The following is a 144,179-nucleotide window of genomic DNA, read 5'->3' on the forward strand; positions in this document are numbered from 1 at the left end:
CTGATCTTTAACTAGTATTTTCTAGAAAATTAATCTTTTGAGAAGTAGCTTTAGAACTATTATTGCTAGGGCTAGTTGGCAGCCATAGAAGGTGACCCTTATAGGAACCCAAGATTTTTTTTGATTAAGATAATATATAGACTGATTTGTGATTATTCTAAGGGGTCTAAGAGATCATTCATTTGTATTGATGTCAACCAATATTTTGACATCAAAAAAGTTAATGAGATTTTCTTCTAGACCTCTAAAACCTACCAAAGAGTCCCCAATTTGTCATGAAATATTCTAATGGAGGAGTTCCATAGGAATATTTTTGAAAGGAAACCATTTTATTATTTTATGATTATCAAAAATTTTAGTATTAAAATTGGGTTTCCATTCTAATAATTGAACATGTTGGCCTTACACAAAGAGTGGGGATTCATTGAGATATTTATCTTTGTTTTATAGTAATAAAAATAGTCTTATTAGAGAGTTAATAATATATACTTGGTCTCCCAAAACCTTGATCATTTGAACAAAGAATTTGGTTGACGTAGGGATCAAACAACTCCATTTAGAAAACAAACCCTGAGATTCACATTGTTACCATCAATTTTCCATATTTTCTTTACTAATGTTTAGAATTTGGAGATCCTTATCTTTAATATGGGTTACACTTATCACTAGGTGATCTTCCCTATTTAAATTCTAATTTTGAGGATTATCTACTTGAAGCATTGGGTCAACATTACCTCTCCATTGAAAAAAAGAATTTTAGATTTTATTAACCATTTCTTATCCTAGCAGGACAAAATCTTCTCCCACCACAACCAAGGGAATTTTTGTTGAAATCACCCACAAATTTTTGTTTCTAGAAATCCCTAAATATTGTGGGCTATCCTCACTTAGAGACAAAGTCTGGGTGTAGAAATTAATTTCCTCCAATCTTCTCCTCTAGGAGGGATGATGAATCTGGTTGGGATTAACTTTGCATTTGGCCATGAAAACAACCCCTGGATCCTTCGTTGAAGTAGGACAATGTAATTTTTTTGGCTAAGGTATACATTTGATGTTGTTATTTATGAAAAAATATTAATTATGTTAATTTGGAAGATCATGAAGATTTGGTTATGATAGCTATACTTAGAAAATTGTTAACTTTTATTTTACGTGAAATTTTGCATTAGCTTCAGAAATCTCCACATAAACCTATGAAAAAATAACATATTATGATACCTTTTTGGGGTTTACTAAAAATTCCAAAGCATTAGGACTAGAAGGTATGGAAAATTAGGTTTTATCTAGTTTCTTCTCTAGGTGATTAACTCTATTAGGTCTTCAAATACAAAGGAGGTATACTTTCCAAAGCCCCAAACTTAAAACTAACACTTGGAACATGAAGGAGCATGCATATATTTTTTTTAAAGCCTAATTGCAAGGTCTAGTGACTCTTCTAAGGAAAGTTATGGGAGATGTTGATCAACACTATAAGCATGCACATGGGTCTTGCATTCCTACGACATCAACTTTCTCTTTGCCATCTACACATATAAAAAATAAGAACAAATTAATCTTAAAGTATATAATTCACATTGGATTTCACTAGAGTCCATTAAATTCCAATGGTGAAATCTTGCGATATGACAAATTCTTATTGAAGCCCTAGGTATGACAACCTTTTAGAGTAGCTTCTACAAAAATCTTAGTATCTTGAGTTAGGAGATTGATCAGGACCTCAAACCAAATGCATTGAATGTAGATTGATCACCTTGGTGCATTTGTACATGTCCATACATGTTGGTACAATATGAAAATGGCAAGAAATTTGAGTTATTTTTATTGATTTGAATGAAAAAGTACATCATGATACCTACCACCCAATGGAAAGAGCTTATGCAGGCATCCTCAAAGGTCATAGAAGATTTTCAAACCATTTTTTATTTTTGGGGATCAAATTACAATTTTTTGCACTTTTTGCTAAAAGTTGCTTGACTATTTTAAATAAATTTTTGCATTTTATGCAATTTTTACAAATTATGAACAAAACATGTTCAAACCTTAACTAAATGACTCAAATAGGATGAAAACATGCTAAAAACATGAAAACATGAAATATCCTAAGATTTGAAGTCATTTGACCACCTTTTACCATAGTTGACCAAGGACTTGTAATTATGCTAATCTTGGAAATAGGCCTTACAAATAGGTCCAAATGCTAAGATGTTATTTATAACCTATTCTATATGTTTTTAGGATGTGGGAGATTTCTTTGAATGAATTAGGACTCCTCATCTATTGTGGGTGCTCCTACACCATACTCCCCTTGACTTTTTGAACTCAAACTCTCACTTGAGGTTAACTGCTCAACAGAGGTGCCATGTTGCTTGATTTGATCCTCTATCATCCAAGTTGTATCAATGTTAGGGAGTCCTTTCCATTTCACTAGATTTTACATGTATTTTATGCCTTGTTTGTTTCAACAACTTGGTATGAAATATTGTCTCCAACTCAATTGGTCTTCTTTGAGGGAGGTTAGTGACATATTCTTCATCCACTTCAACATTTTGATCCTATTCACTTGTTGAGCCTTTCAAACCCTATAAGAAGTAAGATCTACAATATTGAAAATTGGAGAGATTTTCAAGGTAGAGGGAAGAGATATTTCATAGGTATTCTCACCCATTTTTTTAGTATAGTACATGGCCCAACCTTCTTCATGTGAAGCTTTGTATACCTACCCTTAGGTGGTCTCTCTTTCCTCATGAACACTCATACCTTGTCTCCAATTTTGAAATGGACTTCTCTTCTTCTTTTATCTTCTTGTTGTTTGTACTTCATGGTGGATTTTTGTAATACTTCCTTCACTTCATTTCGTACCTTGGTGATTAGCTTTGAAAATTCCTCTCCTTGTGCACTAACTTTGAACTCTTATGGTAGTTCTACCAAATCCAAAGGACCTTTAGGATGAAGCCCATAGACAATTTGGAAAGGGGTCTTTCCAGTTGACCTATTCATGTAGTCATTGAAGGAAAATTCTTCTTGGGGTAAGAGAAAATATCAACATTGAGCATGCATCTTGGTTAGGCATCTTAGGAGGTTTCCTAATGACCTATTTACCACATTAGTGTGACCGTCCATTTGTGGGTGATAGGCAGAGCTATAGGTCAAGTTAGTTCCCAACTTTTTGAAAAGTTTCCAGCAAAAATACCCTTGAAACTTTACATCCCTCTATGATACAATCATTTGGGGTAGGCCATGGATTCTGACCACTTCTTTAAACAAGAGATGTGCAATATGAAATGCATCATTAGTGCTCTTGTAGGGTACAAAGTGAATAATCTTGGTGAACCTATCCACTATGAAAAACACAATGTAAAATTCTTTTTTATTTCGAGGAAGACCCATTACAAAATCCATTGAAATGGATTCCCAAGGCCTTGTGGGAATGGATAAATAACTAGGGCCAAAGGCCCATCTAGCTATCCAAACTACCTTGCAAGAGTTAACACAATGAAAGCAAACACAAGGAACAACAAACAAAGGGGGAAGAAGAGTGAAATACTTTTATTGACTATTGAAAATATCAGCATACATGCCTAGCTATAAGGCTTTTTGGGTTATGGCCAATTACAAATAGATTCAAATCCAAAAAAACCAACTTCAAGTTTGCATCATCTACTTGATCCTCTAAGTTCACTCTATTCTTCCTTTAATCTAATCCTAAGCTCTCTATTTATACTTGCCAAAATGGCTTACAAAAGATTCTAGAACATTACATAATAGAAAGGCCGACCTCAAAATGGTCAACACTCATCCCTAAAAAAGATCCCATCATTAAATTCATGATCAAAATTAAATACACAAGTTAGCTCCCACTAAGAACTGAAAACAAAGACAACTTGACACACTTGATAAGTAGGAGATAATTTCCATAGCAAGTCAAATTGTGATATTGCTATCAGGATTTAATTGTGTAATTTTGAGTCAAACTCATTGACCCATGTTTCATGAGTAGCGATTCAACATGAATCCATCTCTCATGAGAATAAATGGAATACTTAGCACTCATTAGATCTAGGTGATGCTCACAGGGGTGAAGCATCGGGACTTCCCAGGAGGTCACCCATCCTAGTACTACTCCAGCATGAGTGTGCTTAACTATGGAGTTTCCTCCATGGTTAAACCCAAAACTCTCAACCCCATTTGCACACTAAAATTTCTTATAAACTTCATGTAAAAACTAACCAAACCATGAAATGATCTTACCTCACCCACATTCTCAGGTGTAGGCCATTCTAAAATTGCTTTAACCTTCTTAAGATCCATTTTCAATCCATTAGCTGAAATCACAAATCCCAAATACACAATCTCCTCTTGCATAAAAGAACACTTTTTTAGATTAATTAGCAACTTTTCCTCTTTCAACCTCTACAATACTTGTCTAATATGTTCAAGATGTTCTTCCTTAGTCTTACTTAATATCATAATATCATCCAAATAAACAATCACAAATTTACCCAAAAATCTTTTCAAAACTTCATTCATCAACCTCATGAAAGTACTAGGTGCATTAGTCAAACCAAAAGGCATAACCAACCACTCATACAAACCATCTTTTGTCTTGAAAGTATTCTTCCATTCATCACCTTCTCTGATTTTGATTTGATGATAGCCACTCTTCAAATCAATCTTGGTAAAATACTTTGCTCCACTAAAACAATCCATTATGTCATCCATCCTTGGCATAAGAAACCTATATTTCATTGTTATCTTGTTAATGACTCTAGAATCAGTACACATTCTCTATTCTCCATTCTTTTTAGGTGCTAATATAGTAGGTACAACACATGGACTCAAGATTTATCTGATCAAACCTTTCTACAATAACTCATGCATTTATCTATTAAGTTCTTCATTCTCTGTAGGTGTCAATCTATATGGTGCTTTGTTTGGAAAACTAGCTCCAGGAATTAGATCCATACAATGACCTATACTTCTTACTAGAGGTAAACCATTAGGAATATCATCAACAATAATGTCTTTATACTCATTCAACAATATTGTAATTTCTACTAGTACTCGGCTATCACTATCTGCTATCACTTGGTCATTACTAGCTTCTATTGCTTGATCATTACTACCAACACCTGGTCCTCTAGGACATATAGGAAAACAAACTTGATTCTCCTTTACTTCCTTTTCAAAATTTTTCCCATTAACCATGCAAATTTTTGCAATATTACAATTAACCTCATTTGGACTTTCAATTAAAGGCAGCAATGTTTGTTTCTTCCCATTTACCCAAAGAGTATATTGATTCAATCTCCCATCATCTACAACATATCTATCATATTTCCAAGGTCTACCCAACAAAATATGACAATAATCCATGGGCATAATACCACACAAAACATCATCAAAGTAATATCCAATCTTGAACTTCACAAGGCATTGCTCACTTACCAATATCTTATGCTCATCTTTGATCCATGAAACATGATAATATTTGGGATGTTTTAGCCTCTGCAACTACAACTTGGTAACCAGCTCTTCTAATGCCAAATTTGTAGAACTTCCACTATCAATGATCACTTTGTAGCATTTTCCAGTCATCTTACATCTTGTCTTGAAAAGACTTCTTAAAATAGGTTCCTCATCACTTCCCTTATTACATAAGGTTCTTCTCACCATTAGATTTTCTCCAGCCTTAGCTCCACTTGGTGAACCCTCATCATCTCCCTAAATCACAACATTTCTATTACCTTGCCCACTTTTAGAAGATCTACAATCAAAAGATCTATGTCCCTCTTTACCACATCTGAAACAATTACCATGAAATCCACCTCTAGAAAAAGAATTACCTCTTCCTCAGTAAGAATTAGTACCTCCTATGTAAGAATTACCACTTTTCCATTTGGTCTTGCCTTTGTCATCATTCTTCCATTTAGATTTTCCTTTATTCTATATAAAATTGTCAAATCTACCACCTTTACCATAAGATCTACCTCTACCTCTCTGGAATCTACCACCTCTACCTCTGTGTCTTTGTTCATGTTTCTTTGCCAAGGTCTCCTAATCTTTCAAGGCATATGGATATGCTTCTTCTACACTTTACAAATTCAAAAAACTTATTTCATCTTGTATTCCAAATATCAGTCCATTAATGTACCTTGCAATTTTCTCAACATCATCATCCACATGTCCATATCTGATGTCCAATCTATAGAATTCCTTGGTATATTCTTTCATAGTCATGTCCTTTTGTTTCAAATTTTGTATCTTTCTCAACAAGCTAACTTGGTAATCAGCAAAGAGGAATTTTTTCTTTACCTTGTTCACCATCTTTGGCCAAGTTCTGATATTCTCCTTTCCTCTCCTTTGTCTATCAGTTTGCAAGTGCTCCCACCATAGTGATGCATGACCTTTCAACCTAGTGACTAAAATCTTCACCTCTCTATTATGAAGAGTGTTTCCATACTCAAAGAACTTCTCCATATAAGAGATCTAATCCAACATAGTATTGGTATCCAATTTTCCATCATACAAAATAATTTCTACAACAGGCCTTGAATTTTCCCTAGACAACACTCATAACAATCTATCCTCATCTTCATCTTCTTAAAATTTTTGATTATGGTTTGGTGTTGCTACTTCATTATCAAGATGTGCTCCTCTCCTCTGGGATGTCTCCATAGCATCTAATGTGCTATAATTTATCTAAACTGATCCAATATAGCATTATCAACATTATTTCCTCTACCACGAACCATCTTTACAAATAAAGTTCCTGCAAGTTCGTAACCCTCTACAAGTTATAGGTCAAATCTATAGATCTACAACCCTACAACCAAATATAAATCAGGGTTCCACAAGATCCAATCTCCACAAGGATGAACCTCAAGCTTTGATACCAACTAATGTAGGAAAGGGATGAATAATTAGGGTCAAAGGCTCACCAGCTATCCAAAGCACCCTATAGGAGTTAACACAATAGAAGCAAACATAAGGAACAAAAACCAAAAGAGGAAGAAGAGTGAAATACTTTTATTGATTCAAGAAAATATTAGCATACATGCCCAGCTGTAAGGCCTTCTAGGTTATGGCCAGTTACAAGTAGAATCAAATCTACACAAATCAACTTTAAGTTTGCATCATCTACTTGATCCTCTAATTTCTCTTTATTCTACCTTTATTCTAAGCCTAAGCTCTCTATTTGTACTTGCCAAAATGGCTTATAGAAGATTCTATAACATTACATAATAGAAAGGTTGACCTCAAAATGGTCAATCCTCATCCCTAAACAAGATCCTGTCATTAAATTCATGATGAAAATTAAATACACAAGTTGGCTCCCACTAAGATCCAAAAACATAGACAACTCAACACACAATGGATAACTCAACACATATTGGAAAATTGACACTTGGCATCAACTAGAAATTGGCACTCATCATCAACTAGAAACTTGACACCCAAAGGATCACTCAACAACAATAGGAACTTGGCAACCAAAGGATCACTCGGCACCAATAGGAACTTGACACCCAAAGGATCACTTGACACCAACAGGAACTTGACACCCAAAGGATCACTCATCATGCACAAGAAGACACAACAAAGGTGCAGGTTTGCAAGAAAACCCAGGATGCTCTTGCATCAGATACAATCACTGATTTGTGCATAATCCTTTGACTTGTTGGAAAAAGATACAAGTTTCAATGAATTTCTTGACATCATTTCCCATATTTGGCCAAAAATAACACCTCTTTACCTTATATGTTTTTTTTCTATTCCAAAGTGACCACCTAATCCACCACAATGTTTCTCCCTAATAATATTTTTCATTAGGAACACTTAAGGAGGAGTCCATTCTGAATCAAACATTCAAAAAAATTAGTATGGTACTTTCCTACGATTTTAGTGCAATCTTCAAAAGCTTCTCCACAATCTAGTTCATTTGCATACAAGTGCTTTACTGAGTCTATGCCCCCACTCTAGAGTTGAAGCTCTTCAATCAAACCAACTCTCCTACTAAGGGAATATGCCACCTTTTTTGCTACCCCCTTCTTGTGCTTGATATTGAATGTATATGCTTGTAGTTGCTCCATCCATTTGAGATGTTTGACTTATAGCTTTTCCTAAGAATTAGGGAAATTGAATGCATGATTATCAGTATAATATACAAAATCCTTAGGGATTAGGTAGTGTCTCCATTTCTTTAGGGCTTGTACCATATAATATAACTCTAGAACATATGTATAGTACTTCTTCTTTTCCTCGTTGAGTTTTTCTAAAAAGAATGCTACTAGTTTGTCTTCTTAGCTTAGGACTACACCTATTGCCAAGTTACTTGCATCTATCTCCATACTAAATACCTTGTTGAAGTCATGAAGAACCAAGATTGGATAATGAGAAAATATTTTCTTCAAATTTTGGCAAGCATCACTAGCCTCTTTTGTCCAAGAAAACTTTTTCTTCCTTCCTCCTTTAATGGTGTCTAGCATAGGAGCACACGAATGAATGAAATTCTTGATGAATTTCCTATAGAAAGTGGCAAGGCCATGAAAGTTCCTTATATCACCTTGGTTCTTTGGTGGAGGTTAGTTGACAATGGCTTCAACCTTCTCAAGGTCCACCTTGAGGGTTCCTTGTGAGATAACAAAGCCTAGGAACACAAGTTCCTTCTTCATGAATATGCATTTTTCCAAGTTGATCACCAACTTGTGCTGATGAAGTCTCCTCAAAACTTGTTCCACATGATCAAGGTTTTCTTCTTTGCTATTACTAAAGATTAGTATATCATCAAGGTATACAACAACAAATTTTCCAATGAAATCAATGAATATCTCATTCATAAGCCTCATAAATATACCAGGTGCATTACTTAACCCAAAAGGCATTACCAACCATTAAAAAAGGCATTCAATAGTTTCAAATGTTCTCTTCCATTTATCTCATTTTTAAATTCTAATTTAATGGTAGTCAATTTTGGTGAAATAGAAAGCACCTCCTAGTGGATCTAGCAAGTCTTAAATCCTTGGCATGGGAAATCTATATCTTATGGTGTTCTTATTTATAGCAATGGTAGTCAATTTTGCTGAAGTAGCAAGAACCTCCTAGTGGATCTAGCAAGCCTTCAATCCTTGGCATGAGAAATTTGTATCTTATGGTGATATTATTTATAGCCCTATAGTTAGTACATAATCTCCACTTTCCATCCCTTCTAGGGGCAAGGATAGACAAGACTACACAAGGATTGAGACTCTTTGACTTGTTTTGCAATTTCTACATTTTGGACTAGAATCATCTTATAGGGTGATTTGTTAGGAAAATATGAGTCAAGGATTAAGTCAATCTAATGTCTGATATCTCTTATGGGAGGGAGGGTTGAGGGCAAGTCACAAGTAGTGGAATCATTTTACTTAAGTCTGGATGAAGTTCAACCAAGTTAGGGCTGCTCCCTTCAACTTGGATTTTTCTATTTTAACTCTTTGTTTCTCTAGAATTTCTTCACATTGAAAGAAATTGGTTAAGGCCTCAATCTAATCTAAGGCCACATCAACATTCATCTTGCCATTCAAAGTTGGTAGTTCCAACTTTACCTCCATGGTTCCCTTCTCCATGGATTTGAGAGAATTTAATAGAGGTCTTTGTTCTATAGGCACTTCACCATCTTCATCAAGATCTTCAACATCATCATTCTTGGCTTCTTTATAAAATGCCTCCTTGTTCTTATCTAACTTTCTTTCAAGTTCCTTTAGCCTCTTTTCTAGAGCAACACTACTTTGCCTTTGTTCTCTCATGACCTTTGCAAGTTATAAATTAGTTACCCTTGTAGCAATTTATTCTTCTTTATTAAGAAACATGGATCTCATACCACTTGATACAATAGATCTTGATAGAGTGATCCTTTGATGATCAACTAGTTCTTAGATCCTCTTCATTGAAGATATGCCAAACAAAAGCATCCTTTAATCCTATCAAGTGTGCTTAAGCACCAATCACAAGTGCTCAAATTAGGATGTTAGGCTATCAAAACCAATCTCCAAAAAAAGGAAATCCCAATCACATGCAAGACCCTTCAAACAAGACAATTTATCACAAATTGCCCAGTAATGCACAAATTGACAATTTTTGGCACAAGACATCCAAAACACATAAAAGGAATAGAGGTGACTCAAGGTTGAACTTGTGGTCTATTTAGGTCCATTATGGAGTGAATTGATGGTCAAAACTATATTGTGAAACATTTACCTTATGGTTGCTTCACAAATCCACTATCCTAGGCTTGTAGCCATTTTTCATGAAATTTTTGGTTAATTTCAGCAATATACACATAACCCTATTAAATAATCACATATTATGATACCCTTTTGGGGTTTACTAAACATGCCAAAGCACTAGGATTGGAAGTTATGAACAAATTAGGTCTTATCTAGTTTCTTCTTTAGGCAATTAGCTTTATTAGGTCTCCAAATACAAAGGAGGTATACTTTCCAAAGGCCCAAACTTCAAAATAACAATTGGACCATGAAGGAAAATGCATAAAAAAGTCATAAAACTAATTGCAAGGACTAGTGACGCTTCTAGAGAGAGTTATGGGAGATGTTGATTAGTGCTATAAGTTGTTAGTCTCAAAATGTTATTTGACACTTGAGTGCCAACACACTTAATCACTTTCTACATTGGAGCCGAGTACACCATGTATGCCGAGCCACAACATGAGCCGAGTCAGGGAAGCCTTCAGATGCCGAGTGATCTTCAGGCACCGAGAAACCTTTTGATGCAGAGTGAAGATTAGGTGCTAAGCATGATACAAGTGCCGAGTGACATTTAAGTACTGAGTCATAGATGATGCTGAGCAATATAGAAATACAAAAAGTGCCGAGGATCAAAGATCAGTAAGTGTCGAGCAACACAGAATGCACATATGAGTTTGTAACATTACAAATTCAGATGTAAATCATTTTTATGGCTGACATATGATGAATCTTGAAGGATTAAAAGATAAGATCGAATCTTTTGTATTTTCCATGCAATCAACATACAACCAATAAGAAAAATGGAGAAGGCATGCAACCAATTGTAAATGTGCAAGGAATAAGTGAGAAATAGAGATTCAATATGGATCGTAGATCCATACCTAATCCTAAGTCTTCAAATTTCTTTATAAGGAAGATGAAATCACAATGAACCCTATGGTGTGAGGATGAGGGTGTGCAAGGAAAACTAATTCTCAAAGTGAAGAGTATCAGATCATAGAGGATCAAGATCAGAAAAAGTAGAAGAAGTGCCTATATTCAGCAATCGAAGGATTGTAAGTTATCAGGTTTATTATACCTAATACTCTCCAACAATTGTATTAGAAAGAAAATCCTATAGTAATAGGTTAGCTTAGTAGTTATTTTGTAAATCCTATAAATAGGTGATGAAATCCTTTAGCAGGGTAACACTTCTTGTAAAGTGTTTGAAATCATTTAACCAGGTCACTACTCATACAGTGTAAAGCTTTTAACAGGGTAGGCCTTTAACATGGCAGACCATCAGAAGTGGTTAAATTTTATTGCTGCAGTAATTTTTGTGGGTATCATCCCCACCCCAGTTTTACCTTCTTATTCCTGGAGGGTTTCTGGGTTACCAAAATCTCAAGTGTTATGTGGTGATGTTTATGTGTTTTTCATAACTGTTTGATATGTTTATATGCATGCAATTTACTTTCAGTTAAGAAAAAGTTTTAATGGTCAAAGCATAGTACTTCTGATTCACCCCCCCCTCTCAGAAGTATTATTCCTATTTGAATATTCCAACAATTGGTATCAGAGCATCAAGGGTCTCACAAGAAGAAGTCTAACAACTTGGAGAAAAAGATCTAAAGATGGAAGTCTTCAAACTTGGGAAGATTATTGACAATCAAGTGATTGATGTGCAATTGGCTCTACACAAAGTAGAGGAAGCAAGGGAGGAATTAAAAAAATCCTTGAAGAGAAGGAAGGATATAGCTATAGCTGAAAATGATATAAACTATAAGGAGATTGATACCACAAAACTGTGTACCAATGGAGATACTAAAGAGTTTGATGCAGCAATAGTAGAACTAATGGAGAAAAACAAAGTTCAAATAGATGAGATAAGATCTCTCAAGATGGAACATGAATCTCAAGCCATAATTTTATGTGAAATCACTGAACAAAAGAAAAGAGCAGTTGAGGATAAAGTCATGATGGAAGATGCCAAAAGAAATCTTGCAAACAGGCTTGAAGAAAAATGTACTGAATTAACAAGGATCTCAAACATGTAGATGGATACACTCACCCAAATGATGAATCTTCATCATGAACTCAATATGAAAGATATTGAGATCTCTACTTTGACGATGCAGAATGAACAATTGTAGAATGAATTGAATAGAGAAAAAGAGACATCAAAGAATCTCAACAAATCAAGTGAAGCCATCAATTACTTTGAACAATTGATGAAATTTCCAAGATCAGCCCATGATACATTAGAACTTGGATACAATGGCATTGAAATTGGAGAATCATCAAAGAGCGTTGAACAAAGAAGTGACAAAGGTAAGAATTTTAAACCTACTTGTCATTACTGTAATAAAAGGGGGCATACTACTAATGTTTGCAGGAGTAGAAGAATCAATCAAACAAACACACCCAAAAACAAAAGTTACTATCACAAGTGCAACATGCAAGGACATATGACACAAGATTGTAGATCCAGAGTTACAAGGACACAAAGATTTGATGGACATTGTCATAATTGTAAGAAGTTTGGACACAGAGCATTTGAATGCAGATCAAAGCCTATGTGGACATCAAATCAACAAACAAAAACAAAAAGAAATGAAAGTCAGTACCATTGGGATTACAACACCAGGTATAGCTATCATTATTGTCAAGAATATGGACATATACCCCAGAATTGCATAAGAACACATTTTAGAGGTAATTATAGCAGGTGGCTAAGCCAAACCACATGTTTCAGTTGCCTAAAAACTAGTCACATCAGCAAAAACTATCCTACAAGGTCAAAAGCACCAAAAATTGAATCAAATAAGGGAAAATAAAAGATTGATGAGGAATACATCAAAAAAACATGAAGAAGACATGGAAGAAAAATAATGAATCAAGTACATCCAATGAAAGGGTCACTTCACCCACAAGATCAAGTGATGATTTCTCATCCAATTAATCTCAAGATGAGTCTATGGGGTTGATACATACAAGGAAGTATCATACATCAGCCCTAAATCATGAAGAAGCAATGCAAAGTACAAATCTGCATGAAACAAGATGCCAAGACAAAATTTTAATTGATGATGCCGAGCTATCTTTGGATATGGAGTAAAATCCTAGTGGAAGTCGAGTTCCTAACAGTGACCGAGTTGATGACTGATGCCGAGTTAAGAAACTCCTATGGAAGCTGAGTAAAATAGAAATGTAGTGCAAGCCGAGTAATGTTAAAAATTCTTCATAAGCCAAGTTTGCAGTTGAGCATTTAATGCGATGGAAATAGTGTATATTATCGCAATTTCAATCATTTTTCCTCATCATGATCAAGAAGAAAAGGAGATAAGGAGCACAAAGTGACTTCACAATAGAGAATCTAGTATTCCAAGTAGATTATAACCTCCTACAACGTGTTTTCATTGATCTTGAGGTATTTTCATTTGTGTCAAGCTACACAGTTTTATATTTTTGTGTAAAAGAAACCCTAGTTTACATAAATGGCTTCGAGTTCCAATAAAACCCTAGAAAAATAATAATTTGAAGTACAACTAGTGTCTAATGAAGTCAGGCAGCCCAATTTTCACCCTATTCCTAAAGTGGCATACAAAAATGACCAACCTGGAGCCCTTTCTTGCATACCCCCAAACGTTGTTATGGTCCAGGATGTAAGAAGATGCTACAATTGCAAGATAGGAGCCCTAGGAGACATGGAAATTAGAGAAGCCTTTGCAAAGCTGTGTGTCGATGGAGTATTTAAAGAAGAATACAAAATTGTTGAAAGGAAGGGTTTGACACAAGTTTTGAGTTTTCCCACCGTGTTCAAGACAGAGTGGATCAGACTTGTATTGAGCAAAATTCATGATGGTAGTTTGTGGTTAGAAGATGTCCCTATCAGATTAACAAAAAGAATAATTCATAAGGTAACTGGATATCTTACCCTAGATCAGCACAAGACCTTGAGAAGTGAATCCAAGGAGGTCATTGAAAAGAATACAGGTGCTCAGTGGAACAGGAGAGGAATGACTATTCATACCATTCAGGATCCTCTAGTTGAGTTTTTTGTTAGAGTTATTGCCCACAAATTCTACCAATCTAGTAGGCTCAATAGTGTGCCATGTATAGTAGTAGATTTAGGTTACAAACTGGTGAAAAAGGATCACACTTATGATATTGCTGAACTGCAACTATAGCAGATAAATGAAAACCTAACAGCCATAAGAAGGACAAAGGGTGCTCAATGTAAATTTGGAGCAATTTTGATTTGTATATTATTTTATGTTCAGAATGAATTTCCTTCTTTTGGAAAAGTTACATGGAGGAGTGATAGGACTATCATATCCCAAATAAATGAGTATATAGAAAAAATGGGAGAAAATTTTGATACTTTGATGACAAGCTATTTTGAGGATTTCAAGAAATCCATGAAGCAAAGGGTGAGAATACCAATTTCCTTAGTAGAAAACATATTAATGATATATGTTTCTTAGTTGATATTGACTTCACCTACATTCAATCTGAAATTCCAAGGATAAGATGGCTAAGGCCATTTGGTTATGAAATCAACATTGATGAAGCTTCTGCAGTAATAACTGCATTTTTGGCAGAAGAAACAGATAAGAGTGCCCCACATTTTGGAACTTATGATGTTGTAAGATCAAAAATAAATATGGAATTAAAAACTACATCCACATTTAAAAAGAAAGATAAATTGATGAAGAAAATTTAGAAGCAATTTGGTGAAGGGGTAGAGACTGAAGCTGAAGACGATGATGATGACAATGATGATGAAGAGGATGAACAAGAGCAAGGCCCAATGGAACTAACTCAAAGCCTAGGTGAGGACAAGGAGGAAGGTGCTGAGGAAGAAGAAACTAAGGAAGCACTGACCCAAGCTGAGCCAAAGAAAAGAAAGGCAAAAGATTAGCCTTCAGCTCAGCCCAAACCAAAGAAAGCTGCCATGCCATCACCCCAAAAGCCAACAACCAGAGCTACAACAAGGGCCTCTACTCAAAAAGCTAAAGAGAAAGCAAAAAAAGAGAAACCAATCAAGAAGACATAGGTTGAGCCTAGGAAAAGAAGAAGATATGTAACTCAACCTGATACTAATGAAGAAGATCAATCTAAAAAGGTAAGTAATTCTTTAGTTGATATATTATGTAAAAAGATTGGAAATAGAGATTTAAGCAATATAAATAAAGTTGATTTCAATAAGTTCAATAAAGAAGAATAGAATAGAATAGAGGAATCAATTTATGGAATGATGGCACAGTTCAAGTACACCTCTCTTGAACTAGATGGACAATTGCCAGATGAACTGTAAAAAATTGTAGAAGACAGATGGCATTTTTGTTTAAAAATTGAAAAGGAGATGAGAGAAACAACCCTAGCAAGTATACTGCCTAATTTGAATAAGGAGAAAATAGAAAAAGTAGTCAAAAGGCACAATGCTAGGTTTACTCCTAAATACAGGGTATTCTTCATTCTCCAAAACAAAATGGAAGAGATTGTACAAAGAACAACCAAATCATGGAAGAACTTGTACAAAAGAATTGAAGATTTTCTTGAAGAAGAATACAAGGAAGAAGCTTCTGCTCCACTAGAAGAAAGAAGAAAAAAGAAAGAAGAGAAGATAGAAGTAGAGCAAGGTAGAGAAGAAAAGAAGGAAGAAGAAAATAAACAACAAGAAGAGAAGAAGGAAGAAGAAAAGAGAGAAACAGAGGAGAAGACACAAAAGCAAGATGAAACGGAAATAACTGAGGAAAAATAGCAACAAGATCACAGTGTGCAAGACACAAAATTTCCACCATCAAGCCCTCTACATGTACCCATCACACCTACAGAAACAATAACTGTAGAGGATGTTCTTGACATTTCTGCTCAGAACATCAATCCATTAACTGTAGAGGATCTCAAAAGAATCCTTGACCAATCTACACAACAAGAAAGATTATGTAAAGATCTAGTATTGGTTAGTATGGATGAATTATAGAAACTAGTAGAAAACACAATTAGAGATAAGGTGAATCCATAAAAACCACCTTCCAACATCTCTACAGCTACTAGTCGTCAACTTCAAATGCCAACAGTTGTTTCAACAGGCATAGTTGACACCATAGTTCAAAAGCCGAGTACAACATCAGACAAAGAAATAGAACAAAGAGGATAGACTATTACATCTGATCCTACATCACAAACTCAATGTGCACTTCCTACAATTACAATAATTGATCAAGAAAAATAACAGGAGGAGAAAATAGAAGAAACCCCTAAAGAGTAGGAGGCAATACAAACATTGATAAATTTGCCTACCTCAGGGACTCCTTCACAAAAGCCTTTACAAATATCAGCACCAGGATCAAGCTCTACAAATATTGCAAGGGTAATTCACTATGGAGACCCTGAACTAGATGAAGAGATAGTCATACCGAGTTATGACTCAAAAATAATTAACATTGATCAAATCAATAAGGTGCAAGAAGCACTAAATAGAAGAAAGAGGCAAGAGATACTCAGAAAGGAGTATCAACAAAAGCAAACAATGCATGAAATCAAAGATATATTTATGGAAGCTTTCTGTATTCAGTCACTAGATGAGTCAAAGCATATCATGGAACAATTATCAGATATTGTTGAACAGGTGACAAATGCAAACCTAGAGACAAATGCAAAACTCATGGAATGGTTTGAAAGAAAATTTCAAGGAAAGGTTAATGAGAAAATATCTAGTGAAATAGAACTTTCTCATATTGAATTGGCCAAGGTCATAGACAAAGTCAAAAAGGCACTTGAGAATATATTCTCTTTATACAAAAATTTGTGTGACTTTTCATATTTCACATAAGAGACCAGCCAAAAGATAATGAGCTTGGAAGGAAATTTGAATATTTCTAGCATGCAGCTACCTAAAGATCCAGTTCAAAGTTTGAAGCATTTTACTTAGATTCTTCACACTCAAAAAGAAATAGTTGTTCTAACAACAGAAGAGGCCACTATCAAGGCCAAACTATTACAGCTCCAATCTTCTATTACCCCACATTTGGAAATTCTCCATAAAGAACAAGTCTATGCTGAAGCTATTCTCAAGAAAGACCCTAATCTTTTTACTTCAGAAGGACTTATTCACCTTGCTGCAGAGACTACCCTCCAGCATGAATCATTGGAAATTGCTTTGCATAATTGGGATGCAGCTCTTAGGATGATTATGGAGGTAAAAAACACATTTTTGGGAAATATGGTCTTAACCCTTAAAACCCTCTGACATAAGTGTAAAAAAGGGGGAGATAATAAAAAAGGGGGAGATAATAAAAAAATGGGGAGACAAGATAAAAAGGCAGAGCATGATATACAACATCAAAATTTTGGTTACCAAGATAGCACTGATAATGGCACAATCAACTCAGGGGGAGTTACAATACTTTTGAGGTATATATATATTGTACATTACAAATTTTGACTAAGGTTTTAAAAATCTTTGTATATACCAAGAAGATTAGTACATGTACTTATAAGGTTAGTTAAGTGTTTTTGTCACTCATGTCAAAGGGGGAGATTGTTAGTCTCAAAATGGTTTTTGACACTTGAGTGCCAACACACTTAATCACTTTCTACATTGGAGCCGAGTACACCATGTATGCCAAGCCACAACATGAGTTGAGTCAAGGAAGCCTTCAGATGCCGAGTGATCTTCAGGTGCCGAGCAGCCTTCTGATGTCAAGTGAAGATCAGGTGTCGACCATGATACAAGTGCCAAGTGACATTTAAGTGCTGAGTCATAGACAATGCCGAGCAATATAGAAATACAACAAGTGCCGAGTAAGCCAGTTTAATATAAGTGTCAAGCATTAGAGATCAGTAAGTGCCGAGCAATACAAAATGCACATATGAGTTTGTAACATTACAAATTCAGATGTAAATCATTTTTATGGCTGACATATGATGAATCTCAAAGGATTAAAAGATAAGATCGAATGTTTCGTATTTTCCATGCAATCAACATGCAGCCAATAATAAAAATGGAGAAGGCATGTAACCAATTGTAAATGTGCAAGGAATAAGTGGGAAATAGAAATTCAATATGGATCATAGATCCATACCTAACCCTAAGTCTTCAAATGTCTTTATAAGGAAGATGAAATCACAATGAACCCTTTGGTGGATGGACGAGGGTGTGCAAGGAAAACTAATTCTCAGAGTGAAGAGTATTAGATCATAGAGGATCAAGATCAAAAAAAGTAGAAGAAGTGCATGTATTCAGCAATCGAAGGATTGTAAGTTATCAAGTTTATTATACCTAATACTCTCCAACAATTGTATTAGAAAGAAAATCAATTGTATTAGAAAGAAAATCTTATGGTAATAGGTTAGCTTAGCAGCTATTTTGTAAATCCTATAAATAGGTGACAAAATCCTTTAGCAGGGTAACACTTCTTGTAAAGTGTTTGAAATCCTTTAACCAGGTCACTACTCATACAGTGTAAACCTTTTAACAGGGTAGGCCTTTAACAGGGCAAACCATCAGAAGTGGTTAAATCTTATTGCTGCAACAATTTTTGTGGGTATCATCCCCACCCTAGTTTCACCTTCTAATTCCTGGAGGGTTTTTGGGTTACCAAAATCTCAAGTGTTATGTGGTGATGTTTATGTGTTTTTCATAACTGTTTGATATGTTTATATGCATTCAATTTACTTTCAGTTAAGAAAAAGTTTTAATGGTCAAAGCACAGTACTTCTGATTCACCCCCCCTCCCCCCCCCTCTCAGAAGTATTATTCCTATTTGAATATTCCAACATAAGTATGCACATGGTTCTTGCATGCCTAGGGCATCAAATTTCTCTTTGCCACCAACACATATAAAATTAAGACCAAATGCATATTAAATTACATAATCCACATTTGGATTTCATTAGAGGCCATTAAATTCCCATGTTAAAATACTAAGATATGAAAAATTCTGATTGAAACCCTAGGTATGGCAACTTTTTGGAGCAACTTCTACAAAAATCTCAATATCTTGAGTTAGGAGATTGATTAGGACCTAAAACCAAATGCATTAGAAAGGTAACTCATCCACCTATCTAAGTTGTTTTTATTAATTTGAATGAAAAAGTACATCATGATACCTATCACCTACCTAAAAGGGCTTATGTAGGCATCCCCAATGCTCAAAATGGTTTTTCAAACTATTTTTGTTCATTGGAGATCAAATTACAAGTTTTTGCACTTTTTCCTAAAAGTTGCTTGATAATTTTTAGCGATTTTTGCAATTTATGAACAATACATGTTAAAAAATTAACTAAATGAACCAACTAGGATCAAAACATGCTAACAAAATGAAAACATGAAATATCTTGAGATTTAAGTCTTTTGACCAACTTTGACCATAGTTGACCTAGGGCTTATAATTATGTCAATCTTGGAACTAGGCCTTACAAATAGGTTCAAATGCTTAGATGTTATTTCTAACCTATCCTATAGGTTCTTAGGATGTGGGAGATGCCTTTGAATGAATCAAGACTCCTCATCTATTGTGGGTGCCACTGCACCATACTCCCCTTGACTTTTTGAACTCAAGTTCCCACTTGAGGTTAACTACTCAACAGAGGTCCATGTTCCTTTATCTAATCCTTTGTCATCCAAGTTGCATCAAGTTTAGGGAGTCCTTTCCATTTCATTAGGTACTGCATGTGTTTGGTATGCCTTGTTTGTTTTAGTAACTTGGTATCCAATATTGTCTCCATCTCAACTAGTCTACTTTGAGGGAGGTTAGTGACATATTCTTCATCCACTTCAACATGTTGACCATGTTCACTTGTTGAGCCCATCAAACCCTTATAAGGAGTGAGGTTTGCAACATTGAAAATTGGAGAGATTTTAAAGGTAGGGGAAGAGATATTTAATAGACAATCTTAGTCATTTTTTTGAGTATAGTACATGGCTCAACCTTCTTCATTTGAAGTTTTGTATACCTACCATTAGGTAGTCTCTCTTTCCTCATGAATGCCCATACCTTGTCTTTGATTTTGAAATGGACTTCACTTGTTCTTTTATCTTCTTGTTCTTGGTACTTCATGGTGGATTTTTGTAATTCTTCCTTCACTTCATTCTGTACCTTGGTGATTAGCTCTACAAGTTCCTCTCCTTGTGTACTGCCTCTCAAATCTGATGGTAGTTCTACCAAATCCAAAGGACCTTTAGGATGAAGTCCATAGATAGTTTGGAAAGAGCTTTTGTAAGTTGACCTATGTCAAAAATTATAACAATACATTTTGTAAAGCATGTGAAAGTTTGAAGACCGATTATACAATATTTTATAAATTGTAAAGGTATATAAGAAGACTATAATATGTAAAGTTAAGTGTGCTTCTAAGGAAGACTATGAAAAATATATGTGATGATAATTATAATGGATGATTTGAGGAATGAATTTTTTTTGAAGAGAAACTAGAGCTATATTAGATATTGAAGATATTAGCAATAGGTAAAGAGGTTTTTATATCTATATTTTTGTGTCAAGGAACTACACTGTATATTGCATGTTTGGGTAGTGGGCTCTTCTTCCATACATTATGGATATGTGTACATCAACTCTTAATAAGTTTGAGGCTTCTAACAATTCCTAATTCATCTAACTGAAACACTATACACATGTAATAGACTCCTAACATGGTCATCATCTTTAACCAGATACTTTTGATTAGTGGATAATTTTATGGATACCTTCCCCACCATGGTTTTCCCTTGGCCATGATTTCTCTAGTTAACAAAATATGGTGTTATGAGTGTTGGAATATGTGGGAAACATGATATTGAGAGTGGGGGTCAATCAAGATCATAAATTTTTTTATTCTAAAACCAATAATATGAATTCACACCAAATTCATCTCATAGATCTATCAATAAAACATAAATGTTGTAACATAAATGACATGCATCACATCCATAAGAGTTCAACACAAAAAAAAATGATTTTTTAACCCATATAAACTTCAAGATGAAGGTAAAACTGGGGTGGGGATAAAAACCACAAATCTTCACAATCCTTTGGGGATTCTCCTACCATGTACTACATCTACCCTATGCCATGTCTACCCTATTAAAAGATTAAAAGACTATTATGTATCACCTTATTAAATAATTTTACACTGACTATGAAGTAAGAGATCTATTAGGAGATTTACATAGGCTTGTTAGGACCACTTTGTTAAGAGATTTACCGTGTCTCAATTACAAAATAATTGATTTAGTACTTGACCCTTGGTATGTTGTCCAAAATGGTTTACATATGATTTTGTGTCATTAAAAACTCTCATATCAAAACTGAATTACTCTACATTTGAATTCTCTAATGCTCAATCATGCGTAAACCTTCATGTTATTGTAACTTGACTTCTATATGTTTGTTTTCTCAGCTCTTGCTTTTCAATGTGCTTGGTCTTCATTATATTTCTTGATTCATACTATATTCCTTGGCTCTCATATTTTCTTAGTCTCTACTGAATGCTCAACCTTTACTAGATAACTTAGTCACAGTGATGACCTTATAATCTTGCCTAATAAATGACATGTGAATGACTAAGTTTTTCGACACTAATTAGAAACATAGGCTTAGAGATAAAGAATACCCCACTTTCAAATTAGTGGAAAAATAGTTTGTCATGAAATCATTTCATTCTAATTTTTTTTTTCTCCCCTTGAGACCAAAATTTGATTCTAATTGTACATATCACCTTTCATATTTCTTATCTGCCCCTTTCTTATTACTTTATTTTCTCTTTGTTTTTGTCACTAATGGAACTTGACGATTTTGGGGTGAGTTGATACTTCTCAAAAAAATTGTAATGACTTCCATGCTATTGTCATAGCCTTTATGCCAACTATCACATATGTGTTCCAAAATCTGAGATTTAATCTCCAGCTCAATAGCTAGATCAATAAATTATGAAATGTTTGAAAAATGTGTCTCTTTCTTCAAAATATCTTTGGAAATAGAGATTCCCTTCTAAATTATCTCAATATGTGGCAATAGATGAAATTGAATAAATTCCGACTCATTCCTTATCTCTACATCTCTAGTTGTGAGCTCAACTAGCCTCATTTGACTAAAAGTCAACTCATTGTAGGAGGATGAGCTTGAACTTGTATTCATGGTGATGTAGTACATGGTAGGAGAATCCCCAAAGGAGATGTCCTAGCCCCAAACAAATAACCACACAATGGAAACAAAATAACAATGCAATAAGAATACAAGATCTGATACCAAATTACAACTCTTTATTCATAAAATAACTATTACATGCAATGTGTTAGGCTATAAGGCATTCTCGAGTATGGCCAAATATAAAGCAATTGCTATAAAAATTTTGCAAGATCCCTCAAAATCCAACCAAAACCCTACCTAGTCCAGATCCACATTTTGGTAGAGACCTCTAAGGGCTCAACTTGTGCCTGCAAGCCCGCCAATAAATCTCCTTATTTTCCTAGCCGCAACTACTAGCCCTTCTCAAACTTTATCCAAGATCCAAATATCTCCACTCAAGCCCACCAAAATCCCACAATCATGTAGGATAGCCAACTATACCAGGATGCTCCTGCATCAGACTCCCTAGGTGTGAATAGAAAGGTATGCCCCATGCTTTGATGCCAAAAGAAATATCAACAACCATCTTCATTTTCACCAAAAGCTTCCACTCCAATAGAGGCAAGAAAAGCAACATGAAAATCATCCACATCAATCACTCTGTCAAACACCATAATCTCAACCATCCAATCAATATGCTCCCTCCTAGGAACAAATTAAAAATAATGCTTCGTCAACAAACCTTCATCCACATCAACAACTAGTGAATCCAAACTAGAAACAAAAAACTCCATATCAGTAGCAATATGTAGATCTCCATCAACATATTCCAAAATCACAACACTAGTGGTCTCATTTCTCACAACAAGATGCACTACAACATACAAGTCACCACCAATAATAATCAGATCATCCATGATCTAGTGTTCTATAATATCTATGTCAAACTCAACTAATTGATCATGAAAAAAAATCTCCATCCCAACATCAAAAAGATTAGGAATATCCTTAGCAATAACCTCTAGTTGCTCTGTAGGTTTTGTATCAAACTCCAAAAACTGATCAACAAACCAAACTCTTGCACCTTGACCTTGTGATGCATCTTCTCTCTTGAACAAGTCTTCTAACTAGCTAGACAACTCTCTTCTAAATTAGTAGACTCCAACTCCAATAGCATAAAACTCCCTTCTTCTATTTCTCAACTCTTTTAGGAAAAGAAGCATCGACTCAAGCTATTGTCACATTAATCCTCCTCTCCACTATATCATAGAGATTCACAATCATCCTAGGGTCTAATCTTCTCAAAGCCATCTTCCAAGATATACACAAACCCTCTGCAACTAATCACTAATAGATCAATCTTCCTGAACAAGATCAACCTTCCATCTTTGAAACCATAGACTTCCTTTCTCAAAACTTTCATAAAGGTTGGTAGTGAATATACAATTAATGCCTGACCAAGTTGCTCAACACTAGCAACCTCTATAACTGGTGTGACTGTAACATCATCAACTTTCTTTATTTTAAGCATTAGATATTCAACTACCTATAAGAAAATAGGGTTTGTACAGAGTTTTCTTGAGTCCTTCAAACCTTGAATTTCCTCTTTAGTTAGTACATTAGGATTAGGTGGAGGGGTGTTAGTGTCATCTTCAATTGTGACAATGTCCTTTTGTTCATATCCATTCACAAGTTCTTCAATTTATGTTGTCAACTTTGCCACTTCTTGCTTATATTCATCTTCAAATTCTAGAGCATCTTGGCCTCCCCTCACCTCTATTATTGGAGAAATTACTCAAAATACTTCTTTTCATACTCTTATGTTATCTTGCTCAACTTTGGGAGCTTTATTCTTCATAATTTTATATTCCCTATCCCTCAGCATAAATTTATTAACAAAATCTTTAAGAGATATAGACAAATGTGTCTTCCCCAAATCTGGCATAACTTGTGCCAACATTATTTCTCTTATTTTATTCTTAGTGGACAATGCCCATTTCCACTTAGCATCCACTCTTTTGTACAATCCTTCTAGAAATCCTCTTCCCAATTCTAGGGGTGTGTGCTTGAACTTGATCAGCATATCAATCATTACACCTTCAAGTTTAACTTGATCATCATTTCTCAAAGAATTATATTGAATGTCTTTGATTTCCATTATGCTTTCTAGTTCTATCAGTTTTGCATATACCTGATCAACAATCATTGGAGGGAGTCTATTTACCACTACTATCTTACTAGTCTCATTAGACTCAATTTTTTCCTTAGCTTCCTCCTCCTCTTGTGCAATGATAAGCTTCCTCTTCTTCATCTTGGCTTGAACCTCTAACTACTTCCTCCTCTTTAATAGACTACCAATTAATAGCTCAGTATGCATTTGTCTGACCTCTTTCTAGTGATGCTCACCTTTTTATGCATGTTCTTATGGAGATCTTTCTTCACCTTAGGTTCTATAATAAAAACCTTTCTTTGTTTAGTGGCCTTTTTCATCACAACTAAAAGCTCTTTTCCTTTGCCCTCCTTGGCCTTTGAGAGTTGTCCTGACCCTTGTCCTTGCTCCTTCTTACTAGTCTTGTCAACTTTCCTTTTCTTTTGTTTACCTTCCTTTAGTTTTGAAGATTCTATAGACAGCTCGACAATAATAGTCTCATATGTGCCAAATTTCTTAGCACTAGTATCAATATCTTCTGCCAATATTGTAGTAACTATTGTTGTATCATCATCAACATTTACCTCATAGGTTATTGGCCTTAGCCATGATAACCTCAACAACACTACTTGTGCATACACAAAATCCATTTTCACCATGAAACATATTTCATCATAATATTTGTCTACAACAAACTTTGGAATCCTCATTCTATTTTTCATTTTTACTTTGAATTCCTCAAAGTAGTTGTCCATTATTGCCTTAAAATTCTCTCCTAATCTATCTATTAGGTCATTTAATTGTCCCACAACTAACTTATTTCTATTTCATCCAATCTTTCCAATGGTAGGAAAAAAAATTTGTACATAGAAAAATATGCAAACAAGTAGAGAACTAAACTTACAAGATGTGTTCTTAGCTTTTTTGACTTCTTCTAGGTTCTTAGTAAGTTGATGCTGCTGCAACTTGGCAAGATCGTATGAATGATCTTTCTTCACAATTTTGTATCTCAATTTAACTACTATTCATGACACGTTCAATCTACTCAATTGATAGAACTTTTTTGCAATCACATTAATAATGAATTCAATTAGTAGATCATCAATGCTGTCTATTGACATTCCATGACCAGTCTACTTCATCTTGGTTAGGTTTTCAATCGCATTGCATGTTCCACTCCTTATGCTCTTAGGTTGATCCAATATGGGGTAATCAGTTACCCTTCAAATGATTTACTTGTTAATCTTTATTGGCCCACCTTCCAACCAAACTTTCATGTTATGAACTTATCTTAGCATAGTCTTGATCCATCTGACCTTGAATTTTTTTGGAAATCCTAGGGTACAGATAAACCCTTTTTTAGCAATGATCTTGAATTCATATTTTAGAAATACATCAACACATAGCTTTTCATATGTTGCTCTAATTTCAAAATCTCCAATCTCTCCAATCTTACATTGGTAGCATGATCTAATATCTTGAACAATCAAGACCTTGGGTGGAATTGATGACAATCTTCCAAAATCATTAATAGAGGCACCAATGTTAACTATATTTCTAAAATTGGGTAGAGGTCTCTAATCATTCCTAATGATTTGTGCACTATTGTCCTTCACCATTTCACTTCTAGAATCCATTATCAACTAGGGTTTTGGAAAAACATTTTCAAAGATACCTTCATATAATACTTTACTTGGCACTAAGAGTAATAGTAACTTCACTTCACACATTTTTTGATAGCCTTCTAAGATTCTTTGTTCTTGGTCATTGAAGTCACTTTTATCACCTTTCAATATTATCATGAGCTCTTTGATTACTGGGTGAGTATAAATGAATGTTCAAATTTGATATATACCTTTGATCTTTCAATTTAGGTCTATAATTAATGTCTTTGAATTTAGATAGTGTATGGCAATTGGCTCAGTCTTTACTATGGCTTTATGCACTCGACCACTTCACTTGGTTGATATGTTATTCTTCTTGCTCACTCAGTCTATAATGTAAGGCTCAGTCAATATATACTTGTACCACTAATGCTTAGTACTTTCTAATTTTCTATTTATGCAGATATAACTTTTCATCACTTTTATACTAGGAATTGATGTAAGATTTAACTTTAAGTATATAGTTACTACATACCTTCTTTCCTTTAGTGAGATGTGGTGTGATCACCTACTCCATTAGATTGGATGATCAGTGTGTCTTCTACTTTTTTGGTTCCAGCTCTTACTATCTCTATCCATGTCTTTTTTCCTTTAGGTTTGCCATTTTAATTGCTTGTTGCTCATGCTAGTGTCCTAGTTTTGCAGTTCTTACTATTGTATCCAAATTTGAGATAGCTAAAATATACTATCTCTCCATTTAACCATTTCTTTTAATTTTTTCTAAAATGTGCTTTGATGCAATTCTCTAGAATGTGTCCATATTCTCCATAATAGTCACAATTGTACCATGTGTTTTTATCCCAATCATAGGTATTACCTCTCTATATTGTATGAGTTTTTTTCCCTAGGTGACCAATGTGACTTCTTCTTAACTCTCTACTCATAAGCTATATGTCCATACTTTTGACACTTGTAACAATGACCTTGGAATATAGATACCTTTCTAGTTGAGTCATTGTTCTTTACATTCATGTGTTTGATGTCATGTCTTCTTGTAATTAAAACAATTACAACTTGACTTAGGTTTAGGAAATTGCTTACCATTTTTTCTTCTAAAAATATTTTTTTGTTCAATTTTCCCATAGTAGTAACATGTAGGTTTTCTTTTGTTTTTGCATTCCTTTGTTCTCCACTTTTAGATTATTCTCTTTCTTCAATAGTTGAAGATTTCTTATTGTATCCAAGTTCAGAGGTGTCTTTTTCTCTAGGTGATTTATCCATGTTTTAAAAATGCTTGATTTATTCATTTGGTTTGTTCATCCTTTCTATGTGTTTCTTTTCATGCCTTAACTCATTTTTCAATTGCTCATTATGTAACCTAAGATTTGTGATCTCCAAATATTTTATGTTTGCTTCTAGTTTGAAGTTACCAATCAATTTATCATGTCAAGTTGATTATTTGTGAGCTTCTAAACTTCCAATAATGTCTCTTCAAGACTACTAGTTATCTACCTTTTTTCTTCTTCAACCATTATCTAGTCTTCCTTTTCTTTATTCTTTTGTTAAATTTCTTCACAGAGTGTAACAAATTGAATTTCCTGTTATGCCTTGAGATATTTTACTTCCTTCACTAGGGCTCTATTCTTCTCTAGAAATTCTCTCATTGCTTCATTATTGTTACTAGTCTTTCCACTATCCAGAATTCCTTCTATGTATTGAGTGTCATTTAGCTGAATAGATAACTCTTTTCTTCACTTGAGTGATTTCCTTAACTCCTCTTTTGCTATTTCCAATTTTTGCAACCCAATCTGGATTTTAATCATTTGATTCTCAATAATCTTTCCCATCTTGTACACTTCCATCTCCATGATCTTATCCTCTCAAGTTTTTATGATTCTTTACAAGATAACTATGCTTTGATATCAATTGTTGGAATAAGTATGTGGGAAAAAAGATATTGAAAGAGGGGGTGAATTAGGATCTTAAACAATTTATTTCTAAAACCAATAATATGAATTCACACCAAATTCATCTCACAGATCTATCAATAAAACTAAAATGTCATAACATAAATGTCATGTATCACATCCATAAGAATTCAACACATAACACAATGATTTGATAACCCAAAAGCACTTCACAATGAAGGTAAAAATATGGCGGGGATGAAGTCCGCAAATCTTCACTATTGCAACAATAAAGTGAACTTGTTAAGGTTACAATGTTTGAGTAAAGCTTGTTCAGTTTAATACAACTAGAATAACTTGTATGTCAATTTGTTGTTTCTTTTGATTCAATGAACTAAGTAAATGTGACAGTATCTCCAGGCACTAGGAATAATTTATGTAAGAATGGATTGTAGGGAGAATTGTTAATTATATTGATTGTAATGTAGTTGATTAGGTCAAGAAATTGGATAGACTCTTTATCCCCATGGATGAGGCACTGATCAACTGTTTCAGCTAGCATATGGAAAGATCATAGATAAATGTCAAGAAAAAATCTAAAAATCAATATCAATATCAATTTTACTTTAAAAGTTTGAAGAATGTTAAAGCCGATTAGCACTTGCTTACATTTAACCTTTGAGTCTTAGTTAGCTGCTATTGCCTAGAATTATCATAGATCTATGAAGAATTGTGACCAATCTTCTATAAGGGACGAATATTGTTATAAAATGTCATGGAATGAGTGAAATGTGAATGTAGTATTAGGTTGTGAATCTTTATCCCTCAGGTGCACCCTCCTTGGTTTTGTAGAACCAAAAGAGTAGAAAATCTTTCATGATTTTGTTAAAGTTGGGTCCAGATCTGAAGAACATATAGCTGTTTATAAGAAGTATCTAATCCTTAGTTTATTGTGATCTTCATCATCTTGGTATTAAGTATTTTTTTGCTTAGTAGTTGAAAAACACCAACATTAACAAATGACAGTAAAGAAGGAGAAAGTGAATATCTGTGCAGTCCTAAGATATCAATTATGGGATAACATTGATAGAATTGAATAAACTAAGAATGCAATATTTAGATTTGAATCCTTGTTAAAAAAATTATTTTTATAAGTTATTATAAGATTTGCCACAATTCTAGATAATTAATAGCATACTAGAAATTGTATAATGAGCATGATCACTTACCACTACAAGAAGCAATTAGATGATAGAATAATAGAGGACATTTCTAAAATGATGAAGAGTTTCCAAGATACAATGTAGAAAATATATAGAATCCCTCCATCTTTGGTAGATAAGTATAAAGATGATATATGTTTCATTCTTGAAATTGATGTGACATGCATGGAAGTAGTGGAACCCAGGGTAAAATTCAATGATCCTATGGGATATGATATGACAAAAGAGTTGATAGAGGGTTATGCAAAGATAATGCTTCAGTCACAAATAGATTTAAGGTGTACTAGATGGGGCACATATGAGGAGAAAGAAAAGGAAGTTAATAGTGAACTTCACAACAAAGACATTAAGAAGAGAGTAGATAAGAAGATTGAGACCATATTGAAAGAAATAGGGATGAGCAGAGAAGAGTATAGGGAAGCTATGGGAGTTTCTCTAGAAATGGGAGTAAGTGAAAATTTTGAAATATTAATGAAGAAAACCTTTAGAAATGGAGATAGGATCAACATAATGAGTCATAGTAGTTGGACCCTTAGCAAGTACACCTTATGCAATAATTTCACAAGTTCAACCATAAGTTGTACCACCAGTTCAAAAGCAAAAGAAGGAAGAAGATATGAGTATTGTTCGAGATAAAATAGTTACCCTACCCAACTGTTGGAATATTCAAATAGAAAGAATGCTTCTGAGAGGGGGGGGTGAATCAGAAGTACTGTATTTTAACCATTAAAACTTTTTTAACTAAAAGTAGATTGCATGCATATGAACATATCAGACAGTTATGAAAAACACATAAGCATCACCATATAACACTTGAGATTTTGGTAACCCAGAAACCCTCTAGAAATAAGAAGATAAAACTGGGGTTGAGATGATACCCACAAAATCACCGCAGTAATAATATTTAACCACTTCTGATGGTCTACCCTATTAAAGGCCTACCCTGCTAAAGGCTTTACACTGTATCAATAGTGACTTGGTTAAAGGATTTACAAACACTTTACATGAAGTGTCACCCTGTTAAAGGATTTAATCACCTATTTAAAGGATCTACAAAATAGCTGTTAAGCTAACCTATCACCATAGGGTTTTTCATTCTAATATGCTAGAGAGTATTAGGTACAATAAACCTGATAGCTCGCAATCCTTCATTTTCTGAATACAGGCACTTGATCTGCTTTCTCTAATCTTGATCCTCTAAGATTTGATACTCTTTACTCTGAAATAGTTTTTCTTCCATACCCTTGTACATCCATTTTTTTTGAGATTTTGTCTTCCTTATAAAGACATTTGAAGACTTAGGGTTAGGTATGGATCTACGATCCATATTGAATCTTTGCTTCCCGCTCATTCCTTGCACTTTTCTTATTGGTTGCATGCCTTCTCCATTTTTCTTATTGGCTACATGTAGATTGCATAGAAAATACAAAATATTCGATCTTATCATTTAATCCTTCAAGATTCATCATATGTCGGCCATGAAAATGGTTTACATATGAATCAATGAAGTTACAAACTCATATGTACATTCTGTGTTACTTGGCACTTGCTGATTTCAGATGCTTGACACTAATAACAAACTGGCTTACTCGACTCCTGTTGCATTTGTGTATTGCTTGGCATCATCTGTAACTTGACACTTAAATATCACTCGGCACTTGTATCATGCTCAGTGCCTAAAGTCATTCGGCATTTGAACTTTACTCGGCACCTGATCTTCCCTCAGCACCTAAAGATCACTCGGCATACATGGTGTACTTGGTTCCAATATAGAAAGTGGTTAAGTGTATTGGCACTCAAGTGTCAAAAACCATTATGAGGTTAACAATCTCCCCCTTTGACATGAGTGACAAAAACACTTAACTAATCTTATAAGTACATTAACTAATCTACTTGATATATATAAAGGTTTTAAAAACCTTTAATCAAAATTTGTGTAACCTACAATATATATACCTCAAAATTATTGTAACTCCCCCTTAGTTAATAAGATATATATCTCCCCCTTTTTGACACTTATGTCAAAGGATTTTAAGGGTTAAGACCATATTTCTCCAAAAATGTGCTGTTTACCTCCATAATCATCCTGAGAGCTACATCCCAATTGTTCAAAGCAATTTCTAGTGGCTTGTGTTGGATGGCAGTCTCTGCAGCAAGATGAATAAGTCCATCTGAAGTAGAAAGATTGGGATCTTTCTTGAGAATAGTTTCTGCATAGACTTGTTCCTTATGGAGTATTTCCAAATGTGGGGTAATGGAGGACTAGAGCTGTATCAATTTTTCCTTGATATTGGCCTCATTTGCTGATAATACAGCTATTTCTTTTTGAGTGTGAAGCGATTGAGAAAAATGCTTCTCACTTTGAGTTGGATCATTTGGTAGCTGCATGCTTGAAATATTTAAATTTCTCTCCAATCTTAGTATCTTTTGGCTTGTCTCTTGTGTGAAGTATGAAAAGTCACACAAATTTTTGTACAATGAGAATATATTCTCAAGTACCTTTTTCACTTTGTCTATTAGCTTTGCCAATTCAACCTGTGAGAGTGCAATTTGACTTGATACTTGCTCATTTACTTTTCCTTGGAATTTTCTTTCAGACCATTCTATAAGTTTTGCATTTGTCTCTTGGTCTTCATTTTTCACCTGGTCAACAATATTTGATAATTGCTCTATGATATGCTTTGACTCATCTGGTGACTACAAACTAAAGACATCCATAAAGATGTCCTTAATCTCATGTAGTGTTTGCTTTTGTTTATACTCCCTCTTGAGTATCTCTTGTCTCTTTCTCCTATTCAGTGCTTCCCGCACCTCATTGATTTGATCAATGGTTATTGTTTTTGAGTCATATCCTGGTATGACTATCTCTTCATCTAATTCAGGGTCTCCATAGTGAAGTACCCTTGCAACTTTTGTAGTATTGGATCCTGGTGCAGATATTTGCAATGGCTGTTGTGAAGGAGTTCTTGAGGTAGTAAAATTTATCAATTTTTGTATTGCCTCTTGCTCTTTAGGAGTTTCCTCTATTTTCTCCTCCTACTGTCTACTTCCTTGATCAATTATGGTAATCTTAAGAAGTGCACCTTGTGTTTGTGTTGTAGGATCAGATGTAATAGTCTGTCCTATTTGTTCTATTTCTTTTTCTACAGCTGCACTTGGCTTCTGTATTGAGGTGTCAACTATGCCTAATGAAATAACTGTGGGCATTTGAGGTTGACCACTAGTAGCTATAGAGATGATAGAAGGTGGTTCTTGTGGCTTCACCTTTTCTCTAATTGTGCTTTCTACTAGTTTTTGTTATTCATCCATGCTAACCAATACTAGATCTGTACACAATCTTGCTTGCTGTGTAGATTGGTCAAGGATTCTTTTGAGGTCTTTTGCAATTAATGGATTGATGTTCTGATGAAAAGTGTCAGGAATATCTTTTATAATTATAGTTTTTGTAGGTGTGATGGGTACATGAGGAGGGCTAGAGGGTGGCAATTGTGTGTCTTGCACACTCTGGTCTGGTTGCTGCTCTTGCTCAGCTGTTGCCATTACATCTTGTTCTTGTGTCTCTTCCTCCTCTCCATCTTTCTTTTCTTCTTCCTTCTTCTCTTCTTCTTCTTCTTTCTTTTCTTCTTCCTCTTTCTTTTCTTCTTCTTTCTTTTATTCTTCTCCCTTCTCTACTACTGTCTTCTCTTCTCTCCTTTTTCTTCTCTCTTCTAGTGGAGCAACTGCTTCTTCCTTGTATTCTTCTTCAAGAAAATCTTCAATCTTTTTGTACAAGTTTTTCCACGATTTCATTGTTCTTTGAACAATTTCTTCCATCTTGTTTTGGAGAATAAAGAATGCCCTGTACTTAGGTGTAAACCTAGTATTATACCTTTTGACTACTTTCTTTATTTGTTCCTTAGTCAAATCAAGCAATACGCTTGCTAGGGTTGATTCCCTCATCTCCTTCTCCATTTTCAAACAAAAATGCCATCTGTCTTCTACAATTTTAGACAGTTCTTTTGGCAATTGTCCATCTAGTTCAAGAGGAGTGTACTTGAACTATGCCATCATTCCATAAATTGTTTCCTCTATCCTATTCTGTTCTTCTTTAGTAAACTTATTGAAATAAACTTTATTTAAGTTGCTTAAATCACCATTTCCAATCTTTTTACATAAAGTATCAACTAAAAAATGGCTTACCTTTTCAAATTGATCTTCTTCATTAGTATCAAGTTGAGCCACATATCTTCTTCTTTTCCTCGGCCCTTCATGTGTTTCCTTGATTGGTTTCTTCTTTATAGCTTCCTCTGTAGCCTTTTTAGCGGAGGCCCTTGTTGCATCTTGGGTTGTTGGCTTTTGAGGTGATGGCATAGCAGATTTCTTTGGTTTTTGCTGAGTTGGAGGCTGTTCTGTTGCCTTCCTTCTCTTTGACTCAGCTTCAGTTGGTGCTTCCTTGGCTTCTTTTTCCTCTGCACCTTCCTCCTTATCTTCACCTAGGCCTTGGGTAAATTCCATTGGGCCTTGTTCTTGTTCATCTTCATCATCATCATTGTCATCTTCATCTTCTTCTGCTTCATCCTCAATTTCTTCACCAAATTTCTTCTTAATCTTCTTCAACAATTTTTCTTTCTTCTTTAATGTGGAGGTAGTCTTTAACTCCATATTATCTTTGATCTTACCACATCATAAGCACCAAAGTTTGGAGCACTTTTATCTGTTTCTTCTGCCAATAATGCAGTTATTGCTGCAAAAGCTTCATCTATATTGATTTCATATCCAAATGGTCTTAGTCATCTCACCCTTGGAATTACTGCTTGAATATAGGTAAAATCAATGTCAACTAAGAAGCACAAATCATTAGTATGTTTTTCTACTAAGGAAACTGGTATTCTTGATCTTTGCTTCATGGATTTCTTGAAATCCTCAAAATAACTTGTCATCAGTGTATCAAAATTTTCTCCCATCTATTCTATATATTCATTGATTTGGGCAATGATAGTCTTATCATTCCTCCATGTAACTTTGCCAAAAGAGGGAAACTCATTCTGAACATAAAAGAATATACACACTAGAATTGCTCCAAATTTGCATTGAGTACCCTTTATCCTTCTTATGGCAGCTAGGTTTTCAGTAATCTATTGTAGTTGCAGTTTTGCAAGATCATAAGTATGATCCTTTTTCACCAATTTGTAACCTACATCTACTGCAATACATGGCACATTGTTGAGTCTACTAGATTGATAGAACTTATGGGCTATGACTCTAATAGAAAACTCAACTAGAGGATCCTGGATGGTGTGAATTGTCATTCCTCTTTTATTCCACTGAGCACCAATGTTCTTTTCAATAACCTCCTTTGATTCACTTCTCAAGGTTTTGAACCAATCTAGGGTAGGATACCTAGTTACCCTATGTATGATTCCTTTGGTTAATTTGATGGGAATATCTTCCAACCAAAGACTTCCACCATGAATTCTGCTTAACACAAGTTTAACCCATTCTATCTTGAATACGGTGGGAAAGCTCATAACTTGGGTCAAACACTTTCTTTCAACAATTTTGAATTCATCTTTTAAGACTCCATCTATGCAAAATTTTTCATAGGCTTGCCTTATCTCCATATCTCCTAGGGCTCCTATCTTACAATTGTAGCATCTTCTCACGTCTTGAACCATTACAACTTTTGGGGGAATTTGGGAGAAATCTCCGACTGGGTCATTTTTGTATGCAACTTCAGGGATGGGATGAAACTCAGGTTTCTTGACCTCATTTGACAATAATTAAACTTCAAACGACTCTTTCTCCTCAGTTTTCTTGGAACTTGACACCATTTATGCAAATTAGGGTTTCTTTTTTTTACAAAATATGAAACTGCGTAGCTCGACACAAATGAAAATACCTCAAGATCGATGAAAATTCTTTGAGAGATGTTGCAATCTGCTTGAAATGTTGGATTCTTTGCTATGAAGTCACTCTTCTCTCTTTCTCTTCTTTGCTTCTTGATCGTGATCAGGAAAATTGATTGGAATCATGATAATATACCCTATTTTATCACATTAAATGCTCAACTGCCAACTTCGCTTCTAATGGATTTTAACATTAATCAGCTTGTACTACACTTCCACTTTACTTAGCTTGCATTGGAGTTAACCAACTCGGCATCAGTTATCAACTTGGTCACTGTTAGGAACTCGACACGTGTTGGAGTTTAGCTTGGCATCCAAAGATAACTCGGAAACATTATTTAGATTTTGTCTTGACATCTTATCTCATGTAGATTTATACTTTGCATTGCTTCTTTGTCTTGGGACTGATGTGTGATATAACTTTATATATTAGTCCCATATACTTCTCATGCTTAGTTTGATGAAGTGTGATCACTTGACCCATTGGGTGAAGTGATCCCTCCACTTGATGTGTTGCACTCATCTTTATTTTTCCAAGTCTTATTCATTTTCCCCCTTATCTTTTCAACATCAATCTTTTCTTTGCCCTTATTTTCTTCAGTCTTGGGTGCCTTTGACCGTGTAGGATAGTTTCTACTGGTATGCCCAATTTTCAGACAACTGAAACATGTAGTTTGTCTCAACTATCTTTTATAGTTTCCCTTGAAATGTGTTCTTATGCAATTTTGGGGTGTATGTCCATATTCCTGAGAATAATGATAGCTATACCTAGTGTTGTAATCCCAATGATAGTGACTTTCATTTATTTTTGATTTTGTTGGTTGATTTGATGTCCACATAGGCTTTGATCTGCATTCAAATGCTCTATGTCCATACTTCTTGCAATTATGACAATGTCCATCAAATCTTTGAGTCCTTGTGGCATTGGATCTGCAATCTTGTATTATATGTCCTTGCATATTGCACTTGTGACAGTAACTCTTTCTCTTGGCTGTATTTGTCTGATTGAATCTCCTACTCATGCAAATATTAGCAGTATGTCCCTTTTTATTACAATAATGAGAAGTGGGTTTAGAATCCTTACCTTTGTCACTTCTTTTCTCAACACTCTTTGACGATTCTCCAACTTCAGTGCTGTTGTATCCAAGTCCTGATGTATCATGGGTAGATTTTGGGGATTTCAGCAACTATTCAAAATACTTGATGGCTTCACTTGACTTGTTGAGATTCTCCGCTACCTCTTTTTCTCTGTTTAATTCATTCTTTAGTTGTTCATTCTGCATCTTTACAGTAGAGATCTCAATATCTTTCATATTGAGTTCATGATGAAGGTTCATCATTTGGGCAAGTGTATCCATCTACATGTTTGAGATCCTTGTTAATTCAATACATTTTCATTCAAGTTTGTTTGCAAGATTTCTTTTTTCATTTTCCATCATGACTTTGTCCTCAACTACTCTTTTCTTTTGTTCAGTGATTTCACATAACATTATGGCTTGTGATTCACGTTCCATCTTGAGAGATCTTATCTCTTCTGCTTGAACTTTGTTTTTCTCCATTAGTTCTGCTATTGTTCCATCAAACTCTTTGGTGTCTCCATTGGCACACAATTTTGTGGTATCAATCTCCTTGTAGTTTATATCATTTTCAGCTATGGCTATATCCTTCCTTTTCTTCAAGGATTTTCTCAATTCCTCCCTTGCTTCCTCTACTTTGTGTAGAGCTAGTTGCACATCAATCACTTGATTGTCAATAATCTTCCCAAGTTTGAAGACTTCCATCTTTAGATCTTTTTCTCCAAGTTGTTAGACTTCTTCTTGTGAGAACCTTGCTCTGATACCAATTGTTGGAATATTCTAAGAGGGGGGGGGGTGTGAATCAGAAGTACTGTATTTTAACCATTAAAACTTTTTTAACTGAAAGTAGATTGCATGCATATGAACATATCAGATAGTTATGAAAAACACATAAGCATCACCATATAACACTTGAGATTTGGGTAACCTAGAAACCCTCCAAAAATAAGAAGGTAAAATTGGGGTGGGGATGATACCCACAAAATCACTGCAGTAATAATATTTAACCACTCTAATGGTCTGCCCTATTAAAGGCTTTACACTGTATCAATAGTGACCTGGTTAAAGGATTTACAAACACTTTACATGAAGTGTCACCCTGTTAAAGAATTTAATCACCTATTTAAAGGATCTACAAAATAGCTGTTAAGGTAACCTATCACCATAGGGTTTTTCATTCTAATAAAATTGCTAGAGAGTATTAGGTACAATAAACCTGATAGCTTGCAATCCTTCGTTTGCTGAATACAGGCACTTGATTTGCTTTCTCTAATCTTGATCCTCTAAGATCTGTTACTCTTTACTCTGAAATAGTTTTTCTTCCATACCTTGTACATCCATTTTTTTTGAGATTTTGTGTTCCTTATAAAGACATTCAAAGACTTAGGGTTAGGTATGGATCTATGATCCGTATTGAATCTTTGCTTCCCACTCATTCCTTGCACTTTTCTTATTGGTTGCATGCCTTCTCCATTTTTCTTATTGGTTGCATGTAGATTACATAGAAAATACAAAATATTTGATCTTATCATTTAATCCTTCAAGATTCATCATATGTCGGCCATGAAAATGGTTTACATATGAATCAATGAAGTTACAAACTCATATGTACATTCTGTGTTACTTGGCACTTGCTGATTTCAGATGCTCGACACTAATAACAAACTGGCTTACTCGGCTCCTATTGCATTTCTATATTTCTTGACATCATCTGTAACTTGGCACTTAAATATCACTCGGCACTTGTATCATGCTCGGCACCTAAAGTCATTCGGCACTTGAACTTCACTTGGCACCTAATCTTTACTTGACGCTTGAAGGCTACTCGGCACCTGAAGATCACTTGGCATACATGGTGTACTTGGTTCTAATATAGAAAGTGGTTAAGTGTATTGGCACTCAAGTGTCAAAAACCATTATAAGGTTAACACCCAGCATTAGAAGGTATATGTGAGGTTAACTAAAGTAAAATAGGAGAAAATAGAATCTCATGCACATAAGAGAACTAAAAAAATGACAACTGGACCAAGAAAGAAAAGAAAAACTATCCATGGCACCCAGAGAAGAAAGGTTTAGATAGTTGAGTTTAAATCCAAAGAATCTAATGAGGAGGAAATAGACGCAAAATAGGAAGAGCAAGCAAAGATAGAAGTGAAGGCACCTACTGCAAGGAAGCAGTTGAAGCCTAAAGTAGAGACACTCAATATTGCAATCATCAATAATAGTAACTTTATATAATTGAATAAGTTTTATGATTTGTATGGTAGTATGAACATACCATACTTATAAAATATTGTAGTAAGACACATGATTTTGGCAAATAAGATGTTTGAAGATATAGAAAACCATATATCTAAGGATTTGTATCATAGATTTATAAATAGAAAGAAGAGAGTAATTGACGAGGATAGGAAAATTAGAGAAAACTAGATAAGAAAATGTAATGTCCCCATCATAAAATAAATATATTTAATTAAACCTTTTTAATGGGTTGATTGGTTTAATATATCTTGGACCCACTTTTTTTTTCATAGTTGGTGTCAATGTTGGCGATCTTTGTACACCCTCAAAAAGTTTCCTAATGGGTATTTAAGCATGGCTTGTAGGTAGCCTTTAGGCATGCTTATTGGATTATTTCTATGTATTGTAGATTCTTGTTGGAGTTCTTGATCATTCAGCATTTTGAAAGTGAAAGATCTTCCCTATTTGACTCATGTAGTTTCAGTGGGATTCAACCCTCACCCTATTCCATTGTTGCATGTAATACTTCACTTAGATCTAGAAAATTGGAGCACTATCTTATTGAAAATGTGTATACTTATATCTCTGGTAAGAAATTGAATTAATTTTTTTAGTATTATTTAGCAAATGCATTGTTCTGGCGCTAAGCATAGATCCATTCCATCTTCCATATGGCTCACTACCTATCTATGATTCCTAGTTGCATCCACCGTATGGTCCTAGTATTCTTCCTCACATATGGTCATCCTTGCCTTCCCTCTTGTATGAACATTTTTCCATCTACACCGTATGACCAAGTAGAATTCCTGCCATATGACCCTCAATTCTAACTATACAACCCTCTATTTCAACATTACTTTGTCATCATACAGAGACACTATCATTTCATCGGCATTAGACTTTGTACAACTTACAACTTGGTCATCATACATCACTTGTTTTCCACCATACGACCTTCTAGTTATATCCTCCATGTGGCCTCTTCTTCACCCTCATCATAGAGTCACTGCTTAACATAGTATGGCTACTCTCTAGCCTTTTAGTTATACCCCTACTATGCACATTTCCTATTCAATTAACATCCAAGAAATTAGCATCCAAAGCACACATATAGAAGAATGGGATCTGAAACATTATGGTGGTATTAGAGCTTTTGATCCTACCTTCCTATGGAAGTGAATGAAAGTTTATACTTGAAGAAGAAAGTGAAATAACCCTATTGATAGAATGCTAGATCACCAGGATCCTACAACAGAGCTCATGAATCTTTTAAGAGAGCTAAACAAAAATCAAATATGAATCAGCGAAACCAAAAGGCTTATGCAGGAAACTTTACAAAAATTGGCTGAGAAAAAGACAATAGGAGAACAAAATGGGCATAGAAATGATTCTATTTTGGGAGGGAAAAACTTTCAACCCTCTCACTCTTGACCCTTGATACCCATCTTCCTTCCAAGAACAAAAGCATGGCACAAAGGAAGAGAGCCCACTTTTGAGGAAATGCAAGAAATTTTTTAAGAAGATTGGTGGAACACAAATATGGAAGGTGATATATTTTACAGAGACTATGTTGATCTAAGAATGAAATATTCTGGTAGGGCAAATCATTGTTATTTTAATGATGATCTCAGGAGATAGAACAAAAAGGTAAACTTGTCACTATTTGATGGATTTGGAGTCATTACCACATAGTCATGGGTCTTAAAGATAGATACCTATTTCATACTCAATCCAATGCCCGAAGAGGAAGCAATCAAGTTTGCAACACTTCATCTGGAACAAGTGGCACATGAGTGGTGGCATCATGGATTTGTCACTCTCAGTCATGACCAAGTGACCTCTTATGTTGAGTTTACTGAGAGACTCATTGACCATTTTGATGGGAAGGATCCTAAGCTAAACTTCAAAGATCTAGCTCAGCTAAAGCAATTTGGCATGGTAGAAAACTACATCACTGAGTTCCAAAGGTTGTTAGTACTAGTCACAGACATCTTTGAAGGACGCTGAATTGTGTTATTCATGGATGGGCTGGGAGAGCCTTGAGAAGTTGGATCAAAGGGTTCAACCCATGTTCACTCAATGAAGCTATTAAGAATGTATGCGACATGGCCACATCTTCCTCTAGAACTCAAGCAACTATACCAACAACATCCCCACAAGAGGACAAGGAAAAGGAGACGATTCAGAAGAAACCTCAAATTGATGAAGATTCTAGACAAGAACTCTGGAGTAAAAAGCTCTATTTCACATGCAATGAACCATAGGGACCTATTCATCCCTACCTTGGGAAGGGAAAGATTCATTACATGGATTGGCATGGTAGAAAATGACATCATTGAGTTCCAAAGGTTGTCAGTACTAGTCACAGACATCTGTAAAAGATGCTGAATTATGTTATTCATGGATGGGTTGGGAGAGCCTTTGAGAAGTTGGATGAAAGGGTTCAACCCATGTGCACTCAATGAAGCTATTAAGAATGTGTGTGACATGGCCACATCTTCATCTAGAACTCAAGCAACTATACCAACAACATACCCACATGAAGATAAGGACAAGGAGATGATTCAGAAGAAACCTTAGATTGATCAAGATTCTTGACAAGAACTTTGGAGTAAAAAGCTCTATTTCACATGCAAAGAACCATAGGGACCTGGTCATCCCTACCTTGGGAAGAGAAAGACTCATTACATTGACATGATGCCTAATGATGACAAAGGACAAATACCTACAGCAACTGATGAAGAAATTACCCAAAAGGAGAGAATAAATGCCCTGATACAAAAGGGGGTTCCATTGTTACCCTCACTACATCAAATGGAAGTGGTATCTTTAGGGTTCATGACACATTTCATGGAAAATGAGTCCCAATCATGATTGATAGTGGCATCACACTCAATTTCATCAATTCATCTTTGGTCACTAGTAAAGGCATGCACACAGTTGAGCATTGAGGACTTGATGTAAAGGTTATAGGAGGAAACCTTTTACCTTGCACTCATATGATCCCATGGCTAAAAATTTCCATGGGAAACTATACCATGGTAGATGACTTCTTTGTCATAGATTTGGTTGATACCGATCTCATTTTGGGAATTCAGTGGTTGGAAACTCTTGACTAGTACACTCAAAGTTTCAAAAGGATGGACTTTTCATTTGAGATGGAGGGCAAGAGGGTGTTGCTAAGAGGAATGTTAAATAAAGGATTGAGGGAAGTCACAATCAAGAAGATGGAGGCAATTTTTAAATAGGATTTGGTTCCAGAGGCTCCAAGTAAAAACATGATAGTTAACACCTCACCATATTCCTTGGATAATTTATAGGCCCATCTATTGGTCTAGTATTCCAAGAACACTTTTGCATGTGAATTGATGGATGGCTATGTATGAAATGAAAGATACAAAGTTATTAATGACATCATTTACTTTGGGGGGAATATCTACTTAGTCCCTAGCTTGGAATTGAAGGAGCTAATTATGGAAGGTTTCCTAGAACTGGATATGCATTTGCTTGAGGACAAGAAAATTTTGGGATAGGAGGAATATAATGTCCCCATCATAAAATAAATGTATTTAATTAAACCTTGTTAATGGGCTGATTGATTTAATATATCTCAGACCCATTTTAATTTTTTTCATAGTTGGTGTCACCGTTGGCTATCTTTGTACACTCTCAGAAAGTTTCCTGATGGGTATTTAAGCACAACTTGTAGGTAGTCTTTAGGCATACTTATTGGATTATTTCTATGTACTGTGGATTCTTGTTGGATTTATGGATCATTCACCATTTTGGAAGTGAAAGATCTTCCCTATTTGGCTCGTGTGGTTTCAGTGGGATTCAACCATCACCCTATTCCATTCTTGCATGTAATACTTTGCTTAGATATGGAAAATTGGAGCACTATCTTATTGCAGATGCATATACTTATATCTCTCGTAATAAATTGAATTATTTATTTTGGTATTAATTAGAAGAAGAGGAAATGACAAGAGAGGAAGAATAAAAGAGGAAGGAAGAAGAGATGAAGAATAAAAGGAAGAAAGGGAGAAAGAAGAGGAGAAAATAGAGGAGAAAAGATAAGAAAAGAGTATTTGAAAGAATTGGATGATAGTGATGCAAGAGTTAGCATTCTTGCCATAGATGATGAAGAAATAGAATTTGACAAAGTTGAATTTCAGCATGAAGTAAAAATTTTACTACATACCCCTAAGAAAATCGAGTCTCCATTAGAATCATCATTGAAAAACTTTTCTAGAGATGATGATGATTAGTTAGGTCTAATATCATTTTTAAGTAAATTGTTTGAAAGAAACAAGAAGGTGACAAATCTGGAAAGGATTTAGAAGATGCTTTAGAGAAATTGTAAAATGCCACATCAGTTAAGGTGATAGAGATAGATCAAAAACTAAGAGTTAAAGAGTTAGTATAAGATTTTGATAATGAGTTTACTCATTTATTAGAAGTGGTAGCAACACAAGTACAAATATATGTTTTGCTGAAGTATTAAATATACTATAAAGATTTTGAAAAGTCAAAGTCTCTTCTTGTATAGTTTGTGAGTTGGTTATCAGACATATTTTGTTCTATCACCAACTTTCTATTAATGGAAAATTATAGAAAGACTTTCTAATTCTATCTCTCCTATTACACATTTTATGTGTTTCGAAGTGATTGGAACATGTTTCAATTATTCTCAATGCATTTTTGTGATGTATATAGCTATTTCAATTATTTAATTGAAGGAATTAATTAAAATTCATGAATTCAACATACAAATGTATAAAATATTGTTGTAGGATTAGATAAGTAGGATAAAATTTAATGTGAAATGGTTTACTTAATGTGAAGAAATAATGTAAGAAGTCTCAAATTTTTTTTAATTAAAATTATGGTATAATATGGGGGATTTAAATGACTCTACCACCTTATGGATAATGCACTGGTCTAGTTAGGTACTTATATTGTTAGTTTTGTCAACTTTTGCATAAGATCTTTTAAAATAACTAGGATTTAGGATAGGTTTATGATTCTAATGAGTGATGATCTCATGCCAATATTTCTCTACACACAAGGACATGTCAAACAAAGGGAACTTGAAAATCTAAACCAGTTGATCAAGAAGCCTAAGATTGATAACATGCTAGTTGAGAAGAGGGATCTTCCAATTGAGATCCATGAAGCTAATAATGGAAACAATAGAAATGTTCAGTCTCATAGTATCAAATGATATTAATTTTGTTTCTATGGAAACACCTTTGTCCAAGTTGTTTATAGTTTCTTAAATTATTGTATATCAACTCCATTTTGTTATTATAGTGCATATGTGGGAACTGGTCTATATATATGAACTAGACTATATGTTGTAGGTTGTTATGATGTCTTATAGCTAGGGGGTATCTCATTAACCTTTCAAAACTGGCTTCTTAAATTCATTTTGATGCATTTCTAATCTTTAACTTCTATAATATCAATAACTAGAATTTCCATCCTTTTACCTTTTTTTGTTGAGGAAATTAATGAATTGGTCTCATTCTTGACTTCTAGTTTATGTTGAATAGATAGTTAGCTACTATCTAACATTTTGCATTATGTGTAGAGGGTTTGATGAGACATATGTTGTGAATGAGCTTTGAAATTAAATATTAATAATTTGTAAAACCTCATAGGAGCTATGTACTACTTAGGTATTTGGGTGAGTAGCTTGGTAACATTTTACATGGGTAAACCCTATCAAATTAGGAGCCAACATGCATTTCTACGTATGATATTGATCAAGGTAAAATAGTTCAATAATTTTCTATAAGCTCCCTTGGTTAGGACCCAAAGAAAATTTAGAGTTCATAGTGACCAGTCCTAAACCATGCATGAGGCAATGAGTATGCATGATTGAGTTATTGATAAGAATATGAAGTTTGTCCAAATCATTTGTAAGAATTTTCCTTAGGAAAAAATAACACCAAGATCAAGAAGCTCAAACACTAGCACAATATGGACCAATAATGGATGATCAGAATTAAAAAAATGAGAATATCATATGTGTGTACATACACACTAGAAGTGCTTGTATATAAAGGAATCTAGAATGACTAGGAGTTAACAAAGTGATAAGCCTCACAACTACGCATATGTCCACCAAGAGTTGATTATCCTCCATTGAGCACATAAGTTAGTGTGATGATGAGAGGATAAGAATACCAAGGTGTATCTCATAAAGAGATGTTGTAGACACCATGTGCTCAATTAGAGTGTAAACAATTGTGTTGTCTACATGACAACTCAGATAATTATGCAAACTCCTATGTTGTCAACAAGACAACTCATATATCTATGCATACTCCTAGGTGTCTATATGGTAACTAATAAAATAATGCATTTAACCTAAGTAAACTAAGTAAAGTATAATAATAATTAATTATTTACACTAACACAACCCCTTAAGTGAAACTTAGGGGAATGCACTTAAGCTTACAAAAGTTATGATGAAAATGCATGATGGGTCCTAGCTACTAGGCCATGTTAGGTACCCATGTACAAATGCAATGCTCTACATATAATGCAATGCAATGCAATCTCTCTAAAAATGGAGAAAGAGGGAAAACTACATTGGAAAAAACCTCCCCCAAAAAGAGAGATAAGTACAATAAAGAAGAATGAGAAGGAAAAAACCTTATAAGAGGAAAAGGTCCCCCCCCCATAAGGGAGAAGAAGTATAAGAAGAAAGGAGACAAGGTAGTCCCCCTCACATTACAGAATGCATATCAGTGATAACTACTGCAAGATGAATGTAGAAGCTGATCCATGACTGCTGAATAATATTCCTCCCCTTAGGAAGAAACAATGTCATAGGTACATATGAGATGCTTCCCCAATGTGTAGAAAGAATCTTGAAGATGAATGGTGTCTCTAAAAACTACTCAACTATCCCTATGTCGATTCTAACGTTCACCCCTTCCAACACCACTAAAAATAAAAAGTTTAGATCTAGCAAGGATGGATGTAGAACATATCCCAAAGAACCATCTGATTCCTCAAATGATAAAGAAACCTCCTACAACTATTGTACATAAAGATCCATAATCATAGCAACCTTGAAAGATAGATCATGTAGAGAATGGACAAGATGGTTAGAGTGTTCCCTCACAACAACTAAAGAAGGATCATCTTCATCAAAGAGAAGATTTATATCATCAATAATGTCTTCTAGGTCTACAATGCGGGACTTCATAAACAAACTTGAAATATCTATCAAGTAGTCATCACCTGATGCTGGAACTGGAAGACAAGGTGTTCCCCACTGTGTTGAATTACATGGACCTATCATTGTAGCAATGTATGCATGGGGAATTTGTTGATGTTGTGACCTTGTCCTCCTAGTATCTGAAGGATTCCCCACCAATGAACCTACTGAATCAAGTGTTTTTTGTGCCCAATGAGGTCTAGTGGAGAAGAAGAAGGAATATCCTCAACTATTTGTGGACCCTTTGATGGTGGTTTCCTATGAGTCAAAGTTGAAGGAATATCATCTTCCAAGTCACTATCATCACTATCATCACTTTCTATGATGGAGGAAGGAGGAGTTGAAGGAGCCAAACTTGGACAAGTTTCTTCAAAATGAATACTCATCTCAAAGAAGATTTCATGAGTCTCTAGATCCATGAGTTTGTATACCTTAATGTGGTTAGGGTATCCAAAAAATATACAAGGTTTTCTTTGAGGTTCCAGTGCCTTTTGTCATTGTAGAGGAATCCTTTCCCGTGTTGGACAACAAAAAACTTTAAAGTGTTTTACACTTGTTTTTTTGCCACACCAAGCCTCAAAAGGTGTAATTCCATCTAAGGCCTTATGGGGACTTCTATTTGGATGTAATTGGCACAACACATGGCTTCTACCTAAAAGACTTGATCTAGAGACTTATGTTGTAGCATACAAGTGGTCATCTCCTTAAGGGTTCTATTCTTCCGCTCAACAACACCATTTTGTTGTGGAGTGTATGCAATTGAATGTTGAAGATCAATACCCTCATGAGTACAAAAGTATATAAGCCTTGAGTTCACATATTTTCTTCCATTATTTGTTCATAGAATCTTGATGACTTTTCCTGATTGCTTCTCAACTTGAGCTTTGAAGGTGATAAACTTATCAAAAACTTCACTATTATGAGAAAGACAGAAGACCCAAGTGTAGCATGAAATGTCATCAATTAAGGTGAGAACATAGTGAGCCTTTCTGAATGATGGTACTGGAAATGGGTTAGCTACATCACTATGAACCAATTCAAGAACAACAATAGCTCTCTAAGACTTCCCCTTGTCAAATTTCTCTTGGGGATGCTTGCCTACTTCACAACCTAAACATACACCCTTTGAATACTTGACCTAAGGTAGAATAATGGCCATATCCTTGTTGCTAAGTTGTTGAAGGTAGTAGTAATTGAGATGTCCAAACCTCTCATGCCATAGTTTACTTCATGAATTTGAGTGGGTCAACAAGGCAAGGGAAGTAGAATTAGGCACAAAATGAGAAAAAGAATAAAGTCTTGTCTCATGATTAGCTTTTCCAATTGCCACCATAGAATCATCCTTTAGATTTTTTACCATAACTAAATCAGGAAGGGACTCCACTTTGTTGCCACATACATAGTGACTTATTTGGTAGATTGAAAGAAGATTGGTGCTAAGGTTGGAAACATGAAGAACATCCTTAAAGGCACCATTGTCCAACTAAACATTCCCTTTTCCTTCAACTTCCACTTGTGTGTCATTTCCCACATAGATGTAAGGTACATTTGATGGTTTCAAAGAGGAAAAAAGCTCCCTTGAAGCACCCATATGATGTGTAGCTCTCGAATCAAGAACCCATTCCTCATAATTGTTTGTACTTGCTACCAAAGATTGTCCCTTCCCTTTTGAAGTGGTTGAAGATCCCTTATCCTTATAGGCATTTGGTACATCAATTTTATCTTTCCTCATTAAGTTTAGCAACTCATCAATTTTCTTATCCTTACACTCATGTTCATCATGACCATTCTTCTTAAAATAGGTACAAGTTTTCTCCTCCCTTTTGTTGAAGTTTTTTCCCTTCTTATTGTTTTTGGGAAAAGACTTTCCTTGTTGTGAATAAGATTATTGTGTGGAGGAAGATTGATGCGAGGAGGTAGGTTGTTGTGTGTCATCTTGTGGCTTATCCTTCCACTTCTTTTGCTTCTTGTTGGAATATTTACCACCTTGATTCCCTTGATTGGCTACAAGGCTTTGGTCTTGGAAGACTGGAGAATTTCCATACTCACTAACTTTTCATGTTCTAAGACTAGAATTCATGAAAATGATTTGAATGAAGGCTTAGTGAAGACACTACCCATTGTTAACTTGTGAGTATTATAATTGGAAACAAAAGTTTCATATTCAAGCGGAATATGAGTCATCACATGTTTGATCAACTTTCCATCCTTGATGGGTTCACCAAAATCCTTAAGTTGTGCCCTATACATGTCTACTTGAGTAAGACAATATTTGATGGTGTCAAAATTCCTAGAATCTAATTTGAGAAGATTGTCCTCAATGGTGTAGGTCATATATTCATCTACCATCCCATACAATGCTTCAAGTTTATCCCAAACTTCTATTGGATTTTTAAGGTTCCTAATGTGATATTTAATAGGATTTGAGATATTCTTTAACTAGGTTCCTAGGGCCATTTCTTGTTTTGATACCCTATCTTCTTTACGAGACTCAATAGAATCATCATCAAGTTTCTTTGTTGCACCAATTACATAATGTAGTAAACCTTTTTCAGCTAATGGTTCCTTTATCTTTTCTTTTCAAGTAGCATAATTATGTGGAGTTAACTTTGAAAAAGAACCCATAATGCAAAAGAAAGAGCACAATATCAAGGAGACACAAGAACACAAGACACCCCTCACACCCCCCCACCCCCCCCATTTCACTCAATCAAAGAACTCCCCCAAAATGAATGCTTTAGGTACTTTATATGTAGTGCATTTACAATAGGCCACTTGTCAAAATGGATAAAAGTGGACTTCTAATTTTGTTGTTTACTACCTCCTCTTGGAGTTCAAATCCAGTACTTAGCAATGTAGCTCAAATATACAAAAAATTTGAAGTTTAATCAAAGCAATACAATGCAAAAAAGGATCTATTCCTAAAAGTGTTATTTCTATCCACACAAACCTATAGTCTGATTGCGGATCTACAAAGTAGACAAAAAATTATGCACTTTCAAAAAAAAAAGGAACCTGAATATGTGTCTAGATGAGCCCGAACTAAGCCTTTGAAGTTGCACAAATAGGGATTTACAATTTGCAAAAAAATTTAGGAATAGAGATCTCAAACATCCTACACCAATGTGTAGATCACAAAATTCTACCCCAAAACAAAAAGAATTGCTTGGAAAAAGGAGTCTGTATGAGGGAGATATCACTATTTCAAAATCACCTCTACAGTTATTTTTTCTGAATCACCACCGTCACACCTCTAAGAATCAATTGACTTTAGATTTCACCTTAGATTCTAATTTTAATGAAACAAAAGTTGATTTGGGGGTTTTTTGACCTTTTGTTCATATTATGCTGATATTTGATTTGCACCAGCAAGCTCCAACGTTGTCTTGCAAAAAAATCTCTCCTATTGGCCTAAAAGGTCAATTTTTTCATAGAATTTCAGAAATAAAACACAAATCCAAGAAGAAAAAATGCAGAGACACAAAAATATTCAGATCTAAAAAATTAATTGCATAGATCTAAAGAGATCATACCAATTTTGCAAATCAGGCCTTTGGGTTCTAATTTGCAAAAAAATTGCCTCAGATTTGACTATGGCCTAGGGTAGGCAATTTTATAGTCAAAATTCACCAAATTGATCCTTCAGATGTACTGGTGAGGTTCTCTTTGGCTCTAGACAGTCCCAATAATTGTAAATACTTTGGATCTGAATTGTGGTCCTCTAAGAGGTGAAGAAAAAATGGTCTTCAATGGCTATGTGAAGAGAAGCTCCCTAAGCTCTGATACCATGTAAGGATTTACCTTAGAGAAAAATAACACCAAGATCAAGAAGCTTAGACACTAGCACAATATGGACCAATAATGGATGATCAGAATAATAATAGTGAGAATATCATATGTGTGTACATGCACACTCAAAGTGCCTATATATAAAGGCATCTAGAATGACTAGGAGTTAGCAAAGTGATAAGCCTCACAACTAAGCACATGTCCACCGAGAGTGGATTATCCTCCATTGAGCACATAAATTAGTGCAATGATGAGAGGATAAGAATACCAAGGTGTATCTCATAAAGAGATTTTGTAGACACCATGTGCTCAACTGGAGTGTGAACAACTGTGTTGTTTACATGACAACTCAAATGATTATTCAAACTCATGTATTGTCAACAAGACAACTCATATAACTATGCATACTCCTAGGTGTTTATATGATAACTTATAAAATGATGCATTTAACCTAAGTAAACTTACGTAAAGTGTAATAATAATTAATCATTTACACTAAGATCATTGAATAATTGTGGTAGCTTCATTTGATTATTTGAATAGGCTATTTTTGTTTTGATTTTATTGTCTTTTGGCTAATAACTAGTTGCTTGATCTAGTTTGTTTTCTATTAAGATGTTGGTATCCTTATTTGTAAAGGGTTTTAGGCTCCCTTAAAAATTTGTTTTACCTTAGTCAAAAACTTATGATGATAGAAAATGTAGCAGTAAGAAATATTCTTACTGAAAAAATCAATAAAAACTATCAAAACCACATGAACATAGGTAATAATTGTGGTTTGAGGAAATAATAATGTAAAAAAGTACAACTATGAGAAGGCTCGTAAAATGTGTTGGTTAGTTCATATTATTTCTACCAGTCTATCAGTTTGGATAAAATGGTTAATTTTTTTTTGGAACCATTATGTACAACTTATCAAAACATATATCCTTGAATCAAAGAACAAAATAATAGTGCCAATTGTTTCCAAAAGATTGAGATTCAACCAGACTTATATATTGATGTATTCTATAACTACTAATGAATCACATAATAAGTTTTGATTTAGAATATCATTCTAAATATATCTAAAAAGGCACTACTATAAATTCTGTTTTTAATGGAGATGAAGAAGAAAATCATGTTCATGCCTGGATTATTCTTTGATGATACTATATGTAATATTGGCTTGGTAAATAGTTGGAATGGTAAAATAAGTAGCAATATTATTTTTAGAATGTGATGTTGACAAGAAGTATACTTTAATATTTGGTTTTGGTTTATAGTTATTTTCAAATATATATATTTTTCTTACCAAAGATAATGTAAGTTTTCAAAATAGTTTGTTAAGTATTAAATACTTATATATTTGATTATTTTATGGATACTATTTAGTATAATATTATATAATATTATAAAATTTATTAATTAGCCGAGAGGCTCTTCAGTCTCATAAGAGACCCCCCAAAATCGTGTAAACATATGAATTTCATGTATTTACCAAAATAAATAAATTGCCAGTATCAATTTTATTGGTAAATAAAAGAAAACAAGAAAACACCCAAAATTAGGTCAGTTACGAATGCTAAGAATTATATAGAGATTTAGTTATGCATTTGGGCATGCCGATGGCTGGAGACAAGGAGGGCTTGGTGAAGTGCGAAGATCACATAGGTTCTTCTTAACCACTCTGTAATTTCTTTAAAATTTGAATATTGCTAAGCAAATGTTGTCGATGTTATAGTAGCGATGGTCTAGAAGACTGCAATTTCATTGGAACAATGCAAAAAACACGTTGAATAGGATTAGGTTTTACAAGAAAATATAGAAAATTGCCAAAGAAAACTAAGTTATAATTAGAGTTTTTGAAGCAAATGAAACAATGAAACAAAAAAGAATTTCGTTCTTCTTTCATTCATAGATCAGATTATCAATGAATGAAAAGTTGATTACATTGTGTTACCCATTACTTGGCTAACAATTAATTTATGATTTATTTTTTGTTATTCAATCAAAACAGTTACAAATTATGAGTAGTTGGTGTATACATGGTTTTTTGATGAATCAAATCTTATGTTTTCAATTCTTGGAGGGTTTCGCATGAGAGAGGATTGTTGTTTTCTTTTTGGATTGTGTGTCAAGAATTGGGGATTTAATCGTTGCTAGATTGGCAAAAGTCTTGTAGGCACTATTTCTTTGGAACAACATCAAACTTCATTTGAAGGTAGGGAAACTTAATCTTTTCTAGTTTTCATTTTAATGACCACGTACTTCAGAGTTATTAAATTGCAAGTCATACAGGGAGATAGCATCTTTTTCTAGAATAGAAGACTAGACTTCATTCAAACAAGCCTTCCCATCACAATGAATATTTTAACTAAATCCCATAGAGATTGGTATGCTTAAGATACTTTATTGCATCATGCGTTCATCTCCTCTTATGTTGGATGATGTGTAACCAGTAACTACTACCAGTTATTTTCTTAAAAATATGCTCAACTATACTTCACATTCAATAGAATAAGCAAGATTCCTTAGGATGACATAAGTATGATGCTGAACAACCATAGAATGTGACCGAGTCAAGAAATGAAATTAAGAAATAAAAGCCCACCTATTATGTCTATGCCTGATTTCACTCTGTGAATGACATTGTATTATAGTTCATTATAGTTGGGCAATAAGAAAGGTGTTGAGTCAACTAGACATATCATCTTATTCATCACAAATAATATTTGGTGTCCATCAATGTTCACTGATTCTCATCAACTTGCAGGGCAGAGTGACAATTTTTTTTGAAAGCTCAGTATTATAATTATAATATTATCTGAATTTGAAGGCTATGAATGTTTTAGGGTTTGTCTTCATTATTTTTTAATTTGAGTTTTAGGTAAGATGTTGTGTATATACTACAATAAGTGTTGTGTTACATGTTGGTGTATTCTTGTAATGAAATTGAAATATATGTGAATGCCATCAGCATCACTGATTTGATCAGTTGGGGAGGCTAATGTTTGGTAAAGCATGCCAATTTTGTGCATAGATGTTGAAGTATGATTAAAAGTATGCCAATTTGGCTAATGGATGTGGAAGTGTGATTAATTCTGTTTCCAATTTAGTACTCTTTTTCTTCAAAAGGATTGATTTGCAGTATTCATTTTGGAGCAATTCCTTTTTAATATGCTTTAGAGATTTATTTGATTATGGTAAAGCAAGCTAATTTGGTTCGTACATGTGAAAGTGTCACTAATTCCATCCCCAAACTGCTACTAGATTTCTCGATAGGATTGATATGGACAATTAAGTTTTAATATGTTGTTAAGTGACCAATCAAGTTGAAAATAGAAAACCTATTTCAAATTTTCAATTTCCTAAATATGAAACAAGTGCTAATACATATGCAAAATAAATTGGTATTTATATAATCACTCTATAGATTATATAAGAATTCTTTATCCTAATATAAAATATAATCTAAAAAATCACATGTCTGTTATAACTACAACTAAGGAACAAAAAGTAGGTACAAAGGAGATGGAAATCAAACAAACATAAGAAGGGATTAGGAGATTCCTTAAGGAGTTTAGGCAGAAATGAGAAGCCAAAGTTTACCTTCCCATTCTCTTGAGTTTGCAGCTTTTACACATGTAAAAAATAATAAAGAGGGGTCTAGAAGTGTTGGTATCGAAAGTGCAAGTATTGAACATAATATTAATAATAATATTAATAGTGATAAAGTTATTATTTGATTTTATTTTAGATTGACATTTGAAATATAAATTATAAGTATTTTTTATTTATATTTTACTAATTTATTTAACCTTAAATTGAATTACTAAGAAAATAAATCAATTTTTGAAAGGTGAAAATTGAGTTTTTGTAAATAAGAACTTATTGTTAAAAAAAAAAGTTATAAAAAATGATGTTTTAATATCTGGCTTAGTTAGAGTTATGGTTGACTTAGGGATAATGTTCCTTATGAATTTCTAATAGTTTGAGATATTATTACATGTAATTTAACCATGTCTGTCAACAAGTGTCATTTCTACTTAATCAACTTAATTTTTAAAACCATTAAATTAAACAATATTTAGGTATAAAATATTTATACTATTCCAAGTTAAATTCATTTTTAAACTATAAATATATGAAATAGGTACTTATATACTCTTAATTTAGAGCCACCTTCACAAATACACAAATAAATGAATATAGTTTTGGAATTATTTTTGAGAGGTTTAGAATTAAGTGTTTTATTTTTCAATTTTATGTTTTCTATTCAATTTCATATTTATTTTTGTCAATTAGATTTTTCTATTTAACTATTTTTTAAGATAGTAAAAATCTATAAATCTATTTACTAGAGTATTTAAATTTAGAAAAGTCAAAATTAATTAATAGTATCAAAAATTATATTTATTGAGACTGAAAGGAAGATAGTGTTTTACATTAGAGAAATGTAATTAATGAAGGATTAATTTGTACTACAATTAGCCACCGATTTTATTGAATATTTAAAAGCTTTTCTATTTCAAACAGTTATGTACAAAATTTTGTTTAGTTTATGAATGAAAATGTAGAATTTCTTTGATTTTTTTTTATGGAAATGGCTAAACTTGAACAATATTCAATGTTCAACTAGAAAAATGTACGTTTGATATTTTCAATGACAAAGATAAAAATATCTATTGTTCCACATTTTTTTTTATAAATTTGAAGGGATTGTTAAATAGGAAGTAGGAATACTCTATTTTTTTAAATTAACATACTTTATCAATAAAAGAAACAAAACATATTTTAATTTATATGTTTAATTTTGCATTGCAGCTATGCCACCAAGACATTTAAACTTTCAGTCTGAGGAGGAGTGAAGGCAATACAAAAGGGATTATCAAAGAGGATATAGGCAAAGGCGAAAAGAACAAATGCATGATTAAGAAAATGGGTCAAAACATTTTTTGCATAATGAAGATGAAACACCAATATCTACTAGAAAGAGAATAGAAATGATGGATTGTGAAATAAAAAATCAAAATATAGTTCAAGGGAATATAAACAATTTAGATATTCTAGCTTGCTCTGATAATATACACCAATGCAATTTGAAAATGAACTTCAATTTTCAAATAGATCTTTGAATTTGCATTCTTTATAGAATGAGATGGATAATAGGTTTGAATGTCACATGGAATGTAGGCCAAGTCAACAACCACAAATTGATGAAAGAAAAAGAGAAAAAAAACACATTAAGTGTATTTCAGAAGAAAAGGAGCATAATTCTAGAGAAAAACAAGAAAATATTACAAATGGATTAGATACTGCAAACATGATGGATGTGAATGTCAACATAACAAAATCTCAACTAGATCTAGAAAAAAGACAAATTATAACAATAGTTAATGAAGACAATATTGGGGAAAATTCAATCCATCAATCTATCCAAGATGGAAGAAAATATATGAGAGAATATCAAAGAGAATATAGAAAAAGACAAAGGAACCAAATGAATGATATTGAACAAGAAAATCAATGTATCAAGCGCAACCAAGAAGATAAGAAAAGAAATGTTAGAAGAAAAGCTGAAAGATTGATACAAGAACTAAAAGTCCAAACTAATATTCTAACAAATACATCAAGGGTTGAACTTGATCATAATGAATCAAGTGGTGTTAAGTCACTCATTCCTCAAGAAAATGACACCAATTATTGTGGTGTTCAAACTCAAGAGAATGTTAATACAATTTTTTTAAATAGTTATCAAAATATTCAACTACTATTTTGACATCACTTAGATAGTCTGGTTCAAGCATCAATGTGCTATATGTGTTAGGAGTGTTATCTTGGCATTAAAGTTCGTCACACAGAAGAAGGTCCAATATGTTCTAGATGTTAGAAAGAAAAAGAAAACAATCAATTCTCTGCAAAAAATGATATGGATCCAAGATCACAACCATCTGAACTTGCAAATTTAACACAAGTGGAAGAAATGTTGATTGCACGTGTTAGTCAAATTTTGTAGGTAACACATGCAATAGGTGGGCAATATAAATATAAGGGGCACACAATAAGCTTCCCTCAAAATATTGAGCACATATATAAAAGTCTTCCATGTCCAATAAAAGAGTTACCAATAATAATTGTTTGAAAGAAAGATCAACGTGGTACAAATTATGACTTTATAGTTAATAGGGATCATGCACATTGTGCCCTAAAGTATAAAATTAAAAATGATAAATTTTATTCATATGTTAAAGTGGATGCTTATGCATTAGATGATATTGAAAGGAATTGTGATTTTAATATATTTAAACAAATTAAGACCATTCACGTGGAAGTTGAGAGTGAGCCAAATGAATTAATCTATGTACAATCTAAAATGGACGATGAAGAAAATAGTAACCTAAATCATTCATCTTCAATAGTAACAAGGTCAGAAAACTTGCAAAGGGAAATAGAATTCATATAGGCATGGATAAATAACCCCAATACAGATCCTTTAAGGTTAATTGACTAGCCATCAATAGGTGCATCTCCAGTAAATGAATATGTTATGCCAATTTTGTTGGACATGGCCTTTCCTACATTATTTCCCACTGGACAATGTGATTGGTTGGAGCCCCGTGTATTAAGAATATACCTCCATGAATATGTGAAGCATCTTTTTCAATATAGGGATCACTGATTTGGAAAACACCCTAGGTTTATATATTATATGATGAACATGATACAAAGACACTAAGCACAAAATTCAAGTACAGTTTTTGCCAAAAGAAATATTTAGGATCTACCAATAACCATAGATAAGTTACATCAGCATATGGAAGATGTACCAAACACGAAATTGGCTAACAACTTAATGTGTTTTGGCACAACATTAGAAGAGACCAAGTCATATTGGAAAAAATGTCAGGGAGAATTGTATGACCTCCTTAAACAACTAGGAACTCCAATGATTTTCTTCACACTTAGTGCAGCTGATTTATATTGGCCAGATCTACATGCACTAATGCCTGGAACTTCACCTACAGACTCTAGAGTGGATCAAAAATGGAGAACACAAAATGTTATCGACTACCCTCATATTGTGGCTCACTACTTGCACCTTAGGCACATAATGTTTTGAAAAGAGATTTTAGAGAAAGGATTGAATGTGAAAGACTTTTGGTCCAGATATGAATGACAACATAGGGTCTCTCCACATGTACATGGGTTTTTATGGCTTCATGGTGATCCAAATATGGATACATTAGATTGGCATAATGAAGAACAAGTAAAATACACTAAAAATTATTTTCATCATATTGTCCATGCGTGGAATCCACAGGCATGTGTTAGTGCACACAATATGCAGGTATTTTTACAATGGTATAAAAAATAATTCTCATTCTAATTTTTATATTTTAAATCTATATGTTAAAATATTTATTTGTTTTCAGGTATTTAAGAATTTTGCACAACATCCATGTTCAATAAACACAAGACAACTTTTAGAAATGAATGTTGATCAAGATTATGATGAAATTTTAAATATTGTTCAAAGGCATATAATTTGTAGAGAGGGTGCATGTCTCAGGAAAAAAAAGGCAAAAATGACTTGTAGGTAATAAAATATATATTTTTTGTTTAGCTTAAATTTTTTATTTAAAGCCAAATTATTGATCTATAGCTATTTCTAAATAAATTTTAGGTACAATGCTCCTTGGCCTCTAAATATAAATGGTTCAAAACTATACAAAGATGGTGAAAGTAGAGAAAAAAATTTGAACCTATGTGAAATGATGAAAGAGTTAACTCTCACAATCATTGTATACTGCAATTATGGAGAGCCAATATAGATTGGCAACTAGTTTTGTCAGCACATGTTGTAATTAGATACATTGCAAAATATGCATCCAAAGAAGAAAAAGTTCAGAGACATACCATCAAATGTTGATGCATCTAGCAAATATTGAAAATCCTAAAGATTTTGCTTCCAAAGTGTACAAGAAACTTTTAACAGAAATAATCATTGAAAGAGATGTTGGTTCTCAAGAAACATGTCACATGGTCCTCGAACTTCCTAAATGGTTGAATGCAGTATACGCTTTGTTAACCTTAATGTTTCACTTAAAATATTTAAACCTATTAAGAAAAATATGAGGATGGCTCTGAAGGAAAGGCAAAATCATTTATAGATGCATATAGAAGTAGACCTTCATCTATGGAAACAATCTCTTTGATTGATGCATCAAAATGTTGGATATATAATAAAAATAGGAAAAAAGATAACAAATGGTAACGTAGATAGAAGTTTGCAATTGTGAGGGTGTATCCAAGATTTGTTTCAACTCCACCACGTGTATCAAATAAGTTTGTTGATTTCTGCTTTTCAGAATGATTGTCATATAAACCATTTCATGAAATTACAGTAGATATTGGTGAAGATAGTAATGCAATAATTTCAAATTGGGAGTCATTGAATTATGATCCTTGGCATGTGGAGCAAAGAACAGATGTAGGAGATAATGATTCCATTAGTGAATCAGAAAGTGAAACTAATGAAATTGGTCCAAGTAACATTACATAGCATGAATGGGAAATCATTTTGCGGTTACATCATGGTCAAACAATGGAAATTTTAGAAATTGATATGCTTGGAAGAAGGGATATTGATAAGCAATTTAATTGGTCAAATCACTACAAGTCTGATCAATATACTATAGAAGGTATCAATTTTATTTGTAGAATGAGAGAAAGTGGATGCATTATAAATTCTCAATGTCAACAAGAAGTTAATAGCGAAAATTTGGGTGAAAAACAAAAAAAGGCATTTGACATTATTATGACACACTACAATGGGGGTAAAAATGTAACACCATTATATATGATAGTTCAGGGTACAATAGGGACTAGAAAGTCATATTTGATTGGTGCCATCAATAAATATCTCAATCAAGTAGCACTACCTCATCATTGTCCACTTCTGCTATTAGCATTGACAAGAGTAGCCGCATACAACATAGGTGGATCAACAATACATTTAAAGTTAAAAATTCCAGTAAATGATTTTTCTTAGCTAGAAGGAACACGTTTGACAAGTTTTCAAGAAGAAATGAGCCATGCAAGATATATATTGATAGATGAAATGAGCTTTATTGGAGAAAAGTTGCTTGAAAATATTGACTCCCAGCTTCGTCAAGCATTTCCTCAAAATGCAGATGTTAACTTTGTAGGTTAGATTTTATTTTCAAATAGGATTCATTAATTAGTAAAAATAATTTTCTAATCTTTATATAATTCTAAATAAATTAATATTTCACTGAGTTATTTTCAAATATTTGTTTTATTTTTATGAATTTTAGTGATTTTAGTTGGTGACATTGGACAACTCCCTCCAGTGAGAGAAAAAGTTTCATATGACAGTAGGAGGTGGGCAAAGATCTTATGGGAAGAATTTAAAATTTTAGTCACATTGGAAAAGGTTTATAGACAAAATGGAGAGGATTTGGAACAAGCAAAATTTCGTCAATTGCTAACAAATCTTAGAGATGCTAAACCAACAATTGATGATTGGATATTACTAATGTCATGAGCAAAAAGTAACATTTTACCAAGCATAAATGCGGATTTTGATAATAATGTTCACCTATTTTCCACCAATGCGAATGTTCGCAATCATAATCGATATAAATTGCATTCTCTTAAAGAACCTATTGCACATGTTATTGCTACAAAACTATCAGATTTTGGTGTTGTTGATGGCAATTCAAGTGATGAACTTGATATGGAATTGTTAATTTCAAAGCATGCAAGAGTTATGTTGACTTCTAATTTATGGATTGAAGTAGGTCTTGTAAATGGTGCTTTGGGTTATGTTGAGGAAATTTTCTATAGGCTAGGACAAGTGCCACAACTACTCTGGTTTTCCATTCGATAATGTAGATTCCAAAATAGTACCTATTTGTGCTGTACAAAGAGGTTCTACTACTCAAATACCTTTGAGGTTGGCTTGGGCATTAACAATACACAAATCTCAAGGATTGACATTGAAAATGCAACAATTGATATAGGACCAACTGAAAGGATAGGTTTGACATTTGTGGCAATATCTCATATAAAGTCACTACAAGGTTTGAGGATAATGCACCATTTTCTTATGACCATTATGAGAAAATGAAAAAGGGGAAACAACTAGAAAAAAGAAAAGCTGAAGAAAGAAGACTTAAATTATTAGAAGTAAATTTACAGTAGTTAATATTTTATGAAATGCATATGAAAAAATATTTTCAATGCACCTTATTGTAAATAAATATATTTAGTTTACCTCGTGGAAGTTCATCATTCTCAATTAAAATTGTATAAATTTTTCCATATGTTTTCCTTAGATTATTATGTTAAGTGACTAAAAGTTAAATGTACACATGATATTTGTTTAAAATGATATCATTGGATCTAAAATTTTCTCCGAAAGAAATAATTGAATATTATTGATGTTTATTATTCTCATTTTTCACTATAGTATTTTGATCAATAAATATATTTTTAGTGACTATGTTTCGAGGGTCAAAGCTATATGTACCCATCATATTTATTGTTAATGATTGCATCTATGTTTTATCTCTATTTTTTTTTCTTAGACTATCGTATGGCTTCAATTTGAAACATGTATGTGTTTTTTCTATATTTCATGATTACTAATTTTAATAGTTTTTAAAGCAATTGATAGCAACCAACAAGACCGGGGCCTAACCCCAAAGTACTAATTTTAATAGTTGATAATAGTGTATTGAAGATATATAATTTTTTTATACAACTCAAAAATAATCATAATATTGTTGATAATAAATATCTATAATCTTTAGAATTAACTTTCGTAATGAAGATATTTGTTAATGAAGAGGAAGATGTGGTTATAAGGGGAGAGAAAAAGATGAAGTACAAACAAAGGAGCAAGATGAGAGATATTTTTTAACTACCTATAATATTAAGCCAAGTTAAAAAAATAAATCTACATATGATACACCAATAAAATAAAATTGAACATTATTGTTCACCAAATGATTAATCTAATATAAAATGGTACATTAAGTTGAAGACTTATATCATGATAAATTTTCCCCTTAAGTCTACATATGATACACTAATAGTAAATGAAAAATCTAATTTTTAATGAGATATTGAAACCTAAATTCTATTTGAAGCTAATTTGAGCTCTACAACAAACTAAATGGTAAATGCAAGCCTAAATTAAATATATATTTTCAAATAGATCTTTGAATTGTATTATTATACACAAAAGAAGTAAAAACCTTTGTAAAATTAGACATTAAATGTACCCATTACATAATCTTCACAGAAAGTAAAATCATCATTCACATTATAGCATTTATAAAAACCTAGGGAAGTGAACCCTATTAGTGACTAAATGCCCACCCAAATTGACTCATCATAACTTTAAATTTAGTAAATCACTAAATAATAATGAGCCCCAACCTAAGACTAAATTAAAGCCTTGATATTTGTTAATGAAGAGGAAGATGTGGTTATAAAGGGGAGAGAAAAAGATGAAGTACAAACAAAGGAGCAAGATGAAAGATATTTTTTAACTACCTATAATATTAAGCCAAGTTAAAAAAAAAATCTAGATATGATACACCAATAAAATAAAATTAAACATTATTGTCCACCAAATGATTAATCTAATATCAAATGGTACATTAAGTTAAAGACTTGCTTTTAAGAAAATTGTATCATGATCATTTTTTCCCTCAACTCTACATATGATACAGCAATACTGAATTAAAAATCTAAATTTTAATGAGATATCGAACCTAAATTCTATTTGAAGCTAATTTGAGCTCCACAACTAGCTAAATGGTATATGGAAGCCTAAATTAAATATAATACCATACTAATTGAATTGTATTATTATACACAAAAGAAGTAAAAACCTTTGTAAAATCAGACATTAAATGTACGCATTACATAATCTTCACAGAAAGTAAAATCATCATTCAAATTATAGCATTTAAAAAAACCTAGGGAAGTGAACCCTATTAGTGACTAAATGCCCACCCAAATTGACTCATCATAACTTTAAATTTAATAAATCACTAAATAATAATGAGCCCTAACCTAAGACTAAATAAAATTGAACCCTAGCCTTAACACTAAATTAATTTGGACTCTAGCTCTAACGCTAAATAAACTCAAACATATACAAAATGAAATCAAATTATAATCATAAACTAAATGTATTGTGACCTTAAAATTAATTCAACCCCTATTACTAAACATAATTGAACAATACATTTTCTACTAAACCAAATTAAATGATAATACCAAACTAAAATGAAAGATAACTCTAACCCCAATTGAATAAAAAGACATATTGAGTGCTAACCCATACCTTCAATTAGGTTAAATTTTTAATCTAAAACCTAATTTTTATTCTATATATAATCCTATAAAAATCCAATTCTACATATAACCCTAACCCTAACACTAAATCAAAATGAGCCATAACCCAACATTTAACTAAAATATAATTTTAATATTAAAGAATTTTTTTTATTTCAACCTAACCATATAAACCAAACTAAAAAGAAAAATTAAGTAAACCTTGTCCCTAAACCAAATAGAAGCTCAATCCTACTCAAATTGGCCATTTTTAATATTGAACAAAACAACCCCATCCCCAACCCTATATCAAATTAGATGCATTTTTCCAATTAAAAATTAATTGTATTAGAAAAGTAAACATATAATTATTTTTTTATACAAATCTATATTAGAGAATTAATGTACTAATATAACATAACAATATATAATAAATAATAAATATTAGAATTTTATTCACACAACTTCCCCTCCCGATGCTACTATATATATATATATTTTATTATTTCATTCACTTTTTAAAATTGTAGTGTTCATTTAATTGTTATACAAAATGATTGGAATACTCAATTTTGACATCATAATCACTTTTGCTTACCTATCATAAAGGAAGCTTGAAAACTTGTAGATAAAAAGTCACGTAGGTTGTTTAAAGTTAATCTTTTATTCATTGTGCACCTACTATCTTGCCTTTCTAAATTGTATTTTGAGTTGAAGTAGTGAGCTTCTTTGTATTGTTTTATTTTTTTATTATCCTTATTTTTATATGTTTGTTTTCTCTTTTAAATTTTTCTTGATAGAATGTTTTTCTCATTACTTTGGAGTTTATTGGTATCAAGAGTACAATATTTCCTTTATAACTTATTGGTACTTGTCATAGGCTAAGTACTATTGTGCCACTTTTTTGGATTATTCACTTTAACTAGTAATTAAATGAATTACTATTTTATGAGTTAAAATTCATTTCATTTGATCTTTTTTAATAAATATTGTGTTTGTGAAATATACATGCCAACTTTTTAAGATGTAATTTATACATATTAGTTTTCTAACTTCTGATTGGATGAATGAATTAGAGTCTTACATGAGGATTTGTGAGTTCATGAGATATGATTATTAAAAAAAATCTGAATTTGTTTCTTTATCCCCAATTTTTATGTTTGAGCACATTTGTTGTAGGTTAAATTTATATTTTAAAACTTTAATTATTCTATATGAATTTTAAGATAGAAACTTATACATTATAATAATATAATGAATAATTTGATCTTTTATATTTTTAACTATTATAAATAAAATTTTCAAATTATAAATAAATTTATTGAAATAAAAAAATAGATTTTAAATGTTTAGTCTAATTATTTATTACAATTCTTAGTTGAGTGCCATCTTATTCCATTCAATTTTTTATTAATTAGTAATATTTTGAAACAAAAAATTATTATTTCACTTATATAATAAAATTAAAACCAGTACTATTAAAACTAGTACTATTATTTCACTTATATTTTTGTCCAGAACATAATTTAACACTTCTAAATACTTAATCCTTAATTTAGTTATTTAAAATTATTCAACTTTATTAACAAATAGATGACACTTTCTAATTTTATTTTTAATTTTATTTCTATTTCTATTTATTTTTATACATTTACAATTAGTTTTAAAGATTATCATTTTATAACTTTATATGTCATTTCTGTTTGTGTGGAATTAAACTCATTCAATCTCAAAATAATACATATGAAAACAATCTTACAATTAAAATATTTAACCAAATTTCAAATTTTCAATTCCGTTCTACTAACTATTTATAACCAGTATAACATTCATTTAATAAAAACATTACTATATCATAATTTAATAACATATTCAATAGACATGTTGTGCGCATGATAAAAAAATAAATTATAGATCATATTTGGATTTCTTGAAGCCAAAAAAGATTATCATAATTGTCAATTTTCTTATTAAAAATACAACGCATATATCCCGTGTTGATGGTACCTTATAATGTAAACTTGTCTTCTATCAATAGAAAAGAAATCAAGAAAATATGACGCTATACTTCGTTGATAATTGCGTGGGAAAAATAAATGGAAAAATGTGTTTTATTTTATTGCGGGAGGAGAAGCTGGACCTCTCGTTTTGCTCAGCCATTATTTTGTCATACTGACAAAAAAGATTGAGCTATTATACGCCACGTGCATTGACTATATTTTTTCTATTTAAATATTCCATGGAGCCCCACCCTATGTCACTCCAACCTTCAACTTCAGCTTAGTCTAAATTGATTTGTGCAAGTAGATCCACCACTTTTGAGTTTACCCTCGTAGCAAATGATTTGCTTAGAGAGGTGTTGTGCTCATGCTTGATGTTGGTGTCAAAGGAAAAATATATTGGTCCACAAATGATAAAAAATTGTATGTCTTTGTGGGTGATCTTATTATAGTAGAATACACACATCACATGATAAAATTTGTACATCTTTGTGAATTCTATAAACATGTTGTTGTGTTCCTTCAAGAAAAAATAACGCAATAATGTAATATAATTATAATTTAGTAAGTAGTCTACATCTTTATGTAGAGTTCCATTTCTTATTTAATTTTTTACAAATTCTCACTTTCACATATTTTTATATATTATGTTATATTCTATCTATATTGCTATGTACATTCTCATATATGTAAAATTTTATGCACATTATTACACCTCGTTAATAGAAATGATTCAATTTGCAAGACCAATCCTATGAAGTAGGATTGATCTCACACCCAATGATATGAACTCCTACATTTTAAATTTTATTTTATTATCATTTTATTCCTAATATGTCCTAGCTTGGTACTTGTTTCATGGAATTCATTGGTATCTAGTGGTATTAAAAGAACATTTAGTGTGCATTCATTAATCATTTATGTTCTACTCTATATCACCCTGTCAGGGAACCTAGAAGGATATGGCTTCTAACTCAATAAACACAAGTTATTTCTTTTTAAATGTTGACATTCATGAAGTGTAATGCATTATCACTTAGCTTTAAGGTATAAGTAAAAATTCCTTTACAATGAGATGATATTATTGAATCATGTATTATGTCCCCCATAGGTTCCCTAATGTTATTACTTCAACAATATCTAACTCATCAATTTATTTGTGTACATGAACAAAAGAGAATCCTAGGCCCCTTTAAAAAATTAATTAATTGTTCCAAGGCAAGTAGATTATTTTGTATCTTCAGTCATTAAATCAACATTTTCTTTTATTTTTATCATTTCATTAAATAAACAAAACTAATCATTCCAAATCCATTTACTATTCCACCATGCAATTTATTTTGATATGACATTATTTCTTTTGATGCATAATACATAATATAGATCTAACCCCATTCCTTAAAATCAATAACATAACAAGGTAAAGACAAATGCTCAAGAATATAGATAACTTTATTTTCTCATGAATAACATGTATGGTGAGAGTTATTTACCCCTTCTCTCACCTATAACTACACCTCTCCTTTACATTCCTTTGAGTTATTTTACAAAATATATAAATTTCTCATTTTAGAAGCTTACAACAATTATATTTTTACATCAAGTACATTCTAAAAGATACATGATACAAAATAAAGGTTTCAAGTGGAAGCCTGGAAAGGGAGATGTGTCATAATCATCCATGAAATCATGAACTAAGACACAATGCAATAAGATTTACTCCCCATCTACATGGGGCACCCCCCTCACCCTCCCACGCTCAAGCTAAGAGATAGAAATTAAAGCCCTCACAAAAGATGGCAATTGGGGTCTTCCTAGAGTACCAGTGCATCCTTCCTAAGATAATGAATGACACAAAATAAAAATAGGACTACTATACGCATAACAAGTAGGGACTATTGGCCACCTACTAGGTGAGTCTCATCACAAAGCCCTCACTCTTCTAGATTACCCTAGTGGTGAACTTTAGATCCTGGCCCTAAAGTAGGCACAAGAAAAGTGAAACACACTTCATGAAGATAAGTCTGTTCAATCGTGCCATCTTTGATTGTCTAGGCACCCTCTCCCACTCCCATCCCCAATTCATACTTTCCTATATTAGTAATATAGGAATGGGTGATGCATGAAATTTATATTGTGTAATGTGTTTCCCCCCATTCCTAGTTAATTTAAAATTAAATTTTCCACTTAATTATGATAACTCATTAATAACTTACCCTAGCAACCACTTTAAGCTCTTACCCCCACTATGACCTACTCACCAAGAATATCTAGGTTCTCTAGATGAAATAAAACATCATATATGCATCAATGATATCATTACAAGATAAAATAATCCATATCAGTACCATAGCTTCATTATTGAGATACGTCACCACTAGTTGTCCCTAATACATTGGACAACCCTAATATAGAATTTAAAACAAACTAAGACGTGTTAAGGAAACATAAAAAATGAACCAATAATGATATCACAATCACTTTTAGTTAAATCATGATCCAATTGAACAAAAAGAAAGATCCTATATGCCTTTGGTTACCTATTTAGACCCTAAAACTACAAAGAAACTTAAAAGATGACTTTTTAGAGGATTTATGGCGATGGGATTGAGAATTACACACTTGGTCATGAAAGTGACACACATGGTCATTAGAGTGACACTATTGGTCATTGGAAGAACTATTTGGGGCTATGAGTTGTTGTAATGCCCTGCCTAGAGATCCTTGGAACAAGGATTCAATACAAGCCAAGCAATTATTTTTTACAAGTATGAATGCACAAGACAACATCATACAGGGATCACCAAGATCGCAACAGAATACTTCACCACAATCATGGCAAACAACAGATGTTCGAACACCACTACCAAACTAACACACGCAAACAAAAGCCAACAACAACCATGCACAAGATAAGGGCTCAAGAAACAACCACTCATCAACAAAACACCAAGCTAGGGAAAGATGCAGAATCCTGAAATTTGGCTAAGATTAGATAAGATTTTTGAAATCCAAGATTTTATCATGGAGATTGAAAGTGCTCTAAATGCTAATGAATATAATGATAATGAATGCAATGAATCCATTAAAAATGATGTTAAAGATGAAGGGTCTCATTTTTATAAATCAGAGGATAGTAATTAGCAATTTGATAATATGCATAATGTGGATTCATCTTTTTATGATGATGAATATAAAGAAGAAGAAAAGTGTAACAACAGTAATAGTCATTCTAGTGATGAATGCAAATTTTCTAAGATATTGGTTGTTGAGGTATTCTATAAAGAAGAAGATTTATGCGATAGTCAAAATTCTGATTTTTCAAAATATATTACTAACAAGTCTGTTGTTACAAATGTATCAAGCTATCCAGATAATGATCATAGCCAAGGGGAAGAAACTAGTAGTGAAATTTTGTTAAGTATTGATGAGATATTTGACTTGTTGGCTCATGATTTTGAAAGGTATGCTAATCTATCTAAGGATGCTTGTACTTTGCCACATTTTGCATTTCCATATGGTGAAGTTATTTCCCCTAAATTTGATGTTGAAGAAGATGTAGTTTCAAAATATGTTTTGTCAAGTTTGGGAGGTGTATGTGATGGTAATCCATACATCAATGCACATGACGACTTCTATGTTGAGGAGGAAGATGTAGAGATAAGGTCTGTTGATGGTTCATGGTTTTCTTGTTTTCATGAAGACGAGATAAATTCAAATAGCTCATGTGATGAGGAAAGTAATAGTAATGAATTGGTTTATCCTAGTGAGTTATTTGAGGAAGAAATTGATACGAATCAACATGTTGTTAGAAGGAAATTTCATGATAATTCTTGTGATTTGGGATCTAATCATTCATTGGAATGTGAAGAAAATGCATCATATATTTAGTCTAATGTATGGTTTGCTGATGTTGCAAATGAGGAGAAATCAAAGTTTATACATTCCTCATATCCGAAGGCACAAGGTGAGTTACAATCTGATTCATGTAACTTGTTGAATGAAGTTGAATATGAGCACTTTGTGTTTTTGGTTGAAGGAATCCATGATTCAATTTGTAGTGATCAGTTTCAGTTTAATGTTAGTTGTTATGATCACGCTGATTCATTTTTTTATATTGAGCAAGATGAAGAAAGCATGCCTGATTTTTATATGCACAATGGAAGTAATGATAGTAGTTTTGTTTTGCCTAACAAAATGATTGAAAGTGGTGATATGTTGGGTGAAACAAATGGGAATAAGAATTCCAGGTTACCTCAAGAGAATGGTGATGAAAATCAGGTGTATGACAGAGGTAAGAAGTTTTGAAAACTTTTCGGTGGCTCGGGGCCATCATTTGTACATAGTAGTGTAGTTTTTCCCTGCTTTCAATAAAGTTGTTCGAGAGAGTTTTTGAGTTCAGGAGTGTGGTCTGCTTCTACCAGAGATCTAAATCCTTGCCAGAGCCACTATTGGCGCTCAAAATTGTAGCCTAAATTTTGAGCACTGTTGAGAAAATTGAGCCCTATAAATGCTTTTAAATGATTTCGTACTTGGCTGTACCTTTGAGCCTCATGAGATATTTAATGTTTCTAACACCTTCCATTCAGCATATCCACATGTTCCATGAAGTTAAACTAACATTCTAAGTCATTTCATGAAGTCTCGTTTTGAGCCAGTGTCAAATCTGCATTTTACCTTAAGTGTCAAACAATGACAAGAGGCCTTGTTTGCATCTGAATATCTCACACCCAGTAATGTGTCATGACCTACTACTTTGGGAGTATATAGTGTCCATACCTGAGAGCCTATATTTCAGATTTTGAGTTGTTTTGAGTTCGTTTGGCTAGGTTTTGAATCCCTCAAAGTTGGTCAGTTATCAATGTCATGCTGATATGAAATGTTTAGAATTTTGGGAAGCCCTATTTGACGTGTTATAATTTTGACCTAGTTGACCCAAATGTTGAAATTCCTTTTGCGTTACATTTTAGACATCAAAGACTTATTATGTTTCAAGTTTCAGCTCATGAAAAATCCGTTTGATCAGTTTTCAAATGCGATTCCAAACGTAATTTCTATCTTTTTACTGGTGTCAGTATTTGCAAATTTGTTGGGACCCCTGTTCAGGGTGTTATAACTCCTAATCTGTGATAAGTGAGATCAAATGGATTGTACCACTGTGTTGTACTCTAAAAATACTCTAAGTGTGCCAGTTTGCAAATTATGATGCATCCATTTGCATACTTTTCTAGGTCACTTCCAGTTTGCAAAAACTGTCTTTCTGCCATTGTTTCCAGTCTGCAAATTCTGAGTAGCTCACTTTGACCACTCACCATTTGCGTCCTATTATTTTTCATGAGCCCAAATTGCAGATTCATACCCTCCTCATGACAAAGAATCAATGCCCTAATTTTCATCTTCCCAAGTGTCAATTTACCCAGTTTTCAAAGCCAAATTTGAACCCAATTTATTGCTTTCTAACATGTTTACTTGCAGGTAATTCTGAGAAGGAAACTTTGACAACAAATATCTTTTGACCCTTAATTCTTCATGAGATGAGATTTGACAAGGTGCAAGAGTGCAGAACAAGGAGTTAGTGTGCTAGTTCTCAGAGCCTGATCAAAGGTTTGGATCAATTTTTAAGGCTAGTCAACAGACCTCCTGGCGCAAAAGTGATAGGTTGCAAAAAAGTGATAAAGTGAGTTTTAATGACATATCATTGATCGAACTTGTTTCTAATCAGTATGAGGTGGTGAATGGGTTAGTTTTGCAGTTCAACTATTTGAAATTAAAATTTTTTAGTCAGACTCGCCTTGGGCCCTAGCTAAATTTCATCAGATTAATAAGACATCGAGGTTGGTTTTCAAGATGTGTACACATGATTAGTGGAATCAAATAAGATGTATATGAGCTCTCAAGCTTCATGTACGAAGGAAATAAGTTAAAGTTTTCACACTATTTAAGGTGAAGAGCTATATCCCATAATAATTATACTAGCTTGACCCTCGCCCTGCCCATGGTGTTTTGACTATGGGTCTTGCATGCCATTGTACCTTCTCAATATCATTATGTTGCCTCATAGGAGGAATAACAAGAGTTCCAAAGGTTCAAGAAGTTGTTTTTGAGATCTTTGGCAAACATCCAAACAAAAAGTTTTTACAGGCAAAATATAACTTATAGACTTTCAGAGTGCTTTAAAAAATGAACATGTCATGAATTGTAAGATAAAAAATAAAGAGTTATGGCTCAAGAACTTATAAGAAACTAATTTATATGCAATAGAGTAGTTGGATTTAATACAAGTGACTTTGGTCTCCAACTACTGTGACTATCATTATAATATGTTCTGGTATATTACTGACAGGATTAAATAAAACCTTAAAACCTTATTGTCCTACCTGCATGTACGCTTAACTGACAATAAGGTTATTTTGTGGGATGGAAGTAGTAGTATGATCATAAAATAGTCATCCACTGTCATATATGGATATCCAAGCAATATTTTTTAGTTATTGTGATCAAAAGGAAAAGACCAAATCAACATCGAGTTTTGAAAATAGTTGAAAGATATGGCACAACAAGAAAAAGAACAGGGCAGTGAATCATTAAGAAGCCGCTGGGGACTAAGAGGAATCCACTAGTCACAAAGGGAAACAGGGAGCCAGAAGTTAAAAAGACTATTAATGCAAAGGCAAAAATGTCTCTACACAATAAAAAGTCATGCCATTTGATAAGAACTCACACAGTTAAAGGAAAAGCATGCACAATCAAAAGGAAAAGACATAAGATAAACTACAGGTTAATAAAAAGAGAAGGGCCACAACATTAAAGATATTGAATGTGTTGATTCAACAGAGAACTCTATAGCAAAAATGTTGAAGAGCCTTCCCATGCTTCTTTGAAAGGGATGCTCATGTGAATGACCAAGAAAAAGGGCAGAGCATGTCAAGAAACATGAAAAGAAGATGCTAGGAGATAATAAAACCCACAGGAAGCCAAGATGACAGCAGGGCACTCAATGCAGAGTTTGCATCAGATAAAAGGAAGTAGCCAACCCATACAAAGAATAGAACAAATCATTCCATAGCTCAGTCAAAGGAAATCAAATAAATCTCCACGCGTGAAGCCAATCTATGCATGAACAGTAAAGAAACAATGAAGGAAGCTCATGTAGCATCAAATAACTTCCTCATGCACATTTTGAAGATGCAGTCAAAGCATCCACGCTATACAAAGATAGATCCACGTTGAACAAGGTAGAACCACCATGATAGGAGAAGAGCCCCTGTTGGTAAAGTTGCATGGAACTAACAGGCTGGGCTTTTATCCCATATTCATTGTGGGAGGGGTGTTGTCATTGTTTAAATACAATTCCAAAAAATAGCTATGATGTCTTATGAGCAACGCTTTTTGTAAAGACAAAGACATGGGGAATGTCTGGGGCCCAATGACAGTGAGTGCTAGTTGGATGATGACGTAAGCACAATTTTGACGGAACATGCAGATACAATGACATGGCATGCAGAATAGAGATCATGCCACATGGCGAGATGGATGGTGGGTGCATGCCCGCAGAAAGAAAGTGCTCAGAGGTTAAATAATGCAGGATTGCAGAAATTTGACACGTGGTAGCAGGTCCCATCTAGTAGTGAGGTGATAGAGTCATGTAGGTTCAGGCAGATGCACAAGATCTTGCCACGTGTCCTGATCGGATGGTTGACGGATGCCCATAAAATGAAGATGCAGGGCCATTAAGAAATGTGGAATTACGGGGAGGCACCATGTGTTAGTAGGTCCCACACACAGTGACATGGTGCTTGATTGAAGGCTTGGCCAATCAAATACTGCCACATGGTAGAAAAGCTTGGTCAAACCAGGTTGACCCCAGATTCAAAGGGTAAGGGAAAACGTAAAAGAAATAAAAAGTAATTTTAAATTGTTTTTTACAAAGTGGATGCATGTTCAGTGATTTAATTTTAAATTCAATGGGCCTATTTCTAAAGTTGGAACTTTAGGATGTTTTAAAGTTTTTGAAAAATTTAAAATTTAAAATTGTAGACCCGTGTTTCATATCAGAGAGGCAATTTTCAAACAAAGATTTAAGGCATTTTCGGTAGGCTAACATAGTGATATTATATATCGCCAAAATCGTGAGAATCTGAATTTTTTGATTCTAGAGTTAGTTTTTGCACAAGAATTCATTTGTTTGACTTATAGCCAAAAATGTGAAATTTGGCGCTTTCTCAGTGGAATGAGTTAAAATTCAAAATGCAGTTACAAGATTAGTAACATATAGTGAGAATTCATTTTGGGGAAAATTTTGATCATATTCACTTAGTAAAAACTTAGATTTCACTAGCATTTTCATGACAGATCAGATATTTTGATGACTCAACAAGTTTTCATCATTGAACAAAAGATATTTTCAAATTAGTTGCAAAAATGATGAAACTAAATCAGATCAAAATGGGAGAAGGAAGAAAGAGGCTACTCAGTTGCAAGAGATTGAATTCCAAGTGGACACATGTTAGTCATAGATCAGATCCGAGAATTTCATCTTCTCCTCTATCATTCTTTCTTTCTTTCATTGTAGGGGTTGGCAGCTTTCTCTAGGTAATACCAGTAGGGTTCCAGTGATTTTACTGTTGAAACCAGGATTGTAGATGGTTTTGCTTCTTGACTATTGAGCTGAGCTCTAGCAGTGAAGGCCACACATCCACCCTATGCAGATTTTCATTTCATTTTCACGTATTGTTATTTTGATGTACTAGAATTTGATTCTAGATCATGTGAATTGTTTAGAGTTTTATTTTGTGTTACTAGTTTGTGTATTTAGTCCTTCCAGGGACAAATACAAAAGGGGATTTACATGAGTTATCTAAGTTCTCTTATTTTTTCTCCTAATTCTTCATGTGTTATTAACTTTGGGATTAAATGGATAATGTTCATTTGATTTAAGGCAGCTTGGATGAGTTGTATGTCAGATCTTTGTTGCTTTTGACTCAAGCAGTCAAGTAAATGCTTCATCATTCTGGTAGGGTTTCTGGATGCATGAAGGGGATATTGCATAAGTATGGGATTTGGGGATTTCAGTTGACAAACTTGATTGTAATGCAATCTAGTTAGGTCATCCTACTAGTAATAACTCTATGTTTCAATGGATAAGGCACTAATCACTAAATCAAATGCAATTTGATATGAAGTTTATTTTCAAAAATCATTATTAATCAAAATCATTTCAGTATTTCATGTTTTATAGTGGGCTGAAAAGAATTAACCCTCACTCAACTTGTGAGATTCATAGATTCACATTTAGCTACTGTAGATATGTATTATTACATGAGTTATAAGGAGATATGGGGGTTTTCATCTACAGTAATTAGGTTCATATTTATGTTTTAAATGCACTGGTACCATATCTTAGAACCTCAAGGTTAACCTGCCTAGGTCTTGTAGAGCCTAAAGTGAAGGATTTATGCCTTATAGTTGGCCCAAGACTGTAGTCAAGTGTATCTGTCATAGGAATTTGCTAGCCTTAGATGCATTGGTCTAGTTTCTTGGTCATTTTCAAAACTATTAAATCAGGAGCCAACACAAGGTATGAACTGTAGTGCTGATAGCTTCCTTCCAGTATTTGATAGCAATGCTTTTCTCAATCATTAAGGTTCTTGCACAGTCCATGATAGATTTGTTCCTTCTTTCAACTATTCCATTTTGTTTAGGAGTTCCTGGTGCTGAAACCTGTCTTTTGATTCCCCTTTCAATGCAAAAGTTATTTAATTCATGTGAAATCAATTCACCACCTCTGTCAAACCTTAAACATTTCAGTCTTTTTCCTATTTCCTTTTCCACTTTGGCCAAATACCATTTGAACTTTTCAAATGATGCTGATTTCTCTCTTAGGTACATGACTGTCATCATTCTTGAATAATCATAAAAAAAAAAGAATGAATAATTTTTCACTAGTATAACTTTCAATGCCAATAGGTCCACATAAATTAGTATGCACAATTTCTAAAATTTCTTTAGACTGATAGTTCTTGCTTTTAAAACTAGTTTTTCCCATTTTGCCAATTTGACAATTCTTGCATAGACCAACCTCAGGTTTCTTTATGTTAGGAATGCCTCTTATTTCCTTGAATTTACCTATCTTTATCAAGTTGTCAAAGTTTACATGACATAACCTCCTATGCCATAACCAACTTTCTTCAACTTGAGCAATAAAACATGAACATTCACCAAGTTCAAGATAAAACAAGTTACCTTTTTTTTGAGTGCCTGATCCAATCAGCTTTACTTTTCCATCCAACAGTCTTTCTTTTCCATGCATAAATTCCACTTTGAATCCATTATTGAGTAGTTGTGCCACACTTAGCAAATTGTGCTTTAGTCTTTCTACCCAATACACATTATCACATACAAGTTTCTTGGTCAGTGAGATTCTTCCTTTTCTTCTTATACAACAAGGTTCATTGTTACGAAATCTTACACTACCACCATCATAGTCTTCAAAGTGTTCAAACTTAGTTTTATCACTAGTCATGTGATGAGAACAACCACTATCTATAATCCATGTATCATTTTTGCTCACATGAGAAATGAGTGTCATTTCTTCATCATTATCAAATTCATCCTTTACAACTATGTAGACAATTTCATCTTCTTCTTCATCATCAGAATTATTAGAATCTTTAGCCATGAAACATGTTTTCTTACCTCTATCCTTGAATGATTTGAAGTCTTTCTTTCCATTGCACTTGTGACCTTTCGTCTCATCCTTGTTTTTCTTATTTGGGCACCTAGCAGCAATATGTCCAATTTCTTCACAAGAAAAACAAATTAGAGGAACCTTACCTTTGTATTTTCCTTTTCCTCTTGAATATTTCCTTGCTAGCAGAGCTTCAACCACCTAAAGATCACTGTCTGAACTCTATTCTGATTCTTCATCACTATCTAATTGAGGATCCTTTAACTTTTTGCCTTTTTATTTTAGTGAAAGCTTGGCTTCAAATGCTGATTCAATGTTCTTGGCAGTTGGAACATAATTATCATAGTTGTCTAGCTCAAATGCAGTCAATCTTCCAACTACGGCCTCTAAATTTATGTTATGATTTGCTTCACATCTTCTTTCTTGAATTACAAAGACTTTGATTGCATAAAAGGGAAGTAGACTTCTAAGAACTTTACTTATAACTGTCTCCTCCTTGATATCTCCTCCAGATGCTTTGATTGCACTAACACATGCTTTAACTCTTTCAACATATTTTGTAATATTTTCATCCTCTCTCATCCTCATTTGATCAAACTGTCCTCTCAAATTTTTTTCTTTGGCTCTTCTCACATTATCATCTCATCCATAGATCTCTTTTAGCTTGTTCCACATTTCAAAGGTGGTTTTGCAATCCTTGATGTCATCAAACTCTTCATAACTCAGAGAAAATGCTATATCTATCATCATGTTGTTGTGAGTCTTTTTTTCAGCAATATCATTGATAGATAATGTACCAAAAGATTCTCATATTTTTCATCAAGGTACTTCAGCCCTGTATAACCAATAGAAGCCAGATGAAGTCTTATCAACCCCTGCCATGCTGAGAAGTTGTCCCTATTAAGTTTTGGAATTTCCCTCTTATAAGAAATCCTGACCTTTGGCTTAGATCCTTGAAATCTTTTCCTGCAAGCACCAAAAGCTCTGATACCAATTGTTGGAATTATAGATGGAGTAACTGAGAGGGGAAGGAGGGGGGTGGGGGGGGGGGGAATCAGTTACCACAAAAAAAAATCCATAGATCCCTTAGATGTCTTAAATACCTATTTACTGCTGATACTTGGTAAACACTTTAAGAATGCTATAACTTGGTAGATTAATTGGTTACTGATCATCTAGCATTCATAATTATTAATATGCATGTAAAAGTTAAATAAAATGGACACAAGAGACATCAGATTTAATGTGGAAACCCAATATGGGAAAAACCACCTAGTAACTAGCTACCAATTTTTCACTCTTCTGAAGTGAGCCCTATTAGGAGCCAACCCTATTAAAGCTTACAATACACATTGTTAGGTGTGACCCTATTAGAAGATTTAATCACCTTGTTAGGAGTGGCCTTGCTAGAAGTCTTTAGAAAAAATTCAACTGAACTATCACCTTGTTAGAGGATTTACAAAATGGCTATTAAACCAACTCTGTTAAGAGATTTGAAATCATTGCTACAATGGTTAAAAAGTAACAATGAATTGACCTGAATAAGATGCAACTAAATTTGCTGATAATAGATCTCCATTCTCCACTATTAGATCCTTCTCGATCAAATATAACTTTTCTGCTCCTCAATGATCTTTGATCATCCTTCAAAATTCACTTTTAGTCCTTCTTCTCATTCACATCCATCACACACTTAGAATTCACAGCTTGACCTTATATATATACCATTTAGATTATCAAGTCAGCACATTCACAAGTCACATTTACCAATAAACCATATATTAGTCGGCTACAAATATTACATTAAAAAAATAAAATTTATTTCACAAAATTATGGAATCCTCCACTGGCTAACCCTACTCAGTAAATACTGCTTTTAGAAAAAATTTCCTGAGTTAACCATCTTAACTCGGTTAACATTGCAAAAGTTGCAAAAAATCCTTTGGCTGCCGAGTTAACTCAGTAAGAACTAGATTTCCTTCATTGTCCATGAAAGGTTGGTTAGAATTGTTTCCTGCACTATTTTCTCTTGATGATCGAGTGAGCTCGATAACAACTAAATTTTCTTTGTTAAACCTTGAAAGCTCAGTAGAAACTTCCTATGCAAGGTAAAACCTTAGAATGCTCGGTAGACACTATAAACCTTCTTTGCTAACCTTTGGAACTCGGTAACCTTTTTCTTTTTCCTTGTTAACCATCTAAGCTCGGTAGACTCTGACTGATAATTGATATGAAATTTGTGTAACATCAAAGACAACATACAATTGAATAATTGTATCCAAAAAAAACAACATCCATGACTAACACTCATGCCAGACAATATGATGGCTATAACCAAGAACCTAAGACAATGCAAGGAGTACAGGTCCTGGTCAGACACTCAATAGGCTACTAAGTACGAGCTAACATCATGGAGAGTCACTTGGCATCGACAAGCCCAAGCTTGGATCATGTGTGGAAACTTTTTCAAGGTACTTCCCTCTCGAGGTACTCCCTTGGAACCATCACACGAAGTTTTATTATCTTAAGTTTTATTACCATGCACACATTTTCTTTAATTATTACTTAATCAAACTCCTCTCTGCCATACTCGTGGCATCATGATCGTCAGGTTGTGAGATAGAAGGCCCTTCCATATGCTACCCTACCCTACCTATGCTCATCCTATGACAAGTGCCCGTGGGCATGCATATTCCCAACCCAACCCTAATGATCATAACTTCTAAAAAAACTATGGAAGATCGGGCCTCACAAGTCACCTGACAAATGTACATGAACGTACTCTTGTGTGGTGCACCACCATCACGAAGATCATAACAAAAGGACAGGATGAGAACACAATGCAAAAGATAACACCCAACTAAAAGCAACATAGGAAGGATGGATTCTACACAAATCCCAGAGCCAATAAAACCAAAAATCATGAAATCACTCAACCAGCCTCAATCCAGGAGTGTGGGTTCTACAAAAATCCCAATGATGCAACAAGACCAAACATTATGAACTCACTCAACCGGCCTCAATCCAAGAGCATAGATTCTACACGAATCTTAGTGTCCATGAAACAATAACAAAGGTCCAAAAGAAACGATAAAACTAGGTATAAAGTCACTCAACCAACCACAGTGTCAGGAGTACAAATGTGACACACACCCCAATGCAACATAAAAGTGCAATAGTGGTCTAACTAGTATGCAAATGGATCATCCAAATCCACGACCCACATTGTGCCAAAAAAACTAAGAAAATAGGGTTGCACACAAAATGAGGTTAAAACCCCAAAATTTTGGAAAACTTCAAAATTAAAACCCATTTGGCCTTTGGGCACAAAAACCCCAAACATCTAAAAATAATCAAGTTCAGACACCGTATGCAAAAATGGCTAGCATAATGGCATAAAACTCCAAACCCTAATCCCAAAAAAAGGGAAAAGTTCATACTTGCCCAATTGGGTAGAACTAACATACAAAAATGGAGGGGAACATTAGTTCTCAGCCTCCAAACAAACAGCTACCAAAAATAGAAGTAGAAACAAAGAAAAAACAATAAAACAGGAAAGCCCTACCTCACAGCCAAAAAAGAAAACTGGGAATCAGAACCATAAAATAAATAGCCCACAAAAGTAGCTGAAAATCATGGCAATCCAAGGTTTCCCTGAGTTGGATCCAACGAGCTCAACCTCATGACGATCCCACGCCCATAGCTCCCACAACAAAGAAAATAGTAAATCATCCTGAAGAGGATTTTGGGTTTTACTCTCAAACTTTTTCTAATTCAAAAGTGAGAAGTGAGGAATTTAAATTCTTTTTTGAATATTTATTCACTTTCCGAGTGAATAATCGATTAGGGAAAATAACTAGCCAACCTAGTTAAACCCTGAATTCACCCAAACAAAAATAGGCTATTCCTAGAAATAGGAATTCATCTATGGAAAAGCTGCCAAAAATTAAAATAAATCAATTGAAAAGCCCAAAAACCTAAAAACACATAAATTTCCTTAACAACTTTTGCGGCAATGCGAACCTATAAATGCATAGACATGCTCACTGGTCTAATCACATAATGCAAATGAGTTCTGATTTAATAATCACTGAAAGGTTTAATAAAATAATTAAAATAAGGATACATTGACCATATAAGGATGACATTGGTAAAATATGAAAGGTTGAATCACTAACACCATGTGCCACTACTAGGAATATAAATCCTACACACTAAAAAACATGATCAAGTGCACTTGCATATAATAACATAGCCGAAGCAATAAATGCATTAAATCACCTAATTCAACCATTTAATAATTTATATTAAAATAACCTATTTACATCACTCATGTTCGCATAAAGCATAACAACGTAGGAATGAAGTAAATAACCATAGCATTAAATCAATCACCTAACGTAATCAAAGGTATGTCTAAATACCAGATAACCAAACATCATCATAAAACACACTATCATCTCAAAATGGCATCATCATGCAATATAATTAACTAAACAACATAGTAGTCTAACATCTATTATACTAAAATCTAAGTACAATATTTGACCCTCGAGTCATCTCAAATGTAATCATAACATGAGTAACAAATATCTCTCAGATCAAAATATAACAAGGTAGATGTCCGCAACACATAACCAAATAATCCAACATGAACAATCCATTTCTAATTACTTAAGAATTTAATAATGATTGATTAAAGAACAACAAAAAGGCACTTAAAACATATAAGTAAACATAGTCATAAACATGACTATCCACTACTATAGGAACCTAGTCTAATGTAGCATGGTAATAGTACATAGTCCAATCTCTGCACACATCTCAGGGTAATCATGGAAAAACCTCATGTTACCACATTGATCCTAGTAAGCACTAGCACAAACCTTAGTTAACCATAAATCATAATCTCATAGATCAGTCAAAAGCATAATCAAAGTAGCTGATACAAAGACATAAATCCAAACACCTCAACAGTGTAGACCACTCATGGTCACAATCATGATCCATCACCACAAAAGATCAACAAGTTTGCATCCATCAAGATGACTTATGAAAGTCAAATAGGAGAGGCGCTACAATTGTGCTATTGTTCACATACTATTTTTTTAAAGAAAATGCAAGGCAAGTTGAGCTTAGAGATGAAACTGAGTGTCATGAGGACAATAGAGCACAAGTAGAGGGAGACCCATTTTAGATCTCTTGAATTTGCTCTATGTAACATAACTAAGAAAGAAAATAATATTATATCCATAGATGTAATTACTTACAAATAAAAACAAGTCTATGTAGGCAAATTAAGAAGTATACACTACAACATTTGGGGCCAAATTGTGACAACAATTTGCGATGATGGTGTAATTTGTGGTTGTTTTCATGTTTTTTTTGTTGCAATTGTCCCTTAAATCATCACAATATCAACATTGGCTTCATAATTGTGATGCCCATGTTGGCATAAAAGAAAAAGAAAAGAATCACAACAATAAATTTTGATTTGTTTTCATTTTGGAGAGAGTTGTGCATGAAAGTGTTAGAAATAGGAATTACTCGAGGGGGGGGTTGTGAATCAATAATCTACAAAATTTAATGACCAATTAGATATTATTTGTTACTTTAAACTATACATAAAAAAGTAATAAATTAATACTGAAAATAATAGTAACTATGCACAAAGATAACTCATAACACCATCTTTTGTTAACTAGGGAAATCTTGGTCAAGTGAAAACTCCAATGGGAATGATACCCACTAGATAATATACTAATATATCGGTTCCTTGTTAGAGGATGGACCCTGTTAGGAGTTAATGAGAAAATTTAGTATAGAAAGTCTTTTTTAGGAGACTTTGAATCCCTATTACAAGTTGTAGTATAGTAGATGCAAGATGGGCCCACTACCCAAACATGCACTTCCAATTACAAGAAGAGCTCACTACCAAAACAAGTAATTAGACTTCTGGATTGTAAGTACTATAACTTCTTCCTTAAGTTTGATCTTAGATCATAAAATCAACTTCACATATATCACTTTCACAAAAGTTCGCATATCATAACTTGCACAACTTTTAGACTTCTTATCGCAAGATGTTCTTTGCATAAATATCGTGCCTTTACTCAAATTTTTGCTAGGTCAACTAAGACCACAATAAAATTTTCCAACTTTGAGTAAACATCTAGGATGTTGGCCCTAATTGGTCAAGTAATTATTTTGTAAACAAAATAATTCCTTTTCTTTTCTTGTTACATTGCTAAAACACAAATATCTCTTTTTTGTATAGTCTGTACTGGCTTCTAGGGTTATATACGTCATCATCAACATGTATACTATCTCCATCTAACTTTGTTAGTCATAATATGACATCAACAACAAGTTATAATCAAAACAATAATCTGATCTATCTTCGACTTCCAGGGTTACTGAGCTTTTCCTGTTGACTGCATAGAAGTAGTTACCTTTTCTATCAATTTAACTTCTTGTTCCTATTCTTATTCTTCACTAGACTCAACAATTGTCAACAATGTATTTTGTCTCTTTCCTAGTCCAGTGGCTTGCTATTTGACCTTTTAGTCTTTGTGGTCACAACTTCCACTAATCTCTCAAATTTTCTCTTCAATTCACTTGTCTCAACATTTGATATTGCTACATAAGGAATGCTCTATTTCAAAGATGTCTCTACAATAGACATTGACAAAGGTTACACATTTAGTATACCTTACTTCATAGTCTTCCTGACTACTTGTGACTCACTCTTAGTCATACTAGCTTCTGATAAAGCTTTCTTCATTATAGTTTCAATCATCTTGTGAGATGCTTTCTCCAAGGATGCCTAATGAGTTGATTGGGTAATCTCATGATATGTTCCAAATCTATATTCAACTTGTCCCTTCTCTAATTTCAACAATAAATCAATGTATCAAACTACTATTTCACCACTCAATTCATAACCTAAGGGATAAAGAAATGTTTCCCAAGGTTCTACTGCTTGAATATAAGTAAAATTTGTATCAACCATAATAAAAATTTCTTCCTTAAACATTTCTACAATTGTAGGTGCAATTCTGAATCTTTGCCTCATTTCATTTTGAAATATTTTCATTATCAAGTTTTTGCTATCCAATATTTTATCTATTGGATGTCTTCTACATACATCTATGATTTTCTCCATTCTACACCTCTCACTACACATAATCTCTGTGACTGACAAATATGGAAATCTCTTAAGCACATGAAAAAAAAATGATTAATTAATGATTGAAATCTAAACACACCATTCTTAGTCCTTTTGATCTTCTCTAAGTTCTCAAGAAGTTGCATTCTTATAATTTCACTAAGATTAACTTGTTCCTTCTCAACACATATCTTGTAGGCTGCATAGATGAATTTGACTGACAATTCATTAATCTTTGAACTTGCACATATAGAATAGGAAATGATTCTTCTCAAGAATCTTACATCATCTTGTTTAATGATGTTGATCACCATATCCTTTCCATTATAGACTGCTTTGGTCTAGCTCTCAACTTTCTTCTTAACCAATTTCTCATGTATAGGTACACTACCTTGTTTACTAAGACTAGTTACCTCACAAATAAGGTCAACTGAAATATCAACTACACTATCTTCCATCCATAGTTTTCAATCATGTGTTCCACTTAGTATTCTTTGTGTCTTTGAATAGGTCTAGTTCCTTCAAGTGTTCAAATCTGAGTTTCATAGCCATATCATGATTAAATACTACTTCCATATCCTTGTTCATATACTCACTCCCAATAGATTCAAACTTACCGGTAAGATAACTTCCTATATTTTCCAAATACACTACATTGTTTAGAGTAATGGATAATGTTGAGTTAGGGTTTCCTTCTACAGGTTTCATAGAAACAACCTTCAATTTTGGTTTGTCCTTATTCTCAATATTGTGAACTACTGATATATCCATGATTCTAACAAATATGAACTTTTATCAAATAAATTCTACAAAAAAATGATAAAATACCTTTTTCAAAATTAGGGCTTGCTTCGAAATTTCCTTGTCAAGTCACTTTTGAGTGTTCTATGCTTCTGATGTAATCACAATGAAGTGGTTATCAAATTTGTACTCCATTTATTCCTTCAACTTGAACTTGCATTAATTGCGTACTTTGCAAACACGAAAAGTTTTCAATTGCATTTTGAAATCAAATAACTGCTCAAGATCTTCTATCTAATCTCCAGATGCTACCCAAGGTTTATTATAGTCTCCTTCCATTATGACAATTATTCACAAAACTTTGCTCCACAAAATTCTGAGTAACAACATAGTTTTCATCTTCCACTATAGAATTAAATTTCTTTGAAATAATAGTAACTCTTAATTTATTGTAACTACTTTAGATAAGCTCCAAATTACAAGCAAGCTTGGATACCATCTAAAATTATCTCAATTCACCTTTTCCCAACTTTGTTACTTCTAGTTTGATCTCTAGATGAAGTTTTCAAATTCTGGTTCTATGAACAAGTTTAATTCAACTTAATTGAATCAAACTTGATAACTAACTTCGATCTTCCTGTCTCATCATATTCTATCATTTCTTTTGAGATGTCTAATCCTTTTACAAATAGCTCATTGAGTTCTTCTCAAAGTTCACTAACCACATTTCTTCATTCCTCATTTTCTTTCTTAGTTTTAGAGTTCCTCTCATGGTTCCTTCTATTACTTTCAATATTTCTTCAATCATTCCTTTTGTATCTAAAGTTTATTCCATTGTTCCTTCTATCTTTGAAGTTTTTGTCCATTCTAAAATACTTTTTAGTATGTCCAAAATTGTTGCATAACAAACATACTAGAGTTCTGCTTCTAGGATTCTATTGATCATCAGGTGCATGAAAATTTTGAGAAATGTGTCCAAATTTGTTACACTTATAACACACAATATGTCTTCTATCTTCATAAGTACTTCCTTCTCTCAATGTGCTTTCATTAGATCTCCTTCTATCTATAGGGTTAGTATTTCTAGACATTCTACTATTCTTTCTAACATTATCATATTTAGGTTTCCTACAATCAATTGCTTTATGACCCATACCATGACAATTATGACAATAAAAGTCCTTAACATGATTAAATGACTTATTTGTACAATCTCTCCTCATATGACCTATTTCATTAAATGAAAAACACTTACCTCTAAATTCATACCTTGTTTCCTTAGGAGATTCCACTTTCTTTGGTTCATCCAATATCTCAACTTCTTTTCTTGTCCAACTTCTTTAGGTTTATCAAAAGATTGAATGGATTCAATCTTATCATCATATTTATCTTTTTCTTTTGAATCTAATCTAATCTTAGGTTTCTTTGTAAACATATTAAATAGATAACCAATACTTGTCTTATCATAAGTAGGTCCTTGTATTGACATTGAATCTATTGGATACAATTGTTTAATTGTGTGTTGTCTTTGATGTTACACAAATGTCATATCAGTCAGCAGATAGAGTCCACCAAGTTAAGTTGGTCAGCAAAGAAAATTCTAGAGTCTACTAAGAATTTTTGGAAGTTACTCTATGAAAATTGTGTCCACTAAGCTCACTAGGGTGATTGAAGGATTCTGTAGTAGAAGTCAATGGTAACCGAAATCACAAGGTTAGTAAAGGAAAGATAGTGTTTATCAATTTCACTCGGTGCCCAAAAGATTTTTTAGAGTTCGTAGTGTTCATTGAGCTTTAGTTGGTTAACACTGGAAATCATTTATGGAGAAATGTTTACCAAGTAGGGTCCACCAATGAAGGATTTCATTAATTTGGAAAATAAAGCTTAATTGTTTTATGTAACTATTATAGCCGACTGATGTAATGATTATTGATAAATGTAACTTGGAAATGAGCTGACTTGACAATTTGTAAGGTAAAAATAAAAGGTCAATTTGTGAATTCTAAAGAAGAATGAGTGAGCATGCAAGTGTGTTGATTGTGTGAAGAGGAAAGTATTAGCAAATTTTGAAAGAGGATTAGATATCCTTGAGGAGTAGCAAAGTTGTATTCGATCAAAGAGGATCTAGTGAAGCAGAGTAGAGATTTGTATCAGCAATTTAGTTGCATCTCATTTAGGTCAAGTCATTGTTACTTTCTTAGCATTGTAGTAGTGATTTCTAAATCTCTTAACAGAGTTGGTTTAACAGTCATTTTTTAAATCCTCTAACAAGGTGATAGTTCTATTGAATTTTTCTAAAGTCCTCTAGCAAGGCCACTTCTAATAGGGTGATTAAATCCTCTAACAAGGTCACACCTAACAATGTTTTTTGTAACCTTTAATAGGGTTGGCTCCTAACATGGCTCACTTCACAAGAGTGAAAATCAGTAGCTAATTACTTTGTGGTTTTTCTCATATTGGGTTTCCACATTAAATTTGGTGTCTCATGTGTTCATGTTATTTATTTTATGCATGCATGTTAATCACTGTGAATGTTTAAATTCTATTAAAATAACATACACTACATCTATTGAGTTACAACATTTTTCTGTATGGCTACTGAGTGATAGTAGTAACTATTTTTATAAGACATCTAAGGGATATGTGAATTTTTTTTTGTGATAACTAATTCACACCCCTCCACCCCCTCTTAGTTACTCCATCTATATTTACAACAATTGGTATCAGAGCATTTGGTGCTTGCAGGAAGGATTTCAAGGATCTAAGCTAAAGATTAGGATATTTTACAAGAGGGAAATTGTAAGGCTTAAAAAGGATAACTTTTCAACATGGTAAGGTCTTATGAGACTCCATCTAGCTTCCATTGGAGATATAGGATTGAAATATCTTGATGAAGAATATACAACTCTTGCCAGTACATTATCTATTAATGCCATTGTTGAGAAAAAGACTCATAACACCACGATGATAGACATTAGATCAGCCCTAAGCTATGAAGAATTTGATGATATCAAGGACTATAAAACTACCTTTGCTATGTGGAACAAGTTGAAAGATATCTTTGGAGGTGATGATAATGTGAGAAGAGCCAAAGTAGAAAGTTTAAGAGGACAATTTGATTAGATGAGGATGAGAGAGGAAACAATTGTAAGTAAAGTTCTTAGAACATTGCTTCCCATTTATGCAATTAGAGTTTCTACAATTTAGGAAAGAAGATGTAAAGCAGATAATAAGATAAATTTAGAGGCCATAGTAGAAAGATTGACTACATTTGAGCTAGATAACTATGACAACTATGTTCCAACTTCCAAGAACATTGAATCAACATTTGAAGCCAAGCTTTCACTTAAAGAAGAGGGCAAGAAGATAAAGGATTCTCAGTTAGAAAGTGAAGAAGAATCAAAAGAGAGTTCTGAGAATGATCTTGAGGTGGTAGAAGCTCTACTTGCAAGGAAATACTCTAGAGGCAAAGGAAAATATAAAGGTAAGGTTCCTCTGATCTATTTTTCATGTGAGGAAATTGGTCATATTGTTGCTAGGTGCCCAAACAAGCAAAAAAAGGATGAAAAGAAAGGTCACAAGTGCAATGGCAAGAAAGACTTCAAATCATTCAAGGAAAAAGGTAAGAAAATATGTTTCATGGCTAAAGATTCTAAGGATTCTAATAATAGTGAAGATGAAATTGTTTACATTTCTATGAAAGATGAATTTGATAATGATGAGGAAGATAAGATGGCACTTATCTCTCATGTAAGAAAAAATGATACATGGATCATAGGCAGTGGTTGCTCTCATCATATGACTGGTGACAAAATAAAGTTTGAACAGTTTGAAGACTATGATGTTGGTAGCGTGAGGTTTGGTAAAAATGAACCTTGTTTCATAAAAGGAAGAGGTTGAATCTCACTAACCAAAGAGCTTGTATGTGATAATGCCTATTGGGTTGAAGGACTAAAACACAATCTATTGAGTGTGGCATAGCTAATTAATATTGGATTCAAAGTGGAATTCATGCATGGAAAAGCAAGACTACTAGATGAGAAAGGAAAGATGATTGGATCAACCATACAAACAAAAGGTAACTTGTTCTATCTTGAACTTGGTGAATGTTCATGTTTTATTGCTTAAGTTGAAGAAAGTTGGTTATGGAATAGAAGGTTATGTCATGTGAATTTTGATAACCTAGTGAAAATAAGAAAATCTCAATAAGAGGCATTCCTAGTATAAAGAAACTTGATGTTGGTCTATGCAAAAATTGTCAAATTGGTAAGATGGGAAATACTAGCTTTAAAAGTAAAAACTATCAGTTTGAGGAAATTTTGAAAATTGAGCATACTGATTTGTGTGGACCTATTGGAATTGAGAGCTATACTAGAGAAAAGTTCTTCATTCTTTTTGTTTGATGACTACTCTAGAATGATGACTGTCATGTATCTAAGAGAGAAGTCATAAGCATTTGAGAAGTTAAAATGGTATTTGGCTAGAGTAGAGAAGGAAATAAGGAAAAGACTAAAATTCTTGAGGTTAGATAGAGGTGATGAATTCATCTCCCATGAATTCAATAACTTTTTCATTGAAAAAGGAATCAAAAGATAGGTATTAGCCCCTGGAACTCTCGAGAAGAATGGAATAACTGAAAGGAGGAATAGATCTATCATAGATTGTGTAAGAACTCTAATGATTGAAAAGAACATTACTATCAAATACTGGAAGGAAGCTATTAGCACTGCAATTCATATCTTAAACTGAGTAGAGTTGAAGAAGGACTCATTCAAAACCCCCTATGAGTTATGGTATGGCTATAAACCCAATGTAAGTTACCTAAAAGTGTTTGGAAGAAAATGTTATATTTTGAAAGAATCTTGAAAAGGAAAATTTGATATGAAGGGTGATGAAGGCATATTTTGGGGATATTCTTGCAAAATTAAGGCATATAGATGTTTGAATTTGTCTACTCACAAAATTACAAAAGTTGCACATGTGAAAATTGATGAGCTTATAGAAAGGATTGAAGAAGAAAGAAAAAAGGAACTAGAAGAATATAGGAGATTTATTTTCATTGAACTTGATACAATGCTAGAAAAATTTATCAATCAAGTGACTTCTACTCCTAAGTCTTCCTCAGTCACCAAGTTGTAAGAAGTTCCAACTGAGTCACAAGAACCTAAGTCACAGTCTGAAGCTACCAAGCCAATGCTTACCAATTCTGAAGGACCCAAGTAGCAGATAGATCAACCAAAGCTATAAGTTGAAACTCAAAATGAAGATAGTGAAACTTAGTCAAGAGGCAAGGAACTTGTATTGGCCAAGTATGTCAAGAGACACCATACACTAGATCAAATTATTGGAGACAAATCTAAAGGTACTATGACAAGAAGTAAGTTAAAAGGTACTTGTTTACTTATTGATTTTGAACCTAGAAATATCAAAGATGCATTGGAAAATAAAAGTTGGATTGAGGCTATGAATGAAGAGATAGAGCAAATAGAGAAGAACAAAATATGGACTCTTGTACCCAAGCCTAAAGAAAAAAATGTGATTGTAACTAAGTGGGTATTCATAAATGAGTTGAATGAAGATGGTAAAGTATCAAGGAACAAAGCTAGACTGGTAAGTAAAGGCTACTCTTAAGAAGAAGGAATTGACTATGGAGAGACCTTTGCTCCTGTTGCAAGACTAGAAGGTGTCAGGACCTTACTTGCATATGTTGCATACAAAGGATTTAAGATATATCGAATGGATGCAAAATCTACATTTCTCAATGGTATTCTAGATGAAGAAGTCTACATTGAGCAACTTGAAGGTTTTGTTGATCCAACCAAAAAGGATATGGTCTGCAATTTACACAAAGCATTGTATGGTTTGAAACAAGCCCCTAGAGCATGGTATGAAGGATTACATAACTATCTTATTCAGATTAGTTTTTAGAGAACTAATGATAACATTAGCTTGTATATCAAGGAACGATCATATAACAAGATTATTTTGGCAAAAACATTAGGCAGAATATGTCCATACAAAAGAACAAATTACTGACATATTCACCAAGCCATTACTTAAGGATGCATTCTTGTATCTAAGAGGTAAGTTAGGGGTCATTCCCCTATCTGAAGCTTACTAAAGTAAATTTTTAGTGATGCATCAATAGGAACCAAGTTGAAGATCTATCAGTTGATGCAAAATAGCTATGGAAACATTGCATATGAATCAGTACTCAAAGTACATTGTTACTCATTTGGTATGTGTTTTCTTTGGCATGTGTTGTCAAAGAGGGAGAGTGTACTATCATATCTTTCTAAAATTTGATTTTATTTGTGGAGAGCTTTTTGTTTGAAAAGAAGCTATGTAATTCCTTCACAGAGGGAGAATACTACATCAGATAAGTTTGTGGCATAAAATCTAAGAGGGAGAAATGTTCTATAAAAAAAAAAAGACTTTTTCTCAAATTTCATTTTTCTATGACATGTTGTGTTGCCATTAATGCAAGAGAGGGAGATTGTTGGCTACAATTGTTTAATTGTGTGTTGTCTTTAATGTTACATAAATTTCATATCAGTCAGTAGACAGAGTCTACCAATTTTAATTGGTTAGCAAAGAAAATTCTAGAGTCTACCTAGTGTTTCTATAAGTTACTCTATGAAAATTATGTCTATCGAGTTCACTTAGGCGATTGAAGGATTCTATGGTAGAAGTTAGTGGTAATTGAGCTCACAAGGTTAGCAAAGGAAAGACAATGTTTATCGAGTTCAGTTGGTCTCCAAAAGATTTTTTAGAGTTCGCAGTGTTCACCGAGCTTTAGTTGGTTAACATTGGAAATAATTTCTGGAGCAATTTTTACCAAGCAGGGTTCACGAATGAAGGATTTCATTGCTTTAGGAAACAAAGCTTAATTTTTTTATGTAATGATTATAGCCAACTGATGTAATGATTATTGATAAATGTAACTTGTAAATGAGCCAACTTGACAATTTGTAAGGTATAAATAAAAGGTCAAGTTGTGAATTCTAAAGAAGAATGAGTGAGCATATAAGTGTGTTGATTGTGTGAAGAGGAAAGTATGAGAAAATTTTGAAGGAGGATTAGATATCCTTGAGGAACAACAAAGTTGTATTTGATCAAAGAGGATCTAGTGAAGTAGGGTAGAGATTTGTATTAGCAATTCAGTTACATCTCATTCAGGTTAAGTCATTGTTACTTTCTCACCATTGTAGTAGTGATTTCTAAATCTCTTGACAGAGTTGGTTTAGTAGCCATTTTGTAAATCCTCTAACAAGGTGATAGTTCTATTGAATTTTTGTAAAGCCCTCTAGCAAGGCCACTCCTAATAGGGTGATTAAATCCTCTAACAAGGTCACACATAATAGTGTGTTTTGTAACATTTAACAGGGTTGGCTCCTAATAGGGCTCACTTCAGAAGAGTGAAAATTAGTAGCTAGTTACTTGGTGGTTTTTCCCATATTGGGTTTCCACGTTAAATCTAGTGTCTCATGTGTTCATGTTATTTCTTTTATGCATGCATGTTAATCACTATGAATGTTTAAGTTCTATTAAAATAACATACACTGCATCTACCAAGCTACAACATTTTTTTGTATGGCTACCAAGTGATAGTAGTAACTAGTTTTATAAGACATCTAAGGGATCTATGAATTTTTTTTTGTGATAACTGATTGACCCCCCCCCCCCTCTTAGTTACTCAATCTATATTTCTAATAGAATCATCAATATTTTCCTTTCTAGAATAAAGCTTCTCAAGTTGTTGCTTGCACTGAGTTAATTCACCTTTGACAATAGTATTGTACTTATGAAGTTCTTCATGATCTTCTTTCAATGTTTCAAATTCAGATGTCTTCTTTGCCAAACTTCCTCTAAGATCTGTATTCTCAATTTTCAAATTAGATCAAACTTTTCTAGGATCACTCCTCAAGGTAAAGTTTAGATTCATAATTTTTAATTCATTCTTCAAGATCTTGTACTTTGTCTTCAGCTTTGAATAATCATCATCGCTAACTTCAGATTTAGTAGGCTTAGCCTTGGTTTTGAGATGTTCAATCTTTTCCTTCAATTATTTAATGTATAATTTGGAGTCTTCATATATGTCCTTTAGCTTATCTCTTTCTTTAGTAAGCAGATCAATTAGTTCAAGTGCCTCTTGAAGGTTCTTCATCAAATGTTCCATATCCATAGGGATCTTACTCAACTTGATACCAATTGTTAGAAATAAGAATTACTGCTTGAGGGGTGGGGGGCGAGGGGGGGGGGGGGAGTGAATCAGTAATCTACAAGCTTTAATTGCCAATTGGATATTATTTGTTACTTTAAACCATACATAAAAAATTAATAAAGTAATGTTGAATAGTAACAATAACCATGCACAAAGATAACTCATAACACCATATTTTGTTAACTAAGAAAACCCTGGCCAAGGGAAAACTCCAGTGGGGACGATACCCACTATATAACATACTGATATATAAGTTCCTTGTTAGAGGATGGACCTTGTTAGGAGTCAATGAGAAAATTCACTATAGAGAGTCCCTGTTAGGAGACTTTGAATCATTGTTAGGGGATTCCAACCCTATTAGGAGTTGTAGTATAGTAGATGCAAGATGAGCCCACTGCTCACACATGAATTTCCAATTACAAGAAGAGCTCACTACCCAAACAAGTAATTAGACTTATAGAATGTAAGTACTATAACTTGTTCCTTAGTTAGATCTTGGATCATAAAATCAACTTCGTATATATCACTTTCACAGAAGTTCCCATTTCATAACTTGCACAACTTTTACACTTCTTGTCACAAGGTTTCATTTGCATAAATACCATGCCTTTACATAAATTTTTGCTAGGTTGGCTAAGACCACAATATGCTTTTTCAACTTAGAGTATACATCTAGGATGTTAGCCCTAATTGGTCAAGTAATTATTTTGTAAACAAAATAATTCCTTTCCTTTGTTTCTACTATCCTATTACATTGCTAAAAATATGCATATCTCTTTTCTATACAATCTGTACTGACTTCTAAGGTTATACACATCATCATCAACATGTATACTATCTTCATCTAGCTTTACTATTCATAATATGATGTTAGGAATAAGTTACAAATAAAACAATACATTGTTGTATATCAAATTCATACTTAGGCAATTTCTGAGTACCAAAAGCTAAGTATCTTTACTTCTGAGTCTTCCTGTAAGCATGTGAATCATGTGTTTCCATAAATGAAAACAATTACATATCTTCATTAGCCAATTTTAAATAGAAAGAGGTAGAGAGCTATGAACATTATCGTGGCGCCCTTGTGATCAGTGCATTTAGTTATTTTTCCCTTGTGATCTATGCATTTCATTACCATGCCCTTGCTCTATAATTTCATTGTTGCATTGTGCCCTTGCTCTATGATTTTATTGTCATATCATTCCCTTGCTTTGTGATTTTATTTCTATGGCATGCCCTTGTGATCTACATATCCTAGCTCTATGATTTTCTTCAAAGGCAAGAAAGGGTATGTATGTAAATGATTTTTTCTTTTCCTTGTAAACATGTATGTCTTTATATTTACTTCTAAACATTTATCTCTTAATATATTTATAGAGATCTTTTTCAAGGTACTTATTACATATATGATCTAGATGCATAAATATTCCATAATCCAAATAATAAAACAATAAAAATCACTCAACCCATGCTAAGTGACTTACCTCAAGATCCTGCACAAAAATAATGCAAACAACAAAAATTGGGTTGAAGTTCCAAGAAATTTTACAAAAACATATCATAGTAGATATTTTTAGAAAGAAACAAGCCATAACTAGCTAAATGGGTCTAGTTGTTGATTAGCTGGGTTGATATATACACATATTTAATTGGGTTATGGCATTTGCAAGGGAAAAAGACTCGTGATTATGCATATGTGTCTGGTGCATTTCTTTCTTGTGATATATCTCTTCATTTAATTGGCATGCCCTTGATCTGGGATTTGGTTTCCATGCCCTTGTGATCTCTGTGTTTCATTGTCAATCCCTTTCTCTATGATTTGAATGTCATGCCCTTGCTCTATGATTTTTTGCCATGGCATGCCCTTGCTCTACTATTTCATTGACATGTTGTGCCTTGCTCTATAATTTATTTTCCATGCCATAGCTCTACAATTTTCTTTAAGGTTATGTAAATGTTGGTTTCTTTTCCTTCTAAATTGGTATCTCTCTATATCTCCTTTTGAACATGTATATTTAGAGATATTTTTAAAGGTTCCTATTACATATTAGCTAAACAATAGAAAAATTTATCCAACCACATACATAACCCAAAATCCAAATAATAATAAAATAAAACTCTCTCAACTCATGCTAAGTGACTTACCTTAAGATCCTCCACAAAAAAAATGTAGACTAGGAAAAATGGGCAGAGCTCGCAAGAAATTTTACAAAACCATATCATAGAAGATATTTTTAGAAAGAAACTAGCCATAACCAATTAAATGGATCTAGTTGTTGATTAGCTAGGTTGATTACAAATTCCTTTAGAACTATCATCATATTAGGTACAATAATATGAATAATCAGTTGTTCCCAGTTAGTAAGATCAAATACATTTTTCCAAGGTGATAAAATTGCATATGCAAGGAATTGAAGAATAACTTTAGTGAAGAGTTGAGTGTAAGGAGTTGAAGAAGAAATTTCTACTTCTGTGTGAATTCCATAATCATGAGGCTCATTCCCTTACAGAAGCCTCTGCCACAATGACATTACCTCTAAACCTTGCAAAGGATGTTCAAGTGGTTCCCAACCTTAAAAAAATCTTATAAGCATTTGATACTTGGGATCATTGGAGGGAGACTATGCAAATACTTGAAACACTCTTATAAGAATTTGATATTTGAATTGTAAATTATCAAAGACACTTGAAAGTGATTCCAATGTCATAGTACCTACTACAACACTTTTTAAGATTCTATCTAGTGGCTCCTATAATATATTGTATGTTGTTTCTTCCATGTAGTCTCTTTCTAAAGCTACTCCTTCTCCTTTTCTCTTATGCCTTCAATGTTGAATATCAAACTTCTGAATATATGCCTCTACCTTATCTAAAATAAACTTCACAGTGTGTTATAACTCTGGCATAGGTGTTTGATCATTGATAGCTTTCATTTTAGCATTCAAGTTTTGAAGATTGGTCAACACCCTCACTTGTGAAACTCTCATGTCAAGCACTTTTTTTACTATTTCAACACCATGTTCTTGCTTTTGAGCTAATAGTACTTTAGATACATTTTCTTGTAAGACATTAATTTTTTTGAACAATTGTAAACTCTTAGAAAGTGCATTTTCGTATGTATGTATACAAAGAGATCTAGTGGATTATGAATTATGGATTATAAACAAAAAAGAAAAGAAAACATGAGATTAAACATTCCTTGTTTGTTTTGATTGATTCTAGAGAGCTAGACACAAAAGAGGATGAAAATCTCTGAACAAGGGTGGAGAGCTTTGGACATTGGTGGAGATTAGTGGAGATTTAGGATTTTGTTGTCATTTCCTTACAATCTTCATGCCCTTTCTCTGTGATTTTCTTCAAGGGGAGAAGAGGTACCTATGTAAATGTTCTTTTATTTTCTTTTTAAACATGTATCTCTTGTTCATATATAATTGCTTTGGTCAAATTCAAGAATAACTAATTATGATGATTGTATGCATATGTGCATGTATGTATGTAAATCCATTTACTATGTGAACTACTTTACAAGCATACGTACACACTTTCTTAGTACTTGTGCTAAATTAAATTAATCATTCATGTCTTGGATTCACACAAGCAATTATTCTTGCATTCAATTGAGTTTATTCATACTAGACTAAGTATGCATAAATCTATACTTATAGATTATATTGTCTCCTAGTGAATGAGGAAAGATCTCATGCATAATATCATCTAGGTAATGATCAGATGCATTCACACTAATTTCATAATAGGATCAAGTAGATGATCCATTTATGTTACTTCATACTTATTTTATTGAACATTTTGTTTAACATAATTAGTAATACTACAATTATACATCTACAACTAGTACTCTTGTTTATTTTATTTTATCATATACATTTAAGACTATTAGTTTTCTAAAAATTAGATTGTATATTTGTTATCACTAAAACACTAATATAGATATATGATAGTTATCCTTTTTAATTTCAAGATCTTCATATTTAATGTGAAGAATTTCCACTACTTGACAATGGAATAGCCACAATGTAGAGCCACATAACTCATTGAATTTTCCACTAAATTATATTTTTGTCCTTCAAAAATATTATAGGTGAATGTTCTTATGATTTTCCATGTATTTAATAATTTGTCGCTTTTTTTTTGAGGTAATTTTCTATTATGTGATAGAGACATTTATCATAAGGATGGGCATGCCAATTTTGATCATCCCACTTTCATAGTTGATTCATTTATCTAATTAATGAAACTAGTTGTAAGTGACACCTTGATTTTTTGCAAATTGCTCGATCAACCATTCACACAAATGAATCATCCCATATCCATAAACATTAACATCTAATATTTTCTAAGTCTCTCTCCTCTAACGACCCAATACATGGAGCCATTATCATCATGAGTGGACTCACTCTCCTTATACAAATTCAATAAAAACTATCCATACCAAACTAAGTATGCAAAAATATGTACTTACAAATTATATTATCTCTTGGTGATTGTGTGAAGATCAAATATAGTTTTCCAAGGTGATAAAATTGCCTATGAATATGTATGTATGTATGTATGTATGTATCTTTGCATCTCTTTGTCATACTTTTGTGATCTCTCTCTCTCTCTCTCTCTATATATATATATATATATAATACACACACACACACACACACACACATGTATATGTGTGTGTGTGTATACACATACATAAACATAAAGAGAAGCTTCTCTAATCACCTGCTAGGGGAAATATAAAGAGATGTATGTTTAGAAGGAAAAGAAAAGAAAATTTACATAGGTACCTCTTTTCCCTTTGAAGAAAATTGAAGAGAAAGCACTACTAAATTTGGGCCCAAACACCACAAATTACACTACCGCCACAAATTGTCATCACAATTTGACCCCAAATGTTGTAGTGCTACAAAGGGCATAGAGATCACAAGGGCATGGCATGGAAACAAAATCACAAAGCAAGGGCACGAATATCACAAGGTCTTGATAACAAAATATAGAAATCACAAGGGCACAATAATGAAATCCTAGATCTCTACTAATCTCCACCAAGGGAACAACAAAAAAATTTAGAGATCATAAGGGCATGACAATGAAATGCACCAATTACAAGGGCATGGCAATGAAATCTCCACCAACATTTAGAGCTCTCCACCCTCTTTCGCTTACAACTCTCCACAATAAAAAAAAATGGAGAATGATTTATGTCGTGTATTTTTTTTTTGTTTATATCTAAAATCAACTTTAGATTGTGTTGTAACTCAGCCATAGGTGTTTGATCCTCAATAGCTTTCATTTCAACATTCAAGTTTTTAAGTTTCCTCTTCATTATATAGTCCTTTCCACCCTAAAACCCACTTTTTTTCTTCATTAAAATCAAGACTTGAACAAAGCCAATGACAAAACAAAGCCCATATTGAAAAATCCAAATAATAAAACAATAAAACTCACTCAATCCATCCTAACCAACTTATCTCAAGATCCTGCACAAAAATTATGCATACTAGGAAAAATAGGCAAGAAATTTTAGAAAATCATATCATAATAGATATTTTTAGAAAGAATCAAGCCTTAACCTAGTTAAATTGGTCTAGTTGTTGATTAGTTGGGTTGATTACAAATTCATGTAGATCTGTCATCAGATTAGGTACAAAAAAATAAACAATCAGTTGTTCCTAGCTATTAGGATCAAATATAGTTTTCCAAAGTGATAAAATTGCATATGTAGATGTATGCATGTATGTATGTATGTATATATATAAAGATAGAGATCTTGTGGATTACAGAGATCAGTGAAGATCTAGGATTTTGTTGTTGTGCCCTTGTGATCTCTATATATGTATGTATGTATGTAAACAAAGAGATCTTGGCACAATAGAAAAATAATAAAACTTACAGGTATTGTCACAAGATTTTAAACATAACTATATAAGGAGTGAGTTAGGATGTATATAGGTTAATGTTACATTAAATTTAAACTAAAATACAAAGGTTGAATGAGGGTATTAGAGTATTTTAATTATAGAAAACCACTTGATACACCTAAGTGGGTGTAGGATGGAAAAGAGTTGTATTAGGTGAGTAAAGTTCACCAGTGGTTATACAAATACATCAAAAAAGTTAGAATCCAAAACTACATATTCATTAGAGTGAGTACTTCAAGGGTCTTGATCCCATGGATATGGGTATGTAGGCAACCTGGTAGGTGGAGTATGTCTCTAGTGTGCAGATGCCTTGGACATAGTTAGGTAGCACTTAACCATGTATGTATGTATGTATGTATGTATGTGATTATTATCTACTTATTAACAATGTCTTCCACATGTAGGGGTTGGGTTGGGGGGGGGGAGAGGATGCAGTTGAGCTTGCAACTTTGGTAAAACTTCATTTCCATTATTTGCGCTCTCTAAATTAAAGATATATAACTTTATCACTTGTAACTATAATTTTCAAATTGTACAAACCACAATAGTTTCTTATAATTATATGGTTCTCTTTGTAAGTTTCTAAAATTGAAGTTTAAAAATTAATTGCATTTATGTACATCTTTTTCAAGTTTGATATTTCTCTCTTTCTTGACTCATAGTCCAAGAATAATTTTTCAAAACACATATTGACCAATTGGAGATTGAGCCAAAAATTGTAAGAATGATTGTGCCAAAAGAGCTAAAAAAATGATTGTGCGCGATAATCATCTTTTTACATTCTTTTTGGCACAATTGTTCTTACATTTTATAATTATTGGTGAGAACAAAATTCCAAACTAATTAGGCAGGGGATAATACCTGTGTCTTTATTTAATAGAAATCCTAGAATATATCTAACTAAGTTGATTTTTATTTGGTTTTGGATAGTAAACACTTTTATTTCAAATCTATGTTTTTTTTCCAAATGCCATGATTTCTAATGAGAAAATCTAGCTAAACTATCATATAGAAATCCTAGAATATATCTAATTTTGTTAAAGGAAATTTTTTTTAGCATTTTAAAGAGTATCTATATTTAATCATTTCTTTCTTTTGCAATGGGGTTTGAAATATGTTTTCTATGTACTCAAGAAATACAATTTTTTGAAATTTCAATTTGACTTCAATTAGATTTAGGAAAATTAGCTAAGATAGGGTATTAACAATGTACGAACATGTTGGAAAACTTAGTGGACTATGTTATTATTTGTTCTATGTTTGCTAGTAAATTTAACTGGTATGCCTAGATCTAGAAGACTTGGTATTTTATACCTATCTTATTAAAGGTTTAAAAGAATTGCAAATAAATAACTTGATTTAAATTTTGTGGGTTTTGAATTGTATTGGCATGCTCTCCCTATGAGGATCCCAAGTATCTATTGCTACTATTAATTTGGTCTAGTTTTTGATTAGATAGGTTGATTTCAAATTCTTGTAGAAGTTTCATCAGATTAGGTACAATAAAACAAAAAATCATCTATTCCTAGCTAGTAGTATCAAATAAGATTTTCCAAGGTGATAAAATTACATATGCAGATGCATCACTTGAATGCCAGGCGTGAAGTGCATTCCCCAATTTATAATGAATGGTTGGATATAAAGGCTCCATGCATTAGCCCAATAACGAAAGCCAAGGATGTAACAATACATGTATTGACACACTCTCCCTATGAGGATCCCAAGTATCTAATGCCATTGTTAATTTGGCCATTACTATATGATCCAAAATTTACTGAGGTACTGAAGCTGGTAGTAACTTCTCCCATGTCTCCAAAAAATGTTGCATAGGTTTAGGGTCCCTTGGCTCCTAGGAATTTTTTGCAACTATTCTCATTGCTAGAATAATAACTTTAGTTAAGAGTAGAGTGTAAGCAGTTGAAGAAAGTTCTGCTTCTATGTAAATGCCATAATCATGAGGCTCATTCCATTGCAGAAGCCATAACCTAGTTAAATATACATATATATACAAGCCATAACCAAGTTAAATAGGTCTAGTTGCTGATTACCTAGGTTGATTACAAATTCTTGTAGAATTGTCACCAGATTAGGTACAATAAAAGGAATAATCAACATTATTTTTGTGTAGGATCTTGAGCTAAGTAAATTAGTATGGCTTGAGTGAGTTTTATTGTTTAATTACTTGGATTCTAGAATATGTATGTAGTTGGATCAATTTTTCTATTGTGCTAAGATGTAATAAGTACCTTAAAAAAGATCTTTCTATATATATACATACATACATGTATATATGTATGTATGTATGTATGTATATGTATGTGTGTATAGTGTATATCTATGCATATATGTATGTATTTATGTATTTATGTATGCATATATGTACATATCATGTGGAGATCTAGGATTTCATTGTCGTGCCCTTTTGATCACTATACTTTGTTGTCATGCCCTTGTGATCAATGCATCTCATTGTCATTCCCTTTTGATCTCTACATCTTTTTCATTTTATTGTACCTAATATGATGATATTTCTATAGGAATTTATTGTCATGTCATTGTGATATGTAGTACCTCTCATGTTTGTACTTTGTACTTGGTTATATTTTGATTCGAGAGATATGTGTAGTCATGTTATTATTTTTGCATTTGAGATGACTTGAGGGTCAGATGTTATAGCTTGATTTTAGTATCATAGATGTTAGACTACTATGTTGTTCAATTTATCATATTTGCATGTTGATGCCATTTTTAGATGAAAGTAGGTTTTATGATGACATCTAATTATTTAGTATTTGGACATATCTCTGATTATATTATATGCTAGATTAAATGTTATGTTAATTTACCTCATTCTTTCTTTGTCATGCTTTATGCAAACATGAGTGATGTAAATGGATTATTTTAGTATAATTGGATAAATGGTTAAACTAGGTGATTTAATACATTTATTGCTTTGGCTATGTTATTATATGCAATTGGACTTTATCATGTGTTTTAGTGTGCAATATTTATATCCCTGGCAATGGCACATGGAGTTAGTAATTCAACTAGTCATATTTTACCTATGTTATCCCTATATGGTTGATGTATCTTTTTTAATGTTAAATTAAATCTTGTAGTGATTTGATAAATCTTAACTCATTTGTATTATGTGACTAGACCTATAAATGTGTCTATGCATTTGGAGTTTCACATTGTCGCAAAGTTGTTAAGGCTTTCTGTGATTTTGGTTTCAAGATTTTTGGGCTTTATTTAATTGATTTTTAATTTTTGACAACTTTGCCATAGATGAATTCCAATTACTTGGAATAGCCTATTTTTTGGGTTGATTTAGGGTCTAACAAGTTTAACTTTTTATTTACCCTAATCGATTATTCACTCAAAAAGTGAATAAGTATTGAAAGAGTAAATTAATTCCCCACTTCTCACTTTTGAAAATTGAGAATTTGAGATCTTTTTCCAAAATCCTCTTTTAGAGGATTGTGTTTCTAATTATTGTGAGAGTTACAAGTGTGTGATTTTCATGAGATCAGTCTCATTGGATCTAGCTTGGGGAGACCTTTCTTAGTCATGGTTTTCAATAGCTTCTGTGGTTATTTATTTTATTGTGTTGTTCCCTATTTCTACCCTTTTGGTTGTCAAGTAGGGCTCTCCTATTTTCATGTTTTAGTTTCATTTCTACTTCTATTTTCGGTAGTTATTTGTTAGGAGGCTAAGCACTAGAGTTCCCCTCCATTTTTGATTTCTAGTCCTACCTAATTGGTTAGGTATGAACATTTTCCCTATTTTTGGAATAGGGGTTAGGGGTTTCACACTATTATGCTGGTCATTTTTGCATACGATGTCCAAACCTGGTTTTTACCTCAATTTGTGTGCTACCTAGTTTTTTTGGCATGATATTGGTCATGGACTTGGATCATCTATAGGATATCATTCAAACCATTTTTAAATTTTTATGTTGCATTGTAATGTGTGTCACATCTATCCTCCCAAGCTGTTATTCTGTTGAGTGTTATATTTTGCTTCTATTCTAATCCAATCCTTGTGATATGTTCTTCATGATGGTGGTATGCCACACAAGAGTATGTGCACATATATATGTCGGGTGACTTGCAAGGCATGATCTCCCATTTGTATTTCATTTGAGTTATGATCATTTGGGGTTGGTTTGGGAATATGCATGACAACAGGCACTCATCATTAGATGAGCATGGTTAGGGTAGGGTAGCTCCATGGAGTGGGCCTCTATCTTGCAGCCTAGTTACCATTGCCCAAAGGGTTAGTAGAGGAAGTTTTAATTAAGTGATAACTAAATAAAATATTAGGTGGTAATAAAACTTAAGATAATAAAATGTTTTAGTTAATTTATCTACTATTGCTATTAATTTGGGCATCACTATATGATCCAAAATGTTATGAAGTACTAAAGCTAGTAGTAACTTCTCCCATGTCTCCAAAAAATGTAGCATAGGTTTAGGGTCCCTTGGCTCCTAGGAATATGTAGAAAATATTCTCACTGCTAGAAGAACAACTTCAGTCAATAGTTGAGAGTAAGGAGTTGAAGAAGCAAGTTATGCTTCTATGTAAATGCCATAATCATGAGGCTCTCTCTCTCTCTCTCTCTCTCTATATATATATATATATATATATATATATATATATATATATATATATATATCAACCCAATTAATTAACAACTAGATAGTTACTGGGTTATGGCTTGTTTCTTTCTTAAAATATCTGCTATGACATGTTTTTGTAAAATTTCTTGCAGACTTTGCTGATTTTTCCTAGTCTACATTATTTTTGTGGAGGATCTTGAGGTAAGTCACTTAGCACCTTAAAAATTTCTCTCTCTCTCTCTCTATATATATATACACACACACATACATACATACATACATATGTATGTATGTATATACGTACGTGCCCTTGTGATTACTACATTTTGTTTTCATGCCCTTGTGATCTCTGCATCTCATTGTCATGTCCTTGTGATCTCTATATATGCATGCATGTATGTATGTATATAAATAGAGAGATCTTGACACAATAGAAAAATAATAAAAATCACTCCACATGTAGCATGACTACATATGCAATGGAAACACCTATTGGTAAGTAGATTCCTTTTTCTCTCTCATTTTTCATGTGTTTATTTAACTTGAGCTATTATTTCTTAGTGGGCATTTTCTGATATTGGATTCATTTTATGCATGAGGCAATGAGGACATTTCTAGATGTACTTTTGTGATAAATTTCCCATGAGAAATGAAGATGGACTTCCCTTGAGAGTAGTAGGACATGATGAGGACATTCTAGGTACTTTAAAAATTGATCCTTTCTTAAAGATTTTAGATGTTAGGGGCAGAGGAAAATGAGCTTCCACCTTCACTTGGTTGGCCTTGATAAGTAGAGAATATTAAACTATTCTCAAAATCAAGTGAAGCTCAAAAATATCCTATGATTGTATGACAACTAATTGTGCAAATATCTTGGTTTTAGGATATGCAAGAGGATTGTTCAATTTGCAATGTCAATTCATATGCACACAACATCAAGCAAAGCTAAAAAATGTAACAAGTTTGCATTTTCATTAGAGTTTTTTAATTAGGTATTTTAAGTTATAGATCATCATGAACATTATTCATGATGATGGTCTATAATTTTAAAAACTTAATAGACCTATTAAATAAATGTAATTGTATTGCAGTTTTTTAGCTCCATCTATTCTTGATTTAGAGTAGTAGAATCTTATTTTGAATGCGATGGAAAAATGACATGCACCAGAACATGGGAAGATGATGTCACTTTTGTAGGTCTAGAACCTTTTTTTGCACTTTAAAAATTGATCATTTCTTAAATATTTTAGATTTTAATGGGGAATTTAGATGTTATGGTGTGGGGGGGTGGGGCCAAATGAGCTTCTACCTTCATGTGGTTGGCCCTAATTAGTAGAGAATATTAAACTATTATCAAAATCAAGTGAAGCTCAATATTAACCTACAATTGCATTATAGCTATTCAATGTTTGCCACCAAATATTTTTTCATATTAATAGAGCATGATGTCACAATTACAATATTTGGCTATTGATCCCACAAAATTCCTACCACATGCCCATCCCAATTGCAAAAATGGTTTCCAATAGCTTGTTGTGGGATCCATAGCATTTTTTTCACATAGATGTCACAATTGTGATGGTGTCTTTAAAGTCTTCAATAGATTTCCATCACAATACTTATGATGAAAATGAATGATTTGCTAGAGTGGTAGCCCAATTTATGAAACCTATATTCATCAAAATTTCAACAATAAACCTTGCCATCACACAAAAAAATTTTGACGCCCGTTTGATAGGAGCCAATTCAAACTGTTTCCTTTTGGACAACAGGTTACTATCATAATTATGACAGCCTATCATTGCAATTCAAGCCCAAATGTAGTAGTGATAACCTCAATTTTATTAAATTTTTTTTTTTTGGAAATAAATTAATCATCAAAAACATAGATACATATCTTATATACATACAAACATAAAATTAATCCATTATCAAAGAAAATGCATCAGATGAATTATACACAAATACAAAACACTACAATACCACTCACACTAAAATAACTGAGAGGGGGTAGTGAATTAGTTACTAAAGGTCCATAAGTACCATTTGAACAATTAAACATCATAATATTCATTGTTCTACTTATCCTACTATTGCTTGACCTCTATTGTACTGATAAACAAAATTTTCATCCTAAACATAACATACTTTGCTAAATGTAAACTTCATCAAATGTAACACATAAAAAAATTCAACACAAGTTTGACAATAGAATTTTATGTGGAAACCCAATTTGGGAAAAACCACTAGCAACATGTCACCACTTTTTCACTCCTTCAAAATGAGCTCTATTAGGAGCCAACCTTGTTAAAGGTTACAATACACACTATTAAATGTGACCTAGTTAGAGGATTTAATCACTTAGTTAAGAGTGGCCTTGTCAGATAAATTTGGTCATTCCATTTAGAATATCACCTTGCTAAAGGATTTACATAGAGTACTAATTCCTTGAAATGACTATTACGTCAACCTCTATTAAAAGGATTTCAATACAGACTATTTACAATGATAGGAAAGAAAATAATATAGTTTAATCTATATGATTACAAATCACTTTTGTAGGTTCAAACATTATTTGTCTCACATATTGATTCACTGATAAGTTCCCTTGTCAACTTTGTCTCTTTACTCACTTGACAATTTTTTAAGCATTCATCCCAATTTACATCAAAACATAAGCCTTTTTCTTAGATTCACTTATCAACTTCAGCAGCATATGTGCAAGCAATTCCTTATTCTTCATCCTCATACTCACACTTGTGTTAACCCTTGTGTGTCTATGTTCCACATTTCTATGTGTGCATTCTCTTCAAAGTTGATCTCTATACCTCCTTAATTAGGTAAATCTTGCTTTGCCATTTTTCATAATTACTGTAGACCTTAAGGTTTATGATCTAGTTCATCATATTCATTATATCTATCCACCTTCTTGATCATCCTCTAGAAACTTCTTTGGAATCCATATATTAGGTCTTTACTTAATCCTCTCTTTGAATTTAATGATCCAACTCATCAATCTTATCTTTGACATAGTTTACATATCCCAAGAGATCAACTAAGTTAGTCAAAAATCATGATTCCTAAAACATATTCAAAACATTGTCACTCAACAATCACTAAGTTTTGACACTCAATCACCACTTAATCACTTAGTCACTGTAGAACTTCTTGGCTTAGTATCAACTCACTTGCTCGGTCAATACTAGTGCTCAGTCAACACTAGATTTTCATGGCACTAATTATGGCTCAATTGACACTAGCATCACTTGACATTCCTTAATCTTTTACTCTATTTCTTGGCTTAGCTTTAAATTCTTGATATAAACAATTACTTTTTCCTATCAAAGTCTAACTAATCAAATGTCCATTATAGCTTCCTTTCCATAACTCAACCTTTCTTGTAGGTGCTATTGTTATGAGAGAGATCTCAAATCCTCTCCATCAATAAAATAGATATGACATTTAGATCAGATAGAAATATGTCTCACCATTAGACTTGATATCAATGACAAAACAACAAATTTTCCAATTGTAAGTTTCTAACAATCTCCCTCTCTAGCTTTGATGGAAACATCTCAACATCTTAACACCTCAATGTATCTTAAAATTCATATCTTTATAGTAATCTCCCTCTTTTTTACCACTCAATACAAAATTCTTCACTATCATGAGTGATCAATATCCCTAGTTTCATTTTGATTCTCATCTCTGCAAGTTAAGAAACTTCCTCTGTCATATCTCCCTGTTTAGTACATCTCTCCCTCTTTCTCTCTTTTTTTATCTCTACTTTAGTAGTATATCTATATCCTCTTTTGTAGTCTTACATATCTCTCACTCTTTTACAATAATATTGAAGACACTTAGAATTCATGACTTCAATCACTTATACATCTAAATTATGTAGATATTTTCATGTTGAGTTGAATTCTTTGTCATCTATCTATGACAGATCACTTATACTAATCTTTTTCTTGTAAAATTCACTACTTTAGGCATCTTCCAAATTAGATCTACCTACATCAATGTGTAGGATATTTTGATTAACACATTTGATGCAATGCATCATTTCTCCTTAAGTTTCTTTGCTTAGGGGAATCACCCCTAATTTACCTCTAAGATATTCATGAGCATCTTTATGTAAGGCATAGTGAATATGTCACCAATTTGTTCTTTGGTGTGGACATATTCTAACTTCACTTCTTTTTCCTGAAATAATTCCCTCAAGTAATGATACTTGATAGTAATGTGCTTTTTCCTTGTGTCCATTACTAGATCCTTTGAAATATTAATAGCACTTGTGTTATCACAATAGATAACCACTGGATCTATAACCTCTTATTTCATTCCTTTTAGTAATTACTTGATCGACATAATGTTTGAATAGTTCACTATAGCTTCCACATACTCAACTTTATCTATTGATTGGGAAATACAATTATGTTTCTTGCTTGTCCATGCCACCAATCTCTTTCCTAGAAAGAATGCACCTCCACTAGTTCTTTTTCTCTCATCAATATTTCCTTCCCAATTAGAGTTAGTGAATAGCTTTAGATAAAATTTATCTCTCCTCTTGTAATACAATCTATAGTCTTATGTACCATTTAGATATCTTATTATCCTTTTCACTATCATCATGTGATTTTCTTTAGGATTTTATGAAAATGTAACAACTATGCCAACTACTAATGAAATATTAGGTCTACTATGAATGACATATTGCAATTTTTCAATCATGGATTTGTATAATGTCTAGTTCACATCAATAGATTCATCATTCTTAGGTGTACACATTGGTCTTGAATCTTCCATTCCAAAAGTCTTTAGTATCTCCTTGATGTATTTAGATTGATTAGTGAAAATACCAAACTTCATTTAATATACTTGCAATCCAACAAAAAAATTTATTTCACCAAACTATACATTTCAAATTCCTTCTTCATTTCGTCAAAAAAAGATTTGCATAATTCTTCCTTTTCTCCAAATATAATGTCATAAAAAAATATTTTAGATAGCAACATTTCATTGTTCTTACTAGTCTTCAAATATAGATTTTTGTTATCATTTGTCCTTTCAAAACCAATCTTCACCAAATAATTATGAACTCTTTCATAGTATGCTCTTGGGGCTTGTTTCAATTTATAAATATCTTTGTTTAGTTTACATACCATATTCTTATTTTTTGAATCCATAATTCTTTTAGGTTATTCAATTTATACCTCTTCCTCAAGTATACCATTCAAAAATGTAGATTTGATATCCATCTAATATACCTTGAAATTCTTGTAGGTTGAATATGCAAGCATAGTTCTGACTCCTTCAATCCTTGCCATAGAAGAAATTTTTTCTCCAAAGCCATCTCCTTCCTCTTGAGCATATCCTTTCCATACTATTCTTGCCTTGTTCCTTGTAACTTCACCATTTTCATTGAGTTTGTTCTTGAAAACCCATTTTGTTCCAATAATGTTTTTGTCTTTAGGTCTTCGTACTAACATCCAAGTATTCTTCTTCTTAATGTGTTCAATTTCCTCATTCATTGCCTAAATCTAATCTTCATTGTCTAGAGAATCCTTTAATGATTTGGGATCAAATTTTAAAAAGTAAATATGTATAATCTTTGAGTCTTTTTCTTATCATAATACTTGATTTAGCATCACCGATGATTTGTTTAGGTCTGTGACATCTTACAAACTTAGCTAGCATAGGTGGTTTCCTTCTCTATTGTTCAACAAGTTCATCTTGAAAAATAATTTAAAGCTCATTTTCTCTTTCTTGTTCATGTTTTGGTCCAATTTATGCATGCTCAACATTTTCATTGATTCTTAGAATTACTTATCTATGACTCTGCATCTTTAATATTTTGCTTGACACCCACAATCTATAGCTTGACATTTTGTTGTCGCACTTCATCATTTCCTATTTTCTAGGAAACTACAACTCATTTTGCTTGTCCATTTGGAGTGTTGGGGAGCATTACCATCCACATAGATGAATGCATTATAATCTTTAGGTTCTTTATTGCATGTAATGCCACTTGTTTCAGTACATTCATCAACTTTCACATTTGCACTTCCACAACTTTGTTAGTGTTAGAATTTAAACACTTGTAAGCTTTAATTTTGGTGGAATATCCTAGGAATATACCTATATCACTCTTTTCATCAGGTTTTCCATTCCTATTTTCTTTGAGTATATAGAATTTTTTTCCAAATATTTTGAAATATTTCACATTAGGAGCATATGCATAATGTAGTTCAAAAGGTGTAGCATTTGTACCTTTCTTGACTTGTACTTTGTTCATAGTATAGACAATAGTACTTACAACATCTCTCTAATACATCTTTAATACATTCTTCTCCATCATAAATGTTCTTGCATAGTTCATTATCGATATGTTTCTCCTTTTAGCTATCCCATTTTGAGGAGGGGTCCTTGGTGCTAACATTTATCTTTCGATTCCTTTTTCATTAAATAATGTATTGAACTCATTGGAAATAGATTCACCACCTCTATTAGATCTGTAGTGCCTGCCCCTAAGTCACATTTCAGTCATCCTTGCCAAACTCTTTTAGGCCCATTTTATGTTTGATGATTAGTATTATTATTTTAGAGATTATCAGATGTTGTTTTACACTCAGTTTATTATATGATGAGATTACTTGGTATTCTATATTTCATGCATGTATGATGATTATTCAATGTTTTCAATTATTGATGATGATTAGTTAGATGGTTTATTATCACATGTGCTTTCTTATGGATACTTACCCCATACTACATGTGTATGGTGTGCGTGTTTGTTTTCTTTATGTATGGTGTTTCTGATGTGGTTAAGGAAAGGAGTCGTAGTCACCTGTTAGTCGGAATCTACAAGATGCACCACTTCCTGCCATTGTCTGTTTAGTTTAGAATATTGTGTTTGTACATGCGTGAATTTTATGCAGGTTGCAGGTATCGGGTATCGACTTCCCTGAATTGCCAGGATGAGCGTACCCTATCACATTATCTCAATGGTAAGAGAGGGGAGATAAACTCTTAAGTCCAAATCCTAAACCCTTTACTCGATTGTCCTAATTGATAATTAGGACAAGTATCTGAGTTAAGTACCCTCTGAATGCATCAAAGGATGTAATTTCGTGATTATAACCTTGTTGTTTGATTTAGTATGTGTTTTTCTATGATGGGTTTTAGTATGTTGTTTTATGAGTCCTTGGTGTACTTTCTATTAATTAAGTTTAATTAAAAAGATTAAATTAATGATTTAATTTAATGTGAATTATTATGTCACTTTAATATTTAATGGCATTTAATTAATTGAGAAATTAATTAAATAATAAAGAATTAAATTTGGAGATAAAAGCTTTAAGTCTAAATTTAGAACGTGATAATATTTAGTTAATTTAATAATAATATATTTAGAGATCATTTTTAAATAAATGCTAAATATTATTATTATTTGAGTTAATAAATATTTTATCAATTAAGTTTCTAAAATAATTTAAAAAGTGAAAACATAATTATTTAATAAAAGATTCTAGTTCGCATGACTTGTGCATAAGATTAAATATAAGAAATAAATTAAAAGATAAAATAAGAGAAAATTATAATGTTATTTTAATTTCATAAAGTGCACATGAGATTAAAGTAATTAATTAATTTAAAATAGAAGTCAAGTGGATTATTAAATAAAGTTATTTAATAATTCATTTAATGTGCATTAAAAGATAAAGCAAAGATTAATAAAAGTTAATTTGAGAGTTAACTCAGTTGAGTAAAGAGTCTTCTCGGGTGAACGCACAATTAGTGCCCCGATTTGAGGAGAAGACTTCTTATCACAACTTGGGAGGTTCTTTTTTGAAAGGGACACGAATTCGGAACGAAAAATTTTGGGAGACAAATTTTGGAAGCGGATTTCAGAAGGCTAATACCAAGAAAGATTTCGGAAGAAGGTTATTGAAGAGGACCGAATTTTCTTACAGTTCCTGGGGATTGCATAATAGCATAAGGATCAGGTAGGGTCTTGTGTTTTTGATCATCGATTAAATATGCAATTATCCTTTCCTGTTTTCTTCGTGTCTGGGGTTTGTAAATCCGAATTCTCTGTGTTGAAAGTTTTAACTTTTCAATATTGTAAATTATTAAATGCTTGTCAATATACTCGACATATGTAAAAATTAGAAGAGTGATCAAGAATTCTTATTTGATAGATTAAAGAAATTTGAATTTAATCGGTGAAGGGTTAAATTTTAAACTTATAAATGATCATTGTAGATTGAAATTTGAATGGTTAATATTATTTTCTCTATCAGAATATATTTGTGAATGTTTATATTATATATATATATATATATATATATATATATATATATATATATATATATATATATATATATATATATATATATATATATATATATATATATATATATATATATATATATATATATATATATATATATATATGTAAACAAATATATATATATATTATTAAAATCTAATTTATTGAAAATTATTTTTGATAAATAAAACAATTTCTCTTAAAATGGGTGATTTTAAAAATTAAGTTTAGAGTTTCTTTTTAAAAAAATAAATAAATAAATAAATAAAAAAATGAAATAATCTTTAAAACAAAATAAAATAATATTAAATAAAGGTATGGGGGGGGGAGGGAATTACCCTGTGCCCCACCCCCTGTCGCCGTCAGCGACCAGTATCCTGCATCGCAGGTACTGCGACAGCAGGGTACTTTGTACCCGGCCGTCGCAGGCCCTGCGAAGCAGGTACTGCGGCTCTGACGCCGACAGCCTTTGAAAAAGGCTTGAAATTATTTTTATTTCGTCCATTTTTTTTATGCGTTCAAAACATGTTAATTTATGGTATTTTTAATAAAATTAAAATCCATAATATTAATTATTAATAATTTTATTAATAAATTTATATTATTATTAAATCAAAATTTTATTATTAAGTTATATTATAAATTAATAATTAAATAAATTATTAATTCATGAATAATAGTTAAATAAATTATTAATTAATTAAATTATATTTGATTTAATTAAAGATTAATTCTAAATTATTTTAAGATAGTAAATTTAATATTAAGGATAATCTTATATGTTTTTTTTTTGAGCCAATGAATTTTTGGGTTAACGTGTAGGTTAAACTGTGAACTTATTTTCTTGAAAACATACATTAAACTAGAAACAAAAATATTACATTTAACCTGATTGCTTATGTTCAAATCAATCTAGTAGTGAGAATATGAACTATATTGTTTTGTTATACTGTCTATGCTTTTGGGTTTTTGGGTGGTCCTAGAGTGTTGACCAGTTTTAGGTTGTTACCAGAGGCTCGAGTTTGTGAATGTGAAGTTATGATGATTAGATCTCGATCCTTTTTACCCAACCATGGTAATGTGATGGTATGCTCTATGATATGGATGTATTACTATTTGTTATTGCTTTCCAGTTTCCTTGTGTGAAGTTGAGGTGTACGCATTTGAGTTACCTGACTTGACCATTTTGGAGTCTTCATTCAGTTTTGTGTTCTATCATTGGGATTCTTTCTGATTGCTCGTTGGAGAACCATGGGATATTGTGATTTATCATTGATGCCTTCAGTTGCTGATAGAGAGAACTGTTGTGATCATCATGATTATTATTTTTGATGCTTATCAGTTGCTCGTGGAGAACTGATGTGATTATTGTGAATTATATTTATGATGTTTTTTCAGTTGCTTGTATAGGACGGAGGTGATTTTATTATGATTCTTTGATTTCATGAGCCTAGGGTAGGTTATCTATGTGTAGTGTCGGGAAGTGGCCTGCAATGAGGGACGGGAGACCCGAAGTGGCTCTGGGGATGACTCATTGTAAGTTGTTTGTTTTAATAAGTGAAAACATCTCACCTAAATACTGACTTAAATGAACCTAATAAGATAACTGTATGTGCTCTCCCATGCCCTAAGTGCTAGTACAGACTAGGATGGGGTAGAGAGAACGCTTGGTTGCGACCTTGCATTCCATAGTATGCCTCGTCAGTATGAAAGGATACTAGTGGCCGTAGGATTACTGGGGACCCGAGATTCCTGAGGGATTGCTTGGGTAACTTCCAATGTGATTCATGTGATGACACTTTCCCACTTGCATAGTAGGTTTCCTATGTGTCTTTGTGGTGCCTCTGGGTCCAGATGTCTATCTATGTTGGAACCTTTGAGTTAGTGTACTTTTAGGATTCCCCAGACTTAGAGAGTACTTGTGTTTTGTGTTTTGATATCTTGTTTGGGACTTGAGACTATCTCCTCAGTGCGGTGGGAGTGGACCATTTAGGTTCCACGCGGTCAGGTGGTAGTGCTTTTACTCTTACCATTTGAGATCCGTCTGGTGCTACCATGGCTAGAGCTTCTTGGGATGCTTGTCCTTAATGTTTAGGTGATGTGTTCTACTTTGGAGGATCATCTTATGCTTTATTCTAGTATGTTAGATTTCTTTATGCATATGAGGTAGTATGTTTTAGGAGTGATGTCCCTATTACTATACTACCGATGATCTCTTCGGTGACTTGGGATGTTACGCGTGGGGGATGGCTAGGGCCCATGATGGTCTAATGATGTTATTGATGGTTGGGAGGAACCACACACTTAGATTAGTTGTGATAGATGTTTTATCATTATGGATGTATGGATGTATCAAGTATGTTATTAGTTTCATTTATTTTACTATACTTTGTATCGTGGATTTGATAATGATGTATCTTTATCTTTACATATGTATATTCTTTTAAGCCTTTCATACCCTGTGACATGTACAGTGGATGATTGAGCATTCCGAATTAATTTGCCAAGAGGCATTCGGAGAAAATGTATATTATGGACATTGGACTTTCTGATTATTCTTTCATATGTATGTGGTAGTTGTTAGACTTAGAATTAATTAAATTTAAAAGTAACTCAACGTCTTGGGATCCTTAAGGAATGTAACCTGTTATGTGTGATTGTTGATGATTACATGTTATTGCTTTCGCTACTATGTGTTTGATGTGTATGTTATACATTCTTACTTTTAAAAAAAAAATGTTTAGCAAACTTAGTAAAACTTTAGGTTTATTCTTTTGGATCTCTTGGCGGGGCGTTACAAGATCTCAAACACTTTATAATCTTCCCTCTTTCTTTTTAAACTTTGGCTAAATACCACTTGAATAACTAAAAAGCATCTAATTTAGCTTTAAGAAACATCACAATTATCACCCTAGAATAGTCATCAACAAATATAATGAAATTATTATCTCCACAATACCTTTGAACATCAGTTGGTCCAGATAGGTTAGTATGAACCAAATCCAAAATATCACTACAAGTGTATGTTTTCCTCTTGAAAGTAGACTTGTTAATTTTTCCCAATTGACATTGTTTACATAGTGTTGTGAAACTTCTTCTGTTTAGGAGACCCTCTTACTTAATTTATTTTGCTAATGTTTATCAAATTGTTGAAATTCACATGACATAACCTCTTGTGCTATATCTAAAAATCTTCTAAAAAAACATGTCTCATTTTATAAATCTAGATAGAACAAGTTTCCTCTTGTCTAATCACCACTTCCTATTATCTTACCATAAACATCAAATATATTGTCCTTCCTTAGATGCAATTCAACTTTGTAATTTGATTATGCAGGAGCACCTAGGGTAAGGTAAAGAAATAATCTAAATTTTGGTTTTTAGATGGTCTAACCAACCATTGGGGTAACAAGGACTAGTTATAAAGTCCCAAGGAAAGTCTAGGTGGTGGGAATAGGTGGGATGTGGTGTATGAGTCAAATCTTGTCAATTAAGTCTTGATACGCAAGATTGCTCAAAAGTTGCTCTAGGTGGAAAAATAAGATAAAAAATATGGGGCAAGGAGTATTTTAGAAGGTTCCTTAGATGTACTAAGGTCATTTTAAGAGGTTTGGGAGAAAACTAGCCAAGTTTGGAGGTCTAATGAGAAAAACTATGAAAGTTGTCAAAAAGTTGCATTGACAACTTCTCAATTTTACAAAGTTACTTAACAACTTTTGTGTTGTTTTGGAAAAACAAACAAATTGGGTAGTTATGGTTCAAACTAAAGGCCAAAATGGAGCATTAAGTCTATTTAATACTTTTCCAACTCATTTCCAAGGCTTGGATAGTTGGTTGTATGGACACCACCTATAAGAAGCAATTTTTTGGATTGTAACAAGGTTTTGGAGGATTGAGAAAAAGCATTGGAATGAAAAAATGACTGTTTTTGATGAAATAACATCTTGTGGAATTTTTTTGAATCTATGAATATTTATTTTTGTTTTAAGTATTCATTTGTTAGGGTTTATAAAATTATTTAGTTTTAGTGATCTTGATGTCTAGTTTTGTAGTGCAAGCATGAAATGACTATGGCTTGAGTGCCTTGGTCAAAACACCATGGCTCTTGGAGACCAAGAAATAGCCTTTCTATATAGTTTAAATAATATTTTTGTGTTTTTTGGGAGGCCAAATGTTGTTTTTCCAAGCGATCCTTAGGCAAGCAAGCAAGCTTGGCAAGGTGCAAGGAAATGCTTGTAATGGAGTTTTGTGGTGAACAAAAGATTGGAATGGATCAATATTGAGCTAGAAATGTAGGAGCAGTGTATGAAGGGTTAAAAACTTAGAGGAGGAGGTTGGAGATGGATTTTGACACCTGTGATGAAGCACACACAAATATATCCTTTGAAACCCTTAAAAAGAGGGTTTTCTGATGCCATACTGTATGCTCAATCTTGGAGCCCAAGACCTTAAAAATCTCAAGGTTAGGTCATAGGGAGAAAAATTCCTAAACACACCAAGAGGCCTTATTAAGGTTTTTTATGAGTTATTTCAATTTACTTGTTTATAGGAGGGCTAATAGGGGCTCTTAGGGCTACAAGGAATAACTAGGCAATTTGGTGAAATATAAATGGAAAACTTAAAACAATAATGTAGAATGGTAAGGGATGGGTGAAGAACCTAATTAAGAGTGTTCAATATTTATTTTGGGTCACTTGGTGCATATAGTGAAGTTTTGGTATTCTAGGCCAAATAATGCATATTTGACAGATTGGGGGAATAACATTGAAACTTGAATTGTTGGGAGGGTTTCTTGGAGAAGGGGGATTGTAGAGGGATCCTATAGGTTAGGGTTATGAGAGAAGACCCTAAGTGGCCTAGGATTATCTTGGGAAGAGAAAGAAAGCTCGTAGTTGGAGAAGCTCCCCATCAAAGTGGTATTAGAGCCATAAGATTAGGCTTGTGGTGGTATGTTATATTCCATTAAGTCAAGTGTATCTACAAAGATGGTTACCAATGTAGAGTTGGAAAAGGAGGTACATGAGCAAAATAAGCTCCTAGAATAGAAGGCTAGGGTTCTTGATGAGTTCTTAGAGGAGGTGAAAGATAAATTGAAAGAGATAGAGGATGCATCAGAAGATAAGGAAGATGAAGACTTTGGAAAGGGTAAAGAGAAGATGAGTTTGGAGGATGAGATACTTGAACCAGATCCTCCACTTGGTGAGAAAGAACCATTCCTAAAATCCCTCAAGGAATTTGGAGGAAAGATCCTAGAGAATTTCTCCCTATTCCATGGAAAGATGGATGTAGAGGTAGTCTTAGAATGACTGGGAAGCATTGAGAACTACTTTGAGTGTGCAAGGATAGTAGAGGCCCAAAAGGTGAGGCTTGCAAAATCTAGGTTAAAAGGTAAAGCTTTAACATGGTGGAAGTTTGTGAAAGAGGAAAGAGAGAGTGAAGGGAAGAAGCCTATAGCTAATTGGAAGGCTATGGTGGTAAAGATAAAAGAAACAATCTACTAGAAGACTATGAGATTCAGATTCATAAGTAGAGGCAAAATCTAATGCAAAAGGATTTTGATGTGGCTACCTATACTAAGGAATTTTAGAAATTGGCCTTAATATCAAGGGTGCAAGAAGTAGAGAGAATCAAGGTGGCTAGATGCCTAAATGGCCTTAAATTGTCTATCCAAGATGAGTTGATCTTTTTTAGCCTCATCACTCTACAAAGTTATTTTCAAATGGATAGGAAGGTGGAAGAGAAACTAGGGAAGAAAAGGGGACTCAAGTTCCAAGAACATGAGTAGAGGAAAAGAATTTAGAGGTGGCTCAAGAGGAAGTGCTAGTGGTAGGAATAATGAGCGTAGAAGCTATAGAAACACTAAGTGGAATGAGCATGCTAGTGAGACCAGTTAGAGGGGAGGCTTGAGTAGAGGTAGAGGGTCCAACAATGGTGGAAAAGGTAGATATGGAAACAACAATAGAGGTTCACACTTTAGTAACATGAAGTCTTATAACTATGGCAAGTTGGGACACCCTACTTACAAATGTCTAGAGAAGGCACCATCTTCAAATGGAGATAAGAAAATCACATACATCCAAGAAGAAGACAATCAAAAGGAAAGATAAGTGGACCTTGAAGTTGAGAAAGGGGAGAACCTCAAGTTGAGAAGAGTATTGGTTAAGGAGCCAATCAAAGACTATCTGAAATAGAGAAGAGCATTGTTTAGAACATCATGCAAAATACTAGGCAAGGTATGCAAAGGGATTATAGACTTAGGGTCTACTAATAATGTTCTATTAGAGGAGGTAGTTAAAAAGCTTGGTTTGACCAAGATTCCACATGTATGTCCATATAGAGTGACTTGATTGAATAAAGGCTAGAGTATCCTAGAAAATGAACAAGTGTGGGAAGACATCACCATTGGAAAGTATCAGGACAATACCTTGTGTGATGTGCTTCCCATGGATTCTTGTCACCTACTGTTGGGAAGACCTTGGTAGTATGATAGGAAGGAAGTGCATCATGGGAAGGAGAACAAGTATTTCTTCAAGAAGGCTGGAGTCACATCTAGGATCTAGTCTATGGTGGAAGAAGATAAGGTGGATAAGACTACTACTAAAATGTTTCTCATGAGTGGGAAATAGTTCCTCAAGGACTTGAAGGAGGGTGAAGGAGTTGGATATGCTATTATGGTGAAACCCAAGGAAGAGAAGTCATTTTCATTCACAACTATGCATGTAGAAGTGCAAGAGTTATTGTAATAGTTCAAAATATCATCTATGATGGAGCACCACCAACACTACCACCTAAGAGGGCCATAAGCCATCACATTGACTTCATACCTGGAGCATCAATACCAAACAAATATGCATACAAGATGAATCTAGAGAAGTACAAGGAGATTACAAGGCAAGTTCATGAGCTACTTGATCAAGGGCTGATTAGGAAGAGCATTAGTCCATGTGTCATACTAGTGGTCCTAGCATCCAAAAAATGAGGTAAGTGGAGAATGTGTACTAATTGTATGGAAGTTAATATATTCACATTTAGATACATATTTCCTATTCCTATGATAGATGACTTGATGGACTATCTAGGTGGAGCTAGGTACTTATTCAAAATTGATCTCAAAAGTGGATACTATCAGGTTAGGATGAAAGAAGGGGATGAATGGAAGTCTGTATTTAAGACTACTAAGGGTCTCTATGAGTGGTTGGTAACTCCATCTGGCCTTACCAATGCACCAAGTACCTTCATGAGAGTCATGAATAAGGTATTGAAAGAATACATAGTGGTATTTTTTGTTGTATACCTAGATGACATCCTCATCTTTAGTAAGACCAAGGAGGAACATATGAAACCTAGAATTAGTGTTGATGAAGCTCCAAGAGGAGAAGTTGATAGTAAACTTTGAAAAGAATGAGTTCATGAAGGAGGAACTAGTGTATTTGGGGTTTTTAGTATCCCAAGGAAGTCTTAAGATGGACTAGGACAAGGTGGAGGCAATCTTGAGTTGGCCTACCCCTAGATCTACTATTTAGGTCAAGAGTTTTCATGGATTGGAATAGTTTTATAGAAAGTTTGTAAGAAGGTTTAGTGAAATTTGTTCACCTATGATGGATGCCATTAAGGGGGGCATGGAAATCAAATTCATGTGGACTAAGTTTACATATCTAAGTTTTGAGAGATTGAAGAAAGAGTTGCCAAAACAACCTATCTTGGTTCTACCTAGTTTTGAGAAACCATTCATGGTGGACTGTGATGCTAGAAACATAGTAGTTGGGGAAATTTTGAGCTAGGAGGGTAGACCTTTAGGATTTTTTAGTGAGAGACTTAATGAATCCAAGACAAGGTCCTCAATATATGACCTACACCTTTATGCACTTGTCCAAGCCCTAAAGAAGTAGAGGCATTACTTGTTGCCTAAGGAGTTTGTTTCCTTCATAGATAACCATGCTTTTGAGTTTCGTTAACTCACATGAGAATCTAAGTCTAAGACACATCAAATGGATGAAGTTCATGTACTCCTAGACTTTTGCAATCAAATATAAGAAGGCGAAAAATAATAAGGTGGTAGATTCTTTGAGAAGGAGATTGTTGATAGTGCAAGAAGTCAAGAAGTAGAGAATTGGCTTGGATGGATTCAAAGATAAGTATGATGAGTTTCATTAACTCACATGAGAATCTAAGTCTAAGACACATCAAATGGATGGAGTTAATGTACTCCTAGACTTTCAAAATCAAATATAAGAAGGGGAAAAATAATAAGGTGCTAGATTTTTTGAGAAGGAGATTGTTGACAGTGCAAGAAGTCAAGAAGTAGAGAATTGGCTTGGATGGATTCAAAGATAAGTATGAGGACACTAATTTCTTAGAGGCCTACAAGGTATGTACTAATTTTGTTGATCATTTCCATAGTTATCTTGATGAATACACATTGCAGAATGGATTGTTGTTTAAAGGGAAACAATTGTGCATCCCAAGAGGATCCATTAGGAAAAATCTCTTATAAGAAAAGCACACTGGGAGAATGTGTGGGAAGTTTGGTTTGAAAAAGACTTAGGACCTTGTGGAAAGGTTCTATTACTAGGCCAAAGAGTAAAGAGGTGTTAGGAGGTATATGGAGCAATGTAGCATATGTCAGTAGGCAAAGGAAACTTCACCAAATGTGGGACTCTACCAACCTCTCCCCATTCCAAATAGATCTTGGGAATGCATTAGCATGGACTTCATGGTAAGCTTACCAAGGATTGGGATAGTGATGAATAGTGTATTTGTGGTAGTAGATAGATTTATTAAGATAATACAATTCATACCATGCAAGACAACACATGATGCAAGTAATGTGGCCAATCTATTCTTTAGAGAAGTAGTTAGGATACATAGTTTGCCAAGAAGCATAGTGGCTGACATAGATGTTAGTTTTATGGGGCACTTTTGGAAGACCTTGTAGAAGAGCCTTTGAAAAAATATAGCATAGATCTCCACCTGCAATCCTCAAATTGATGGTTGGATAGAGGGGATCAATAGGGTATTGGGAAACCTACTAATGAGCCTCACTAAAGAGTATGGACAAAGTTGGAAAGAAGTCATTCCAAAAGTTGAGTTTGCATATAATGAAAGTGAGAATAGGAAAATAAGGTTAAGCCCTTTTTAAGTAGTTGATGGCACTCACCCAAGAGGTATCATGGAGTTAAGGGACCTACCTTCACATGAAAAGGTAAGTGGGCAGGTTGATGATTTTGTTCACTCAATGAAGGAGCTGCATGATCAAGTCAAGCAAACTTTGATTGACACAAATAAAAAATTGAAGGAGAAGAAGGATGAGGGGAGAATAGAGTTTTAGTTTCAAGTAAGAGACTCAATGATGGTATATCTAAATAAGGAAAAGTTACAAAAAGGAATCCCTACCAAGTTACAAATGAGGAGGATTGGGCCATGCAAAATCCTTGAGAAGTATGGACCCAATGCCTACAAGATAGATCTACCAAAGGGCATGAATCTCTCTTCAATTTTCAATGTTAAAGATCTAGTACCTTATAAAGTTCCTAAGATGGATGACGTAGAGTATCGAGAAGAATGAAAAAATGAAGCATCATACCTGAAGGTACCTTAAAAGAAGCAACCACAGGTTGAGAAAATTTTGGATTCTAGGGTGAAGAAGAGTACTAGAAAAAAAGTGTGCAAGGAACATTTGGTGAAATGGATGGATTTACCTAAGGATGAAGCAACTTGGATTGCTAAAAGTTATTTTAAGAAGCTTGGCATCAACAAGGAGTTCTTATCTCCAATAGTACCTTAAGCTTCTTCTTGCAGGGGGAGAATGGTGCAAGAGCACTTAGGGAAAGGTAAGGCCTTAATCTAAATTTTGTTTTGTAGATGGTCTAACCAACCATTGGAATGCCCTAATATAATTTTTTTTTTTTGTATATGGTCTAATGAAGAATTTGGTTAACAAGGAATAGTTATAAAGTCCCAAGGTGAGTCTAGGTGGTGGGAATAGGTAGGATGTTGTGTGTGAGTCAAATCTTGTCAATTAGGTCTTGATTGACAAGATTACTCAAAAGTTTCTCTAGTTGGAAAAATGTGATTAAAAAGATACAGAAAGGAGTATCTTAGAAGGTTCCTTAGGTTAAATAAAGTCATTTTAGGAGGTTTGGGAGAAAACTAGCCAAGTTTGGAGGACTAATGAGCAAAATTATAAAAGTTGTCAAAAAGTTGCATTGACAACTTTTCAATTTTGCAAAGTCACTTAGCAACTTTTGTGTTGTTTTGGAAAAAAAAATGAATTGGGTAGTTATGGTTGGAACTAAAGGTTTTAAGGAAACTTAGGTAAGGAAAGAAATTCCTACACTAATATCTTAAGGAAAGCATTGTGCAAATTCTATTTAAATCCTTACAATTTTAGATTTGATATTATCTAAACAACAATATTGTAGTCAACCATGAATACAAAAAATAGATAGAGAAAGAAAAAACAAACAAAAAGATATTCCAATGGGGAAAAACCTTTAAGTAAAATAGCCCCACCCCTCCAAAACCTACACAATGTATTATCTTCAACATAAAGGCTACAACACACTTGTATTGCAAGTTCTTTCAGGACATGGAAGTCAAATCCAGTTGCAACAAAACATTACCAACAATACACTTTAACTTTCCTTATCTGCAACCCTAAATTTGCTTATATAATGTGCTTTTCATTTTAGGACAACTTCCAAAGAAGAACTATTTTAGGGTTTTATCATTCTCTAGATAAGTAGGAACCCCAAAAAATTTGTGGGGTGATGCCTCAAACCCCACATGATAGATGAAGAATCAACTGTATAGCACTTAATGATCAATTTCCACATGTCTTCACATCTTCACCCATCATCATATCTTCCAAAGATAGCTCTTATGTGTCATAGGAATCCATCATAACCATTTTAGTCATGATCTCCTTACACACTATTCAAGATGCCAACACATGCAAGTAGAGTGACACATCAACATGCTAGCTAGAAATGTACACCAACACTTAATTAAATTATTTGTAAAAAATACATTTATAAAACAAATAATAAGAATAAGAATTATCCAAGGTTGAGACACCTTATTCCTAACATTCTCCCACTTGTAAAACACCTTGTAAGAGCAACAAGAACATAACATGAACTAACTGCTATATGTTGAGAGGCCCATAGCCTTCAAACACTATCTAAACTTCTATGTGTCCACTAGTTTTGTCAATGCATCTACAACATTCTTTATAGTATCTACCTTCTCCAAATTTACCTTTCCATCTTCCACTATATCTCTCACAAAGTGAAACTGCACATCAATGTGCCTGATTTTGGCATCGAAAGTTGGATTCTTTACAAGGTAAATAGCACTCTAACTATTGCACCAAATAGTAATATGTCTTACATCAACACAAATATAAAAACACAACCTCCTAAGCCAAATGGCTTCCTTACAAGCATGAGTAGCATCCATGTACTTAGCTTCTATAGTGGACAAAGAAACCATAGGTTGTTGCTTACTCATAGAACTGATGGCACCACCAAACATAGTGAACACATAAGCACTAGTGGATCTCCTACTGTCAATAACACCTGCCCAATCTAAATCCACAAACCCACAAATATAAACTAAATGTAGAGCTCCAAAAGAGTTACCATGATAATAAATGGAGTAATCTAATGTACCCCTCAAATATCTAAATACTCACTTAATTGTATCCCAATGTACTCTTCCAAGATTAGCCATAAACTGACTCAGAACTCCCACTACTTGGGCATTGTCTAGTCTAGTACAGACCATAGCATACATAAGACTACCAACTACACTAGCATAAGGTACTCTACTCATCCTCCACCTCACTAGGAGATTTTAGGCAATCATATATAGATAAGATTTTCCCCATAGAAATAGGAACACACAATGGTCTACAATTTACCATGCTAAACTTATCCAACATGGATTTCACATACTTACTTTGACTCAACCAAAGTTTTTTGTTATAGCTATCTCTATTGATTTCCATACCCAAGATGTACCTTGCTGCCCCAGGATCTTTCATCTCAAACTATGCTGAAAAATAAGATTTAAAATCAGAAATCATACCCTTAAACTTCCCAAACAACAACATATCATCAACATATAATGTAACAATAAGAAGGTGATCATTTTCAACTCAGAAATAAAGACAATGATTTGATTTTGATCTTACAAATCCAATTGACAACACAAAGGAATCAAACCTAAGGTACCACATCTTAGGATTTTGTTTCAAACCATACAAACACTTCTTTAATCTATAAACCAAATATTATTTAGCTTTTACAATGTAGTGCTCAGGCTATGACATATAAATCTCTTCCTCCAAATCACCATGAAAGAAAGATGTCTTTACATCCATCTATTCTATATCTAAATCATATGATGTAGCAAGAGATAAAATAAATCTTATAGATGTCAACTTTGAAACAAGAGAGAATATTTCACAATAATCTATTCCCTCTACCTGTGAGTACCCTTGCAACCAATCTAGCTCTGTACCTTTTAACACTACCATCTGCACAAAATTTCTTCTTGAACAACCATTTTCTACCAACAGGTTTCCATCCTTTAGGAAAACATACAAGGTCCCAATTTTTTTCTTAATCCAAAAGCCATCTCATAATCCATGGCCTTAATCCAAGAATCTACATCTTCCATATCCAAAGCCTCTTTCATAGATCTAGGCTCATCAATATTAGTAATCAAAGCAAAAGCACAACTAGAATCTAACATAGAATAACCAAATCTTTTTGGCTGCTTTCTTACTCTTGTGGAACTCTCAAGGACTGAGGTTGAGGTTGTTCTTCCTTTTTTTTCTTAACTATTAGAGCTACTAGAGCTCTCCTCATCATTAGACCCAACATGGTCTTTCTGTTTAGTTTTCTCAGGGGTAGGAGGAAATTGAACAATATCCTCCTTCTTTTCTTTTTCATCTGGTTCTATCACAATAGGAGAAGATGTTAGCTCTCTAAAAATAAGATTTCTACTATGCAACACCTTACTAGTCATAGGATCCCAAAGATTGTATCATTTCACACCAAAACCATATCTAATGAAAATACATTTGATAACTTTGTTTTCCAACTTAGATATTTTATCCTTTCGAACATGTGCATAATATTCATAATGAAAAACATGAAGATGTCTAATTGAAGGCTTCTTACCAGACACCTCCATGGGTGTCTTACAAACAAGGGTTGATTTAGGAGATCTGTTAACTAAATAGCAAGTAGTGGCCATAGCTTTAGCCCAAAACCTTTGTTCAAGACCAGCTCCACTAAGCATACTCCTAGCCTTCTCCATCAGTTTCCTATTCATTTTTTCTACAACTCCATTTTTTTGTGGGGTATAAGGAGTTTCCTTATGCCTCTTGATACCTCATTCTTTATAGAACTATTTGGACTCTATTGAGAAAAAATCACCACCATTGTTAGTTCTCATACACTTAATCTTCTTACTAGTTTGATTTTGTATAAGAGCTTTAAATTCCTTGAAACAACTAAATACTTGTGACTTACTTTTAGGAAATAAATCCATGTCCTACTATAATCATCTATGAAAGATACAAAAAGTATAGACTTGGATATTGAAGGAACTTTTACAAGACCAAATACATCAAAATGAATAAGATCTAAAACATCAAAAGATTTGTGAGAACTAGAGTAAAACTAAACACAATTTTGTGTACCATACACACAATATTCTCAAAAGTCAAAATCAAGATTAAAATTATTTAACCCCTCAATGAGGTTCTTTTTTTTATGGTTCTAAGACCCTTCTAACCAATATGGCCAAATCTCATATGCCACAACATTGTCTTTTCGGTAGGAAGATTTCCTTCCAATGTGTTTTCACCTTTAGGTACACATGTTGCATTGCCATTAGAACCAATAACCACATTCCATTTTATTGCTCATTTAGATGGTGGGGATGAAGTGATAGTTGCTCTCTTCTTTGAAAGAGAAGACCTACTGTACTAAGAAATGCATTCATCAAGCTAAAACAGAGTACCTCTCCTAGTACCCTTAGCAAGCACCATAGCTCCTTTAATCATCTTACATCCATCTTTAGAAAAAACAACTTATACACCTACATCATTCAACATGCTTACATATAATAGGTTTCATGCCAAACTAGGGACGTGCATTACCCTATCGATCCCCTTTGCTCATCCATTAAAGATTTTGATAGTGACCCATCCTCATCCAAATATCTTTAGGTGAGAATCATCACCCAAGTACACCTTTCCACCATCAAAAAATTCATACTTTGAGAACCATCTTCGATGAGAGGTCATGTGGAAAGAAGCACCCAAGTCTATCAACCACACGTCATCAGTTGCATGCATTGCCAAGGCTACAATGAAGGAATTGCCATCTTCTTGAGATTTTTTTGAACTTGAATCTGAGGCCTTCTTCTTCATGTTTGGCTCTTGACAATATTTATAGAAGTGTCTAGCCTTATCACAGTTCCAACATTTTTCCTTGGACATTCCAGGAGTTTTTGATTTTCCATGAGATTTAGATCTACCCTTTCTAGACTTCTTGTCATTTTGCTTCCCTCTGTTGTTGTATCTACCGTGAATAGCAAGAGCTTCATTAGCCAAAATTGAAGATTTTCTCCACTTCTCCTTAGATAACAACAAAGACACCACATAATCTATTTTGAAAGTGACTAAAGTACTTCCAAGATCCATCACAAGATGGTCCCATGAATTTGGCAAGGAACATAACAAGGTCATACATCAATCCTCCTCTATCTTGACACTAGATGATGTCAACTATGTAATTAGTAAATTAAAAGAATTTAGATGATCTATAATAGATCCTCCTTCTTCCATTCTTAGAGAATGCAAATTCTTCCTTAGGGAAAACTTGTTCAGTAGAGATTTGGCCTAATACACAGACCCAAGTTGTACCCACAAACTATTAGCATTCTTCTCATCAAGAACATTTAGGAGAACTAAATCAACTAGATAGAGTCTAATGAGACCCTTAGATTTTTTATCATTGAGATCCCAATCTACTTGAGATATTTCTATAGGTCTCACATCAAGTGAAGCTACCTCCCATAGATCACAATCTTCAAGAAAGTCTTCCATCTTGAGTTTCCACAACTTGAAACTAAATCCATTAAATTTCTCCACCTCCACCTTTCCATATGATGAACTAGCCATCTCAATCTACAAATAAGATTTAGAATTATTTGCACAAAAAAATCTCACTGAACTTGAGATTAGCTCAAAAAATCCTACTCAAAAACTAGGATCAAAATTTGATCAAGCTCTAATACCAGTTGTAAGGAAACTCAGGTGTGGAAACAACTTCCTACACTAATCCCTTAAGGAAAGTATTGTGCAAAATATATTTAAATCCTTACAATTTCAAATTTGATATTATGTAGACAACAATATTATAGTCAATCATGAATACAAAAAATAAATAAGAAAGAAAACAAAAACACAAAGATATGTTGGTGGGGAAAAACCTTTCGGTAAAACAAGCCCACCCCTCCAAAACCTGCACAATGTATTATCTTCAACAAAAAGGTTACAACACACTTTCAATGCAAGTTCTTTCAAGACATGGAAGAAAAATCCAATCGCAACAAAACACTACCAACAATACACTTTCACTCTCTCTTATTTGAAACCCTAAAGTAACTTATACCATGCACTTTTAATTTCAGAGAAACTTCTAAAGAAGAACTATCTTAGGATATTACCATTCTCTAGAAAAGTTGAAACCCAAAAAAATTTGGGTGATGCCCCAAACCTTGTGTGATAGATGGAGAGTCGAGGGTACAGTACTCAATGATCAATTGCCACATGTCTTCACATCTTCACCCATCATCATATCTTCCAAAGATATCTATTACACATCATAGGAATCCATCATAACCATTTTAGTCATGATCTCCTTACACACTATTTAAGATGCCAACACATGCAAGTGGAGTGACACATCAACATACCAACTAGACATGTACAGTCACACTTAATTACATTATTTGTAAAAAATACATTTGCAAAGCAAATAATAAGAATAGGAATTATCCAAGGTTGAGACACCTTATTCCTAACAAAGGCTAGAATGGAGCCTAAATTTTATTTAAGACTTTTCCAACTCATTTATGAGGTTTGGATAGTTGGTGGTACAAACAATACCTGTAGGAAGCAATTTTGTGGATTGTAATGAGCTTTTTGAGTATTGAGAAAAAGTAGTGGAATGAACAAGTGACTATTTTTTATGAAATAGAATCTTATGGTCATTTTTTGATTCTATACATAGCTATTTTGATTTTAAGATTTCATTTGATAGTATTTATAAAATTATTTAATTTGAGTGATCCAATTGTCTAGTTTTGTAGTGCAAACATAAAAATGACTACGGCTTGAGTGTCCTTGGTCAAAAAACCATGGCTCTTGGAGACAAAGAAATAGACCTTGTATATAGTGTCAATAATTTTTTTGGAGTTTGTGGGAGTCCAAATGTTGTTTTTACAAGCAACCCCTAGGCAAGAAAGCAATCTTGGCAAGGTGCAAGGAAATGCTTGTAATGGATTTTTGTGGTGAACAAAAGATTGGCATGGGTTAATCTTGAGCTAGAAATGTAGGAGAAGTGTATGAATGGTTCAAAACTCAAAGGAGGATGATAGATATGGATTTTAATTCATGTGGTGAAGCACACACAAACATTTCCTTTGAAACCCTTAAAAAGAGGGTTTTCTAAAGCCATACTATACGGTCAATCTTAGAGCTAAAGACTTGAAAAATATTCAAGGTTAGGTCATAGGGAGAAAAAGTGTTGAAAAAACTAAGGGGAATTATTAAGGTTTTTTTTGAGTTATTGCATTTTCCTTGTTTCTAGGAGGGCTAATAGGGGCTCTTAGGGCTATAAGGAATAACTAGGCAATTTGGTGAAATATGAATGGAAAACTTGAAAGAATGATGCAAAATGGTAAGGGATGGTTCAAGAACCTCATTAAGAGTGTTCAGTATTTATTTTGGGTCACTTGGTGCATATAGTAAATTCTTGGCATTTCAGGCCAAAGAATGCATATTTGGTGAATTGGGGAAATACCATTTAAACTTGAATTGTTGGGAGAGTTTCTTGGAGAAGGGGGATTGTAGAGGGATCCTCTAGGTTAGGGTTAGGAGAGAATACCCAAAGTGGTATAGGAGTATCTTGGGAAGAGAAAGAAATCTCTTAGTTGGAGAAGCTCCCCATCACTTGGCTTGTTCAACTGTAAAATACTTAATAGATTATAGTCAAGTCCTTCAACCTAGTAAACATTGTCACATTTGATCTTGTTAGTCAGTTGAATAGTACCTTTACCTTTTACAATACATGGAATATCATTACCAAACTTAACACATCCACCTATTTATCAACCAATATGCTCAAATTTATCTCTATCACTAGTCATATGATTAGAGAAACCATTATCAATTATCCATCTGTGACTTTTGGTTACGTGTGAGATTAATGAAGTTTTATCATCTTTATTAGAATATTCTTTCATATAAACATAGAAAACTTCATCATAATTACTGTCAGATTCATTGTTAGTTTCTTCTTCATCAATATAACACAATTTCTTACCTTTGTCATCCTTGTTTCTCTCGTAGTCTCAATCATTTCTTCTTCCTTTGTACTTTCTTTCCTTTGTTTAATCCTTGACTTCTCTGTTAGAACACCTAGCAACAATCTGACCAACCTTGTTGCATGAAAAAAAATAGGTAGTTTACCTTTGTATTTACCTCTGCCTCTTGCAAATCTTTTTTCAATAAGGGCTTCAAGTTCATCAAGCTCATCATTAGCCTTTCATTGTCACGCTTCACATATTTTCCTTTCTTTTTGCTAAGAACTAGTTGTGACTTAAAAACCTATTCAATAGTAGTAGGTGTATAGTTATCAAAGTTAAACATCTCAAAAGAAGTAAGTCTACCAATTACACTTATCAAAGTCAAAGTGTTGCCTAGTGCATCTCAGTTCTCGAATTACAGAAAATATTTTAGCATATATAGGGAGTAGAGTCCTTAATGCCTTAATTATAACTATTTCATCTTTGATTTCTCCATTTGCACCACAAATAGAATTAAGAACTTCTTTGACTCTTGTATATTATTGCACTATGTTCTCACCTTCCATCATTCTCATGTCATCAAATTTACCTCTTAGGCTCTCTTATTTGCCTCTCAAGACATTGTCATCACCTCCATATATGGTCTTGAGTTTGTCTCATATTTTCTCTACACTGTCACATTATTTTATATCATCAAACTCAACATAGCTTAGGGCTAAGGCAATCTCCAACATTGTTTGATTGTGTTCTTATTGTTTCTTCAATTGTTCAACTATCAGAGGAGTAGTTTTTACTTTCACATAGTCATTATCCACAAAATTGATAGAAACATTACTGATATTGGATATGTGTTGTCTCATCAAATTTTTTCATGTAGGTTAGTTCTCCTTATTCACCTTTGGCACCTAACTTTTATGAGTTAGGATCTTTAGCTTCAAGTACCTTCAAACATTTTTCTATAAGCACTGAGCTCTATTACCAATTATTACAAACATTTTTCTATTGTCACCATTTGAACAATTAAACATCAAAACATCCACTTTTCTACTTATCATGTTGTTTCTTGGTCTCTACTATACTGATAGAAAAACTTACTATCTTAAACATAACATACTTTGATGAATGCAAACTTCATCAAATGTAAAACACATAAAACATTCAACATAAGTTTGACACTAGAATTTTATGTTGAAACCCAACTTGGGAAAAACCACTAACAACATGTAACAACTTTTTTAGTCTTTCAAAGTCATCTCTATTAGGAGCCAACCCTATTAAAGGTTATAATACATACTAGTAAATGTGACCTAGTTAGACGATTTAATCACCCCATCAAGATTGGCCTTGTGAGAGCACTTTGATCATTTCATTTAGAATTTCACCTTACTAAAGGATTTACATAGACTGTTAAGTCCTCCGAATGACTATTAGATCAACCTCTATTAAAAGGATTTTAACATGATTAGAAGGAAAATAGTAGGGTTTGATCTGTATGATTACAACTCACTTTTGCAAGTTCTAATCACTGTTTGGTTCATGTGTTGATTCACTAATAAGTTCCCTTGTCATCTTTGCCTCTTAAATTTCTTAGCAACTCTTCAAGTAGTCATTTCCCTTTACATCAAAACTTAAGACTTCTTCTCAAATTCACTTCTCAACTTTAGGAGAATATGCACAACCAATTCCTTTTTCTTCATCCTCAAAATCACACTTGTATATCTTTATTCCACATTTATTTGTGTGCATTCTCTTCAAAGTGTATGCATGAATAGTGGGCCTCAGATTCTAACACACACTTCAACATAGTCTTTACTTGAGAGATCATCTTGGAATGAACATTGAATTGTTCATCTGAGTAATCTAATTAGCATGACCTATTGTCTTCTAAGTAGAAGGATTTTGCCTTTGCTCTCAGACTAAGAAGCGGGCAACCAAACCTTTTAGTAAGAAGGATTTATGTAGCTAAATGATAATGCAATTAATCTAGATGAGAGATGCAATTAATATAATAAAAGATAAAGAAAATTAAACTATATGATTGCATTTTAATCTATATGATATTAGTGCTAAGAAAGGAAAGCTATGAGAATATTAAGCAAATGAGTATGCAATTCAGCAATAATTTGATGAAATTCAAATTCCAACCCCCATGATAAGGAATTAGAAGCTCCTTAAATAGAATTCCCAAAATCAATCAACGGTTGAGATCAACTCGAATGAATGATTAGGATTGAAGTTGACATCCAATTAGGATGGAAGATTCCTAGTGTAGGTGAGGTTAACTAACTCAGATCCTAAGTATAATGAAGAGTTAACTAAAATTAACCTGAGCATGAGAATAAGTGGATTAAGTGAATTTTAATTCGAGAGATAGATCACTTAGAATTCCTATTCCTAAATTGAGGAGAATAATTTAGAACGTTATTTAATTTAATAAAAGGAGATATGACCTCATAAATGCCTATTATAATTAATTGAGTAATAAAACCCAACAATTAAGATAAGGACATTATGAAATTAAATAAATTTAATTCCTTAGTAAATTAGCTTTAGGAGATAATTTAATTTAACCAAAGTACAAAAAATTTAAATTAAATTAAATCTAATCAATAGGTCAAATGTAGCTAGCTCGAGTCAATACTTTAGGAATTACATAAATAGTGTGATTAATGTAGATTAGGGTTTTCTACATCTGACAAGTAAGCAAAGTAGCAAGAATTAGAATGAGAATTTCCTAGTGACATAGGACTTTAGGGTTGATCAAATAGACCAAAATTGGTTAATATGGAAATGTGCCAATTTTGGGGTATTACATTTTCCCCTCTTAGAATGAATGTGTGAGCAACATGTTCAATTCAAAGAAAATCAAAAGTATGATGTGAAGATCAAGAAATGAGATTGGTTTCAAAATTGATGATACAAAGACCACTTGACAAGCTTTTAAAGGCTATCTCTAGATGAAAGCTTAACCTTAGGGAATCCATATAGAACACCTAGATACCAAGATTGGCAAGCTTTTAAAGATTATCTCTAGAACAAAGCTTAATCTTAAAGAATCTAGATAGAACACATAGATACCTAGATTGACAAGCTTTTAAAGATTATCTCCAGAATGGAGCTTAATCTTAAGGAATTCAGATAGAACACCTAGATACCTAGATTGACAAGCTTTTAAAGATTATCTCTAGAATAGAACTTAATCTTAAGGAATCCAAATAGAACACTTAGATACCAAAGTTGATAAGATTTTAAAGATTATCTCTAGAACGAAGCTTAATCTTAAGGAATTCATATAGAACACCTAGATACCTAGATATTAAAGATAGCAAGATCCCATCATGAGTTGTAGAATCATCCCCAAAATGAGGCTTGACCCTTAGGAATTGGGGTTTAGACTATCCCACTACCCATCCATCAAAATTTGATAAAGACTACTATAAGATGTGATTAGTTGATCAAAAGATGAGATAGATGACATAGATGCCAGATAGAGGGGAGTAGGATGCCTCAAGTGATGAGGTGCCCCAAGTGACGAGGACATAAAATTTAGACAAAGTTGAGAGTTAGATTCAATGATGTAATCATCCTACCCCGTCAGGAGTGAAACCAAAAGATGACACACCAAAAATATGATGCAGGGTAGTATATCGATAGATACAAAAAAAAAAAAGAGATTGGAAAGAAGATAGAAGAGATCAAAATGATCAAGAGACAATTTGAAGTCAATCTAGAGTGATTTCAAGGTCCAAAATACTAAGTTTGACCAAAGATTGACTAGAGTTGCCCACAGTTGACTTTTTCCAATTTTTTTTAAAAAATTGGAAAAATTTGTGATTTGAAAAGATTCCAAGATTCACAAAGTATCAAAAAAATTGGACTACACAAGTGTTCGATCACATCGGTCTCAAAATTTTAAAATGTGATTTTGAGTTTTTTAATCGTGTCAGCTTTTGAATTTGATCCTAAAAATGAATTCAAAATGGTCAAATTAGCCAGGGGTGATTTTTATGGCAATTGAAGCACTATGAAAAATTAAGTCAAAACCTATATAAGGGCCCACAAGGTCATTTTCAAATCATTTGCACTTTTGTCTTTAGTGAAGAAGAGAGATTTGATGAAAAGATGATGATCTCATTGTCTACACATCAATTCGAGTGCTCCCAATGACACAGTTGGCCAATGGACTATGGGCATCCAATGAGTAGTCAATAACCTTGCCCCACATTAAGTTTTTCATGCTTTATGAGGCATTTTAGCACATTTTTAGGAGTTTGAAAAATTGTCAGGTTGGCTCTCATGTGAGGATGTCTCCCCTCACATGAAGCCAGTCTCTTCTTGCATGAAGAAGTACCAAGCTTGTACTTCTTCACCTGGTTCAGTGGGATTTCTCACATGGGAGATGCCCATGTGTTGTGCAAGGAACCATAGATTTTTGGTTTTCTTTACTGAGTGCTTGATCACTCCTCATGTGAAGAGTTGTTTCCTTGAACAAAATGTACAATCTCACGCAGTGACTTGAGATTTTGTGCAAGATTCTAGTGTAAGATGCAAGTTTTAAAGTTTTAATTTTTATTTTTTCATGGCAATTTTTACACTTATTTTTGTCGTATTCATTTGTTGATTAGAGATTGATCATTTTCCTATTCTATTTATTTGTATGTGTAGGTTACCTTTGGTGATATCATATTTTGATCCAATTACTCACCATATGGAGCTTTGTTGTGGTATCTTGATGACATGAATATGGCACATATAAATAGATAGGGTTTTTCATATCTATGCCAAATTTAACTAGTGTTGGTGAATTATGGCCTTTTGATTGCACTAGTGGAGCATTTCCATTTGGAGATGAACACCTTTCATCTTCTACAGGGGGTGATGACTATCACATTGTAGGACATCTATCAGATATTTGGGACCCCTTTCCACAATTCAAGAGTGGTCTATGACACAGTTCTGTGAGAGAGGCACTGCAAGCCATCTTTCAGTAGGACTTGATTATGGGTAGAGTGATCATATGGGATGAGCTTGTGCATATCTATTGTCCCACTCATAGATTGGCATTAGTTTTGGGGATATTTATTAGCTACTTCTTGATGTCAAATAGAGGCCAACATAGATTAGAGTGTGGATGGGGCAAGATGCTCCAAATGATGTTAGAGACCCTAGAGAGATATGGGTGGGGTTAATTCATGCTCGTACATATGTGCCATGAGATGCATGAGATAGTGTATCATGAGAGGAAGAGCATGTCTACTGGGGTATATGTTCTCCAGATCTAGGCATGGGAGCACCTACTAGTAATGAGGCCCATTTTTGAGGATGAGAGGTAGCCTATTAAGACCTATATTTGTGAACATAGAGATTAGCTTACCTAGACAACTCTAGGGAAGATTGAGTAGTGAAGGGCCCATCTCGATGACTTGGCATCCATAGTATCGTAGCCTTGGAGAGAGACTAAGGACTATGATGATGTGCCCTAAGAGTTGAGTTATATGTTTTTGTCATGATCACTGATAGGTCGATCTATGTAAATAGTGGAGTGATTCCCACTGACTTGCATGTGGTGTTAGTATGGGTGACCAAAAAATATTTCATAGGAGTACTGCTCCTATGCACGAGTAGGTAGAGATTTGGAGCATGGATGATCATAGAGATTAGATCCTAGCAAATCGATGATAGATGTGTGCAACTTAGTTACAACATAATGGGACTATCTACAAACTGTAGTGGATAGAGGGATGACACCAGCTTACTAGGCATATTTCATGAGCCATCCCTTCATAAACTTTATAGATCTAGTAGGGATGCAAACTTCTAGATAGCCAGTGTAGGCTCCCCAAGCACCACCACAATAGCTAGAGTAGACACTATAGGTGAGAAATTAGACCACACATGTTTAGATTCTATCGAGATAGATGAGATTAGACCCAGATGCTAGTAGAAGTGAGATAGGTCAGAGATGATAGTAGAGAGATGACATAGAGGAGCAACAACTAGCTAAGCAACTAGTTGAGCAAGGTGATAAGGAGATGCAAGATCAACTTGTTGTGGGAGTTTAGGGTTGGGTTCTCCTAGTATAGACCCAAGATGCATTGAGGAGAGAAAAAGAGAGGATACAGGTCACACAATGACAACTTGGAGAGCTACAAATCTAGGTAGCTATTAGAGACTCCTAGATTGTGGATGGGGAGCATGAAATCTGTGGATTGTGAGAGTAGGTAGAGTGTGACACGTAGAGATTAGAGTATCAATAGGATGAGATCTAGCTACAGTCAACTTAAGTAGCCTATTATTTTGCGGCTTATTCAGTAGTTGTGCTGGATGAGGTAGAGCATGTACCTATATTTTCATGATATGCTCAAGAGTTGAGAGGTGCACACCCTATAGCAATACTTGATATGCCTCTGCCACCACCTCCTCCTCCTCCTCCTCCACTAGGAGGTGAGGGGGAAGGAGAGAGTTACATTCTTTTTTACTCCAATTTTGATCTAGCTCTATATCCATTGGTGTGCCAACACCATTTTGCACCATTTTTTATCGAAAGCACTTGAGTAGCATACAATTTTTCACTGATGTACTCTTTCTGATATATATACAAGATTTTGAGTTGAGTACTATTTTCATATGTCACTTTCTATTTTTAAATTTGATGTACATGAGATGTTTTATGCTATGATTATGAAATTTAAATATGATGTGATGTATGGATGCAATTTTAATTTGATGTATGAACAAAAATTTGATTTGATGTATGAATGTAGTGTAGATGAGATGGATTATGAAATTATGTATGAAATGAAAAATGTGAATGGACTGAAATCTCATTTAGTGTTCTATGTTTTTGTTGATAGTGACAAGTATCCATTGAGAAGTGAGAGGATAAACCAAAGAACCAAATGCTTGAAGAAACATGATACTTTGAAGAATCAAACAATCACTCAACACAATGGATGTAAGTGAATTGGTCATTGATCCATGTACTTATGCAATGCAAGCCAATACTAGATGCAATTCTTAGGCTAGATGCAACCCTAGGTCTAGTTACCAAGCTTTGACAATTATCATCACTGAGCATATCGTGACATCCCAAATGTTATACAATCCTCATTGACATTGCAATAATAGGAATATGAAGAAGACATCTATTCTAATTTTTCCAGGATTAAATATAAGCATTCGAGGCACAAGAAGCTAGAATGACCTAAAAAATTTTCTCTTTTAATGTAGCAAGTTAACATAAGCATCAAATCATAAACTCTAGGATGACCAAAATTTTTATTATGTGTAGACACACCAAACACACAAGAGATCCTTCTTATGCTAATTAATTAGTATTTTTTCTATCCGCAACAACCCTTGTGTTCATAACTTGAGATAGAAGTGTGTTATATATTCTCAAAGTGTCTCGTATGTTCACTTAGCAGGATGAGTATCGGTAGTTACTATAGCATAGAGAATTCACTCCAACAAGCAAGGAGAAGAACTGACCTCAATGAAGAGTTCATATGTTAGGATTCAAAGTACATACAACCATCCAATACAAGATGGAGGCTCTTAAAGTGGACACCCCTCTTATATGGATGTTCCAGATCATTGGAACTAAACCAAAAATAGAGAAAAAATAAAGAAAGAAAGAAATAAATAAAAAACATACCCCCAATCCTTGCTTCTCTATTTGAGAGAGACATCATTGAGTTGCTTGAAGGGACATAATAAGCCAAAAACAAAACAAGCAAAGAAATGTTCAACATATCCCAAACAAGTTCATCGTTTTGAGTTCAATTTTTTATGTTATAGGATTGATGTTAAGTGTCAATGTCTAGAACATGGATGAAAGAAATATCTTTAGTAGGGTGACAATAGTAGACAAACATAGTTAGAACAACTAGTGACTAAAGTCAAAGAAGAATCTTTAGTAAAAATATCCTTAGTAGGAAATTGAGTGATAGTAGACAGACATATTTAGGAAAACTAGTGACTAATGTGAGAAAGATCTTCCATGAGAGGAATCTCAACAAGTGACACTAACTATAGTAGGAAAACATAGTTAGAACAACTAGTTACTATCATTGGAGATTATAGATGACACGAATCTCAAAAAGTGATACTAGCAGTAGTAGGAAAATGCATTTAGAACAACTAGTGATTGTCACAAAAGAGATCTCTTATGATGTTATAGGGTGTTTCCCTTGAGTTATGACATGATTCAATAAGGAAACTAAAGTAGGAAAGCAACTGTACAAGAAGCCAAAAGGTTGTGCTGCAAGATATAGCATTTGAAACAAGAGGCGCCTGTTTACTAGGTTTTCACCTTCTTGTTAGAGATTCTTTTTTTTGCTACCATGATACTTGTTTTCCAAGTCTTCATCAATGGAACTTTTTTCCTTTTTCAAATTTTTTTATTTTTCTCTTTTTTTGATTTTTTCATATTTTTGAGTTTTTTCATTTTTTTTTGGTATTACCAAGTTGCCTATTGCTAGGTTTTCACCAAAGTAATGATTTTTTAGGACTTTTTTCTATTTTTAGATTTTTTCATAACTTTTAGATATATATAAAGAGCTTTTAAAACTAGATTAGTTGTAGAACCACTTTATGTAAAGAGTGTTGATGGGCTCCTTAAGCACCTGTCCCTTAGCTATAGAAAGTTGGTAAGCACCGGATCCGAACACTATAGTGACTATGTAGGGACCAAGCTAGTTGGGTTCAAACTTCCCCTTTTGTACCCTTTGTTGTTGATTCTTAGGGTTTTTTCTAAGAATGAGATCACCTAGTTGGAAGTCATGTTGTTTAGCTTTCTTATTGTAAATTTTGGACATACGCTACTGACAACCTCAAAGATGATCACACACCACTTGTCGATGTTCATCTAACAATACTAGCTCTTAAAGCTGAGATATTCTATAGTCATCATCAATAATGAGGCCCTTCATGGAGATTCTCAAAGTAGGGATCTCAACCTAATCTAGTAGCACAACATCCACTCCATAGACCAAAGCAAAATGCATTGTATGCATTGGAGTTTTGATACTTGTTTCATAAGCGCATAAAGTTAGATTAATCTAAAGGTGCTAGTCCCCTCTAGATCTATTGACTATACAATGCAAGATCTTAAGGATTTCCTTGTTGGAGGCCTCCACTTGGCCGTTACCCTGAGGATAATAGATAGAAGACCAGTGTTGTGTAATTCTAAATTTTTTGCATAACTCCTTAAGGTCCTTGTTTTAAAACTATCCTCCATTGTCACTAATAATGGAGGAAGGTACACCATACCTACATATGATGTAATTCATGATGAATAGAGCTATAGTTTTTCCATTTACGATAGAGAGAGGTGCTGCTTCCACCAACAAAGTGAAGTAGTTTGTAGCTATAATAATGAACTTATGTCCATTTGAAGAATATGGGCGAATCTAACCCACAAGATCAAAGGTCCATTGTTGGAATGGCCATAGTGTGATAGATGGGATTAGCTCCTTGGATGGAGCATGAATTAGATTCCCATGAAGCTGGCATTATTTATAGGACATGGAATATTGGATTGCCTCTTGCTCCATATTTTGCCAATAGTAACTAGCTCTAATAAGTTTGTGAGCTAGTGTTAGGTCATTTGAGTGAGATCCACAAATGCCCTCATGGACATTGATTGAAGTGTATTTGGACTCATTAGGTTCTAGAAACCTAAGGAGTGTTCTTTCGAGAGCTCTCATAAATAAGTCATCAGCAATAATGACATAGCATGAAGCATTTTAGATAAGGTGACATTTTTCATTCTAAGTTAGACTAGATGATAATGGTTTGGTCATGCAGATAGGAGTATATGTGGTGGTAGTGGAATGAATCATGTCCTAAAATAGAATAGATCATCCAAGATTCAGGGGTATCATAGGCAAGGTACAATAACATTTCCACTAGGAACTTGTGTTGGAGATCATTTTCTGGCATCTATAACAAGTAAGCAAGAATGGCCATGGCATCAGCTGCTTTATTGTTTTCTTAAGGAACTTGTTGAAAAGTGATATGAGAAAAGTATTTTTCAGATCATCCACCATGCATTTATAAGGAATCAATTTCTCATATTTTGTCTTATATACATCATTGACCTAGTTGATTATGAGTTGTGAATCACCAAAGATGTTCAACTAATCAACTCTCCATTCAACTCCAATCTTCATGTCATTAATGAGAGCTTCATATTCTACAATATTATTTATACAAGGAAATATAATCTTGTACACCTTAGGAGGAGAATACCTCTATGGTGTTGTAAATAGTAACTCAACACTGGATCCTTGTTGTGTGAAGGAACCATTAAAGAACATCACCCAAGTTTGATGTGTGAGCATCAGAATTGATTCATCAAGAAAATTAATGTTCAGTGGGAGAAGACTCTGTATTGGTGCTTCTACTAGCTAATAAAAAATCACTTGTTCCTTGATAACCTTTTAGTCAACATATTGAATGTCAAACTCAATTAGTATCATGACCCATTTAGCCAACCTTCCTATTAGAACTACTTTACTAAGTAAGTACTTTAGTGGATTAATTTTAGCAACTAGTCATGTAGTATGGATAAGCATGTAGTGCCTCAACTTTTGGGAAGCAAAGACGACTACCAAGTAACCCTTCTTGATGATACTATAATTCTTTTCATAGGAGATCAGCATGTGATTTAGATGGTAGATGGCTCTTTCCTTGTTTTCATTGTCCTCTTGAGCTAGAAGGATTCCTAAAGATGTTGTTGTTGCTGAGATGTACAGAATAAGAGGCTTCCCATGAATAGGAGGCATCAAGATTGATTGATTAGCAAGGAATTGCTTTATCTATTTTAGACTCTATTCAAAATCTTGGTTCTAGTTATATTTGACAGCTTTATATAGAGTCCTAGTAAAAGGTTGTGACCTATCCACTAGTTATGAGATGAATCTATGAATGGATTGGAGTCTTCCCTATAAGCCCCTCATCTAACTGATATTACAAGGTGGAGGCATATCCATCATTACTTGAACTTTCTCTAGATTGACCTTGATTCCTTTTGCAAACACAATGTCACCAAGTAATTTCCCAAATGTTAAACTAAACACGTTTTTTTGGGATTGAGTTTTAGACTAAATTTCTCCATGCGATCCAGGATAGGTCCCAAATCTTGAAGGTGAGTGTGGTGTTTTGTGCTCTTAACCAGAGTGTCATTGACATAGTACTCCACTATTTTATGCATCATGTCATGAAAAATTATAGTAACTTCCCTCTAATATGTAGCACTCGCATTTTTCAAACCAAATGGCATCACATTCCAACACAACATTCTCCATGTAGAAGTGAAAGTAGTCTTTTCCTCATCTTTTGGTGCAATTTTGATTTGATTATAATGGAAAAACTATCCATGAGTGAGTACATCTAATATCTTATCATCATGTCCACTATCATAGGGATTGGAAAATCATCCTCTGAACATGTCAAGTTTAGATCTTTGAAATCTATGTAGACTTTGATAGATTTATTGTGCTTGGTGATTGGAACAATGCTTGATATCCATTCAGCGTAACCAATAGTGCGGATGAAACCAGCCTTCAAAAGTTTTTTCTAATTTAGCTTTGACATGCAATGCAACATGAGGATGCATTTTCCTAAGCTTCTATTTAACTAGTTTAACTCTTGGTGCAATATACTAGTGATGCATAATGAGATCAGGATCTAATCATGGCATGTCTGAGTATGTCCACATGAAGTCTATCTTTTTCTCTTGGAAGAAGGCAATGAATTCTTCTTTTTCTTCTAGAGATAGTGACTATGCAAGATGTATCATGTGAGGTTGTTCCTTGGTTCATAAGTTGATTAGTTGTGTTTTCTCTATCAATGCTAATGACCTTTCTTCAAAATGACTAGGAAGTGCATCAGATATCTTATCTGTAGGTGCCTCAAAGAGGTTTTCACCCTTGGATATGTTTTTAATTTTTAATTTTTTAGGTTCTAACACTACTACAATTTGGTTTTCACCATCAAACCTTTTATTTATTTTCTTTTTAATTGTATGACTGAGATATTTGATGTTAGCTTCAATCACATTGATGCTTTGTTTGCTAGTGGAAGACATTATTGGTTTGATAGTGTGTAAGTAGCAAGAAAGATCATAGTCATTCTGGAATGTAAGGACTTCACTAGATGCATTGGAATTATATTCTTAGAACTTAGGATAGGTGAGTGAGAGAGATGTGGTGGGTTCAAGTGTGTTCATGGTATAATCATTGAATGCTTGGGCGAGCAATTTGAGACCTAGGGTGGCTTCATCCACAAGTGTGTTTGAATGCCTCTGAGTAATGATGTCATTAATCAAAGACTTGAGGACACTACTTGGATAGGAATCATCTAACCTAACCCTAGATGATTCACCCAATTTGTAGAGGTTTTCATAAACATGAACTTGATCTATGTCTTTATTTGTAGTTTCTTTTGAGAGAGCTGAATTCATACTCTCAAGAATCTATACTACATGGAGACAGACTGTAGAATTCCCCAACAATGATAGGGAAAAATTCTCCTTTGTCATCTAGATTTTACAAAGGTATTCAATGTGTAAAGCATGAGTAGACTCTCCTTGTTCTTGTTGGGTATGATGCAAACTAGTAGTATCCTTATAAGAAGCACTATCACCATCCATGGTGCTGACATGTGGTACAAAGTCATCTAGTTCTAAAAAGAATTTAGCCAGATCATTAGGAATTAGATAAGGATAAAGATCCTCATTGTCAGCATTATCTTCATGGTCATCAGAATTAGGTTGTGACTCATGTTTATATGAACTCTCAGGTTTTGGTATGAATTTTTTTCTCCTTAGATGGAAGGGAACCTTCTTGAAACCTTGACCAAATGTGTCTTGATTCCTTCTAGTAATTACTTTGACAGGATCAATCAGACCATTTTTGTTTCATCCAATACGACCAATTCCCTTGTAGCCAAAGCATTTCATGAGTCTAAGGCCTAGACCATACTTCTTAGGAGTAATTTCATGGGACTATTTGGTGAGACTAGAGTCTCCTCTTTGTAGATCCATGCTATGATAGCTCTATTTTTAGCTTCCTCCTTAAGAGGAATAGTAACTTTGACAAAAGTACCATCAAACTTAGTATGAGGTGTCAACATGAAAGGTCTCTTTGTTTCAAGTGGTCTCCCATAATGACTAGGGGAATCAAGAAAAGATGTTAGAGATAGAATTAGTTCCATGTGATATTCACCCATTCCAATTTCCTTTATCTTGAGTGACTTCTCAATTTGCTTCATTTTGTTATCACGATAGTTTGTAGATTTTGTATTAGCAAGCACAAAGTTTCTAGTGGATTTCAACATGTTAAAGGTATAGCTAGTCCTCTTAGGTATGGTGACTTTAGAGCCATGAAATGGAAATTGTACACATTGATGGTAAGTGGATGGCATAGTGTGCATCTCATGTATCCATGGTCTTCCTAGTAGAATAGTGTAAGCCAAGGGAATGTTGAGGACCTGACAAGTGACATCCCCTTCTATAAGACCACGTGGATAGGTAACACCACAAGACCTAATGATGTTCACTCAACTTTGTCATACACTTTGATAGTGATATTGCAATGTGGATTAATATACTCTATAGAATAGTCTAATTGTTTGAGCAGAGTAGTAAAGACAACATTTAAACTAGCTCCATTATTGATGAGCACATGATGGACATGTTTGTGGTGTATACTGACCTCAATGTGTAGATGTTGATTATGTGGATGAATCAATGAATCATCATCCTCCTAAGAGAAAGACATATAGTAAGGTGAGGTTAGATGACCTACTATAGATTGGAACCTCTCAAGATCAAGATCTTGAGGTACATTTTCCTCAATGAGGGCTTTGTTGAGAATCTTCCAATGAGTAAGTGAGATTTTGAGCAGCTCAAAGATTGTGATTTGAGCATTAGTTTATTGTAATTGATCAAGGATACTATAGCCATTAGATATAGAAGTTATTGCAAGTTTGGTTCCTTTGCCAATAGGACCAGCAAGAGGGGTTTGTCTTTGTGTTGTTCGAGATCAAGGGTAGAAGGCGCAGGACCTTTGAGTACTAACTTGGCAGGAGAATGTGTAACAAAATTGGCACAAGATTGTGATGGTTATTTGTCAAATGTATTGGAAGAAGGGCCCTAAGACAAACGGTGTCTTAGGATTAGTTTTGTTCTATTTTCCCTTCATGGCGATGACATTACAATACTTAGCATCCATAGGGTCAACCATGTGGACTATCTTAGCATCATCATTAGAGTATATATAGTTGATCTTGTTATGAGATTTTTGTTTTGAGGTTTCTCCTTTTTCATAAGACAAGAATGGCTCCTTGAAAACCTTGTGATCTGAGTACTTGTTATGTCTATCCACAACAATGTCACCATCATCAATCAAGTCTTGGACTTTGCGACACAAGTTTATGTAGTTGCTAGTTTTGTGACCCTTGTTTTGGTGATATTTGCAAAATGTGGTTATGTTCCACCATGGTAGTTGTGCTTGTGGATTGTAAGGATGATAGTTTTCCAATGGAGAAATCAACTTGTTTTGTAGCATGGTCTTATAAACCACATCTAAAGGTTTACCAAGAGGTGTATATTCTCATTTTGGAAATGAGACCCAAGAGGTATTCTTTGCTTTGTTTCTAGACATTTTATTATCAAAAGGAGGTTTCTAAACATTCTTGGATGCTTTGAGATTGTCTATAAGATTGAAGGCTTCCTTAGTAGGTTTAGGAGTGATGTTATCAACAACCAGGTTTAGGAGTGATGTTATCAACAACCCCATCATGTACAACCTCTTAGTTTTTGTTCACATACTTTGGTTTGTCCTTGTTATAGGTGGATTCTTTTTTTGTGCCCTTTTGAATGGTAAGTTCACTCTTTTTGACCATGAATTCCACTATATGGATAGCTAGTGTGACCATGCCTTTGAAGATGTGTGGACCTTGAAGTTGAACTCTATACCCAAAATCAGGTAGGAGATTATCAATGAAGATATCAAGCTTTTCTGTTTTAGGAATCTTTCGTGAATATTTGGTGTAAAGTTGTCTCCATATTTAAAGGAATGTGAGGAAAGGTTCCCCAATTTTCTATTCAAGGTTACACAAGTCTCGAATGTTAACTAGGTGTTGTATGTTGTGAGAATACTATTGGACAAATAGGTTAGCAATCTCTTCGAATATTTTGATACTAGTAGGCAACTATGAAAACCACTCCATAGGCTGACAACATAGACTTGTTGGGAATAGATGCATGAGATATGTCTAATTATACATAAATTCCATAGACAATGCCTCAAATTCCCTAAAATGAGCTTGGGGATTGGTAGTTCCAAAGTATTTTTTGTACTTAGGTAACTCAACTCCTCTTGGAAAAGGAGGCATGTCTATACTCTTGTCAAATGGGAATGGATAAAGAGCATATATGTTGTATGTTTTTGCATATTTTTTTTTATCACACATCATTTGGGCTAGTTGTTCTTGCATGATCTTTAACTAGTTTTTCAATTTGGAAGCTTCAGTTTCCACGTTAAAGTGATGAGGTAGCTTAGCTCCCTCTTGGGCAAGTTTGAGAAAGTATTTCTCTTTCTCTTTGTTCAGCAAGATTTCCATGACCTTTTGGAAGTTTTTGTCTTTATGACACTTTTTGATGTGTTCAAAAAGTATTTCCACCTCTTCCTCATTTTCATAAGTGAAGGAGTCTTTCTGGTTGCTCATTCCTAGGTTGGTCTTGGTCTCTACTATGTTCACCATGTTTGGGTTCATGATAAACCATTACAAGAATATGAATGGTTTTAGTATGTTTTGATTGGAAAGGTCCTCTAAATAAGAATTCAACTATGTTGTTTGGAGATGTAGGACTTTTTCTAGTTTTAGGATCCTCTTGATACAAGGGGTTCCTAGTTTGTTGTAAGTTTATAGAGAATGTTCTCTGGACATGAGGTGATCTGACAGGTGAAGGAGATCGTAAGGACTCCTCACTAGATGAACTAGAAATAGAACGTGTATAAAATGGAAAGTGACCTCTACTGCGATTATGACCCCTAGCTCTACCTTGTCTAAGTCTAAGGGGATAAAACACATTTTTTCTTCTTGTTGCCATAGTCATAGATGAGGAAAAAATGCAAAACCTAGACAAGGACCACACTAGAACTTAGTCTCAAAAAAGGCAAGACAAGAGTGTTGTATACCAAGGTACGTGTAGTCTGAATAAGGACTAGAATAGCCAAATATTGTGACTATCATGACATAGGGTACAACAAGCACTAAAGGAAAAGAACAAGATAACTGAGAGATAAGACTAGCTGAAGCATAGGTCACAAGTGCTTAGCTAAGTGAGATGCCACTATTTGAGACTATTTGCAAATAGAAAAGAGGTAACAAGTTATAGGTACATACCAAACTTAGAGCACATATAGCTCTGACAGACAATTTTGACAATTTTAAGGAAATATCCCACATGAATATTCCTCGGGAGCTATACAAGAAACTACAAAGAACTAGGAGAAGACTTAGAACAACTAATTTTGCAAAGGTTTCTTGTGTGAGGACTTGTTTAAAACCATGTGAGGGTGTGCTAAAATGACAAGAAAATAGGATTCTGAAAAAAAGGGCACGGTTGCAAGATCTTTCATAGAGATTTACATAGAGCTACATAAAGATCTAGATAGGGCCACATGAAGAAGTGTCAAGCAAAAGATTCTTGTGCAAAATTTTGAAAAAGTGGGAGCAAAAATAGGGACCAGACTAACAATTGAGGTTGAATTCTGAAGATATTTTGAAGGTTTCAAATTATTCTAGACAGATTGTTGGTTGTTTTAATAGATTTTAGATAGATAGAAAGGTTGGTTTTAAGTTGTTAGACAACATTTGGTTTTGGGTAAGACAAGTGTAATTTTTAGAAAGACACAAGAATCAAGTTGTAGTCAAATGCAATCCAACTGAGGATAAGGTAACTTAGAGGGACATGGTAGTCTTGAATTTCAATTTGTTTTGATAGGTTTGGAAAAGTTTAAGACTCAATAACAAACATGCTTTATCCCTATAAGAAAAAATGGTAGAGGAAGAAAA

Source organism: Cupressus sempervirens, chromosome 2 (genome assembly GCF_028749045.1).
Source record: "Cupressus sempervirens isolate cs-2001-9-10 chromosome 2, ASM2874904v1, whole genome shotgun sequence".
Lineage (NCBI taxonomy): Eukaryota > Viridiplantae > Streptophyta > Pinopsida > Cupressales > Cupressaceae > Cupressus > Cupressus sempervirens.